General features: G+C 52.4%; 1 protein-coding gene across 3 annotated transcripts; it reads right to left on the reverse strand.

Moving 5' to 3' along the window:
- Positions 1–20120: 20120 nt before the first annotated feature.
- Positions 20121–105222, reverse strand: BMP7 (bone morphogenetic protein 7). 3 transcript variants are annotated; one of them, XM_088026289.1, is made up of 9 exons: positions 104805–105222; positions 73111–73299; positions 49073–49087; positions 48316–48456; positions 33526–33723; positions 32684–32686; positions 25122–25198; positions 23544–23654; positions 20121–20270 (listed from the first exon to the last, which is right to left on the reverse strand). In XM_088026289.1, exons 1-9 carry the CDS (start codon positions 105220–105222, stop codon positions 20121–20123), a joined length of 1302 nt encoding a protein of 433 aa, XP_087882415.1. The 3 variants fall into 3 exon arrangements, with proteins under 3 accessions (XP_087882415.1, XP_027944978.1, XP_087882416.1); XM_028089177.1 differs by lacking the exons at positions 32684–32686; positions 49073–49087 and having other exon boundaries at positions 48316–48464; positions 73107–73299; XM_088026290.1 differs by lacking the exons at positions 32684–32686; positions 33526–33723; positions 49073–49087 and having other exon boundaries at positions 48316–48464; positions 73107–73299.
- Positions 105223–142886: the final 37664 nt, after the last annotated feature.

Genomic DNA, 142886 nt, shown 5'->3' on the forward strand with positions numbered 1-142886 from the left:
GATGTATAAATGGCCAAAAGCCCCTGAAAAGATGCTCCACATCCCTGGTCATCAGGGAAATGCGCATCAAACCCACAGGCAGATAGCACTTCACACCCATTGCAAAGGCTAGAATCAGAGACAGACGAAAGCAGGTGTTGACGAGGGTGTGGAGAAATCAGGACCCTTGTGTGAGGCCGGTGGGGATGTCTAATGGTGTGGCCGCTCTGGTAACCAGCCTGGCAGTTCCTCAAGAGTTAAAACCTAGAGTTATCATGACCCAGTGATTCCACTCAGGGGACAGCCAAGAGAAATGAAAACATGTCCACCTAAAAACTTGCACGTGGATATTTATGACAGCATTAGTGGAAACAGCCCAGTTACCCATTGACTAATGAGTAGGGGAACTGTGGTCTCTCCCACAGTGGAACATTGTTCAGCCATAAAAGTGAGGGAAGTGGGGGTACTTTGCTGCAGGGTGGATGAGCCCTGGAAACGTGACGTGTGGGGAAAGAAGTCCTCCTATGGAGGACTCCATAGACACGGAGGCAGATTCATGGTTGCCAGGGGCCGGGGCTGGGGGGCGGGGCGGGGTAGGGAGACAGAACTGGGGAGTGGCTGCTGATGAGTCTGGGGTTTCTCTTGGGGGTGAGGAGAACACGCCCCGAGCCGCAGTGATGGATGCACGGATGCGAATGCACTAGGAACACTGACCTGCGTATCGCAAGTGGCTGAGTTGTCTGAATGGTATATTTTGGTATATTTTCGCCAATTCCAGAGTGCTGGACAATGGCTGTTGTGATGATTACAGCACAGTGCCCCTGCCTGCACGCACGTGTGCACCCACGCATGCACGTGCCCACGCTCGTGGTCCTAGCTGCGTGTGTGCCAGGCCTGCACCACTCCCCTGCTGTGTTCTCTGTGTTTATTCTTCCTCTTTAGGAAAATACATTCACTGCCAAGTCCTCCGGGGAGAGGCCTCGAATAAATATACCAACCAGGAGGAATCCCTCCTTCCTGCTGCTTACTCCATTCGGCATTCCAGAGCAGAAACTGAGGTCACAAAGAGTCGCTGGTGGGACATGTGATGTCCAGACCCTCCTTAGCACTTTCTGACTTTGCCAAGGAGGTGAAGGGCCCCCTCGCTTTGTTTCCGGCTGCAGATGACAGAAGGTTCAGGACAGTGGTACCAGATGGGGGGGTCCCCAGAGCAGTTAGCGTTCAAATGAAGTTGTGGTGACTCATGTGGGGTTTCAGCCCCTCTTCCTCTCCCTCTCTCATTTTCTCTTTCCCTTCTTTGCCTTCTCTCTCCCTACAATGCTTGTGTGTGTGTCCCTCTCTGACCCTCTGATTCGCTCCCTGTCTCTCCCCGTTTCTCCCTTCATCTTCATGTTTATCGCCTCATAGTTGCAAGATGGCAGCTGAGCCTCCAGGCATCACACCCATGTTCCGGGCAGGAAGAAAAGGCAGAAGGAACATTCATCAATGCCTCAAAATGTTTTACCAGGTATTTGTGACAGACATTCAAATCGGTGAGTGTTTGAATGCTCCTTCTTTTACCTAAGCGCCCCAGGATCACCACCACTAAAAGGAATTTTATATTTTGCTTGCTCAATGTTCTCCTCTGTTCCATGCTCTGAACACAGCCCGGGTTGTTCCTGGGCTTTTGTGAAATGGAGGGACTGACAGGGCCAGGGGGACTAGGGGGCAGGAGGCACAGGAGGGACGGGGAGGGCCTTGCTTAGTGTGGGAATTCTTAGCAGTTGTGTGGGTTCTGGTCCCTCAGGCTTGTGGGCTCCCACCACACCTGTGCTTACCCCAACCATACCAAATCTTTTAGTTCGTCGTTCATTCTTTCTCCACTCCCTCATTGACCCCCTCCCTCATTTCCACGAGAACAGTGGGCCTGACAGCCTGTGTCAGTCTCCACCTGAGGCTGTGAGCTTGAGTTCCTCTAGGACCGGGGCCGGGGGCTGGGTGCTCCGCATGCTGCATGTTTTTCAGACAAATTAAGGGATGTGGGGACGGTGCCATGGTGCCTCCAGAGAAGGACCCAAGCTGGAAAGAGCTCAAGTGATCAGAAATCTCCGAGCCAGAGGAGATGGAGAGAACGAACAAGTCTGATCACCTTTCTCCATGACCCCTTGATGTTAGACTCTTGCTGTGATGCCCCGGTCGGTTTGGCTCGCCTCCGCGGTGACCCACACAGCTTGAGCGGACCTCCCTTGAGTGCCTGTGCTCTTACAGAGCCTGGAGCATCACTTCCAGTGACGGAGGCAGGTGGAGATGCTTCCAGGCGATTGGCCGGGCTCCACCCTCTGCCAGGACCTGCCGGGCAGGTCCTTGCTTGTTCTGCCCTGGTTGTGGGGTATAGACACGTCAGTGCCAGGAGAAGCAGGATCTGGGTAAATGGGCAGCCTGCTTCGTTGAATTCCAATTAATCATGGTCTCACTTAGCTGTGGCTGGCTTAAGATCTGCTCTTTCCCGTGCCCTCTGTCTCGGGTGGTGGCAACCTACAGTGGGGTGGGGATAATTTCCACTGGTAGAGTCAGGTGGGTCCCTCGAAGAATGGCAAAATAAGCCTGGTAACTATAATAACACCGATAGTAACACCAGTCATTGTGCACTTATGATGTTCCATAGTATCATAATATGCCAAGCACATGGTGTTGTTTTTCTTTTTAATCTTCACAACAGCCCTATGAAGTAGATGCTGTAATTATACCCATTTTGCCGATAAGAAAACCGAGGCTCAAGGAGGCCAAAGAACACAGCCAGCAAGGGGGTGGAGCTGGGGCTGAACTGCAGGGGCCCACCATCAGGGCGCACACCTTGGTCTTCCTTCCCCCAGCCCCTCCTCTGCTGCCACCTTCCCACTGACCCTCTAGCAACTGCCTTGTGCTGAGCTTCCTTCCCTCTTTGTGTAAATTAATTTCCTCTAAGGTGTGAGTGGCTGCTGAGCTCAACTCAGCATAGCAATATTTGCCTCTTTAAGTGCTAGTTCTTCCAAATGCACGTTTAGTCAGAATTTAGAGAAGGCTCAACCAAGTAAAAGGGCCCCTCCCATATGCCGGTTCCCGTGGGGCAGGCTGGGGGTGCTGAGGGACCCCTTGCTGCCCCTTCCCTCTACAAACCCTATTGCAGCAGAGGCAGTGAGAACATCACCTCCAGCCCTGCCCTTGGCCGTGAGTAAGTCTTTCCAGGCTCTTCCACGGTGGCTGTTAACCTCCAGCCCTTATGACCAGACTGTTCTCTGTACTTCCAGGTCTTGTTTGGACTGGAACAATTTAAAATGCTTTCTTCTAATTACAGAGGTAGAGCAGGCGGGGGCTGCACCGCCGGGAGGCCAGTGGACTTGCACGTCTCGGCTGTAGCTGGCAATTTCAGTAATGATAGTCATGCATGCCGGTTATCTTTGGGGTTTCCAGAAATACAGGGACTTTTCCAGACACTCGTGAGTGTCTGTGATGTGAGTGATGCGGTCTGCATCATTCTCTGAGGCTGTGAGGCCTCACTCCTTGGATGAGCAGGGACACTGTTCGTGGCTGTTCAGGGAACGCTGAACTCAGATGGGTGCAGACAATCCATGGGATGGAAGACACTCAGAAGCTACAGCTGGAGAAGGACAGTGTCTCAGGATCGAGGGATCTCCTGGGATGTAGGATTTTGAGTTTCAAAACCAAGAACGTCCTGGGCAAATCAGGGCGAAGTTAGTCACCTCATTCCCAGTGAACTCAGGGAATCGAACACGTGTGTTTTCCTTTGTTCCATCCAGAGCCCCGGCTGCAAAGGTAACACATTTTTAAATAAAGGTATAAACCTAAAGAACAATAGGGATAGAAGGGAGGACAAGAGCAGATAAAAGACACCCACAAAGGCCTCAGAAATGGAAACCAAATGAATGAAGACAACCTGCTCAGCCCAGCAGGAAAGCTGCCCTCTGAGACACAAGGGGTGGGTGGAAGGCAAGCAATGACAAGAGGCCCAGACAATCAGGCTCCTGGATCTAGCCCCTCTCTGGAAGGAGATGGGAGGTGTAACCCACAGAGACATGAAATGTGGGACTCTCCATAACCAGGGATGTCAGAAGGGAGAAGATGGGGTGACCCTCTGGTGAAAACAGGGCACTTAAGTGCAAGTCAGTGTGGGGAATGGGGAGGCCTCCCCCTTCAACTGCCACAGGGACTGCCTCTACGTCAAACCCAGAAACCAAAACGCGCACGTAGAAAACAACCGAACATGCAGGAAACAAAGACAATGCAGAGAGAAGAAATGCTCTTGAGAAGAAGAAAACCAAAAAGCTCGGTTGATATTCTCACAGGGATAAAAGATTGAATTTGTACAAGAAATGTGATTAAAAAAAAAAATAAAACAACTTTTGGAGAAGCAAGAATGTCCTCTTGTAAACCTGTAACGAGAGAGTCAATACAATAATTGAGGGATAAAAGTACAAAAAAAAAAAAAAATCCCAAAACTTGGCGTAAAAACCTGGAGATGGAAAAGTAGAAATCAGAGGCTCCATGGTGGGACCTGGCTCACAACTAGCAAGAATTCTAGAAAGAGGAGATAGGATGGAGGGAGAAATTATCATAGCATTAACAATTCTTGGAAAACTAGAGATAAAAAGGACACTCCAAGTTTTCCCAGACAAAGAGGGGAAGTTCATATACAAATAAACAGAAATCAGAATAGCCCCAAACTTCTTAACAGCAATCCTGGAAATGTTGCAACTCTGAAGAGCATGAGCCAAGCCCTACTAGGCCTTCAAAAGTCTGGAGGAAAATTATTCTTAAATGAGACGTTTTATATTGAGCTAAATTATCAAAGTGTGAGATAGAACGATATTTTCAGATATTAGAAGTTTCAAAAAATTGCCTCTCATGTATTTCACCCCAGCAGCTTCTGGAGGACTGGTTCCAAACATACAATAGCATAAACCGTGAAAGACGAAGGCATGGGATCCAGGAACTCTGGGCTCAGCACAGAGGGGAGATGAAAGCGCATCCCCGGGTGGTGTGAAGGGAAGTTCCAGCCTTGTAGCAGGCCTGGAAGCCACTGAGAGAAAGCCAGGAATAACTGAAAAACCAAAACAAAAAGAGAGTCACCCAGTAGATTATCTGACGTGTTTGTGTTGAAAAAAATTTAGAATTCTGAAGAGTTGGAGAAAGACATAGTTAAAGGCACAAAGAAAACTGAGCAGATTATTTTCTAGAGGCAATCATAAACTTCAGGAAAAACAAACGGTTGTGCAGGAAAAGAAATGATGCCTAATATACTACATGGCATCGAGGTAAACAGTGTTTCCATGGCCATAGTTATGTAAATACTAAATGTTCATTGTGCCAATTTTTGGCAAATGATCAATAGATCAACAGGATGTGGGAGAGAAGTCTACATATGGAGATAGTGTAAGGTGTTCAGTCCTCATGTTCTGTATGAGAGGTCAGTGAATAACGTTTTTAAAATAAGAAATCAAGAAAGAACAGTATGAACCTATTTTGTAGTAATACAAAGGTATATGAGAAGAAAGAGTCAAAAGAGTAAAAAAAAAAAAGTGCTTTCTTCTAGAAGGCACTGATGTCCACATTGCAAGTGCTCATCAGGTGCCCAGTGCAATAAAGTTCAGAATGGCAGACACCCTTCTGTATCCCCACTGAGAACAGGAGCCAGTGCCGGAGCGGGGGCTAGACTACAGATGCTCTTTATTATAAATTTGCATTCAGTTTAATTTTTTATTTACCTCTGCATAAATAGAGATTAAATGTAAAAAGTAACAAAAGCCCAGTTTTCTATGGGAAGAACAAGAAATACGAGGAATTCATTGGCGTACACATCTGCAAAGCAGGGGGGGTGGTGGCCTGCTTTCAAGTACAGCTGGATTTGGCAGCTCACGTGATGGCACCAAGGGCTGGGGTGGCGGACTCAAGTCAGTTCGCCTGGGACTTTCTCAGTTACAGTACCAAAATTCCCACCCTCTGAGGAAACCGGTCAGTCCCGGGCAAAACCAGGACGGCTGGTCACTCTAGTGAGGGCCCAGTGTTTCTGTTTTTCTGGTCTGCCTTCCAGGCAGTCAGCGTCATGCTCACCTCCCACGGGGTGGCCCCTCGAATATTTGTGTGGTCGTCCCATCCCAGGTGCCAGGGCCATTATCTTCACCAACCGCTACTCCAATTTTATTTTTAATCTTCCTATTTTTCATATGTTTAAGCTTTTTGTTAAGCCTCCCACAAAACCTTTTTTTTTTGGGAAGCAGTCCATCTATAAATCCTAAATAAATAAACACATCACTCTCCTTTCCACAGCTGTCCTGGCAAGAGCGGCGTTCCCAGTGGACCTGCCAGGCTTCCCGTGGGTGGGGGCTGCCGCAACAAAGTGAATTCTTTCGCCTGAATTATCAGGTTTGCTCATCTAGAGTGGTCAGTGAGCAGGAGCCCTGCCAAAACCCCTCTTCATGCTGTGCTTGGTAGATGACCAGTGAGGTCACTTGTTTTTGTTTTAATTCATCCACATACAGGTTTTGGCAAGAAGCCGTTTCCCTGGATTCTGGTTCAAGTTCTCTGATGGGGGGCTCCTGTGTTGGTGATGTTCAAAGCCGGAAAAGGGCGGGAGGTCAGAGCAGGATTTAAAGTGTGACAGACCTGAGTTCGAACCCCGTTCCTGGCTGTGTGACTGTAGCAAGTGACTTGCTCTCTTTGGGTCCAAATCCTTTTCCCTGGGGCCATTTCTAACCCTGCCAAGCGCCTCTGTGTGAGTGGGGACGAGGGGGGCCTCCTTGGTAGATGTGGCCCTCCACACATTCTTGGGGGCCAGTGACAGCATCTCTCTTGCGGGGTGGACTGGGACAGTGAGTGGAAATGCCCCGACCCGCACCCGGCCACGGCGCACGGGGCAGCAACGAGGAGACCTCCCCCTCTCGGAGCAGCAGCTCCTCCCTCAGCAGAAGCTGTAAAAGCCGCCACGCGCCCACCAGCAGGAGAACGGGTAAAGGAATTTGCTACATTCACATAATGGAATAGGACAGAGCAGTGAAAATGAACAGATGACAACTGAACACAACGTTACCAACATAATGTTCAGGAAAAGAGGCCGGACACACGAGAACAGGTATCATTCTATTTTGTTTGCGTAACCTTCTCTGACAGGCAGAACCAATTTTGGCGGGGAGGGGGGTTGAGATTCAGGGCAGTGGTTACCCTGGGAGGCGGGGCTCTCTCGGAAGAGGCCTCTTGGGGCCATGATGCTGTTTCTTGATTTATTCCCGGTGCAGAGACCATTGCTCGGGGTTCACTCGGTGAATATCCACGCTTGCAAGTTTGTGCCCTTTTCTGCATGGATGTCGTCTTTCGGTAGAAAACCCAGAATAAATGCAATGATATGACCTTGACTGTTTCCCTTGTCCAGGGGGTGGCGGGGGCCTGGGCTGATGGGAACTCCCCTTGGCGTCCTGTCTCGCCTGAAATGTCACCTTCTCGGAGGAGTCGTCTCTGAAAACCTGTCCTGACTCGGCCAGAGTAACCGCCATGCCCCCCGTGATTGTCCCTTTGTCTCCAGCGGCTGTTTCGCCCGTGAGCCACTTTCCATGGCTGGTGGGCTGCCCCTTGCTGGTGCGGGGCATCAGAGGATGGTGTCTTCTGTGGGTCACCGCCCAGCCTGCTGGCGTGTCCTCCCGACTGCGTGCTCGTTTTCCCGGCCGTTGCCGGGCGGGGGAGGCAGGAGTGAAGTCCTTGCGGGTGTCGGGTGTGTTGAATGGACGAGTTGGGACATTTATCAACAGATCAGAGGCACGGAAATATGCGTAGCGTTTTACGTCCAGTGAGAGGAGAAGGTTGGATCTCTATGCGATGTTTTACCTCTTCCGGTGAGCTGCTGTTTATTTCCAAGTCTAAGATGAGGAATCATCCGTGTTCAGCGCAGGAGCATTCTGACAGCGCGCCGTAGGCGGCCAGACAGAGGTTTCAGGCTGATGCTGAAGGTCACAGCTGGGCAAAGGCGGGAAGAGACGCCGTCCGGGGCGAGCCCACCGAGCACCCCTGGCGCCCAGCGGCCCCACTCTGGCTCAGGACACGTGGTGAGGAGCAGTGGCAGTTCTCTGCACACGTGTGACTCTGAGGGTGTCACGGACCCCGTGGGCCAGACTGCCACCAATGTCACGCCCGCAACCAGCAGGCCTCCAGCCCCCTGGGCTATTTATATCCCTGGAATGTCACCAGGCTGGCTGGGAGGCGAAGACCCTTGCGGTGCATTAAGCCCACAACCGCCACCCCATCTCAGCCCAGGACTTCTGAGAAGACCCGCTCGGCGTTATCAGCAGGCCCACTCCGAAGATAAGGAGCCTCTGCTTGGCCCCACTAATGGTATTATTTTAGGGACCACTCAGAAGGGCAGGATGGGATGGGGCACAGGCATCTGTCATCCTGCCCCTCATCAACACGCTACCCAAGAGTAGAACAAAGACCGGCGCTTGTTTGGAGAAACCATCCTCCCCGAAGGCAGCTGGGGGAGAAATGTGCTCAGAGTGATTATTTCCATCCCCTTCCTAGCACCTCTGGACAACCCACCCGCCCCCCAGGCCAAGGCGGGGCACGGGGTGGGGGTTGGTTGGGGGTGGGTGGGCAAAGCCTCTGCTCTTCAGCTCCGGACTAGATGGAATGTGTCAGAGGACTTCTGCTAAAACCTCCTAAGATAGAGAGATCCCGGGTCTGGATTCGGTTAGAGGGTCAGAGCTCAAATATGTAATTTTTCTGTTGGCTTTAACAATGGAAACCGCTTTTATTCAGCATTTCTGTAACTTAAGTTGGATACACACCACTGAGGGTCAAGTACAAAGGTGCAGGCCTCTGAGCAAACTGTGGTCCACGTGTCCTCCCCCCAGTCCCCCGCCCACTTCCACCTGGGCCCCCACCGTCCCCCCAACCCCACCCGACACACACACAAACTGTTCTTGGGAAGAGAGCAAGGTCAGATGCATTGTTCCCAATTCCCCAGCCACCCTCCGTCACAGAGCAGGAAAAGCAGAGAACACAACCACGGGGCTGGGGTGGAAGTCAGCGAGAGGGTTCACTGCTCCGTTGGTGCGCCTGGGCGCACCTGAGAAACTTCTCACTGATGATCCCAAAATGCGGCCCAAGGGGCCCATCAGGTGAGGCTGACTGAGAGACCCCTGGCCCTAGCCTTGATCTGAAAGGCAGGGACGCAGAGGGCCAGGGTTAAGGCCTCCCCAGGTTCGTGCAGCTACAAGGGGCAGACCCCGTTTGATTCCAAGCCTGTGAATGACAGTAGTGACGTGTATTTCCTCAAACAAGTCAAGGAAGCCCCGCTATGTGCCAAGCCCTGGGCCGGGCCCTGGGGACAACACAGCGACCGAAACAGACTAAAGTCCTTGCCGTGAATAGGGCTCCTGCACCACGTGACCTGGGGCAAAGACCTGACGAAGAGTAGGGAACAGCCTGCCGCTGTCTGGAGGAACGGCATTCCTGGCACGGGGCTGGAACCAGGGCAAAGGCCCTGCGGAAGGGCACGCCCAGGGTGTTGGGAAGGGCAAGGAAGGTGTGCAGCTGCAGCAGGGCAGGTACAGGGGGAGGACATGGGGTGAGGTGCGGGAGCCTGATTAATGTCCCCTCAACTCTGTCCACATCCTAATCTCTGGACTCTGTGAATACAGTACCTCGCAGAGGTGACATACGCTACTTTGTGTCAACTGTTTTCACCTACAACACTTCTGACACCAAATGTGGCGGTGAAGTGAGGGAGTCCCCCAAACCAAACAAGTCTTCGAATCTTCGGTGTCCTCTGATGCACTTCAATTCTGGTACTCATTACCCGGAGCTCGGGCAGACGCGCCGGCTAAGGGCTCACCCGCAGACGGCCCCCACGTCAGACACGGGGTGTCAGACCCAGGGAGTCACCTGTACTTCTGACCACTGCTATAAATTGGGGGTTCCCACAGCCCCTCCTCAGTTTTTTGTGGTTTCTTTTTTAAGATTTTATTTATTTATCTGAGAGAGACAGAGACAGAGATAGGGAGAGAGAGCATGAGCGGAGGGCAGAGGGAGAAGCAGGCTCCCGGCTCAGCAGGGAGCCCGATGTGGGGCTCAGTCCCAGGACCCTGGGATCATGACCTGAGCAGAAGGCAGAGGCTTAACGGACTGAGCCACCCGGGCGCCCCCTCAGTTTTGATCGTTAGCTAAAACAGCTGGCAGAACTCACGAGTTACTTACGACTACCAGTTTGTTCTGAAGGACACGAGTCAGGAACAGCCAAAGGGTCGAGAGGCCCAGGGCCAAGTATGGGGGGGAGAGGCGGATCACAGAGCTTCCAGGCCCTCTCCAGCACACCACCCTCCCAGCACCCCACTATGATCACCAGTTGGGAAGCTCCCCAAACCCCATTTTTCGGGGGATTTTATGGATGTTCCATTAAGTAGGCAGCATTGGGTCAACCATTGGCCAATGGTCATTAACTCAATCTCCAGCCCCTCTTGCCTCCCGGAGGCCAGGGCATTGGGCTGGAAGTTCCAACCCTCCAATCCCAGGGTCCATCCCTCTGGTTCAGGCAAGAGTCACCTCATTGGCATGAACTCCGGTGCGGCTGGAGGGAGCTAGTTATGGGAATCAGATGTCTCGAAAACCCCTTCTTCCCATCCCTCAGGACATCCCAAGGGTTTTGGGATGCTCCAGGAACTGGAGAGAGAGACCAGATATTTATTTATTTTTTAATCACATCCCACCTCACACTGGGGATTTTGCAGGTGTGGTTAAGGATGTGGAGACGGGGAGACCAGGCTGGATTATGTGGGTGAGCCCAACGTGAACCCAGGGGTCCCTGTGAGGGAAGGAAGCGGACCGGAGAAAGACGTGCGGGGATTGGAAGATGCCTTTCTGCTGCCCTGAGGCTGGGGGAAGGGGCTGCAGCTGAGGCATGATGGCAGGGGGCTCTAGTAGCTGGAAAAGGCTGGAAAAGGTGGGCGCCCTCCAGGCTCTGGAAGGAACCAGCCCTCTCCTGAGGCCTGAGACGCCTCCTGACCTTCTGGAAGAGGTAAATTTGTGCCGGAAGGGGTAAGTTTGTGCTGCTGTAAGGCACTGAGTTTCTGGTCACTTGTTACAGCCGTCCCAGGAAACCGAGGGACGGGCAGATGCTGTGGGCCTTTTGGGTTATTTCACTGGGAGGGGCGCGGGGCTCGGGGACGGTTCTGAGCAGAGGTCTCTTGTTTAACAGGATCGCTCTGGCGGCGTCACTGAGCCAGGCCCTGAGGTACGTGCTCGGCTTACATCTCCTTTAATGCCCCCAACGTCCCTAAGAGGTTATTACTACTGTGCCCATTTTACAGAAGAGGAAGCTGGAGCTTCAGGGAGCTATGTGGTCCCTACGTGGTGCTTCGAGGTATGCCAGCTTGCAAGAGGCTCACGTTCTTTCCTTAACAGGGCAGAGTCCTATGTCCAGTGGCCCCACCTGCTATAGGAGTTTTCCTTCATCCGTCCCCTGGAATAAGTGCCCAGCTCTCTACTGCCCGCCCCCCACTGCCTCCCGCAGGTGCTCACGGCCCTCCCAACGAGGCAGGCAATGCCAGAGAGCAGACTCTGTCACCAACCCAGCGGGCTGGACATCACGGGGGTTCTCCGGAAGGCAGGAGGGGGCTCCCGCCCCTTAAACACTCCCCCGAGCTGCCAGGCTCCTGCCATGTTGGGCTTGACTTCAGTTTCTCTCCATCGGTGCCTCTCAACTGGGAGCATTGTGTTCCCAGGGGACATCTGGCAATGTCTGGGGACATAAGTGGCTGTCACGACTTGGGGGATGCTACTGGCACCTAGAGGACGGGGGCCAGGGATGCTGCTAAGCATCCTACAGTGTACAGGACGCCCCGCAACAGAGAATGACCCGCCCCAAATGGCAGTGGTGCGGAGGCTGAGAATCACTCCCTGCCCATCACACGTCTGCCGGCCTCGTGTCTCTCCCTCGGGGTCAGCGTGCAGCCCTGTAGGCATGCTGTAGGCATTACACGTGGGGTTTCTGTACACTCTGCCCGCACACCCTTGTTACACCCCCTTTCTGACGCCCTCCTCAAGTGGTCCTGATTTGAGTGCCTTCTGTTCCCCTCTGGGTCCCCCACTGATCCCTACCCAACACCCACCGTTGTCAGCTCCTTTCCTTGGTTGCTTATTTGCTCTCCTTCTCTCTCTGCCCGTGGATGTGCTAAGAGCATGGGGCCCCCGTACACCCCATCATGGTGTATCCTCGGTGCCCAGAACACTGGTCACAGCGCGTCGGGGCTCAAAATGCACTCGTTGAACGGCAGAGATGGGGGGGACCAAACTGGACCCCGGGCCTGACATCAAAGTCTTTTCTACTCACCAGGCACGGGATGGCCCGGCAGAGGATAGGGCAGGGGGGCTTGCTTAAAAGGCGGGAAGAGTTGTGTGGACGGTGACTACAGCACATCCAACCCAGCAAAGGGCCATTCGGAGCCCAGAGCCCCGTGTGGCTGCCTTGGGCGCACAGCACGGGGGGAGTTGGTACCATCTTGCAATGACCGTCACTGGTCACCAGTGTTGTGACAAGATTAGTGGCCACACCTCAAGGCGCATAGCCCTTCAAGGAGGGCCAGTTCTGGGACTTGTGCTCCGTGGAGTTGGGGTGGGGGGAGTCTGGAGCCCCTGCCCCCTGGGCCGCCTCCTGGGCCTGCTAGCCGCGAGTCTGAGACTGAGAGAGGGCCACCCGCCGGAGCAGACACCGCCCCCCCAGGCCAGGTGCACTTCGCCTCCGTCCAAACAGCTGTCTCAACTCCAAAGGCTTTGGAGAGCTTTGTGTTTTTCCTCTTCTATTTTTATTTTCTCAAATCTAAGACCAAGAGAGGCCAGGGCCAGAGTTCTGAAGCCATCTGAGCCAGGGTGAATTGATCCACAGGCGAAGGGAAACGTGTCTGGGAGAGGTCACTGCAAGTATCCTTGGAAGGGATGGACAGACTTCAGCCTGAGGGTGGGGCCGAGTCACGGTAAGGACTGGGTCCCCTGCGAGAGGGTCCATCCTGCCAGCAGAGGCCCCCTGACTCAGGGCTGGGGCGGGCCCTGGAAGCACTGCTTTCACTGACACCCCCCCGATAAACAGCGCCCCCTGGAGGTGTGCAGGGCCCAGGTCACCAACATCCAGCATGGTCTCCACCTCCCGAAAGTGGGAAGGGCAGTTAGCGTATGGCTCTCAGGCTTGCCCCGAGCATTCAGTGAGCTCAAGCATAAAGCACTACATGTGCCCTGGGCCGGGGTGGGGGGGGGAGGGAAGGGGGAGGGGGGTTGGCCAAGAGGGGGCGCTCCAGAGCTCGTACTGTGTTTTGCAAAGATCCAGACAGGTCAGTCCATCGTCCTCCTCAGGCACACATGACAGTAGCTGAGGTGATGAGTGACTTTACAAAGAATTTGGGGACTGCAAGGTAATGATTCTGGGCACAACTCAAATTGTGCCACTCATTTGCTGGGGTGGGGAGCTTCTCAGTGGGAGGACCCTACATTCAGCTCTAGTCATCGCTATCTCGTGTGCCTGCTACTTGCAAGGGAGCGTCTGTGTCCGTGGTGCCTCTCACATCCTCTGTAACCCGAGGTGTGTAGTGGAGCTTAGGTGAGACGCAAGGAAAAACACTGACAAAGCCCCCCAGATTTCTGCCCAACATATAATGATCGCTCCCAAAGATGAAGGGATTTTGCAGGTACAATTAGGGCCCCTAACCAACTGACTCTGAGTTAATCAAAGGGTGATTACCCTGGTGGGTCTGACCTAATCAGGTGAACCTTTAAAAGAAAAGAGATCCTCCCACTGGCTGTGAAGAATGAATTGACCACATTGTGAGACGTCCACTTATAAAGGAGCTGAGAGTGACCCATGGCTGACAGCCAGCAAGAAAATGGGGTCCTTGGTCCTACAACTGCAAGGAATTGAATTTGGCCAATAACCCCAATGAACTAGGAAGAAGACTCAGGCTCCAGGTAAAAATGTAGCCTCCGTCACATTGACTGTATCCTTGTGAGCTCCTGAGCAGAGAACCCAGCTACATCTTGCCCACACTTCTGATCCACAGAAGGGGTAAGATAATAAATGGGTGATGATTTAAGCCAACAAGTTTTGGTAATTGGTAGGTAGCAGTAGAAAACTAATACAAATAGCTAATTGCTATTTAGGATGCTCCAGCCTCCCTAAAATTCTGACAGAGATAGGACCCTGACTGCTGATTTTTGACTATGTACATTGCCACCTAGAATAAAAGACTATAGTTTGCAGTCTCCCCTACAGCTAGGTGTGGTCATGTGACTGTATTTTTGTCAATTGGAGGTGAATGGGTATTTTGTGTCTACTCTTTAGGATGGCTGCTTGAAGGGAGCATTCAGCCTAGAATACGGATATGATGGCTGGTGCTGCAGCAGCTATATTGGACCATGAGGTGAATTGCGAGGATGGAAGCCATGAATTAGGATGACAGAGCAGAAAGGTAGAAAGAGACTAGATGGTACAGTGGAGCTGCCATCCTGACCTTGCACAGCTGATTTTCAGGCTTCTCTTAAATGAGAAACATTTATCTTGTTTAAGCCACTGTTACGGGGGTTTCTATGTTATATACTGCTGATGCTAATCCTAAATAATCTAGGTGAGCACCATACCATCTCACAGATGAGGGAACCGAGGTCACAGAGATGGTGGAGAGTTGCCCACAGTGAAGGTCCCACGGCTAAGTAAGTAACTGATCGCAGGCCCCTCTGCCCAACACACAGTGCTGCTGACTCGGTGGCATGAGAATTCTCCTCCATTCCAAACAGATATTTGTAAGAAAGCAGGGGAGGTCTTCCTCCAGAGCAGGGAAGTGAGTGTCCTCTCAGCAGCCTCTAGCAATGACTTTGAGCAGGTGTCACTTCTCATCCCGAAAACCAGGTGAGGGCATCTGTGCTCACCCCATCTCCAGCCTCGGCAGACGAGGAGGCGGGAGAGGTTCAACTGGGGCCTCGGAGCCTTTGTACATGCTAATCCCTCAGGCAGAAATGCTCTTCCCTACAGTAGCTCCATTGCCTTTCACAGGCCTGCTCTGTCCTTCCTTCGGAGTCTCAGCAGCAAGGGCCCCCCCTTGGAGCTCTTCCTTGGCCGCTCCGTCTGAGGAGCTTGGCTGCCAACACTTCCTTCCCCCACGCACTGTTTTCTTCCTGATCCACATCATTACCTGCCACTAAATCGCTCACCATGAGTGCCAGTTTGTCCATCAGGCACCACGGAGACAGTGCCCAGGGCTCGTGGTACTGTCAGGGGCCCGCAAAATGGCTTAATGTCTTTTAAAATCAGAAGGTAAGAAATGAATGTGAGTCCGCCTAACATATTTGTTTTTGTTCCGACACAGTCATAAAAGTGAATTTGCATTATTTTGCATGAAGGGAGGGGTCCGCACAGCCATGCTGTCATGCCAGGTACCGTTTCCTGTGCTCCCCAGGTGCAAGCTTCGCGGGGCAGACGCCTTGTCCTGTCACCCACCTCCAGGGCCCGTGGCAGCGCTGGGATACAGCAGACACCAGGAATTAGTGCATGAGCAGGTGAGTGGAGGAAGGCTTCTGGCCAAAGGGGAAGGTTGGGCTTCCTCCAAGCGGTCCCCGTTCCTATAAAGGGCACCAAGGTTTGGCCGCCCTCGACGGTGGTCATCCCTGCGTATGGTCTGCTGGCTCCTCCAGCGGTGACCCGGCCCAGACCCCTGTGCCACATCAGCCCCACTGGAGGTCAGTGCCTCCAACAGGGCGTGGGCACAGGATGGGAATGGCGGGGAGCTGGGGTTGGGCTCCCAAGCCCCTACTCCAGCCATGGGAGAGCGCAGGAAGCTGCAACCGTCACGGCACCAGCACGCACGGCCTGAGGCACGTTGTGAGGACCTACTGAGGCTGGCTAGGAAGTTCCGTTAGGCCCCAAAACTTTGTGGTGGGAGAGGGGAACAAGGCCTTGAGAGGAGGCCAGGAGCTGCATTGTAATGGATTGAATGTGGCCTTAAAACAGATCTGTCCACGTCCTAATCGCACCTGTGACCTGATCTGGTAAAAAGGTCTTTGCAGGTGAAATTAAGGATGTTGAAATGAGATCATCCCGGATTATCCAGTGAATCCTAAAGCTGATGACAAGTGTCCTTCTAAGAGACAGGCACAGGAAAGACACATAGGAAAGGCAGAGGCAATGTGAAGACAGAGCCGAGACTGGAGTGAGAACAGCCACAGGCCGAGGAAGCCAGCAGCCCCAGCGGCCCGGAGACCCGTGGCAGGGTTCTCCCTGCAGCCTCTGCACGCGGCACAGGCCTGCAGACACCCTGACTGGTGACTTCTGGCCTTGGAACTGTGAGAATACATTTCTGCTGTTTTAGGCCCCCATTCTGTAGGAACCAGTGACGGCAGCCCCAGGAAACGAATACACTCACCTTCTCCAAAAGATCTAAACAGAGGGAAGGACTCAGAATGTACGTGTGAGAATTCTCGGAGCAGATGGCCTCCGGGACCACCGCTAGCCAACCCCCAGCCTCCCAGGGAGGCCCACACAGCCTCTGTCACTGGCAGGCAGGGGAGGACTCACAGGGAAGGCCGCCGGCCCCAGCCCGGGAGGGAGCTTCGAGTTCAGCAGTGCGCTCGCAAGGGAGGGCCTCGGGCAGTGTGGAAGCAGGAGGGAGACCCAAGGCCTGCACTGGTGGTCCGGGAAGCCGGCACTGGTTCAGGGACTGACACCTGGGATTGGGGGACCTCTCTGCACCCGCTCAGTGTGGCCCGCAGGGACGTCAGGCCAAGCCGTGGGAGCCATGGGACCCGACACAGGAGCTCAGAGAGCAGGCGATGAAAAACGGCTCCACGGTGAAAACGAGCAAGAGAGGTGGAAAGCAGGAAGGGAAATGTGAAGGCTAAAGATGAGGCCACGTGTGGTGCTTCAGCCACAACACACCTGCCTACAGGGCCCCCAAAAGTTGCCAGACCAGGGGGGTGGGCGTGCCAGGGATGAAGAATGTCTGCCCTCTCTGCTTCTTCCTGAAGGCGTGGCCCTCTCTGCCCAGCTTTTACCTTCCTGCTCTTAATAGACACATGCGTACGAATACCCAGCTCTCTGCAACTATTCAAACAGCAACTGATGTTCACCCCTTCGTGAGAGAGGCAATTGGGAGTAGTGGGGACTATGGCAACAACCACTCTTTGGCTCCAGCCGAGAGTTTCCATGCAGGAAGGTGGCCCAGGGTAGCCACCTCTGCCCATTTCTCAAGGGAAGCCAGAACTGGGGATTTTTTTTTTCACCCCCAACCTTCTGGTTCTCAAAAGCATGTTGGCCATGAATTCATTTTTTGAAGATGTAGAAACACCATGCGGAGGGGTGGGGGTGGGGGAGAAGACACGTCTGCAGGCCGCATCTGGCCCTCCAGTTTGTGGCTCTGGTCTTTGGCCTGGAAATAGAACAAAAGCTAACTTGCGCATCGGGACAGTGACAGGAGGGTTTGGAAATCACAGGGGCTGGAACTTGTTAGGAGCGGCTGCTTCATTGGAGGCAACGGGGGAAGAGCGAACAGTCTGGCCAAGTAACAGCTGGGGTTCTAACATCCATCAGGTGACCTCAGTGTGCACTTCAAAGCAAGAAGGAACCTGAGCTGTTGTTCCACACTGCATGGCTGAGTGCTGCTCTGTGCGCAGTTAGGCAGCGGGCCCTGGGCTGCCTCCACCAGGCCCCCAGGGGTCCCTCCACGGCTTGAGCTGGGAGCCAACAGCAGCCCCCAAACCACTGAGATAATTTGCACTGGACAATGTTGGCTCTGGGGCCTGTGCTGCCTTAGTTTGGGGTGTACACTTCCCCCACTGCGCCTTTTTTTTTTCCTTTCTTTCTTTCCTGTGCCTCTATTTTATTGGGATGACTAAATCTTTAAGCTATGTTAGCAGTAAACACAGCTAATTTACCCCCTGCCTCTTTGAAACAGCTGTTGACAGCTGCACTGTAATTCAATCAAGGATCTTTGTAGTGGAGCCTACCAAATTCCCATTTGTTGTTGGGTTCCATCTCTCCTGCCTGGAGCCCCACACAGCTGCACCAAACATTGACGAGCGCCCCTTTCTCCCCAGGGCCTGGATGATAAACAGCATGTTAATGGTGGGGGCCAAGGCAGAGAGTTCTTAGCAAACCAAGAGAACTCCAATGTCCAGGAGTTGAGAGAAAAAACAACACACACAGACATACACAGCCCCAAGAATCAGAACCAAATGTCTCCTTTTATTGAAAAGTCAAAACCCTTTTTATTTTGTCTATTTATACAGAAAATTCACGGAAGACTGCTCTATGCAACAGCTGAAGGTACATTGGTCTGATCATTAATAAATAGTCTTAAATAAGAAAACAAACAGGCTGGGGGAAGTGAGCTCATCATCCTGAACAAGGGATCGAAGGAGGGTGTAAAATGAGCTTCCAATGGACATAAATAATTTCTTTGTTTTGTAACAACTATTTACATGTTTCAATGTACAAAGGATGCTAGCCAGAAACCAGGTGGGGCTTGAGTGGTGAGAAAACTTGCACCAAGAGGGAACCACACAGAAATCCCCAGGTCTGCCAATAGATAAAACAAAGTACGGCAAAAACAGTGACTCTTCCCCATTGACCAGGCAGAGTGGAGGCTGTGGCCTAAGCTACTGAAGAAGAAAAATAAAAGAAAATAAAAATGGGGCCCCAGTGTTTCTAGGAACCAACTAAATCAAGGTGGAGAAATGATTCCCTGCTGGACCAGGTTCCAGGGGCATAGGACTCGCCTGGATAACCCTGTTCTTTGTTAACAGACAGCCCAGAGCTCCGCAAGGCCTGTGTCTCAGCCAGAGGCTGGGTGCACAGCATTTAGGGGACCCGCTGGCCAAGGCAAGGGAGGCTCACGCCAAGAGCCACATCAGAGATGGCACCTTTGAATTGGAATGCTCAATTAGGACATCACTCTCAAAGCAGTTTCTAGATCCTTCCATTTGAGATTCACGTCCAGCATACCCTGCACCTAGCAGTTCTCCACCGTGCCATCTGCTCCTTACCTCAAGGAGCTTATTGTTTTCAGAGCCCTTGGTAGGGGTCTGCCAATGAGAACAGGTGGCTACAGAGGCCCCGGTTGGAACCCAGACTCCAGGGTCCTGCTGCCAATCATGACGAACAGGGGAGCCCAGCTGGGGGAGGGACAGTATGCCTGCCCATCCCACCCCTATCCAGAGTGAGGTTTCGTTGGCACTTCTTTAAATAGGGCCTTGTTAGCTAGAGTTCAGGGTCAAGTTGTGGGTTCTCTCCTGATTGCTGTCCCTTCCGCCCTGTCATTCCACATTGATTTTCTACCACTCGGAGAGCTGGAAAACCAATTCCAAATGTCTGTTGGCGCTTCACATGCCTAATTTAATTTCTGCCGCCACACACCCAGCCGAAGGATGGAACATATTTTTCCTTCAAGGTCAATACACCCCCTCCTCCAAGCAGAAATTTGCCCTCTCCCTTCCCGGTCAAATCTTGGATTTGGACAAGTCTATGTAAACAGCAGGCCTCTGCAAGCCTCAGAATGAAACCAGAATGGAACAGAGAGGGGGCCTCCCCTGCCTCCACTGGCCATAGCTTCTGTTTATGAAATCAGAGTAAACCAAGAAATGGGGATAAATTGTTTAGGAAAATATATCTGTAACATCCTAACCATTTTCATTCATTCGTTTTATTGTGACATTTATTACAGGAACTTCCGTGTCAATTTTCCTTGCACACAGACACAAACGTGCCCACCCCTGGCCGTGCCCCCTTCCTCCCACTGCTGGGTGGCCTGGCTGAAGGGTGCTCCTAATTACCCCTGGGAACGAGTCAGTGCACGGCTGAGACTTCATAGCCAATGATCGTGGCTGGGCAATTTTTCTTTATATTTTTTTTTCCTTTAGGTTTTGCCTGCTGCAGCGTGTAGGATCTTGTCCATAGGAGGCGGATGAAAACCTGATCAAAAGGCATTTGCCTCTCAAATTCCTTAATCCTCCTACGCCCTTAAGGTTGGGGACAGGGGCAGGGCAGGTCTCACGAAAGGCAGTTGCTGTGCTGGGCGGTGGGAGGCACTGGGCGGTGGGAGACCGAGGACCCCGAACAGTGTGGCGCCAGAGGGTCTGACCTCCAGGAGGCGCTAGTGGCAGCCACAGGCTCGGACGACCATGTTTCTGTATTTCTTCAGGATGACGTTGGAGCTGTCGTCGAAGTAGAGGACAGAGATGGCGTTGAGCTGAGTAGGGGCACAGCAGGGCTTGGGCACCGTTTCGGGGTTGATGAAATGGACCTGGAACACACAGTGAACGGCGGCAGTGGTGAGAAGCGCTGGGTCCCTGCTCCCCAGCCTCCTCATTTCTAAGGACCGCCAACTGCTTGGGCAAAGTGACCGCACGCGACATTTCCCCCGGGGAGTGACTGCATGTGACACTTCCAGTTCTGGCCCATGATGCATAACCTCTGTTGCGCAGACCAGGGACCCAGAGCATAGAGGTGTCCGCAGCACACAGCTGGGAAGTCAGCGGCCAGGTCACTCTCCACTGCCCCGCGGTCCTGTGCATGGCCGAGTGTTTACCAGCGTCCCCCACGAGAAGCCAGGGGCACTCAACCGCCAACCACAACCACCAAAAATGTCTCCTGGGAGGCAGATCTGCCCCAAGTGGAGAACACCTGGGTCAAACAGAGTGGGCCAGCAGGCCAGATCCTGTGCCGCTGCCTGGTTTTGTGAATAAAGTTTTATTAGCACCCGACCACGCCCATTGGTTCCCTAGTACCAAGGGCTTCTTCTGCACGACCATGGCCAAGCTTAGGAGCTGCAACAGAGGCCTTATGACTCACAAAGCTAAAAACATTTACCATCTGGCCTTTTTCAGAAAAAAGTGGCTGACCGCTTCGCCAGACCTGTCCTGTCCAAGAAAAATACAATGCAAGTCACACTTGTAATTGAAAATGTTCTAGCGGCCACATTTGAAAAGAGGAAAAGAGATAGGTAAAAGTAAACAATAGATTTCACTTAACCCAGTATTTCAAATATATTATCATTTCAACACACACCTACCATAAAGAACTTTTTTTTTTGGCACCAAGTCTTCAAAACCTAGCATATTTTAGACTGACAAAGCATTTTGATTCAGACTGGTCGTATTTCAAGGGCTCAAGAGCCATGTGTAAAAGTGGTTACTGTATTGGATGGTGCAGGTCTAAATTATACTAGACGATCTGCCTCTTGAGCAGTGAAACTAGGAGGACAAACCTGGGCAAACACTTGGGTGGAAGTCCACGAGAAAGAAGAGGGTCTAGAAAGGAGGAATAAAGGAAGAAGCCAGCTAGCTGAGCAGGTTTGCTGCTCCTTCTTGCTCGTGGGACTCTGTGCACCTTACAGGGGACGAGGGCCAGGGCCAAACAAACTCGAAGGCCCAAAGGGCCCACGCAGGCACCACTGACAAGCAAAGGAGGCGAAGAGTAAGACAAGAGGGAATAGTGAGGGTTGGGGCAAACCCGAGGGCGGATGCTGCCAGCTGACCGCGGCCAACCAAAGTCAGTGCAGTTGGGTGTGCCGAGTGTCCAGGACAGGCCAGAGACTTGGTTCTGCTTTGTTTGGATGTGAAACTTCCAGGTTTCCAACACACCACGTGTGCCAAGTGAAAGCATTCTGGAAGCCTCCAGCCTGTGACCTCTGGCATAAGACAGCACACTGAGTAGCTTCTTATTATGGATGATTTCAAACCTTACAAATCTAAACCTTCCCCCCACCTCCTCCACCCTTGAATAATTTGAAAGCAAATCCCAGACATCAGCTCATTTCCTCTGTTTTTCACTAGGACTCCCCTAAGGCAAGGACTCCCCCCACCATTTTTTTTTATTTGCTTCAGAGGTAGAATTTAGAGATTCATCAGTTGCACATAATACCCAGTGCCCATTCTGCCAAGTGTCCTCCTTCATGCCCATACCCAGGTTACCCCGTCCCCTGCCCACCTCCCCTCCAACAACCCTGTTTGTGTCCTAGAGCTCAGCATCTCTTATGGTCTGCCTTCCTCTCAATTTTCATTTTATTTTATTTTTCCTTCCCTTCCCTCTTTTTAAACATGACCACAGAACCTCTTGTTAGGATAATCAGACAGCTCCTTCTGATCCCAGAGCTCCCTAGTGACACGCAGACTGAGTGGGTGATGAGGGGACAGCCAGGCTCCCGCTGTACGGGCCATGAAGCAGGGCTCGGAGGGCAGAGGTGTGCCCCTGGCAGCCTGGGAGACCCCCCTGGCACCTCCTAGGGGCATGGGGCAGGACCTTAGGGGGCACGTGGGCACAGGAGAACAGGCCCAGGCCAAGGAACAGGTTGGGGGCACTACTGGTTTCCAGCCCAAGGACTTTCAATCCCGAGCAGGACGTCAGAGTTTACCTTTGGGGAAGGAAGGGTCTTGGAAAAGCATGGCTAAAAGAGAAGCCTTCACTCAAAGGGCAGAGCATGGTCCAAATGAAAGGACTAAGGGAGCTTTCTCTCCAAGACATAACACATAGGGCAGGAACAAGTCTGCCACTAAACAAAAGAAGCCAAAAGCTTCAGAACAAATAGAACTGTAGGACAGAGGGGATGGTCCTGGGTAGTGAGCTCTCTGTCACCAGGAGCATTCAAGCCAGGGAAAGGCCCCAATAATGTTTATGGCAGGGAGCTAGATAACCAAGATCCCTGAACCTCAGATCCTAAGCCGAAGAACCAAGTTCCTAATTTTTATCACTGCTGCTATTTTCAGGAGAGTAAAAATGACTTCTCTCAAGGGTCACCAGGGTTGGGTACCCTGTTAAGAGCTTATCTTCTTATCACAGTGAATCCTGCAAGGACGCCGTGGAAGTGCAGCCTGAAACAGCCCCCGCCCCGCCCCATCTCTCTGTCCTGTCTGCCGGCTTCCTACCACATCCTCCACTCACGCATCCTCCGTCGTTCACCCGACTGCTTCTCTCCCTGGAAACTGAGGCCCCAAGGGCAGGGACCAGGTCTATGCTGTTCCCGGTGGCATCCTCAGCTCCCAGTGCGGGATCTACCTGCAGGAGATGCCCTTGGATGGCCGAACCCCAAAGTTCAAGGCTAGGGGGCAAAGACATGCGCTCGGGGAGGCGACGGGCTCTCAAGCCTGCCTGAACCCAGGAAAGCCCAGACTTTGGGGGCCAGGGGTGGGGACACCTATGGATGCGGAGCAGACACGCGGACAACCAAGAACAGTCGCCCAGAGAGTGGCAGGGCCAAGGCTGACTTCACCGTGAGGCACAGTGACCATGAGCCAAGATACCTTTAGGAGCCCCTGAAACTGTTCTTATTTCTTTTCGAATTAGGAGAAATCCGTGAACTTTAGGGTTGGAGACTACACACATCTTTATGCCAATGCTGTTATAAAATATGGTTTTTCATCTTTTTTCGTTTTTATGGAGGAAGGGGCCCACGACAGGAGGAGCACCCAAGGCCCGTGCAAAGTCAGGGCCCAGCCCGGAGGAGCGCAAGGCAGGGCCGGGCGCCCCCTCCTCCCCCACCCCGCTGAGCACGCCCGGAGGGCACGCAGGCCACACTCACCAGTGTCTGCACGATGGCATGGTTGGTGGCGTTCATGTAGGAGTTCAGAGGAAAGGCACACTCGCCCTCACAGTAGTAAGCAGCATAGCCTTCAGGAGCGATGATCCAGTCCTGCGGGAGGGAGAGCGTGAGCCCCACATGACCTTTCTCGCCCCAGCCCACTCCTGCGGGCCAGACTCTGTGCTCCCAGGGGACCAAGCCGCGGCCCACACCGTCCCGAGCAGCTGAGGGTCCCACAGAAACGGGACAAATGGAGGCTAGGCTATCAAGGCCCCCCACAGAAGGCAAAATGAGGGAAAGACCACCCAGGGGCTGGGCTGAGCCCAGAACGGACGCTTGCATGGCCTTACTGGGAGATGGCCCAGACAAGTGTGACCGGGGTGGCTTCAACTCTAGCGCTACAAGGTGCTTACATGTTGGCAGTTTGCTTTAAACAAAATCTCCATGCCTCAGGTCACCGACATGGGAGAGAGACGACTAACCCACAACACTGAGAATTAAGTGACTGCAGACGAGCCAGCCAGCGCCTGGTGCATGTGTGCGGCTCAGTGAAGGATGCACACGGCCAGGCCTGCCTTCAGGGCTGGGTTAGCACAGGAATACCGTTCTAGCAATATGTACACCCCTCACGGACTCAAGTCCGTGGACCCCTCCCGCAGAGGAGCTGGAGTCTGGGGCTCGGTTCCAGCCCCAGGGCGCAGGCACGGCCGGGCGCCCTGCAGAGCACAGAGCCACGGGAGGGCTCCACACACTGGCCATACGCTAATGCCCTGATAAGTGTGCTTGGGCACGATCCCTAGGGAAGGACCCAGACTCCCCCACCGGACCACAAGCTCGCTGAGGAGTGAACAACAAAACCAGCGGCCTTGGTGATCTCAACGCCCCGTTCGGGATATTTGAGCTCCATGAGGGCAGGCACACGGTAACGCTCCCTGCTGCATCTCCAGGGCCTGGAAGAGTGCCCAGAATCTCACAGATGCTCATAAACAGGCATTAGATTATATGACCCTCGTGCCTGTCCTAGGATTCATCTCCTGCCCTTCGCCCCATTCCATCCAAATGGTTCTGGAAGGAGCCGTCATGGTCCTATGACATGATCTCATCCCCCAAATAGCTGGCTGGTGCAGGACCAAGCAGCTGACCCGAGCTGGGCCAATCCGCCCCTGCCCCGGGAAGGGGAATCACAGAAGAGGGAAGGGCAGAGGGTGAAAGGTGGCCCTGCAGGCAGCTGGGTTCCAGCACACGGGCTCCACCACCTCTGAGAGAGGCAGGCAGCCGCAGGGTGGAGATAAAGTTCCCATGGAGAATGAGGCTCGGAGTCCAAAGTGTTGGGGCTCCCGGCTCTAACTGCAGTCTCCACCACATTTCTGCCCTTGCGTGTCATGAGGCATCCTGTATCCCTAACCTGACTTCTCTACCCTAGTTAGGACACTTGATTCTGGAGTCTTCGCTGAAGCCGATGAGAAACATGGCTCACTGCCCACACGGGACCCAGCCCCGCTGCCTTGGGGGGTGTGTGGGGACACCCACGCCAGAGCCCCCCCCCCCATCGGGGCCGATCCGGCCACCCGTCCTTACCTGCCAGCCCAGATCGCGGAAGCTGACGTACAGCTCGTGCTTCTTGCAGGCCTGCCTCTGGTCGCCGCTGCTGTTTTCTACGTTGGCGGGAGACGGGGTGCGGGCAGGGGAGAGGAAACACGCACACATATTAGGGTTTCCTCAGCCTAAGGCAGTGGTGTGAGAGCACAGTCGAATTCAGCTGGAAGGCAACCTTTCCGACACAAAAGCCGCTGAGTACCTGGAGCCTTAAAACTCATTTCCATCCCTAGCTAACGGCCTCCGTAAGAGGCGCCACCATCCCCACCCCTCTTGTGCCATCTTAGCTCCTAACGCTCTCTGGATCCTTCGGTGGACACTGGCCTTTTTGTACACGTGTTGTCTGGAGGCTGACCTCTGCCTGGATTCCATATAGGAATCCACGCACCACCGTGCCGGCTGTGGGAGCCTGCTCAGAGGGCACTGCCTCTGGCCAAGCTCACTTGCTGAGGCCAGCCCACCTCACGATGCTCACCCCTCTTCAAGGGCAAGAGGGGGCACAGACACGGCCTGGGACAAAGTCTCCACCACCAGGAAGAAATGAGAGGGCAGGAAGTCAAATCCCACTGACCTCGCAGAGAAACACACTACTGAGGTTTCTTTGAGAAGTAAAAACTATGCACTGGGGTTTGCCAGAAGTAGGTAAGGTTTGTAGGCATTTGGGTTAGGGCTTGAGCACTTGTAAACACGTAGAAAGCTCTGCCCCCCTCTCTCTCACACTCACACACACAGACACACACACACTCTGGTGTTCCTGCACAATTTTCCATCCTGCAGCTATGGAGATTATTTTTCTTTTCTTTCCTTTTCTTTTCTTACCCATGACTTGTCTTTCCTCCAGCTAAAACTTCCTAAGGGCTTTCTATCATGCTTAGAGCAATGCCTCAACTCCTGCCCTTGGCCTGTATGGACCTATGTGGCCCTGATTCCTAAGCCACAGCCTTCTTTCTGTGCTGTGGATGTACTGCCAAACCTGTTCCTACCCCAGGGCCTTTGCACTTGCTGTTTCAGCTACCTGAAATGCTCCTTTTCATAATCTTTGTATGTCTGGCTCTACTTGATATTCAAGCCTCACCTCGAATGTTGCCTCTTCTAAAAGGTCTTGTGAGGTCACCATTGGATCCCAGAGCCCAGTGTCCACCCATATTTGTGTAGTTAACGCACAAATAAAGAAAACGTCAATGCCTCAGCTTCTGTCTACTGCTGTGATCCCTCCAGCCCTCAGAAGGTAATGAACACCAGTGGGTGAGGGACACGAGGAGAACTTCTCGCAGGATGGAGAGGAAAGCCCAGGAGATGACCCAGGTTGCGGGCTCGCCTGACCTACACTTGGGAAGCATCCAGATGCACCCGTTTCCCCCTGCCCGGTCAGCTCTCTCAGATGGCTGGGTGAGTGGCCCTCCTGGTGGCCTCAGGGGCTCATGGCAACCACAGCCCTTGTCAGTGATTGGTTCAGACCCAGGACTGAGCTCACCAGCTCCTATCTCAAACTTGGAGTGAGGATTGGCTCAGATAAGAGCAAATGACCCCATCCGAGCCAAAGGGACACAGGTGGAAGCATGGTGGGGGCTTCTGGGAAAAGTTTTCTAATTCCCAAGAAAGACCCATGGGAAAAGATGCTCATCTCTTGCCCATATTGCCTGGGAACTGAAAAGGAGTAGAGCTGATGGTTACATGCAGCCACAGCCTCGAGGAGAAGCCAACACTGAACATGGTGGGCAAGAACAGGAAGCCAGGGCTTTCACTGTCCTTGACTTTCTGGATCAACCAACCCTCATGCCCACCCAACCTTGGCCCTGGGAGCCAATAGCTTTCCTAGTGCTTGAAGCCACCTGATCTGTGTTTCTGAGACTTGCAGCCAAACCACCCAGGGGGTCCTACCTGGAAAAGTGCATCCTGGCGTGGGGGTGGTAGTCAGCTGGAGCCCAGGGATAGACCCCAGAGTACACCAGCTCCCAAGTGGAGTCTGGCCAGTGGGTCAGGACCAGGTAAGGGGGTGCCGCTCCAGCTCTGGAGTCAGCCCCTGGTTCTCCTAGACCTTGGGCTCCTCGTCTGCAGAGCGAGGAGAAAGTGCCTACTGGGGCAGCCGTGCGCGTTCAAATCAGTTTAGCACGACACTCAGCTCATGGCAACAAGATGCTGATGATCATCCTTCCAGCCCACCTGCGAGAAGGTTAAAACTATATGCAAACTTCATTCCCACACACACTCTTTAACCATTTGGGGTTAATGACTGCTTCCTCCAAACCCGACGACACGCCATGTTTGGAAGAAGCGAAATATCAGTTTCCTGCTGTCCCCTGATTCACAAGAATTCTATCTGCATGGCTTCTAGGTTAACGAGAAACAGTAAGATAAAAAGGATATCACTGAATTCCCTTCCCCGTACCTCAACTTCCCCATCTGTGAAATGGGTGTGAGAGTTGTGTAGGAAGCCACATGTGGCGACCATACACTGCAAGTCAGGAAGATCTCCTTGGGCACCTGCTGGGTGTTACGCTGTCCTAGAAGCCTTGAATGTGAATGTACAGCCACTCAGACTACTCCAAGGCTAGGAACAAATCTGAAATGAAATGGTGCGGGAGGGGAGTGAGAAGGAGAAGGAAGAACAGGGTCGAGGAGAAGAAAACAGGGAGGGCAGCAGAGAGTGCAGCAATCGGAAAATGGTCTCCAACAGGCTTTCCAGAAATGCGTAGGTCTGAGATGAGCACGTATTCATGGCTGGGTGGGTTCAGTCCTATGCAACTTCCACCTCCATCAGCCTCTGTGAATATTCCTGATTTTGTACATATCTTTATACCTATAGTTTAGGAAAGCAATTTTTAAAAAGCTGCAAACCAACGAGAAAAATCACATTGTATTCATTATGACAGAATTGCATGTGTCTTTATAGGAGGGATCCTGGCCCTTGGGGACACTCAGAGCTCCTGAGATGACCTCAGTGGGGGGGGGGGTGGGCACAGTCTCACCACCTGGGTGCCTGGTGCACCATCCATCCATCCATCCATGCATGCATCCACCCATCTATCCGTCCATCTATCCACCCACACATCCATCCATGCATCTATGCATCCATCCATCTACCCGTCCATCTATCCATCCATGCATCCATCCACACATCCATCCATCTATCTGTCCATCCATGCATCCACGCATCCATCCATCCATGCATCCATCCATCTACCCGTCCATCTATCCATCCATGCATCCATCCATGCATCCATCCATCCACCCTTCCATGCATCCATCCATCTACCCGTCCATCTATCCATCCATGCATCCATCCACACATCTATCCATCTATCCGTCCATCCATGCATCCACGCATCCATCCATCCATCTGTCCATCCATACAAACTGTTAATGAGTGTCTACTGGTTTGCAGATGCTGTTTTGGGCATTAGAGCTACAGGTAGGTATGAACAAAACAAAGCCTTGCTGCGGGGGCACTTATCTTCCAGTGACAGAGGCAGGCAGTAAGTCAGCAAGTAAACATAGACTACATCCTGTCGAGATGGAGAACAGTAAGGTAGGAGAGGAGGGTGTGCTTCCAGGGGGACTGTGGGATGGAGGGTGCTAACAGAAGGATCTTCTGAGTAAGTGATGTTTGCGTAAGAACCAAAAGGAAATGAGAGCCAGCCAGAGAGGCGTCCAAAGGAGGAAAATTCCAGGATGAGGATGTAGGGGAACGGAGAGGAAGGTGCCTTCCATGACTGGAAGGTCAGCAAGAACCCTAAGAGCAGTGGCTGCTGACTGAGGGACAGAGAGTCAGGCACTAGAGCCTTCCAGGAATGAGGAGGCATGAGCAGGGCTCAGCAGCGGGCAGCGTGGAGGGGGCAGAAGGTCTACTTTGCTGGACTGAGCTCCAAGGCTGGGGGCCGGGGGAGGTTGGGAGGACAAAGCAGCAATGGGGGTCCAGGGTCCCCCTTCGCTACCTCTGGGCCTGGCAGCCCGAGGGCTGAGACAGGGAACCAGCTACAGGGGTAGCAGGGCCTCCAGAGGGCCAGGTGGTAATTAACATGTGAAGGTCGAGGTCAAGGGAACCATCAGAGAAGAGCTCCAAGAAATCTATCGGACCATTCGCAATACTGTCCAGGATGCACTGAGTGGAAGTCCAAAGATGGCCTCCATCGCTGCAGCAACGCCCACGGTCGCAGGAGGCAACGTCAATGCGTAGCCTCCTTCTCCGCCTCGCTGCAGGGAGGTGGCAGGTACAGGGGAGGGAGGAAGAGTACCCCTCAGCCAGTGATGCGTGAAGCAGCCTGAACAGGACAGAGGACTGAGCACGTTAGCTTGGGACAGGGACGTGGCAAAGAAGCTTCGGGTCAAGCACCAACATTTCTGGCTGCTTGATGTCCTAAGTAAACAAGGATCCGAAGCTTTGTGAGGCTCAGTGAGGAGAAGGTGCCACAACTGATTAGTAATGTCTGCCACGGGCGGAGGTGGGGCAAGCATCGGCCTGAGTGCCACTTTTCCCAACCCTGTCTTAAAGCAAAGCAATGACATTTGGCTTCATGTTAAAACCCAGGCCCAATAGACGAAGGCTGCGAGCAGCTTGTGAGACCAGCTGTGGGTGCCAGTAGGGGCTGGGCACTGGCCCTGTCACCAGAGACCCAGACACCTGCACCGCCCCTCCCGGCCTCCTTGGATTGTGAGGCTGCTCTGGGAGAGAGGTCGGAAGTCCTGTTTCCCGACGATCGCGTGTTAGCCGAAAGACTCAGAGAGGAAAGAAGAGATGCCTGTGAAGGAGACTCCCAGCTCCCCCGTCCCTCTGGTCTGGACCCCCAAACCCATGCGGCCACTTCATTTGCCTCAACCGGCCTCTGCCTGAGCGGCTCACGAGTTACAACCCCCAGATCATTTGGGGAAGATGCCTAATTCCCAGGGGGTTGGGTGCAAACGTGGGTGGGGAGAAGAAAGTGGTCTCTCAACCCCAAACCGCAGTCTCTCAACCCCAAACCACATGCCCTAAGAGCAGGTGAAGGCTCTGGGGCGGGGTGATCAGCCTACAGGGAAGAAAGCTTTGCAGCGGACAGCAGGTGGGAGTGTGTGTACCCCTCCTACACAGCAAGGGCCGCCACGTGAGAGGATTCAGCAGGATTCCCAGCCATCACATGAGGTAAAGCCCTTCAAAAGGGTGTGTATGTGTGCATACACACACATTCAGACATTCGGGTTTACCAAGCCTGGGGTGCGGCCCAGGCCTTGGTTTTTTTTTTTTTTTTTTTTAATTAAATTTCCAGGAAGGGTTGAGATAAACTGCAAAAGGGGCCGGGAAGTAGAAAGTCCCAGGACGGAGACAGATTCCAGGCAAGCTAGAACAGCTGTCATGTGAGAGAGTGAGAGCCCCGTCCTGGGGGTTATGTAAATGGAGTGTTTGGTGGGGATGCAGGGGGGGAAACTGGGTGTCGAATTCTAAGACTTTGAGGCCTGGTCCCTCTTCCTTCATTACATCCGACAGGCCTCCAAGACGCTGGGTCTGTGAGCATGGAATGTACCAGCACGTCCTGCCTGGCTGATATGGAAAGACATCTAAGAAGTCTCCCTCCTCTGACCCTCCCTGAGCACCCCACCCTGCTCCCCACCATTCTCAGCGCAGCCAGAAGGATCATCTGATCACCCCTGCCCCCACACCATAGCTTCAAACTCTGCAGAGGCTTCCAAATTTGTTTTGGATGAAGTTCAAACTCAAGATGCGACTCTGAAGAGGACTCTTGATCTGGCTCACCTTGCCAGCCCCAACCTCCCCTTGTTCCACGGCCTCCCTCTCCCCTCAAAGGAGCGCCGCCGCCTCCCACCCTAAGCCCCTGTGCCTGTGGGTCCCACTCCCCAGATCACGCTGGTCGAGCCGACCCAGCCAGGCCTCAGGGGCACCTGCTAGTCCTTGAGATCTTGGCAGGGCAGTCTTCCCTGCAGCTCCCTCCCCCGGGACGTGTCAGTGCCCTAGCCACCATCCCCTGCCTTCAGGCCTGTTAGTAAGTGACAGCCACCTCCAGCCTGGCCCAGACCCCGAGGGCAGACCATGGCTGGCTTTCCCCAGCGGACCCCAGCCGCTAGGGCCAGCACAGACGAGGTTCCCACTGCAAATTAAGGGATTCCGTTGGATTTTCATTAGGGGGCCTTACAGAGCCTTCCAAGAAACCTGAAAAAAGAATGGATCCACCTGCCAGGGAAGAAGCCCTCCAGAATCCCTGCTCTAAAAACTTCACCAAGCACAGCGACCGTTCCTTTCTTCGCCTTCAAAAAGGAAAATGAACAGCAATAGGAAAACTGGCTACATGAAGCCAAAGAAGCTGATGACAGTAAAAGGTTAGTCTGGGGGTGGGGGCCGCTTGGAGGCCATGTGCCCCCCGCCCCCACCGTGTGCCCCTCCGGGCACAGCTCAGCTCAGAGCTTCCCACGCGGCCGGCAGGCTAATTCCGCTGCAGACCCTGCCTGGCCTCGCAGCCCACCCAGAGCTGAGATGGCGCAGGGGCACGCGGAGTAAACCACTCTGCAAACGTGGTGGGTCCACTTCCTATGGCTGCTTTAATGAATTATCACAAACACAGCGGCTGAAATCAACACCAGTTTATCATCTTCCAGCTCTGTGGTTCAGAAGTCCAACACGGGTTAAATTCAAGGGGTCAGTGGGGCCGGGTTCCTTCTGGAAGCTCAGGGAGAAATCAATTTCCTTGTCTCTTCCAGCTTCTAAAAGCCACTCGCCTTCTCGGCTTGTGTGCCACACCCCGCCTCTATCTTCAAAGCAGGCGACATCACACCTCTCTGCCCTCCTCTGGCCTCACACCTCTCGGACCACAGCGAGGAGGGATTCTCCGCCTGGAAGGACCTCCGTGATTATAGTGGGATGCTGGGCCCACCTGGACCACCCCAGCTTATCTCCCTATTTTAAGGTCAGCTGATGAGCAACCCGCATTCGGCTGGCAGCCTTGGCCCCCTTTGCCACGTAAGGTAATGGATTCATCAGTTCTGGGGATTAAGACATGGACATCTGGGGAGCTGAGGGAGCCCCACTCAGGGAGCAGTACAGCTGGTCAAGGTGAGGGGACAGGGCAGGTGGTTTCTTTCAGCCACAAGCTGGGCACCTTGGATCTGCGTGGTCATTTCCGCAGTCCCTGGGGAAAATGGTTTGTCGGTGAAGTTAATTTACTTGCAACTTTCCTTTTGGTCTGGGGGAACATCGAGGTGCATCTTTTCAGAAGCGGCACTCGACATGCAGGACACCATGGGGCGGGGCGCGGCAGGGTGTGGGCATGCAGGCCACAGGCGTCCACAGTGTTGAAGAGGCCGGTCCAGGCCCGCCCAGCCCCCAGACTCATCCCAGCAACCCCAGGCCACCCGATGCCAACAACATTCTGGTGCCTGGTCAGCAGGGAGGGAAAAGGACCCTGTTGCAGCCAAGCCCCAAGGCTGGCAAAGGCAGGCCCACGCGGGGCCCAGCAAACGGCTGGTGAATTGTGTGAAGACAGTTAACAGGATTGTTGGGGGCCCCAGAGCTCACCTGGCAAAATCAAACAGGCTCAAATCCCAGGGCTGCCACTTACTTGCTTTGTGCACTTGGACAAGTTACTTAACCTCTCTATGCCCCACGTCTGTCCCCACTCTCAAATGGCAGGCCATCCTCCTCAGAGCCTCAAGAACCACAGAACACCATGAACCCTACAACAAGTACCTAAATGTCTCAAGCCCTGGAGGTTTCCTGGAAGGAATGCACTAACCAGTATTTTCTATCAAATCTTTGAATTGCTAGCTATGAAAATGCTAGCTTTATTTTTAATGTTTTTACTTATAATAATGCATCATGGCAATGAACCTAAAGTACCCCCCAAAATACACTGAAAAATCTAGTGCTCATTTTTTTTTACTTGTAATAACAAAACATTTCAAACAAACCTAAAACTATCCCAAATGATACACAAAAAACTCACTATGACCCATATTTAACTAGTAAAATGAGCCATGAGCTTCAAATATCTTTCACTTTAAGAACTAAAATTGAAAACACAACAAACTCCCCCATTTTTTTCTCCTTTTCACTCCCAAGCAGCGGCCTCCCTGGGGAAGGTGGTGTGGTGTCTTCCCACTATATGTTTCTAGAGCTTTCTTTCACTTATTTGTAGCCATCATTTTGTCTACTTGGAAATTTACACGACTGGCATCTTGTTATACTAATGTTTTGCTATGTGCATTTCTAAGGAACTTACTACTTTTACACAGTTAAGGCAGTGAGCTCTGCGCAGGATGGGATTTTGTGGGGTTTGCTTCGTGCCATGTTGGCTCGAGGATCATTTGTGGGGCATAGGAATGGATTTGAGTCACGCCCCTACTGGGGTCCTGCTGGGGGTTCCTGGGGTCCGTGCATTGACCCTCCCGCCCTAGGGCATACCTGCCACGTTGGCCACCCGCAGGGCTTCCTGGTTCTTGGGAGTCTTGGAGCGGTTCTGGCTGCGCTGCTTGCCCCCCGTGGAGCGGGTGCTGCGAAGGTGGACCTCCGTGGCCTTGAAGAAGGCCACCATGAAGGGCTGCTTGTTCTGGGGTCCGTGCCGCCCGATCAGGCCTGCCAACTTGGGGTTGATGCTCTGCCCTAGACCAGAAGCAGTCAAATGCACAGAAGATCGATTACAGGAGAAGCAGTTCGCGGGGAGGGGCTACGTGGTGTGATTTCCATCCTCGCCTCTGTGGTTCACTCATGCACCTGCTATCTGTCCATCCAGCAAGTACTTACTCAGCATTTACGCCAGGTTGTTCAGGAGCTTGGAACACACACAGCAGGGAAGCGCACAGAGGTGTCCTCTGGGCATGCATGGGGGGGGGGGGGCGGTGCGGGCCGGCAGCACAGACCACGGTAGCCCGCCGTGATATGTGTGCGGGGAGAAAAACGGAGCAGGGTGGGTTAGGAGCCAACTAAGGTTTGCGGGGCTTGGGCTAGAGGAAGTTCCACTTACATTTCCTTGGCCAAATTGGGTCATGTGATCCACCTAATTTCAAGAGGGGGGAGAACCCTGTTTGCCCAAGGAGGGTGGGAACAGTGGCAACCAGCCCCAGTGGTGACAACCTTATGCATGGAGGGGCCATTTGAGCAGAGGACTGGGTAACAGCGAGGGAGGGAGCCATGTGGGTACTGGGGACAGGCATTCCGGGCAGAGGGCACTGCAAAGGTAACTGCTTGGAGGTGGGAGCGAGGTGGGTGTGTTCAAGCAACAGGTAAGAGACCAGCTGCCGGCTTACAGCACCGACTGGGGTGAGCAGGGACGAAGGAGGGGTCAGTGGGATAAATCGGGGGGACTATCGGGGGCACAGATCATGTAGGGTCCTGTGGGCAACAGCAAGCACTTTTCCTTTATTCTGTTTACTGAATTGAACAGGGTCCCTCCACATTCATGTCCGCCCAGAATCTCAGGATGTGACCTTATTTGAAAATAGCATCTTTGCAGACGTAACTAGTTAAGATGAGGTCATACCGGACCTGAGGGTGGTGGTGGCAGCTAACCCAATGACTGGTGTCCTTAGAAGAAGGCCACGTGAAAACACAGAGACACCGACACACACACACACACACACACACACACACACACACACACACACACACACACACACACACACACACACACACACACACACACACACACACACACCCTGAGGGAAGGAGGCCAACAAACACCAAACACCAGCGAAGCCAGGAGAGGCAAGTAAGGACTCGTTCCTCAAGCCTTCGGAAGGGGTACAGCCCTGGGACTTCTGGCCTCCAGACTACGGGAGGACAAAGCCCTGCTGCTTTAAGCCCCCCAGTCTGTGGACCAGGGACTGAGACGGTGGTGTGAAGTGGCAGCCACGGGGTGTTTGAGCTGCGCAGCGGGCACCCCGAGTTGTCTCTAACAGAGCACCTCAGGTGCCCCCGGGGGGCCAGGGGGAGGCTACTGGACAGTCCAGGGAGAGGGACAGGGCTGGCTCCAGGCAGCGGTGAGCAGTGCTGGCCAGAGACAGATCCTCAGGGATTCATTTTTCAAATCCGTCTTTGGAATTTACGTTTAAAGTTTTGTTTTGAAATGATTACAGATTCACAGGAAGTTGCAGAAGAAAACGTACAGGGACGTGCCCTGTACCCTTCCCCAGTTTCACCCCACGGTCACATAGCGAGAGCATATCCCAAGCTGGGAAACAACAGAGCCTGGATCCACTTTGAAAGAAACATCTGGCGGAATTTGCTGAGGGACTGGACAGAGAGGCTGTGAGAAGGTGCAGAGTCACACCTGACTTTCGTGCTCTGGGCCTGAGCACCTGGAAGAAGGGAGGGGCCGTTAATGGAGGTGGGGAAACTGAGCCAAGGGTTGGGGAGGGTGGAAGGCTGAACGCAGTGTGGTTCAATGGCTGCCATTTTCGGTGTCCACCTGTCGCCCGAGGGAACCTGGCAGGTGGGCAGCGGACCATCCCAGCCTGGGTGCAGCTCCCGATCTGGGGGGAGAGACGGACCTTGGAACTACACATACTCTGGCCGGGCGCCAGACTTCCCAGGTTCAAGTCCTGCCTCTGTCACTCAACACACAGACCCTTTCCAGAACAGAGCTTTGCACGTGGGATGTGCTCGATAAATGTTGGCTCGGGGCATCGGTCGGGGTGACAGGGAGGAATTCCTCTGGACATGGGGTGTAGCTGGACAGCGGCCTCAGGGCCGAGCCCAGGCACCCTGACTCTACCACTGAGAGGTCAGGGCTTGCATCAGAGTGCCCAGTTAGGGAGGATCTGGAAGGATCTGGAAGAAGCTTGGGGAGGAGGAAGGAGGGCACCCAGAGGGTACGGGGCCGGAGAGACAGACAGGAGAAAGCAGACGGAACAAGCGCCATGTCCTGTGCTCCGCTGCTGGGCGGAGCAGGCTGGGAGCTGAGAGCCGGCTGTCAGCTCAGGCCACTGGCCAGGGTGTATTTGTTGTCATGCCACATGGTGATAAATATTCCAAAGAAAGATAAAGCCGATCTCACTCATGACAGAACATCCCAGAGAGGCCGAATAACCTGCCCAAGGACACCCAGCTTGGAAGTGACAGAGCAGAATTTGAACCCAGGCTGCGTAACCGGGACAGAAATGCATAACCCTCAGTTAGGTCGGAGGGGTCAGAGGCCAATGAACGTGGTGCTTCTGGAGGCCCTGGGCCCGTCCACATCTGGAATTAACTTCACCTGGAGCCCCCCAGACGGGCCCAAGTCAGGAAACCCAGCCTCCCAGGGACCAGATCGGCACCGGGGGGTTCGCTTTGGTTTTTTAACAGCTCATGTTTAAAAGAGCAAACGTCCCCCATCCACCACTGTTTTACCTTCACCCCCTTGAATGTTCGGCTTTCCTGCATTCTTTAGCAAGGGTTTCCTCGAGTTCATGCATTTATAATTCGAATGATTCTATAAAAGAAGCCATTAAACCTGAGCCCCTAGGAATTGTATCTTGCCCCCACCCCCACCTGGAAGGCTTTTAGGGCAAAATAAAAATGCCTCACTTGAAAACCTGATGCTGTTCCAGATACAGTAAATCTAAGGGCCGCGAGCGGGCCGTGCAGCACCAAGGGAGGGGGTCTGGCTGGCTCTTGCAGCTGTCAGGACAGCCAGGTCCGGGGACCCACAGCCTCAGCAGAGCGATGGGTGGACGGGGGGAAAGAGGAACTTCAAGGGGTTTAAACCCACATCTGCCACCGACCACCCTGTGTGGGCCAAGAGACGTAAAGTTGGATGCTGGGGCCTCGACTGCCTCATCTGTAAATTGGGGATGATGCTATTTGTCTCACCCGTGCCCCCTTTCCTTGGTACCCAACCCAATTTTCATTTCGGCCTCGGTGCCTTAGCAGACCCCACAGGGGTGGGCCTGTGGTCTAACGGACAACAACTAATCCTCTAGCTGCAGTGACTGGCTTAAGGACGGACACAGAACCCAGTGCAATCAATGAATGGAAGAGAGGTACCCTGGAAGTTTCTGGAAAAGAAACTTTCCCCTTTAGCATTTGAAAACAACCTTCTCTCTCCCTGGACAAGATTGAGGGGGGAGGAATGGACGGAGCCCCAGAAATGGCCACCAACCAGAGACCACGAGATGTTTACATTTTCAAATGGGGCTGATCTGGTGGAAGGAAGAACAGAGAGACAGATGCAGAATCTCTGGTGATGTCGCTGAGCCACTGGATCGAACCAGTCCTGAAGCTCGTTTCTTGCCCCAACCACCAAAATGAACAAACCCTGTGATGGTTGAGTCTAAGCTGCACGCATGTGTGTCTATAAAAACACGTGTGTGCAATTCCTCCTAATTGGGACGGTTACTGCTGTTTCATATAAACTTGGCTTTTATGCAAGATACTGTGGACATCTTTCCACATCAACGAAGCACACTGACCTCATCCCCCGTGGCCACAAGGAGCCTCGCATCTGGAAATGCCTTTACTTTATCCTCTCCTACGGACGGACACTGAGGTTATGTGTCCCAGGCTTGAACAACCACGCTGTCATTGACCCCCTGGTTCATTCGGCAATACTGACGAACACCCACTGTGTGCCCGGCTCTGTGCGAGGTACAACAGTGAGCCAGAACAGCCCCCCAACACGCCGCCCCCCACCCGGGGAGGGAAATAAGCTCAGGGATGCAGAGTATTGTGACTGATGGTGGTGATGGCCACGAAGTAACCAGGACCGGGTCAGGGGCAGGGACAAGGGGGACTGGCAGGGAAAGCTTCTTAGGCACGGGGGTCCTGGGGGCGGAATGTTCCCCGCGGAAGGAATGGCAAATGCCAAGTCCAGGAGACAGGAACACACATGGTGTGTTTGAAGAACAGGGAGGAGGGGAGTGGGGCTGGAAAGAGGGAGGGAAGGGGGGCCGGTGATGAGGCTGGGTCACAGAGGGCCTTCTTGGGGGCTCTAGATCACATTCTAGGTATGACAGCAGCCACAGAGGGTCTGGAGAGGGGAACACAGCCAGACTTCTGTGGTGAGAGACCCACTCAGGCTGGTGTAGGGGGCAGACGGTGGTCCAGAAACAAGCCCCCTCCCACCAGGCTCTCCTCTAGACCCTCGCACTTTGGGTGGCCTCTCTGGGTCCTGCCTATGTTTCGCTGCCCTCCCACGAGCCCCACAATTCAGGGCAGGGTGGTCCCCTCCACCCACTGCCCCAGCACAGGACAGGGCTCTAAGACTGGCCACAGCACGTTGACCCAACAGACGGTGGCAACACAGTGGCTGGTCCTCGGCCCCCGGCACTCAGACCCCTGGGGGGCACTGGAGGATGTGCACAGGTGTCCCGGGAGCATCGCTCCCCCAGAGTCCTGACGACCACAGCTGTCTCCACACATCGCTAAGTGTCCCCTGGGAGGCGACACGTCCCAGGTGTCGAGCCACGGCTTGGCACACCCCTCCCTAAAACAAGCGCCGCTCCTGGACAAACACACAAAGGTAAGTCCTCGCAGTCAAGTTTTTAACTGTGAAACGCTAGAGACAATGTGGCATTTTATCCAGACAGTTAGCGGACCAGACACCTAAATAATTCATTCATCTTTTTACAAATATTCATGGTGCACAGGCCGGGGCCGGGCACTGCTCTATACCCTGGGGGTTACACCCAGAGCCCGGGGAAGGAAGCGCAGAACCAGATACAGTGTGATCACATCTTGGAGAGAAGAAATTTAAAGCATACGTCAACATACGAGAGTATGTATACACATAAGGTTTTTTCTTTTTTGTTTTAATACCCCCCAAGAGGGGCCAAGAAGCATTTTACTGGAGGAGAGGACATGTGGGTTGTCTGGCAGAAGAATTCTATTTCACTTTATGATATCACAGGGTATTGGCTTTACTTAGCACGTGCAAGGGCAAGTATCTGTTTTGATGGTGTGTATCTAAATGTCCAGGGTGAATATCACTGAATAGGGAGCCAGGCCACATGCATTAGGCAGAGGGCTGGAGGTAGGCGTAGTAACTGATCAAGGCAGGGAGGAACAAGAAACATAATGCTTTAACCATAAGGTCTGTGTCTTCAGGGAAGTTGGAAAAGATGTATAGTCTAGCTAAGAATTAATAGGTTAAAAAAAAAAAAAAACCCACCTGAAGATTTGCCCAAGAACAGGGTTGCCAGACATTGCAAGCGAAAATAGAGGATGCCTGGTTGAATTTGAATTTCGGAGAAATGAATAATGTTGGCAGTATGTGGGACATACTTACGCTAAGTAATTATTTGTTGTTTAGCTGAAATTCAAATTTAACGGGGTGTCCTGTATTTTAATCCGCCCAGAGGTGCTCCTCAAGTGAGGAGAGAAAGGTCTTCCTGATGTAGCATTAGATCTGATCCCCCTGTTGGCTGTAGCAATACGTGATGGACGAGGCATCTGGTCTACCCGGTAGGCAGGTGCGTGGGCTCAGGGCGATGGCTTCGCTGCTTTCTTCCTCTTTAGAACACATGGTTTGCCTCTTTGTGGGATGTTTTAATTCTGTTTTGGTTTTGAGTTGGTTTTTTTTTTTTTAATTTTAGTGTTTAAACGGACATCTTGAATACAGATGTGTGAGTCGTCACAAATGTATACACTGATGTGATCACCACTTCGATCAAGATGCAGAACAGCTCCAGTGCCCCCCAGAACTCCCCTGTGCTGCCTTTTATCTCAGTGCATTGAAACTGGAGGTGTCTCTGCTTCCCAGGGACATGTATCAAGGTCTGGAAACATTCTGGGGTTTTACGACTTGAGGGAGGTGCTTCTCCATCTAGTGGGTAGAGGTCAGGGATGGTGCTAAACATTGTACAGTGCTCAGGATGACCTCCCGACAGAGAAGGAGCCAGCCCCAGATGTCAACAGTGCCGAGGGAGAGAAACTCTACTTTCTAGACCTGTTCTTGCTCCACTCCCGGCCTCTGGCAACTAGTGACCTGTTCTCATCCCCATAGCTTTGCATTTTCTTGACATTTCGTGTACGTGGACTCTCACTGTCTTCCGCTTCAGCTTACTTCCATCTGGATGTCTTTGAGATTCGCCTCTGGGGTTGCATGTTCCAGTTGCTCATCTCCCTGTTGCTGAGTACTATTCCATAGTATGGTTTGGACCTGGTCGCTGAGTACTATTCCATAGTATGGATTTGATCCCGTCGCTGAGTAGTATTCCACGGTATGGCTCTGACCCAGCGTGTTGATCCATTCACCTCGTGGAGGACACCTAGGGTGCTTCCAGCTTGGATGGTCATGAATATGAGAAACATTCACCAACAGGGTTTGCATGAACCTACATTGTCCTTGCTGTGATGGAAAGCAGAAGCGAAATCCTTTGTGCTGCTTATTTCCCACACCCTTCGCACATTCCACGTGTCCACCTGTTCCCAAATCATCACACCTGCCATCTGAAAGGCCAACAAAGCTGTCTGAGCAGGCTCTGTTCCCACTCCAGAGCTGAGTGGAGAAGGCCCAATCCTAGAAGCATTCAGTGAGGCAGAAGCGGCTGGCTATGGCTGCACATGCCATGCCCAGCCCCTTTGTCCCTGGCCCTCCTCCACACGAGAAGGCTGCAAACAGACCCTTCCTAGTCTCACATACAGCTCATTCTAGGATGGGTGCTGCAGGCTTCTCAGAGATGCTCTCCTCCCTAAAAAGGCAGGCGGTAGGAAAGAAGACCCTTTATCTAGTCCACCTGTTTCCTTCCTCCATGCTTGGGGATGTGGAGGCCACCATCTTGCCAAATGTGATGTGATGAGTCTCAGGACACAACGTGGGGCCAGGAGGGACAAGATCTTGACTGTCGTTGATTCTGCCAACCCAGGGGTTGGCAAACTACAGCCTGCAGGCCAAATGCCGCCTAACGCCTGTTTTTGCAAATAAAGTTTTATTGGAACCACCTTGCACATTCGTGTACGTATTTACCACCTGCTTTCATGCTCTAAAGCCACAGTTGAGGAGCTGTGACAGAGACTATCTGACCCACAAGGCCTAGAACACTTACCATCTGGTACTTTATAGGAAAAGTGTGCTGACATCTGCTCTAACCAACCCTGGATCCACATACTTCCAGACTTGTAAAGGAAACCATAACTGCCCCGAGATAAGGCACTTTAATTGTCTGTTATTTGCCCATGAAAGTATTCCTGACAGAGTTGGTTCTACCCATTGTTGGCTCACAATAAATATGAGAAACAACCATTACTGAGCATTTGCTCTGCGCCAGGCACCGTGCTGAGCCCATTCCTCCTCAGGTAGGCCTCCTGACCCCAGATTTACAGATGGGGAAGCTGGCTCGAAGCTGTGAACGTAACCGCCAAACCATCACTGAGTCCAGGTGGATGGGAACACAGGAAGGAAAAGATTGCTTGGGCGTGAATGTGGGCAACCTCAGAGCCTCCAAACTGTAGGAAGGATTCCCTAAGGCATGAGGAGGAAGGTCTTCCAAGAGGTGAGCCAGTGGGCGGTGGTGTGGACGCAGGACTCTGGTGTGGAGGACAGGGACGAGCCAGTGCATCAGGCCACCGCTGGCAGGCCCTGGAGAGGCAGGAGCAGAATCAGCATGCGCAGCCCAGGGGAAGCTCCCCCGGAAGAGGCATGGAGCCCAAATGGGGCCTCTTGGGAGAGGAGAGAGCACAACCCAATCACAGAGAAGGCGACACCTTGGTTTTCTTGTGGCTTCTTTGTTTTCCAGGCCCAGAGCCACTGGATCCCCCGTGGAGGCCCACAGCAGCAGAATGCTCTTCGCCGATTGTACAAAACACATTAATTCCAGCCACTTGTCTCCGTGGACCAAGGCCCAAGTGACAGGTGAGAACGTAGTTAACACTTGTGACATCTGCCTGTCCCCGATGACCCAGTGTTGTCCCAGCCACTGCTGCCCACCCAGCCCGGGAAGGACCCATCCCAGCCTCTGGGTCATCAAGGCCTCCTCCTGTCTCTCACTCGGCTTCTGAACAAACAGGATGTGAAGCAATCACAAGGGTGACGGCACCTTGGAGCCAGCTGCGCGCTGTGGGCGGGATCACTTGCCAACCTCGGCTTTACAGGGCCTGTTCTGCACAGCTGCCCTGGGCGAATGGCTCACCTCCCGGTCCCATCCCAGCCGCTGCCGCCGCCACCGAGCATCACACTGGGACAGCAGACGCCCTCTATCCTTTAAATGCTTTGCAATCCCATTCAATCCCGTCGGGGCTGATGAAGAAGAGGGGCACGTGCTCCCGCGCCCGAGGAGAGAAGCGAGAGGCTCCCTTTTCGCACAGACATTCAGAACATTCAGTGTCTGACTTCAGGAAGCAGACGGGGTGGGGCGGGAGTGGGGAGACCAGGCCTCCTCATCTACGAGCAGCGGCTGGAGGCAAGGAGGCCTGAGGGGGGCAAATGAGGCCGCCAGATTGTCTTCTTGGATTAGAGAGGTCGGGCTTTTCGACACCGCCCTCCTGAGCCTCTGAGTGATTTCTTCTCTGGGCAAGAGGCTGGAGTCCTTGTCTTGGGAACAAATGACCAGGTGTTTGCACGTCCGCAAGGACAAAAGCGTCTCAAGCCCGAAGCAGTGTCTTTGTCTGCCCGCGGCTTTGGGATGGAAGGTGGCAGCGGAAAAACCATGGGTATGGACCCAGAGAGCAGCTGGAAGCCCTCCTGAGAACCCCAGAACTTGTCTTCACAGCCTCCTCCCCGACCTTTAGAATACGGTCTCGTCACTGTCCACCTTCCGACGAGAACGTGGGCGATGTGACAGCAAAATCCTTCAGGCCCTACCCCAGTGCCTACAACAATCCCGGGCTCATCAAATGTTTGTTGAGTGAAGAAATGTGTTCCCAGTGCAGGTGGAGAGGCTTTCGACTATAGGAAGCTGGTTCTAACACCCAGGTGCTGGGGCAGGGAGAGGCCAGCATTGCTCCCCAGCCTGGGACGCAGGACCCGGGGCCATCCTGTCTGCAGGTACGGTGCCCAGGCCCATAGTACTTTTAGGGGCCCATGAAGATGTTTTCATTTTTAATCCAGGAAGGATTATATTCATCTTTATACCAACATGGTCATAAAACATCATTTTTACTATTTTTTTTTTTTTTTATGGAGGGAGGAGCCCACAAAAGTCAAATGCAGCCCTGGCCACTTCTGTTGGTCCTGCGGGAAGCGCACTGGCCTCTGGGTTCTCTCTCAAACACTTTCCTTCCCAGGCAGGAAGCAGGACGCTGTAGGGTCCCGAGCTGTCTGTCGGCAGGGCCTAGCCGTGTACCTGGCAGGCACTCGTGGAGTATACACTCCTCAAGCCTGGTCCCTGCGGACCACATTCCTCGGAAGGCATTTCAGCAAAGAGTGCAAGTTGGGGGGCTGGAGTCAGAACTGGCGGCGAAGCCCAGGTCTACCCAGGGAACTGGGCGACTTCAGGCAGGTGGCTCCCCCTTCTCGGCCCCGGTTTCCTCGTCTGCTAACGTGTCGATGCTAAGAGCCGCGCTCCCTGGGCAGATCCCCAAAAGCACGAAGCTCGTCGAAGGCAACCATGATGATCCCATCGAGTGTGCAGGGAGCATGGATGGGGTGCCAGGCCCAGGGCTCAGCATTTCACAGGAATTCACTCTTCTGCCCGACCATTACTGCACCCGTGGAACAGAAGAAGGGACAAGGCATCGCGCTGCCCAACACGACATGCGGCTGCCCGAGGAGCAGGGCCTGGGCTGCTGGCCCCGGGCGGGACCCGTGTGGGCCTGTCCCTGTTCTGCACGGGAGCCCCGAGCCAGCAGCCTGGCCTGCAGCGAGGGTTCGGCCCCCACCGGCACCACGGGGACAGCCCCCTTGTCAGCTGACGAGCCCTCCACTCGGGGAGCCAGAACGCGTCAGCACCCCTCCATTCGTGCCTCTTCTCCTCTCCCACCCGCCCCTGGAGCGCAGAGCACCGCCTGTGTGGCTTGGGAGCAGCTGCCTTTCCTCTTGCCTTCTGTACAAAGGGAAAGACAAGTAGACGCCAGCCCTCCTTCCCACAGCGTCCTGTGGATGAGACAATGCTCCCCAGTTGGCTCCCGATGAGCCACAGCCACCTGTGGCTCAGAGAAGCCCGGAGCGTTTATGGGCTTCTCCCCCACACAGGCACGCTCTGTGCTGCTCCCCAGGGGCACTAAAAGGAAGGCGCAGCTGGAGGGAGAGGGAGGTCTTCCTCCTGGGTGGTCTCAGGAGGGATTTGGAGACCCACTGAGCAGGAGGCTCCCCTCTCACCAGACATCAAGCTTCTCAAAGAAGATCTGTGACGTCTGTGCCTCACTAGGATGGAAGCAAGCTCACCAGTATAACTACCATCAACACGCCCATTGTATGGGTGTGAAAACTGGGGTCTCTTGAGAGGGGACAGGCTCCGTATTCCAGCAGCCACCTAGTGGCTGCAAGATGCTGCTAGGGTCTGGACAAGGATTAGATGCTGTACCTGACTCGGTGCCCCTTCTCCTTTCCTCCCAGAGCGGGCACTGGGGGCTGGGCAGGGGTGCCACCGCCCTGGAACTCGGCTTGCCCAGGTGCTGTAGGAGGCAGCGGGGCTCACTGAGTTTAGGTGAATGCCAGCAGGAGCCCCTGGGGCAGGGGCCCGACTGCTTCTACAAAAAACACAGCCGTGGTGTGCCAGCAAACACAGCCCCAAATGCATGGACTCCCCAACAGGCTCTGCTGGTCTTTCACGGGTGCAGGCATTTAACATGATGGTGTGCTCAGCCTGAGCATCATCTTATTAGCAGGTACCCCAAAACACGGGGCATGACTCTGCCAGCATGTCAGCACTTGGCCAGGCCCCAAGTTACTCAGGGAGCTCGTGAGAAAAGGCAGCTTCCTGGGCCCAATCCTCAGGGACTCAGCATCAGTGAGTGGGTCTGGGGTGGGACCTGGGAATCAGTTAAGTTCAACATGCCTCCCAGGGGATTCTGAGGGACACCGGGGTCAGAGGGAAAGCAACTGCATAGCCAGGAGCCCACGGTTTCAGAAACGCTGGGCTCACTTGCTTCTTATCTCATTCCCACAAAGATCCCGAAATTCATACCCCCCCAGTTAGCCATTGTACCCTTTATCCTTCTCCGATGGTCCGAGTGGGTGGTCCTTCCCTGACCCAGGCCACCAGGCCAAGCTTGCTTCCTGGGCATGCACAGTGCCTGGACAGAGCAGCCAAATCCCTGGATGGTGGCATCCATGCCCAGCTCTGGGCGCCCCGTCTGGGAGGGGGCGGGAGGGGAGGAGACAGGTCCTGAGTCACGCGTACAGCTTCTGATCCTTGCCCGGACCCTGGGCAGCATCTTACGAGCACTAGGCTATCCTCCCCATAGATGAAGAGGGGTCCCCAGGTGGCTGCCAGAACATGCAGCCGCACACCTGTCAGGGGCCTCCTGTCCCGTGAGGATCTTACTGGTAGCATCTGCCTTGTGGCTCCATGGTGGGAATTACAAGAGATCATGGCATAAAGCACTGACTCTGGGCTCAGTGGTTGCTCCGAGTTGAACAATTAAACTCTTCACTTGCATGAGCTCATCTGATCCTTCACCACCACCCTGGAAGGTGGAAACTATTATTAACCCCACTTTCCAGATGAGGGACATTAAGTGACTCACTCGGGATCATGTGGGTAGAAACAGCAGAGGTGAGGTTTGAACCTGATGAGTCTGGCCTCCTGGGCCCAAGCTTTAACCATCAGGCTGTGCCATCTCAATGAGCGCCAAGCCTCACCTGCATTCTGGGGGGAGCAGAAGCTGGAGGAAATAAGGGCACAAAGCCCCAGACTTTGGGGGAGAAAGGTGATGGCAAGCCTGACACTAGAGGAACTGGGTTGAGTGTCACTTAAGAGAAAAACCAAACTTGGGCCACGCTAAGCCAGCAGGGCAGACAGGGCAGAGAAGCACAGGACCCATCAAGGTCAAGCTGGAAGATCTAGACAATATCTGCAAGTCCAGGGAAATGGTCACTCTGAAGAGAGGAGTCCAATCTACCGCAACCCCACTTTTACTTCATCTCCAGTATGTTCCTTAGGCGCTTGTAAGTAAAAAAGAAGAGTTGAATGACTCTATTGTCAAATAAGTTTAGAATTCCTCTATGCTCTATTCCCCATCAGGAAATTCACAACGGACACTTGCAAAATAAAGGTTCCGAGAAGTCCTGCAGAGAAACCTGCTTAGTTTATCCAACCTGGCCTTTCTCACACTTAACTGATCATGAATGCTTCCCTTCCTCCGGGACACCCATCGACACTTCATGGGACACCGTTTGAGAAGTTCTGGCATACAAGAGGGACTGCACACTTTGTCGATAAATAATCGTCTGAAAATAATAAATCTTTTCAACTTTGTGGACCACAGAGTCTCTGTCACGACTACTTAACCCTGCTGTGATAACATAAAAGCAGGCCTAGACAATATGTAAATGAGTGAGTGTGGCTGTGTACTAATAAAACTTTATGGACACCACAACGTGAACTTCATCTTATTTTACGTGTCATGAGATGGCCTTTTTCTTTTGATGTTCCTCCCCCATCTAAAAATGTGAAAAATATTTTCAGCTCAGGCCACAGAAAAACAGGATGCAGGCTGAATTTGTCCCTTTCAGGAATTTATCCCAGAGCTACACTCAAGTGGACAACGACGTGTGCACTGAGGTTTTCCATTGCAGCCGTGTTTGTAAGAGCAAAGGACCAGAAAACACTGACACGTCCTTCCTGGGGGGGTGCGTGGATAAGTCAGGAGGAGGAATAACACCACCACCACCATTAATAATAGAAGCAACAGCCCTGGCTCAGGGCGTGTGTCCTAGGCATCGGGTCTAGACTCAGCCTCTGTTTCCCAACACACGGCCCAGGACCAGCTGCCTCTATGGCAGCCTCCCCCACTCCAGACCTGTTGAATCAGAATCTGCATTTTAATGAGATGCCCGGCCAATTCCTACGCACACTAGGGCACTATTTTAAAACTCCTTCTGTATTAATGCCCCCTATGGCCCTGTGTGTTGGAGATGAGGAGGCTCTGGAAGGTTAGGGAATTTGTCCAAAGTCACACGGCGAATGAGCGGCAAAGCTACACTCACTCCCCACGTATGCAAAAACACAACGGCCCCTGAACAAATAGGGCAGCTTGTCCACGGCTACAAAGGGCCAACCTTCAAGGTTAAGTTGTCAGGTGAAAAAAAAAAAAGAGCAAGGCAGACAGCACCATATATACTATGTCACTACTTGCGGGAGGAATAAAATAAAAGCAAAGCAGAATCTATGTGCAGTTGTTTAAACACCCAGAGGGCATTTCTGAAAAGACGGCCAGGAACATGGAAACAGCAGGTGCCTCTGGGATGGAAGGGAGCAGCTGAGGCAGTGGCCCCGGGGAGGGCTGCACCCTTGCACGCATCTGTAACTTGCCTTTTAAGCCACTGGTAAGTATTTACCTATTCTAAAATCAATGTGTTTCTAGTTTGGGGTTTTTTTCCCGAAAGCTGGTGTAAGGAAGAAGCTACCCACTCCAAAGCCATCCCCCACTTAATAAGAAACACGCTTTGGGGGAAGGCGTGTGCGCAAGCAGCCCCACCCCGGTCCCCACTCGCCCTCTGGCCACCCTTGTCAGAGCAGGTGGACGCCCGGCAGAGAGTGAGTGGGAGGCACAGGGGGGCGCAGGCCAACAGTGGACTTTCCAAGTATTTGGGACTCAGAGCCACATTTGGGGTCACTTGGAAGGGGCTTCAGGCCTTCCTTGCACCAGTGCTGTGGTCCTTAACCAGGGGCAGTTTTGCTCCGCAGGGAACATTTGGTAACATCTGGAGACATTTTTGGGAGATGCTACTGGCACCTAGTAGGTAGAAGCCAGGGATGCTGGTTAGACACCCTGCCATGCACGGGACACGCAGGATGTCCTGTGTCTCCAGGTTGGGGTGCCTGGGTCAGCACGTCTCAGATGGTTATGTGTTCAGCCATCACCTGGGGCCCCAGTTAAAGTGCTGGTTCTAACGTAGCAGGCCTGCATTTCCAAGAAGATGCCAACCCTGCTGGTGAGGGCCTCACTCTGTGCAATGAGGCCTCACCCAACTGGGCTATGGCCAACTGTGTAATCTTCTCTTGCAAAGGGGGTAGGTGTTATTTTTGCTTGGGATCAAAAGGCTGGACAGTGAGTACTGGCTGGTGGGGGCTGGGGGGCCCTGTTTTGATGGAAACAAGCATGAGCTTGCTGAGCTCCTATGTGAGTCCAGGAACACAGGCTGTGTCGGAACCAGTGGGGTGGTGGCCGGAGACCTACCGTCCAAGGTCTCCACGCAGAGCTGCAGGCCCAGATTGTGCCGTGGGTTGACCACCCAGTGGTTGCTGGTGGCAGTGATGTCGAACACCAGCCAGCCCTCCTCCGAGGCCCAGAGGGTGCGGCTGTCCAGCAGGAACAGGTCTGACTCCCTGCAAGAGAGGAGAGACACAGGCCCCAGGTCAGCAGGCATTCTGCGCATGCCGTAACACACTGACGTTTGCCAGTCACCTTCGTGTGTACAAGACTTGTGAGAAGGCATGCAGAAAATAAATCAGTAATTTTAGCCAGTGTCTCAAATTTCCTTGAACACAGAACCCACTGGAGATGTATGGGGAGAGTCATGGGTCCTCAGACAGGCATACACGGGGCTGGAGAACCAGCCTCAGATGGAGCAGGAGCCAAGGCAGGTGTGAGGATGCAGGGCTGTCTCATCAAGCACAGCTGTCAAAGGCGGGAACTTGGGTTCCGCTTCTCTCTAGGCATCGCTCCATCCCAAAGTCTGAGAGCAGAGAACCTAGCTGGCTTAGTCAAGGGGATGCCCAGCCCTTGGCCATGGGAGGGCGCGGATGGGGCAGCATCACTGGGCCCACAGGACAGAAAGCGGGGTTATCTGCATCCACGTCCCTGACGATCTCACTTTAGGTGGTATTCAACAATGGCCAAAACCTGATTGAGAAAGTGCCGAATTATATCATGCAATGTGTCTGAATGAACCATGACTGGGGATCTCCTAGCCAACAAAACGTAGCTACAGCACAAGACAGTGCGTTGTCTCCTCACCAGCCCCTCTGAGCTCACTCCCCTCTCCAACACGGAGAGATGCCAGAAGATGATAGAAGCAACAATGGCTTTTTAGAGCCACAGAGGATACTGAAGACCCTAACTTGGACCGTCCTGTCCCAACGGAATAATAACGAGACAGTCTTTCACAACCACCGCTCTTCCACTTCTTCCCTGGGTCCCTGGACAGGCAGTTCCAGAACTGGTTTGGGGGATGTCTGCACAGATTTTCAACTGACAAACAAGAGTTTCCTGCTGTCCCCGTCTCCAGTTTGCCTTGATGACTGCCCTGGCTATGGAGCGCCGCCAACACCGTCAAGGAACCAGTTAGCAGTCCGCAACAAACAGCAGACAGAGAAGAAACGCCACTCCAAATCCAAACAGCTCCCCCGCTCAGACAGGCTCCCCGGGCCCTGGTAGGAAGCGTCCACACCACAGCACAGAAGTCGCCAACCTGGGTGGTGACTTTGCTGGAAAGTGTTATTTGCAGGAAAATGTGACCAGGTATCTGGATAAGCCCTTATGGGCAGTAAAGCAACGAATAGTAACTTGGGGCCCTCGAACAGTGAACATCTTGCCAAACGATACCAAATATTACAGGCCATGACACTGAGCACCAGATATTACCGGCTGGCCTTGACTCATCCCGTGAATCAGCGGGAATGCACCAACTCCCCTCCCCCCGGCCTCGGTCTGCGGTCTGTTCTGGGCCTGCTTGGAAGGGGCAGAGCTGTATTCAAAGGCACCGGGGCAGGAGAGCCTTGGCGAGGCGGGAAGAGCAGGATGCTAACACGGGCTTTGCTTCTGCCCCAAAGGTCCGGGCGTGAGGTTGGCCCACACGAAGAGGGCAATGGAGAAATGACTCTGCCACCAAGTCCACAGGGACAGGTGGGAGAGTGGGCTCTTTTAGCTGCCACCTTGAGCATCTCATTAGAGCACAGTGGTTCTTACGCAGGGGAGGACATCTGTGACATGCTATTTACCTTGAACACGCTGGCCTCCCTGACCCAGCCCGGCGCGAGCAGAGGCGGGAAAGGCTCAGGGTGACGGTCCGCCAAGGAGCCCGACGGCACTCCCCCACCCTCAGCCCTGCTGGAAATCCAGGTGCTTCCCTCGTGTCAATTCTCCAGGGTCCCCAACGGTAAGACTGTGGTTCCCATTTTACAGATGAGGACGGGGGGCTCCAGGGAAGTGAAGCCAACTGTCTGCACTCAGTGACCTTGTAAGGGACAGAACTTCCACAGCATCGGGAGTCTGACCCCCGAACTTGAGCACGTGAGCCCTGTCACTTCCTTAACTCACCTCTCACCAAAGGACAAGAGACACAGGAGATGGTTGGATCCTGCGTGATGCCTATTACTGTCACAATGCTGTGTGGAGCAGAGAAAATACAAGATAGGTATGAGATCTGGGGGGTGGGGAAGAGAGGAGAGTAGGTCGAGCCAGCTGATTCTTGGGCCTCAGTTTCCTCCTCTGTAAAATGGGGATAACGCCACCTTCTTCAGCAAGTGCGGAGACCCAAGGGAAGACCAGCTAGGCAGCAAACTCTCAAGGCTCCCCGGGGCATCTCTAGAGTTACACAAGGCATACAGGTACTGGTGCACATTCCCTGCTAGATCTGTTTGGGCCCCCACGTTATGTGACTTCCCCAAAACCCACAAGTCAATAGACCACTTACCCATTCAAAGAATGTTCACTTTGACTCCAAAGTTCATCCAGCAAGTATACTAGGATGTTCAGAGTCGTAGACTTTCTGCAAATAGGGCCACCCACAATTCCTCCCACCCCGGTACCCACAGGCAGTACCTTTCTGCCATAAATCAGTGGAGTCTGTTCGCCACCTCTGAAGTCCGGGCTGACCTTGCACCTTGCTGTGACCAGTAGGACCCAGTGGAAGTGAGGCCCCGCTCTGTCCGAGGCTTAGCAGTTCCGTTTTGGCTCTCTGGGAAGCTAGCCATGGATCAAGAAATTGGACTCCTGTGCTAAAGAGAGAGACTGCATGGCAGGGGGCAGAGACCACGGGGCAAGAGGGTCTAGCAAAGAGAGAGAAAGAAACCAAGCCAGCCCCCAGGTGAGCCACCAGCTTCATCAGTGACCACGGTAAACGCTGTAGAAAGTAGAAGAACCTCCCAGCTGAGCCCTGCCCAAATTCCTGAGCAACAAAATGACTGTCGATTTACACTATGTTGTGGGTAGTTTGTCCATCACAGAGACAGAACCCAAACCATAGTTGTACTGTTTACTGCAGAAAAACTGAAAACCATCTACCAAGAGACACTGGTAAAACATGGGGGTGTGCACAAACTTCCATACAAATCAACACTTCTTGATGAGGGGGAGATAGGGTATTAAGTGAAAAGGTGTCATAAAACAGAATGCGTAGCATGTACCCTTCTGGAGAAATACGAAATGCTAAAAAATGGTGAAAAAAAGAAATAGAAAATTTGAGCCACACAACATGCATTAAGAATTGAAACAAATGAAAAGCCTTTCTCACCCCCCCAATTCCCAAATGGCTTTGTACTGTGTTTTTACCAAAATCACCAAATTATCAACAGACAATTCCTGTCTATACAAATTAGTCAAGAAAATGGAGCGGACAAGGTGGGAAAAGCTAGTCCACCATGGCCTCCAACAACGGACAAGGCCAATGTGCATGGACATCTCTATAAAGATATATGAATGGCCAGTGAGCCAATGAAAAGGAAGACCAGCATCGTCAGTCGCCAGGGAAACACAACTCAGAACCACAGTAGGATAGCACTGTGTACCCACCAGGATGGCTAAAACCAAAACAGACAGTAACAAGTGTGGATGAGGATTCACAGTAACTGGGCCGCTCATACACTTCTCATGGGAATGGGAAATGGTGCAGCTGCTTTGGACAACAGTCTGGCAGTTTCCCAAAAGGAGAAACACAGAGCTACCATTTGAGGTGATTTTACTACCCAACGGAAAAATGAAAAATAGATCCACGCAAAATCTTATACACAGATGTTCATAGCGTTATTCATAATAGCCCCGAAAAGTGGAAACAACTCAAATATCCATCCATGGATTAAATGGATAAACAAAGTATGGTAAACCCACACAACGGGAAATTATTTGGCAGTAAGAAGGAACGAAGCACTGACACCTGCTACTCCATGGATGAACCCTGAAATCATTAGGCCGAGTAAAAGAAAGCAGACCACATATAGTGTGATTCCATTTATATGAAATGTCCAGAGAAGCAAATTTACAGAGACAGAAAGCTTAGTGGTTGCCAGTGGCTGGGAGGGGGCACACGGGGGGAGGGTGGGTGCTAATGGGCACGGAGTTTCCTTCTGGGCTAATGAAAATGTGGAGTGGTGGTGATGGCCACATAGCTCGGAATAGACTAAAACCACTGAACTGTACCCTTTACAAGGGTGAATTGTACAGTATGTGAATTATGTCTTAATAAAGCTCTATTTTCTTAAATGGATAAAGCCCACTGAAGCCTAAAATACAGAACATAGAGCCATTATGCTAATAAGAGGTGCTCCCCCCTCTGCATGTGTTCATCAATAGCGTCCCAATGCAGCGGCACCTTCTATTTCTGAAAAAGGCAAGATCGACGTGGGACAGCCCATTCCCGTGCTCTACCCGATCTGCATTACGACCCCGGGGGAGGGGGCTGGTCTGGCTCTCAGCCCCCTTCCGTGGGTGCGGAGACGTGCCCGCTCATCCAGGCTCACGGAGGGGCCTCCGAGCTGGGACGCAAACGTGGCCTCGCCTCACCTTCTCCTGCTTCACCCAATGGAAGCAGCAGTAGCAAGACCCCGAAGGTCAACTGCTCCCTCCTGAAACCCAGGTTGCCCTGAAGCCCTGCTCTCTGTGAGGTGTGAACCGCCGGTGACCCCAGCGTCGTGGCACGGAGGGGTGTTAATATTTAACCACCAGCCTGGGAACAGGGTGGTGCTGGGGCCGGCGGCCTCCTGCTCCTGGGGACAACCCTGGAAACCAGCTGAAATCTAACCCACAGAGAAAAGCCAGAGGACCGCACGCCACCACGAGAGCTGCTTTCCAGAGCCTCACAGGCCCCCTTCCGTGGAAACAAGAGCCCAGCTGCACCCCCCCCCCCAGTGCCCACTGCCTCATCACTGCAGAGAGCCCCCACCCCACAGCCATGCGGGGACGATGCCTCCTCCCACCTTCTGCCAGCAGGTCCCAGCGATCTGGGGTCTTAAGAGCTGAACGGGGCCTTGGAAATCTACTCCCACGGCTTTAATTTTCAGCTCGGGAGGCCAGACCTTGTGCACGGGCCACTGGTGGCCACATGGGGAGAGCCAAGTCTGGGCCTCTGTCTCAGGTGCTATGATGGAGAACACTCTTGCCATCCTATAGCCTGAGACCCGGCTCAACGGTCGTCCCCACGCCCCCCGCCCCGGGCTCCCTCAGACACAGCCCATCGCCTTCAGGGAGCTGGGGTTTGGAAGGGCCACACCTGGAGGCACCCAGGGTCTCTGCAGGAGGCCCAGCCGGCAGCTAGGGGTCCCAGCACCAAAACACTAAGGCCTGGGCCACCGAGCTCGAGGGAGTGACATTCTCTCACCTCATCCTCCCTCCTCCAACGGGGTACGTGTGGTCATGAGCCCCGCTCTATCGACAAGACAGTGGAGGTGCAGATGAGTTAAGAAAGTGTCCTCAGCCAGTGAACGGCAGGCCCCAGACAGGAAGCGACACAGAGCCACCCTTCCCATTGGGACCCCCAGCCAGGAATCCTCCCAGGGCTTAGAGGGCATAGAGAGAATCCAGGAGAATGTGGCTGGCTCCGTGCCCAGTGACCCCATCAAAGAAAGAGAAATGAATTTCAGATTATGTGGTGGGCAGAATGACACGTGTGTGTGCACGCAGGCACGCGCACGCGCACGCGCGGGCACGCACGCAGGCACGCGCGCACACACGCACGCACGCACATGCACGCACACGCACGCACACACACACCAGAAGTCCACATCCTAATCCCCAGAACCTGTGACTTGTCGAGGCAAGAGCACCCTGCAGATGTGATTTAGGTGGTGCCCTGTCATTACCAGGGTCCCTATAAGGCACAGAGGGTGACAGAGACAGAGGCGTGAGGATAGAAGCAGAGTCACAGGGATGTGACTGCTAGCCGGAGGGTATGAGCCAAGGAATGGGGGTGGCATCTGGAAGCTGGAGAAGACAAGGCAATGACGGATTCTCCCCTGGAGCATGCAGAAGGGGCTCAGCCCTGACGCACCTTCAGATTAACTCAGTGAGATCCATCTAGAATTTCCGACCTCCACAGACATAACATAGCAAATGGGTGCTGTGTCAAGCCACAGAATTTGTGATTTGTCACAACAGCCATAGGAACGAATGGAATTTCATTGCTGAAACCAACCCTGAACACCCCTAGGTCCCAGGTGCTCTGTGAGCAGCCAGAGATGGAGCTCTGACTCCAGATAAGTTGAATGCATCACACAGTGAAGGCTATTAGACCCCGATCCGGGGGCATGAGGTGAGGAAGGAGTTCTCCGGGGCAGCAGAGGAAGGAAAAGCACTCAAGTGTCTCCTGAGGCAGGTCAGAGGGATGGGCAGAGTTAATGAAGCCAGGAGGGCAGGAAGGGCATTCCAGCAGAGGAGAACAGACTGTGCAAACCAAGATGAGAGAGGCGAGTCTGCAGCCATGGGAAGTTTCTGGGCCGAAGAGAACGGGGAAGCTGGGAAGAGTCTCCAGCAGGGGTAACCTGCAGACTCCCCTCTCTCTCCCCTGCTCTGACCCTCACCCCCACCCTCTGGCTCTCGGCAACACTACAGGGTTGGGCACTTTAAAACTCTGCACACTGTGAATTGCTGCAGGACCTGGAGAACGTGCCCCCAGAAGACAGAGAGCAAGAGTGAGCACGGCGGGGAACCCCCAGCTTTCCCGGCTAACGTGATGTCACAGACAGGGAGCAGGCATGCTGCTGCTCAGCTCAGGATGAGTCAGGCTGGGAAGCCAGCAGCCCCCGTGCACCTGGAGTCCGACCAGCACGCAAACACCAGGCCCACAGGGGAGCCGGGAAGAGATCAAAGGGCCCACGGAGGAAGTCGGGCGTGGTGCCGCGGGGAGTGCCCCTCCAGAGCCCCAGGCTGGGGAGGACCCACCCCAGGTCCCCAGCACCCCACCTGGGGTTCCAGGAATGCCCTGCCCTTCTACCAAGTCACCCGAACAGGCCCTGGCATCCCTGGAACAGGAAGATGAAGTCGGGGAGGTCCAAGGCTTTTTTTAAACACACTTTCTTTAAGACTATGCATATCCAGGAAGGCTAAAATTAAGTCATTTGGGAGGAAGGTGGAAAAACACACAAAGAAGCATGATACCTTCCACCCACGGCCAGAGCATGAGTTGCTAGCCCACGGTTTCCCCACCCCAGGACCATCTGTCTGTCTGCCTGCCTCTCTCTCTCTCTCCCTCCTCCCTTCCCGCCCCTGCCCTTCACCTGGGCATTCACAGGATGGTCAACAACACTCCTGTCCATAGTCCAGGAGGCCCCTGTTGTCAAAAGTCAGGAAGCAAATCAGCAGCCATTAAGGTCAGGGCCTCAGTTTCCCCATCTGCAAGAGGAAGGGTTTGGAGTTTTTACCAAGTTCTCGAGAACTGCCTCCATTAATTGAATACCGAAGAGAGGAAAATGAGAGGGTCAAAAATCAAAAGGCTCTGTATTCAAATAAGGGTGGAATGCACCACATCACTGCTCCTTGAGAAATTTCATAATGTGCATTAGCTCTTTAAAGGCTCTGAGAAGTCCTGCGGCAAAGAAATGTCTACTCTGGCTTTGGCATGTGATAAAGAGGCTCTCAAACATGTGTGTACACATGGGTCCTGGGGGCAGGAGGTGGACAAGGAGGAGCAGAGCTAAAAATAGAAGGTTCTCCCCTATCGGGGATACAGCAACCAGCAGAAGAAAACAATCAGGAGGTCTGAGTGGAGCTCTCGTCTGTGCGAGGCCGCAGCCGACCACAGGCTGCCACCCGCACCACTGGTCCCGGTGTTTTCATCTCCACCACACCTGTTCCTCCTTGAGCTCCCCAGGGAAGCTTCCACCAACACCCTGAGGGGCACGTTGTCATTAGACACGCTCAGAGCCTCTCCTTTCCAGCGCTCAGGCTGGTGTTTTAAATTTGTTTGCAGAGTTCTTTGGGTTCTCCTCTTTCCCGAGCAGATTTTGAGCTCCTAGGGCCACAAGAGCCAGGCCTGTTTCGCCGGCCACTAATATAGCCCCAGCCCCTAGCACACAGCGTGGCACACAGTAGGTCTCAAATACCTGCTGGCCGAACGTGCTGGTGCCTTCAGAGCATTCCTACCAGCCCACGGGCGTTTCTGGATCACGTTCTGTAGTCTGTGTTAGTTAAAGAGGAAAAGCGAATGTTTTTGTTTTTCAAATGACTCTAGTGTTTCCAGCAGTGGATTCATCCCCAGTTCCCAGGGCCTCGGCCCACTGGTCCCTCCTACCCTGGCGCCCCCTGGGGGTGCCCGGCCCCACCCACCGGTCAGTCCCAGGCCCTGCACAGCCCACCCTCCCGGCCTGCCTGTGTCCTCGGGGGGACTGCTGGATGACCCGAGCAGACCCCTGCGGGAAGCTGCCGGGGGCGTGGGCTTCACCTCCTCCACGCCTGTGCCCTCATCAGCAGCAGCACCAGCTCCTTTATCGGTATGTGTCCGGGGGACCAGGAGGGCACGAGGACACAGACAGACAGGGAGCCGCAGCTGGGAAGAAAGCCAACGGCAAATTTACTTTTGGACCAAACTCTTGTTCCCCTTTGCTTCCAGTTCCAGGGTTTGGGCTCCCGAGTTTCCGGAAACTGGAGGCCCTGTCACTCTGTTCAACCGAGGCACAAAGCACACCGACACCAAATGACAAGAGGTAAGCCACGCTGGTGACATCAGTCACCGAAAGGCCTCGGCGGGGGGCGGGGGGGGGCGGCGCAGAAAAACCGGGCCTGCTGGGGAGCACCGTGGGGCTTCAGAGGTGGCTCTGGAAACCCACTGCTGGGCGGCTGCGTGCATCTGGCCTCGTGGAGGTGGGCGGGCGAGACGCCACGGATGGCAGACTCATCTTCTGAGCCTTTCCCTGGTTGCCCCATTTCCTCCAGCGCCAGACCAAAATAGAATGAGGTCAATGCTGCCTCTTCCACGCACACTCAAGGAATAAACAAACCAACACAAACACAGCTTTCATGCTGGGTCATCTTCCCTACCTTTCTTTCCTTCTTCCTTTTTTTTTATTTTTTTTTTTTATTTAAAGAACCACAGGCTGTTTTAAGATTCCAAACCCAGAGGCGGAAAAGCCAAGTGAAGCAGGCAGTGGACGGAGAAGGGAAGTGAGCCTTTCAGCTGGGTTTGTAGAAGAAACAAGGATCATGATCGCCAAGTTCAGGGTTTTCAGAAACAAAGGTCAGATCAGAGAGCCTCGATGCAGAGTGGGGCGGTGTGTCTCAGACTTCACTCTGACCGCGGATCCTTCAACGGAAGAGCGGTGGCCAGAGGGAAGGCTGAGGAGACACCTCGCTGGGCCTCACGCCTCCGAGCCCCCAGACAGCCCTCCCAGCTGGACACCCCGTCGTATCTTCCGTCATATTTTGGGGACCCCCCCCAGAGGCAGATCCTGAGTCAAGGACTTAAATGCAAGTAGCCTGAGAGGCGCCCCCCCCCCCCCCCCGCACCAGGAACCACCTGGACTTGAGGGAGAACGCGAGGCAGGGATGGGAAAAAGCCCAAACAGGACACTGTGCGCATCTGGGGCTCACACCCTCTGGGCCCCCAGGACGCGTGAACACCGCTCCGCGCAGTGCTTCCCAAGGTGACAGGAGGTTCAGGATTTATCTACCAGTCCCTGACTGCCAGCAACAGAGGGCTGCTCCCGGGAGCCTTGGCTCCTCCATGGGCTGCAGACATTCCCAGGGTCAGAGAAGACCCTCGGGCAGGAGAGGTCAGTGCTGGGCGGAAGCATCCAGGTCTGCGGCCACCTCACTGAGGAGGGACAGAGGCTCTGTCTGAGGCCATAGCTGGTGAGGCCAACACGGCAGGAATCATCCCTCTCCGAGGTGGCCAACAGGGGCTGGAGGAGAAAGACTCAGGGCAGGGACACCCACGGCCATGGGCCAGCAAGAGAAGACAGTGATGAAGAGGAAGGAAGCAGCTCCCTTTACTGCCCAGGAAGCAAGACGGTGGGGGTCACAGGTTCTCCTGGGAATTCAGGGTCTGGAGATGCACCCCGGGCCCCCTGATGGGAAAGGGATCCAAAGCAGGACGCTGTTAGCAAAAGCTTTCCAAGGAGAATCCCCATTTCCTTTCCTTTGACAATAAGTTTCTCTGGAGGCTCCTGGTTCTGACTCTTAGTCCCACCTGCCTCACAAAGCACCCTGCCCTCCCTCCTCCACGCCCCCCACCCGTGGGCCCAGTCCCTGAGTCGAAGGTTGAGTGCAAATCCCCAACCCCATGACGTTGAGGGGAAAAAAGAAGTCTGCTTTTGGACCTAGGTATCATCTTTCAAGAGTCCTTAATTAGGCCCTAAAGAAGAGTCAGAAAAAGAAATCCTATTCCTTAAAAGGCTCTTACAATCTAGTCTTCACTCGAGAAGCAAAACCATTTGCTCTATGCCAGGCACTGGAGGGATGGTGGTCGAAAGCCCCAAAAGTTACAAGGTGCTCCAGGCTGAGGACCTAGTGATCTTGACTCCCAGCTGTCCAGGTTCAAAAGACAGTGAGACCGTGCCATGGTGGTGGGTTTGAGTTAGATTTTAAAGTAGGCAAGGTTGTGGCGGCACCTGGCTGGCTCATTCAGAGGGAGCACAAGGCTCTCGATCTCGGGGTTGTGAGTTTGAGCCCCACACTGGGTATAGCCATGACTGAAATAAATAAACTTAAAAAATAAAAGACAAAGAAAATAGAAAACTACAAAAAGAGTCAGATTTAAAGAATAATACTAATAAAGTAGGTAGGGTTGAGACAAACTAGCAGTAGTGGGAAAGGGTTATGTACAAACACTCTGTGAAAAGCTGGTTGAAAGGCAAGGTCATCAGAAACAAGCAAAGTCTAAGAAACTCATAGGAAGAGGTGCCTTAGGGGACACGACAAGGAAAAGTCATGTGGTGTCCCAGATGGGATCCCGCAACAGAAGAAAGACATGAGGGCAAAAACAAAAAGAATCTGGATAGATTACTGACCTGAGTTAATGATAATAATGCATCAACATGTGGGTTCATTTTTTATAGCAAATGCACCATACTAATGTCAGATGTTAATGGGGGAAGCCAGGTACAGTGAGTATGGGAATTCTCTGTACTATCTTCTCAATTTTTCTATGTCTAAAACTTCTTAAAAAAAAAGTCTAATAATAAAAAGTAAGTGATATTTTTTTAAAAAGCTGGTTTGGGGGTATAGGTGTGGGAATTAAACTAGAGTAGACTGGACAAACAGGGAGATGGGATGAGAAAAGCAGGGGCTAGAAAACAAGATGTTTCCAGAGCAAAGGGGTATGCAAATGCCAACCTGGCCACACCAGAGGGTACGTGTGTATGTGTGTGCGTGCATCAATGTGTGTCTGTGTATATGTCTGTGTGTTTTGTGTGTCTGTGTGCATGTCATATGTCATGTTATGTCATGAATATAGATATCAACAGATATGCATACCCATATGTATGCATCTGCGGATGGGCGTGCCTGTGTGTGTATGTGTGTGTGCGCATGCCTGTGTGCATGTGTACATGTGTGTGCATGCCTCTGTGTGTGCGTGTATGTGCATGTGTATGTGCATGCCTGTGTATGTGCATGCCTCTGTGTGTGCGTGTCTGTGTGCGTGTGTGCATGTGTGCGTGTGTGTGCGTGTGTGCACGTGTATGTGCATGCCTGTGGGCGTGTGTGCATGTGTATGTGCATGCCTGTGTGTGTGTGCGTGCATGCCTGTGTGCATGCCTGTGTGCATGTGTGTGTGTGCATGCCTGTGTGCGTGTGCACATGTGTATGTGCATGCCTGTGTGTGTGTGTGCGTGTGTGCATGCCTGTGTGTGCGTGCCTGTGTGTGTGTGCGTGTGTGCATGCCTGTGTGTGCGTGCCTGTGTGTGTGCATGCCTATGTGTGTGTGTGCGTGCCTGTGTGTATGTGCACGCCTGTGTGTGTGTGCCTGTGTGCGTGTGTGTGCAAGTGTATGTGCATGCCTGTGTGCATGTGTGTGCATGCCTGTGTGTGTGTGTGTGTGCATGCCTCTGTGTGTGTGTGTGTCTATGTATCTGTGTACAGGAGACAGCTGGAAATGAGACTGGAGCTGGGCTGTGGAAGGCATGCCCCTGGACTTAAAGTACTGGGATTTCAAGGTATAGATGCAAGGTATCCATCTGAATATAGATATCAACAGATATGCATACCCAGAGTGTTGGCAGGGCCAGCTCCACGGGCACGTGACCTGTGCCGTCACGCTGGGTCCCACACACAGAAGGACTCTGTGGATGGTTTAATGCTCTGCCATCAGTGTCTTGAAATCTATGGTACATTTTTAGCGAGTAGACCCACATTTTCATTTTGTACCAGGTCTCACAAACGATGTGGCCAGTCCTAGGTGCTTGTTTTTAACAATTAATAATAACAGCCACATCCTGTACAATTTCAACTATAGGACACTCTGGAAAAGGCAAAATTATAAAGACAATTAAAAAAACAGGAGTCGTCAGGGTTTGGGGGAGGGGAGGGATGAACAGGCAGAGCCCCGAGGATTGTTAGGGCAGTGAAAATGTTCAGGATGACATCATAATGGTGGGCCCAAGTCATTATACATTTATCCAAGCCCATAGAATGGACACCACCAAGAGTGAACCCTGGTACCAACTGCAGACTTGGGGAGATATGACATGTCCATGTGGGTTCATCCACAGTAACAGTGGTCCCACCCTGGCTGGGGATGTTGATAATTGGGAGATGTTCCACATGTGTGGGGCCAGGGGGTATAAGAGAAAGCCTCTGTACCTTCCCCTCAGTTTTGCAGTGAACCTAAAATTTCTCTAAAATAAGATTTTAAAAAAATAAAAAGAATACACACAAAGACTTCTAGTCTCAACACCTGAACTGTTGGGGTTACAAATGAGAATTTCTGGGGTTTTTTTTCTCTCTCTTTTTTAAAGATTTATTTCAGAGAGAGGGCGAGAGTGAGTGGGGGGAGGGGCAGAGGGAGAGGGAGAGAGAATGCTGAAGCAGACTCCCTGCTGAGCACAGAGCCCAACACAGGGCTCGATCCCAGGACCCTGAGATCATAACCTGAGCCGCCCTCAGGAGTCGGCCGCTTAACTGACTGAGCCCCACAGGCACCCCTCTGTTTCTCTTTAAACCCGCTCCCAGGTGGTTCTGAGGACACCTCAGTTTGGGCCTCACCATCCCAGACCACGGGACCGATAGAACCCGTGAGCAGGCGCGTGGCAGGCACTGAGCAGTGTTTCGGGGGTGCCCAGAGGTAAGCAAGGTGAACAGGAAAGTCGGAAGAAGACAGGGATGGTGACGACCTTCCTATTCCGAGTGTACGTCAGAGCCAGCAGCACCCCCTGGGGCCTATCCAGAACCCCAGCCTCTCAGACCCTCCTAGGTGGCTCCACAGCCCCCAGGGAGCCTCCCTCCCAGATGCCAGCACCCACTTCACCCATCAGCATCCAGAGTGGGAGTGTCTGGGGGCTGCCATCCCTCCCTCCACTCCAGTGCTTCTCAGCCAGGGGCCATTCTGCCCTCGGGGGGCATGTGATGACATCTGGAGATATTTGGGGCTGTTGACGCGTGGCAGTGACATCTCACAGATAGAGGCCAGGGATGCTGCCCAGGATGGCCCAGCTCACACAGGGATCCGCGGTGACGCCGCGGCATATCAGTCTGGCCAAGCCTGAGAGACCCAGCCTTCAAGCCTACTGATGGAGGTGGTGGCATAAACACGTCAGCCGCTTGGGCCCTGACTGGGGGTCAGGGGTGCGACTCTGTCTCCCAAAGGCCCTGCAGGATGAGGGAGCCAAAGTCAACCTACTGAGACTCTCAGTGGCCTGGCCGTCTGCCTTTGCCCACCCACTTCCTGGTGCCCCTTCCTGTGCCGGAAACATTTCCTAATTACTCACTTGCACGCATAATCCTTGTCTTGGGGTAAGCTTCCAGGAAACCTGACCTGCAACCAGTGGCCCACAGGCTTCACTCTACAGCAACTCACTCAGCCGGCAGGGGCTGCCTCATGGCCTGGAGCCCGGTGGGGATCAGGCAGGAGGGAGTGCTGCGATCCATTAGCAATGCCTGCCTCGGATCCTGCACGGGGAATGCAGGCCGGCTGTTGGCTTTCCTTCCTCCATTCCTGGAGCGGCAAAATGGAAGGCCACGGGCATTATGCAGTGCTGGGGGGTTGGGAGAAGAAAATGGTGCTGACAGGCTGGCAAGAAGACAAAGGAAGGAAGAACCAGTGTTTGCAAGAACTTTGAGCATTTGCCCAGATGCCTACTTTCGCCATGAACTTGAAACAACCAAGGACTTCCACGAGCATGGTTGATTCCTTTAAGACATCATATTCCTGGTGAGCCTGCCCTCCCCATCCTCACTGAGTTCATATTTGAGCAGGCCCTTTTCTTCCCAGCTACAGATGACCGCTCACGACCAAATTGAAAAATATTAATTCTCTTTGTCTCCTGCCAAAAAGGCTAAAGCAATTACAGGCCCTGATATGAAACACAGATGTTAATACATTTGGAAAAACAGGCTCCTATAGGCGAGCAGAGGTCCAAGTATGAAGTGCTTTTGGAATTAAAGCGCCAGATCAAGTTATACAGACAGCCCCCAATGTGAAAGCCATTCTCCCGAAATTCATTCCAATGTAGGAAACCCAGGGCCACAGCACACATGCTGACATTTCCCCTATTTGCAGACGAGAACCAATCCACCCTTGGGTACCCACTGGCACACAGCTCCAAATAATATAATTATAATCATCACAGGGAAACTTCCCTAAGATCGAAAAGTATTATAATTATGGGCAATTTTCACTTTTTTGGAAATTGGGCTCAAATGCCAGAGAAAGATTGCAAACAAGGCCTTCTCAAGTTTCAGTTCTGGAAGAGAGAACACACTGGAAGGTTTGCTGGAACGGACCAGTCCAAGGCTGGAGGAGCTGGGAGAGGGCGAGGCCGGACCGGGCCTCCTTGGCGGCCACTCACTCAGACAACAGGGCTGTCCCTTGAATCTTCGTGCCAGGCCCTGCCTCGGAGCTGGGGATACCTGCAGGCAAAAGGCAGCCATGGTCCCACGACTCAGGAAGCCCACGCCCTAGGAGAAGGCCGGACACGTTTTCCTCCACTCACACACCCAGGTTTTACAGAGCACCTGCTGTGTGCCAGGCTCCAGGTACAAAGAATAGGACAATGGGCAAAATACAGCCAACTCCCACCCTCTCGAGGCACCTGTCCCTGCTCAGCCGCGGGGCAACCATCAGGGTGTCTGCAGCTCCCAGTCAGATCTTCGGGGAGGCTCCACCAGGGTCCCTGACCCATCCAGCTTCCAAGTGGTGGGATGGGAGTGGATCCAGGTGTCTCCAAAGCCCCCGGTCTTTCCCTCTTCATTACACAGGATTGTGGAATATGCTGGCAGGGTCTTTTGTCTTCTCTGCCTCAGTTTCCTTTCCCCCACTATTACCTGATTCCTAGGATTGCCGTGAAGGGAAAGGAAGAGGCGTAGATGTCAGCCAAGGAAGAAAAACAGATGAGACTGGAGAGGCAAGCTTCCTTTCCTTAATCCCCAACCTGGCACTGTGCCTAAGTTTCCCTGTCTGTGAAATGAGGTGGTGGTACCTCCCTGGGGCGGGGGGGGGGTTGTGATGGGAAGGATTACAGAGTGCTGCACGTCAAGTACTCAAGGCAATTAGCTCTGTCATCATCACCGTTCCAGAAGGCCTGTCTCTTCTCTCTGTTCAGAGAGGTGTCCTCAAGAAGGGGAGGGCAAGGTCACGCACCGGGAAACGGAAGGCATCAGCCAAATGGATGCAGATGGACAAGCAGCAGCCCTGACCCACAGGCAGGTCTGCAAGGGGACCACTTCATGGGGACATGTGCTCACCTTGACCTTAGCAATCAGGCAGGAAACCCACCTGGAGGGATCAGAACGGGACAGGGGCGGAGGAGTGCCCCTTGGTGGCATCATTTGGGTCTTCTTGCAGAAAGACGGTCGGACCCATCCACTCACCTCGGGAACCCTACTTGCCACTCAGCTGCACGGTGCACAGTCCTCAAGCCCCTGGGAGGGGAGCAGGACAGAAGTCTGCACCCCCACAGAACGGATGAAGTGACTCATCCAAGGTCCCGCAGATCCTCAAAGGAACAGGAAGGGCAAGTCCACTCTGGGCAGCTTCAGAAAATACCAGTGTCAAGGTGACACTGGGATCAATTACATCAGAATTCTACAGGAGGGACCCCAGCACCCCAACAGTTACTTATTAACTGGTTTTGAATTCCGCCTCGAGCGTGTGACCTCAGGAGGGTCATCTGACCGCTCTGTGCTCCAGTGGTCTCATCCGCAAAATGGGAGAATATGGACTTCTCGAGGGCATCGTGAGGAGTAAGGGAGGGTGCGGGCACTTGCAAAGCACTGACCTGGTCAGTCGCAGGCACGGAACCTGTGATCATTGATTCCCTACCAACCCTACTCTCCCCGCAAAGCCAGGCTTGGGATGAATTATGGAAGGAAACAAAAGCACAAAGATCGGAAAAACCACCAAGGCCCACCAGTCAGCCTCAGCCTGCAGGACCGGAAGCCAACGGCACTAACTGGACGGACACAGTCTCTGCCCAGCAGGTGGTCCCTGCGTGCAGGCTTCTTCCAGAGCGATCCCTCTGGACACAGAGGGATCCCAAGGGGAACCAAGGGGGCATCGGGGGCCTCTGTTCCTGCCCAAGCAGCTCCGAGCCGGGATTTGACAAAGGCGCTAAGGAAACCTGCCAACGTGTCCTTGACCAGGCTGCCCTGGGCCTGCTCTCTGCTGACCTTCCAGAACTCCGGTGGTGCCCAGGCAGCCAGCTGCTCCTTCCCTGCCCTTTGAAAAGGCTACTAGGGAGCTGAATCGGCCACTCCTGAGAAAGCAGCTCAAAACCAGAGCTCCCGCCCTGGGGCTGAGGTGTAGTGGCAAGATGTGCAAGCCAGGAGACGGGGAACCAGGCACGTAGGCCTTCAGGAGCAGCAGAAAGGCTCCCGGAAGCTTCCGGAAGCCTCTGGAGCCAGAGCCCGAGGGATCCACACCCTCAGCCAGCCCCTTCCCCATGCCCCTGAGACTGTCAGTCAGGGTCTGGACTGCACTTTGGGCTCGGTCCTGTGGAGAAAAACAGCCATCTTTGAGAAACCACGCTAAAGGGAACATGGGGACCTGTACTAGAGGGAGTCTGTCCCGTTCCGTCTCGCAGGCATATAAGATGGCTCACAGATGAGAGAGAAGAGAGCTCTTGATCACCAGTCCACAGCCTGTAAGCTATACAAAAAGGCCCAGCCCCGCCCCCCAAGACTCTGACATATAAGGAGTTAAAAATCCGCCCCCCACCCCACCCCAGGGTGATTCTAACCCACAGCCAAAGGTGAGAACCAGAGCTTGGGAATCACAATCACTGTTCGAGCCCCAAGTGAGAAGCACCATGGTGCCGCCATGGCCAAGGACGCGAGCCCTGGAATCCCAGAGACCCGAATTCAAGTCCCAACTCTGCCCCTTTCTGGCTGCATGACCTTGGGTAAGTTACTTCCTCTCCCTGAGCCAGTCTCTGCACCTGGAAAACGGGGATACCAAGTTTTCCAAGGATCATTTCCAAGGTACATAGGAAGCAGAAGTGCCCGGCACATAGTCACATCCAGAAAGCACCAAATGATGGCAAGCCTAGAGCAGAGGGTGGGGATGTGCTCTGGTGTGTGACCGCGTCCCTCTGCCCAGACATGCTCACGGTGATTAAAGTCAGAAAAAAGTCAGAGTCTTGCTACCAAGTCCTTAACCTTTACTTAGCATGAGGGAAACTGGGGAAGGGACCATGAGCTGCACCCTGGAGCCGTCAATACTCTCCCATGAGGACGGTCCCTGCACCCAGCACCCACGCACCTTCTCGTCCATTTCCCTGGATGAAAATCATGAGGGCATCCCCAGGGAGCTTGTCAGAAATGCAGAAGCTCAGTGCCCCCCCACCCCGGCGCTGCAGAAGGCAGACTTGACTGCATTTTCACCCAGATCCCCAGGAGCCTTGTCACCAAACTGTTTAAGGACAAGGAAGCTGCTGGGCTTCCTTCTCGAGAGGGAGAGGTCAGAGCTGTGGCAGGTGTGAGTGTTCCAGGGGGGTTGTGGACACTGCCAAGGAGCCCCAGGACACCCCCGCTAGGAGAGGAGCTGGGAGCGCTGGGGGGTCCCAGGGAGGGCCTGGGGGGTGACAGAGCCCCCCTGGCAACAAAGGGGTACATGCCTGCCTCCTCCCTCTCCTCGTCTGCCAGCTGCTGTGGCAAACAACCCCTCGGCCCCCACTCCAGCCCGTCACGGGGATAGCTCCTTCTTCCTCAGTGACTCAGGCTGCAGCTGATCCAACCTTGGCCCCGGAGACCACTCTGAGGTCACCCTCCTGGCAACCAAAGTCCCTGAGACCGACCAAGGGACATTTTTCATCCAGCTGCCAACATCATATCGACCTTGGCAGTGACTGACACCCTTTGAGCAGGTTCTGCTTCCCTGGCAGGCCTGTGCGCCGCCCCCCCCCCCACCACCAGGGGTATCTCACAGAGCACCTGCATCCCCCACAGATGGGGCAGTACTGGGGGAGCAAGCTTGGAACCTACTGCGGGGAGGGGGTAGGGTAAGGATGGAAAATGCCCAGTCCAGTTTCCATGAATGAAACTGGTTAACTAATGTGACCCCCTGTAAAGCCAGGCCCGAGCCGGTCTGGCCTGAGGCCTGGGGTTCAGAAGAGGAGGGAAGGCTCTGATCCCTTGCCCCCCCACCATGGCCACTGAAGCCAAAGTCCCCATCCCTAGACCTGCCTTGCAGCCCCACTTGTCCCACAGCCCCCCAAGGGTGGCTCCGGTGGCCTCTCCAGCTGTCTGGGGCCACGTTGCGAGCAGGGCCCAAGGGCCATGGAAGGCCTCCAGCTCGGCGCATTATTGGAATTTAATCTAGATTCCGAGAGATCGAGAGGACTTGGTGGGAAGTGTCTGCCATAGGGGGAGAGATGCTGAGGCTAACCCAAAGCCAGCTAATCCCTGGCACCCCAGAGCTTTCCAATAAAGCTCAGGCAGAGGCTCGCCAGAGAGCCAGATGTCCCAGCTCCACACAGCTGGGCAGCAGGCAGCAGCAAGACTCCAGACCCCTCGGCAGAGGGAGCAGGCTGGCCACACAGCAGGGTGGCAGGGACGGGATCTGGGTCCTCTGGGGATCAGATCAGCCGCAGGCCTTCAGCTTGAAGAAGATGTGTGTCCCCTCCCCCACCCCCAGAGTTGGGGAAATGCAAACAAGGGCCCCACCTCCACACAAGCTTAGGCCTTCATCCCACCGGAGACTGAAAAATGAGACATTTAGCAGAGATGGGGGGAAAGCACTGTTGCAGACAAAACTTGGCCCTCCCCCACGCCCATTTTCCTTTGAAGGTCTTTGCATTCCCTGTGATGATGGTGATCATGGTGAAGAAGATGGTGGTGGGGATGACGGTGACAGTGGTGGTGATGGTGATGGTGATGATGTAGGTGATGGTGATGATGTAGGTGATGGTGGTGATGATGTAGGTGATGGCAGTGATGGTGTTAATGGTGTTGATGGTGGTCATGGTGGTGGTGGTGATGGTGGTGGTGATGGTGATGTAGGTGATGGCAGTGGTGATGTAGGTGATGGCAGTGGTGATGTAGGTGATGGCAGTGATGTTAATGGTATTGATGGTGGTTATGGTGGTGATGATGTAGGTGATGGCAGTGATGGTGTTAATGGTATTGACAGTGGTGATGGTGGTGGTGGTGATGGTGATGGTGATGATGTAGGTGATGGCAGTGATGGTGTTAATGGTGTTGACGGTGGTCATGGTGGTGGTGGTGTTGATCGTGGTGGTGGTGGTGGTGGTGGTGGTGATGGTGATGATGTAGGTGATGGTGGTGGTGATGTAAGTGATGGCAGTGATGGTGTTAATGGTGTTGATGGTGGTCATGATGGTGGTATTGATCGTGGTGGTGGTGATGGTGATGATGATGATGTAGGTGATGGTGGTGGTGATGTAGGTGATGGCAGTGATGGTGTTAATGGTATTGATGGTGGTCATGGTGGTGGTGGTGATGGTGATGGTGGTGGTGATGTAGGTGATGGCAGTGATGGTGCTAATGGTGTTGGTGGTGGTGGTGGTGATGGCAGTGATGGTGATGTAGGTGACGGCGGTGGTGATGGTGATGATGTAAGTGATGGTGGTGGTGATGTAAGTGATGGCAGTGATGGTGTTAATGGTATTGATGGTCGTCATGGTGGTGGTGGTGATGGTGGTGGTGATGGTGATATAGGTGATGGCGGTAGTGATGGTGATGATGTAGCTGATGGTGGTGGTGATGTAGGTGATGGCAGTGATGTTGTTAATGGTATTGATGGTGGTCATGGTGGTGGTGATGTAGGTGATGGCAGTGATGTTGTTAATGGTATTGATGGTGGTCATGGTGGTGATGATGTAGGTGATGGCAGTGATGGCATTAATAGTGTTGACGGTGGTCATGGTGGTGGCAGTGATGGTGATGGTGATGGTGATGATGGTGGTGATGATGGTGGTGATGATGTAGGTGATGGCAGTGATGATGTTAATGGTATTGATGGTCGTCATGGTGGTGGTGGTGATGGTGGTGGTGGTGGTGATGATGATGATGTAGGTGATGGCAGTGATGGTGTTAATGGTGTTGATGGTGGTGGTGGTGGTGGTGGTGATGATGATGATGTAGGTGATGGCAGTGATGGTGTTAATGGTGTTGATGGTGGTGGTGGTGGTGGTGGTGATGATGGTGATGATGATGATGGTGGTGGTGGTGATACTAATAACAGTGAACATTTACTGAGCACTTACTATGTCCTAAGGAAGTCTGTTAACCCACTTTATCCTCAGCATAGCTCTGGGAGGTAGATGCAATTATTATCCCCATTGTACAGAGGAGGAACCTGAGACTCCAAAGGTCACTGCTTCCCAAGGCCACACTGGTATGTAGTGTCTGGATTTGAATCCACACTCTAATTAGCTAGGTTATCCCACCTGAGGAATTACACAATAGAATCATTTTGCTTCTGGATTAAAAAAACAAAACAACCCACCCAGAAAAAATATATAAATAATTTAAAATTTTTTTTAACCTTTTAACTTCTGGAGAATGAAGGTCTCGCCTCCTTCTTTCAGGGACAGAAAGGAAATTTAGACATCTACAGACAGCAGCCCCTTCCTCTCCCTCCATTCCCTGCCTCTTTTATACTTTGCACCTGCCATGTCATCTGGAGGGCAGAGGCGTGGGTCTGGCTACTTCCGCCGGTGCCTGGCACACAGCAGGTACTCAAACATTTGCTAACAAGGGACCTGGTCTCCTGGCAAGCCAAATGCCCCCAGAGTCAGGAACGCAAAGCAAGGCTCGCGGGCCCAGAGATGGCCTGTGGCCAAGCTGCTCACCGGGGGCAACCTATGATGCCCACCCTCGCCACCTGCCAGAGAGCCGCAGACAGCCGTCCCGCCCATCCCGCTTCCAACCACAGTGACTCAGGCCTTCTTCCCTCCCGGAGGGCCTCCAGATGCACCTCACGGAACAGAGACAGGGTTGAGGAGGGAGCAGCCTCAAACCGTGACGGGACACGTGCCCACAATGCCAGCAGGCTGACACAGGCAGAAAGACAAGCAGCTGCTAACCGCCTGCTGGGGAGGCCAAGGCTCATGTTCCATTAAGCAAGGACCAAGTGGCTCACCCCGTCTGGGTATCATCACGTCCCTCTGTCCTCCCTACGACCCGTGCTTGTCCCCGCCTTAGGACCATGGCCTTTGCCGTTCCCCTGCCACTCACTCTGTTCCAGCCCACGCCCCATTGCCAGAGCCTTCTTATCATTCAAACACCCCCAGCTCAACAAGGCCATGGTCATCCAAGACCACTCGATCGCTTCATGAGGCCAGCTCATCTGTTTCCTTGCTTCCTGGTTTCCTGCCCTTCTTCTTCAGCCCCTGATATGGGTTGGGGTATATCCCCTAAAAAGATACGCTCGAGTCCCACCCCTGGTACCTGTGAATGTGACTGTATTTGGAAAGAGGGTCTCTGTAGATTAACTTCATTAGTTAAATAAGATGAGGTCATATTGGAGCAGGGAGGGCCCCTAGGTGTCCTTCTAAGAGGAGAGAGGTGCACAGAAGGTCCCGTGAAGATGCAGGGCCACGTGGCAACAGAGCAGAGAGTGGACAGACAGATGTAGCTAGAAGCCAGAGCACCGACAATGGGCAGACACACCCCCAGAAGCTGGAAGAGGCAGGAGGGACCCCCACCCCTACCCTTCAAAAGTTTCCGAGGCAGCACTGCCCTGCCAACACCTTAACTTCCGACTTCCAGCCTACAGAACCATGCGAGAGCACATTTCTATTGTTTTAAGCCACGCACCTCATGGGACTTTGTTAGTGCAGCCCAGAAAACCACTCCTCTCCTCAGCCACCATTTCAGATGAGGCCCCTGGCCCCATAGTCCAGTCCCCAAGCCAGCGCCTGGCCTGTGGGTACTCAGGGGGATGGGATAAACGCATGGCTGGGCTTACACGTCTCTCTCTAAGTGCAGTGGCCTCTGACCCCCACAAAGGAGGTCCTGTGCCTGTCACACCAGGCTTGTCTGTCTCAGGGACCGGTGGGTGGCGACACCCCTCACGAGAAACGGCAGCATCCCAGCCAACCCCCGGGGACACAGCAGTGGCCAGGAGGGCAAAGGCATTCCCGCCTGGGAACTCTGGAAACTCAGAGAAAGAACCACACAGGTGACACCAGCCTACCCTTGCATTCTCTTCAGCCAAACCCACTTGGGGCAGCCACATTCCTGAGGTGAAGCCTCTTGCCGGAGACTCAAGGCAGGTGTGGGGAGCCTGCCAGGAGGGGTGGGGAGGGAGCAGGGCTCGGCGTTTGCACAAGTGGGCCGATGGAGTGCTATTGACGAACTGCCTCTGGGTACCTGCCTCGCCTCCTACTAATCAGCCTTCAGGAGAAAAGTCAAACATATGTTTTTGTTCAGGAATCCTGGGGGATCTGTCAGAACCCAGAGCAAATGTGTGTCACACCCCCGAAATTAACTCGATGCTTCTTCCCATAATTGGGTCTGGGGGATGGGGCACAGATGCCAGGGTTCAGTGGGTCATCGTAGGATTTGGAGGTGATTGCCAAGACCGCGTGCCACCTCCCCCACGGCACACCCTCCTTCCCGGTACCCTCCCCTCCAGGACAGTGTGCTGGCCTCTCCATAGAATAGGGTGAGTAGGGCTGTGCATGCAAGTGGGGGCTCTAAAATGCAAATTTAGTCAGCACTAAGATACCATTTGCCGCCCATCACACTGACAAAGACCAAAACCGTCTGATCAGAGATGATGTCGTGAGCACATGAGCAATCGGCCTGCTCTTAGGTTGTTGGTACCAACTGACATAACCTCCAGGGACAGCTGTCCAGCAAAATCAGTCAGTTACTGACACGTGCACCCTCTGACCCCAGGATTCTACTTCCGGGGCTGTATCTGATAGACATGCACCGGTGTGAAATGATGCTGTCGACAAAAATAATGTGCCTCTTGCCTGTAACCCAGAACCCACCAGGGTGGAGAACTTCAAGGAGCGGGAGGCAGAAGCTGCCTGGGGGACGGGCACCAGGGCTCAGAGCCGGGAGGGAGCCTTCCTGTTCACTGTAGCTGCTTTTCTCTTGTGAATGTGACAATGTGAGCGTGTCTTACCTCTGCAAAAATCTCTTTTCAAAAGAAATACTTTTGGTACGCCCGGGTTCAAGTCCCAATTTGGCCACTTTCTCCCTGGGTGGTGGCACGCAGATGACACGCCCTTTGGCTTTCAGCTTGTAACTCTCCCCGTGTCCCAGAGGAGTGGCCACCTCACACGGCTGCCGTGAATACGAAACCAGGTAACAAATGCAAAACAGTGGAAACCCTCAGAAAGAGAGGCTTGGTTTTCTTAGTCTTTGAGAAGACAACCCCTGACATGGTGGTGCTCCCGAAGGAGGTGGTGACGTCTCCTCTTTCCCCAGGGCGGTAATGGGTCCCCATTCCTGCTGCAAATGCTGGGACCGTCCATCAGGAGGCACCCACAGCACCTTCCTGCCATTCGTTACTGAGGAATGGCATCCAGCCATGACAAGAGTCAGCCTGAGCCAGCCCTCGAGCCAGCCCCTGGGCAGCACCACCGGGGTTGGTCACAGTCACCTCTGGAAGGCACCATGTGCTCGCTCGAAGCTCCAGCCCATCTCTGAGTCTCCTGACCTCTCAGGAGACCTCGAAACTAAAGGGTCTCAAGACAGTCAAGTCTTTCGACACAAGATCTGGGTTCCCTACCTCATGATTCTTTGAAGGCTGTGTTCTCTCTCTGCCTGTTTATTTCTGGGTTGGGGTTTTTATCCTGTTTTATGACAAATGGCCACCTTCACCAGTTGCCTGATATCATGTGCTGGGTTTCACGGTGAGCAATGGGAGATAGGTAGACCCTCAAAAGATGTTCCTTCCTCTTCCCTACCCCCATGCCTTCCGTGCCCCTGACCCAGACCACCCATAAGTACCCACAAGGGCTCACCTGGCCAACCCCTCTTCCTAACTCGATATGCTGACGGGGAGAGTTTAAAGAAACAGCAGCCCGCACCACAGACTTTCTTGACAGAAGAGGTGCAGTGTAGGGCCTGGCAGGTGGTTGGCGGCCCCAGACCGAAGCGGCCCGGCCCGGGCCCGAGCCACCGCCCCCTTCGTCCTCTGCAGCGGAAGGCAGCTCAGCCCCCGGCCCGGCGCCGGCCCCAGCACCCACCTGCCCAAGTGCTCCTGCAGCACCTGGTAAACGCTGATCCGGAACGTCTCGTTGTCGAAGCGCTCCCGAATGTAGTCCTTGTAGATCCGGAATTCGGCTGCGGTCACAGCTTCTCCTTCCGGGATCTTGGAAAGATCAAACCGGAACTCGCGATGGTGGTAGCGCGGGTAGAAGAACTCTTTGTCGTGCTCCACTGGAGAGGGAAGAAAGCACACACCCGCACCAACCGCTCATTAGTTACTGGCTTTCGCTCTCCTGGCGCAGAGCCCAAGCATGCCCTCGGCCGGAGACCCCTGGGGCTGACTGCCCCTTCCTCGCTGCCCCACGGCAGCCTGCAGACGCACAGCCTTGGACCCTGTGGTCACCTTGAACGAGAGCAGTGACCCTGCACCAACCTGCTGGGAAGAGTGGGGCACTGAACGAGCCATCCCAGAGGCCCTGGACAGACGCCGGGTCACGGACTCTCAGGCCTGGGTTCAAATCCAGGGCCAGCCATTAACTAGCGGGCCTGCACAAGGTACCAACCAGGTAATCTATCCGGACCCCCATTTCCTCATCTAAAAATGAGGATAATCATCCTGCACGGGTTGTTGGGAGAGCTAAGTAACAACATCAACAGCTTGGCTTCTGGGAGGACTCGACAACGGTGAGCTATTATGAATGCAGATGGACCGCACTCTGCCTGTCACGGGGTCCCTGAGGCCCAGTGGTGCTCAGCCCTGGAATCATCATGGGGGCTTTGAAGAAAACCCTGATGCCCTGGCCCAGTAGTGAGCTGGTAAATACTGAGGGACTGGCGCTCTGGGACCTTATCTGTTGTGTTTACCAACTTCCATTTTGGCAGATTTCGAGCTACCGAGGTGAAATCACTGAAGATGGAGGTGGGAAACTGGCACATGGCGGGGGGGGGGGCTCTGGCACCCCACTGTGCTCGTCCCTCCCTGAGCCAACTGACTCAGTATCTTTGGAGAGGGGGCCCAGAAACCCATACTTCTTAAAGCATCCCAGATATTTCTAACAGCCATCAGGGTTTCCAAACACAGCCTTAGACTAAAAGCAGAAAAAGCAGTGAATGGCAAGGTTGGGGGATGAGGATTTTTAAAATGACTTCTGGATAAAATAAGGCAAAGGCCTCAAATTTTCTCCTTTATACCGGCAATGAGACTAGACTAGGAGATTATGCCCATTTCATTGAAAATAAATTTTGAAACGGACATAAGCCCAAAAAGAGTGTTTCTGGGTGTGGGCCTGTGATTCCCGAGGATCATGTATCCTCTGATCCAAAATGGAACAGGGATGAAGCTGGGAGTCATCAAGTGCTGGAAAGATGCAGAATGGCCAAGTTCAGGCAAGTGTGCGGCGTCTGCAGATACCTTTCTTCTCCTAGGAGACACAGCCCCATCTCCGCTTCCTGCCTGGGGGAGGGGGGTGACCAGAGACACAGGGAAAATAGAGGAGAAACTTGCCCAGCTTCAACTCCAGCTTCAGCTTCCTAAGCCCTAGAGGCTCTCAGGCTGGATCAGGGCTGCCCAGCTGCAGGCAGGGCACGAACGCCTTTGAGGAAAATGTTCCCAACACTGGCAGCCCAAAGGCCCTTCCTATAGGCCTTCGTTTAAAAACAAAAACAAAAACAAAACTGTTCTAAACCTTAATAATATTTCCACAAAATACTAAGATGAGGGCAGGGGTGTTGATGAATTATCCACTCATCAGGCTGTTCCCTGCTGGGCAGAGGGGGCAGGTGAAGTCCTCAAGACCAGGGAACTCTGGCTCGGCGCAGGAGTGACCCTGCCTCTGGAGAGATCTCGGGAAGGTGTCCTCTGCACTTCAGCTGCTGGAATCTTGGGCCACACGTGGAGAGCTGGCCACAGGAATGACCTCTCCAGAAACCGTCCTGTGGTCCCTGTAGACTGCACCTGTCCTCCTCACTTGCTCGGTCCTTGACCCCCACCCAGAGCACTTGCCCTCTGACCCAGTCTCTGGGAAAGGCTGATCTGCGGGACAAAGAATGCTCATGGGGGCATCACCCGGCCCCCACTTCGATTTATGCAGAAGGCAGGTAGGGGAGGGGTCTTTGTGGCAGCCTCTAGGAAGTGAACCTCAGGAGGGGACCTCAGAGTGAAGGAGCAGAGCAAAGAGCCTTGCCCCGGTCACTGTGGAAACGCCCGGGGCCAGGCCTCTATCATCCTTCTAGCTCACTCAACCTTCAGGTCACCCTAGGAGGTGAGCCCAATGCCACGTTGGTAGGGGATGCACCTAAGAGCCAAGAGGTGCTGAGTGCCCTGCCCAGGGCCAACGAGCTGGGCCTCAGACCCAGGCCCCACCAAATCTTAGCCACGCATCTCAGTGCCTGAGCCAACAGCTCTGCAAGAGCAGTTCTTATGCTTGTCATCAGAACTTTCTCGTTGTGCGACAGCATGCATATGCTGTGCACACAAACTGCTTGTGTGAGGTTCTGCGCCTCATCACAGTGAACCTCCCCATGGGGCCTCCTCCCAGATCAAGAAATAGAATGTCGCCAACATCCCTTTCCTCTCCCCCAACTTCTCAAGCCTCAGGTTGGTTTGGCTCGTTTCAGAATATGATAAACAGGAAATAATACGGTACATGTTCTTTTGCATGTGGCTTCTTTAACTCAACCGTGTTTGTGTGGTTCATCGACGTGCTTGTGGATGTTCATCCATCATTGGTGCTGTATAATATTCCATGCTTGGATTTCACCATGATTCACATATCCATTCGGCAGTTCATGGGCATTCGGGTCATTTCCAAGTTGGGGCTCTCGGAGCAGTGCATTCTGGTACCCGTGTTCCTGTATCTTTGTGAATGTGGGGAGGCATGCACAGAAGTGGAATTGTGTGTGTTCACCTTTAGTCCTATTGCCGAGCTGTTCTCCCCAAGTATTGCCCTGGGAGCTTTTTCAGAGTGTGCCAGGAGGGACAGTGGAGAAACACAAGCCTGTCCTATTAAGGAGATGGGCACAGTCTGGGGCCCCTCAAGGGCTTTTTTGCAGGGGACTGGCTGAGGGTGGTAAGGCAGCCCACCCCTGGAGAGTGGCCGGCCGCCCACCCCAGCGAGCAGTCTGTGCATGCACCCGTGCAGCCCCCACCTGGGCCCCCTCACTGAGGGAGCTCCCAGGGAACACGCCCGAGCTGTCCCCCAGCCCTGCCACCCCACTCGACCCGAAGTCACTGAAGACCATCTCATAACTAAATGGAAAGTTTGTTTAGTGGCCATGATCTTGCCCGACTTCCAGGTAATAGCACGCAGCAGTTGGTTGCTCCTGCCTTCGAACACCTTGTCTTCCTGTGGCTCCTCTCACTGTGACCTGCTAGCTTTTTCCCCAACTCTCTGGCCACTCCTTGAAACATCCCCTTAGACAGTCCCCTGTGGAAGACCAGTGGAGCATTCCACAGGCCACCCCCCTTCCCCGCATGCTGATAGATAGACACAAATAAAGTCTCCGTTTCCAACCATCTGGCTCTGTCCTCTCCCAGAGAATGGGGGTGCAGAACTCCCTGCTTACAACGAAGGCTAAAGAACCCAGAAGTACAAAAAGGCATGTTCATGGAGCACTGGCTCTGGGTTGGGTCCTGCTCTGAGCACGCTCAGTCATCATCTGATGGAACCCGTGAGGCGAGATTAATCCCCATCTCACAGATGAGGAACCTGAGGCTCGGGGAAGCAGGTGACTTGCCCAAGGTCACAAGTTCAGTGAGTGGCTGGGCTCCAAAGCTCTCACTCTTGACCTTTACACTTTCTGGAGCCAGGTGCGTTCAGCCTGAATCTGTGTCCCTATCAGCTGTGCGGTCTTGACCGAGTTACTTAACCTCTGCATGCCTCCCCTCGTCCCAGGATAATGATAATGGCCCTTTCTGTGTACAGAGTCGGCACTTACAGCAATGTAAGTTCACGTCTGCCATTGTCACGGGGCCTCTCAAACAACGAGGCGGGAGAATGCCAATCAGTACAGAAGAAGCCTTATGCACAGGTAGGCCACAAGTTTGGCCATGACAACTGTATTTGGAAAATATCACAGTCAGACCAAACACTAAAGAAATGTTTGAAGGAGCACGACATTAACACAGGTGCAACCACTAAAGTCACACCCAGTGAAGAAAGAAAACCCTGATACATAATCACGAAAATAAATCTGTTGCAGCAGGTGTATGTATAACGTCTTAAATGAATAAGATAAAATGTATCTTAACTGTTAGTTAAGATACCAGGGTTATAAAGTTTCTTTTGTTAAAAAGATATATGCAGAGTGTCCAGCTAAATTTCTAGCAAACATTTGCAGGCTCTCTGGGACAGCTTTCTGTATGCATCACCTTCATTAATTATTTTAAGACAATGAGCAGTATGAACCATGTCGACCTTCTTCTCTTCCTGAAACCACATCACCGTGGGTTCTAAAAATAATTCTGTAATTTATCGAAGTCAGATAATCATTTTTTAAAAAGAGCAGTTCATAATTCAAAGTCCACACCAAATTCCAAATCTCATCTCTCCGAGGCTTCCATTTTATACAGAAGCCGCTCCACGGCACGGAATCCACACCGTTTCAAGCTCAGGGGTCCAGGCGGTTCAACTGTCACCACTAAAGCAGATAGAAGCATGAACTTTTAGGGAGAAAATACAGCCTTATACTTCTTTCTTACATTACCATATCTGATTACCCAAGACTTGGGTTTTTAAATAACTGTCTAGAGTTGGTATCTCCCTTTGTCCATAAAGAGAAGCTTTCTAAAGGCAACCTAGACCCTAGGAATCCAGCTTTTTCTGCACCGCCCTTAACATTCCAGCACCCCACCGGCTAAGAGAGCTCACAGGCATTAACGAAGACTTTCATCTTCAAAAGATTAAAAGGGCCCAAATCCCCGAGACCAAAAGATAAGTCCAAAGAAAATGGATTCCGGAAAACACCATCCTGACAGCAACCAGCCCCGTGACTGTCCCCAAAGCCAATTCTAGTGTCCTTTTACAAAAGCCTGGAATAATGACCCCAACGCTGGCCCTGGGAGGGGTCATTCTGGGTTCGAGGGTGTCCATTAAGGGTAGAGGCAGGTGGGAACTGGAAGCCACCCATCTGGGCGTCCCCGCTCATGACCCTCGGCCATGCCAGGGGAGACCTCTGCCCCACGTACCAGCCTGCTCGCCTGCATCCCCCAGAGGTTCCTGCCTCCTCTCCGCATCCGGGCTCCTCCTCCCACTGACACTGCACAAAAGGTACGGACATACCTCTCACTAAGTTAGTGTCCTCTGAACAAAGGGGTTATGATAACCGAATGGAACTTGCCGTATAGACTTGCCAAGGGCAGCACATGCTTAAACAGTACCTAAGCGTAGGTATTGAGAACCATGCTTTGTAGAACTGTATTTAACCCTGTAAAATGAGGGGTATGGACCCCCCAATATATTTATACTTACATCCATACATAATAATACACCCCAGAATACAATAAATTCTTACAAATGTGAGAAAACAGAGAAGGTATCATATATCTTTTGCTCCCGCTGGGTGGGGAAAGTGGCTGCAGGACTGACCACTCACTGTGATGTCACAAGAAGGTGCCGTGACTGTACCATCTCTTTCTCTTGGAAAGCCTCACTGGGGCTCTCTCAGTCAAGCCATGTGAGCCCCAGGGAGCTGCCATCTTGTCCCATGACCCCTTACGGCAGAGTTGAGGGATGGGAGGGAACAAGCCCCAAGCTGGGCCAAACAGGGATGTCTTTTTTTTTTTTTTCCTGGAACCTGGTGGGAAAGAGCCCCTGTTTGTCTTCTCTGCCTTGAATTCTATGGGTGTAAGTCGGCACTGTGGGCAGCCACGAGCCACTGCTGTGCAGAGGAAGCTGGTCTGTGATAAGGGAGATGCCAGGCACGGGGCGCAGCCATCAGCCTTGAGGAGGGAAGCCTTTCAGGTTTGATCCTTTGGTCTGGTGATCCCCATCCTTCCTGAAGTCTGGGGTTTCAATTCTTCCAACTGTGAGTTAGGTGGAGAATCCCCAAACAAGTCCCCCTTAAACTAACTGGAGTCAGCTTTTGCAACTTGATAGTTTGCAACCTGCTATTTGCAACCAAAGCAGTTCTGAACAAAATAATCATGAGCCCAGTAATATTCCACACCTGGGAATGGATGGGCGGGGAAACACGCCCAGATAATCGTGGTTATCTCCAAGTGACCATTTGCCATGAAAGCTTCATTCTTCAGACTTGGATAATTTCCAAATACAAGATGACCCCTTGATCTAGCTCTGTAGGAGCAGGGGCCCTGACTGACCCCATCGGGAACCCCCAGTACCCAGCACAGCCTGACACATAGTAGGGCTCCATAAGTCTATTGGATTGAATATGTTACTCTTCATGTAATTTCCTTCTGGTCTTTAAATAACATGCATACAGTAAAGCATACAGATCGTAAGTGTTCACAAAGCTCGATTAACTTTCTCAACACAAATACACCCAGAGCAGGAAATAGTACATTCATTCCTCAGACCAAAGATGTCGCCACAGGGCCCCTCCTGAATACCAGCTCCTCCTCCCCAAAGGTGACCACCATCCCAACACCTGGCACCACACACTCAGTCCACCTGCTGGAGGCTTACCCTTCTGTGTCTGCGTCCCTGTGGTTGTGTGTAGTGGTGGATCGTTCATTTCCACTACTGTATGGAACCCTGTTGCAGGAATTGGCCACAATCTATTATTTGATGGGCCTTCGGATAGTTTCCAGTTCCAGATAGTTACAAACTATGCTATGAGGAACATCCTTGTACATGCCTTTTGGTGAACCCGTTTCTATTGGGTAAACACTTTGAAGCAGGACTGCTGGTCAGAGGGCAGGAGCGTGCTTATCTTTAGTGTATGCATCTGACTGTTCCCACGTCAAGAATTTGGGGGTAACAGGGAATGGGGCCAAAGGAGACACAGTCCCTAAAGGAACAGTTCATTTTAATTTATTTTAGTAGACCCCAATACATTTGTTTAGGTATGAGGAAGTTCTTCACGGGAAAGATGTTGAATGCAGTCTTGAGGAAGGATGGAGGTCCACCAGCCCCAGAGAAGAGGGAGAGGAAACAGACTGGTCCAAAGACCTCCAGTTATGAACCTCTTTCATGAGGATGAGGCTCTGGGAACCAAGAGAACCAACCAAAGTCCACAATATAACCAGAAGCTAGAACTGAGCTTTCAAGGACCCTTGACTGCTTAAGATCCCGTGTCCCAGAACCTACCCCCATCTGGATTTAACTCCAAAACTTCCAATGCAGCCTTCCTTTCTTTCCTAGGGGGATGCAATTCATCCAGAAGGTTCTGGCATATGCCAGAATTCACCGGAGCTGACTGTGACCAAGGCAGCTGTCGGAAGGCAATTTATGGTGGCCCCGCAGCTTCAGGGATGTGAACCTCAATGATGGCTCTTCATTCGTTCAAAGATTTACATGGCGAGATGAAGGAGCTTGAAAAAGCCACCAGAGGCATGCCATAAATTGAGAGCTCTGGAAAATGGACCGGATGTACCCAACTACTCTAACAGGAAAATGTTTTCTTGGGAACATGAGCGTTGACACACTCTGCTGCACAGCTGTTACAGAAGAGAGGACACTGTCCTAAACCCATAGGAAAGGAATATCACATAAAAGTCTAAAATGATTCATGCTCCCAAGAAAATATCTCTGTGTGTCCTCACACCCCAGTGTGCTCATTCAACAAGCACCTCTTAACCACCCCAGCAAGGTGTGAGAGCCCTCTGTCAACATGCAGTGGGACAAAACAGATAAAAGGCCAGTCAGATTGCAGCTCTGGGGACACCTGGGTGGCTCAGTCGGCTAAGTGTCTGCCTTCAGCTCAGGTCATGATCCTGGGATTGAGTCCCGCATTGGGCTCCTTGCTCAGTAGGGGGCCGGGTTCTCCCTCTGCCTGCCGTTCCCCCTGCTTGTGCGCCCTCTCTCTGGCAAATAAATAAACAAAATCTTAAAAAATTAAAAAAAAAAAAAGATTGCAGCTCTGTCACCTGCCTGACCCCTGAGCTGGCTAATGGCTACTGTTTTTTCAACTTGATTCTTAATTGTAGTACAATATACATTAAGATTTACCATCTTAACCATTTTTGTAGTTCAGTCATGTTAAATACATTCACAGTGTGGTGCAACCAATATCCAGAACTCTTTTAATCTTGCAAGACTGAAAGACGCATTAAACAAGCCCCCCATTCTCCACCCCCAGCCCCTGGCACCCACAATTCTATTTTCTGTCTCTATGAATTCAACTCCTCTAGGGACCTCCTACCGGAGGAGGAGCAGTACCTTACAGTACTGGTCTTTCTGCATCTGGCTTATTTCACTGAGCATCGCGTCCTCCAGGTTCATCCATACAGGAGTTTGTGTCAGGATTCCCTTCCTTTTCAAGGCTGAATAGCATTCCATTGTGTGTACGAACCATGTTTTGTTTATCTGTTAATCTGTCGATGGACCTCAGGTTGTTTCTACCTTTTGGTTACTATAAATAATGCTCCTATGAACATGGGGAGGCCAATATCTCCTTGAAGCCCTGCTTTCAATTTTTCTGGGTCTGTATCTAGAAGTGGAATTGCTGAACCATATGGTAATTCTATTTTTAATTTGTTGAGGAAATGTCATTCTGTTTTCCACAGAGGCTGCACCATTTTACGGCCCTCCCAACAGTACACAAGGGCTCCAATTTCTCCATATCCTCACCAGCACGAGTTGACTTGTTATTTTCTGATGTTTGGTTTTGTTTTGAGAGTAGCCACCCAAATGCAGGTGAGGGGGACAGTCACGGTTATAAAGGCCCTCCCACTGTCCTGGACGTCTCATCACGTGTCACACACAACATCTCACTGAATCCTTATAAAAATCCTACTCAGAGGTAGGCACGTGAATCGTGTCCATTTTACAGATGGAGACACTGAGGCTCAGAGACGCAAAGTCACTTCCCCATGGCCACCCGGCTGGCCTGAACACCCACACGATCTTCACCACTCGGCCACGCTGACTCTTTCCCTGACACCGGACACCACCGCCGACTTCATAGCCGTGGAGATAATCAAATAAGGACAACTCTAGAGTATCGCAAGCTCTTAGCACACATGTGAACGCAACAGTGATCTCCTTCAAAGCTGCACTGAGAGAGCAAAGACTGTATTCGACTCAGGTCCCCCTTTGCTTTGCAAGTTTTGCTCTTGCCCAAGGCCAGAGTCGCCCTGGAAAGAGGGTGACAGCTTGAAGACGGCATAGCATTAACCTGTCTCCCCATCCTCCCTCTCTAGCCCCCCACGTCGGGGTGGGGGGCAGGGCCCTGTCTGGTAGAGGGCACACAAGCAGCATTGTCTCCCTGCCCCTGGACTGCTGCTTCAACTCTCGAACTTTCCACCAAATACTTGGGCTGCCAACAAGACCACCTGGAGTCCCAGCGCCGGGCGCTCCGAGAGGGTCTTCGGAGACACTGCCTCCTTGTTAGATGCCCAGAGACGCAGGCGCGGAGGCCAGGCCGCTGGGCAGGCCAGGCATTTGTCATCAGTGCCGAGGCACAGATGTGGGGTGGGGGTGGGGCAGGGGAATTGCTGTACCGCAAGATTAAACACTTCAGTGTCAACATGTGCGCGGTATTGCTCGAACAATGTTATCATTGTGAATTGAATGGACCAAAGGGTTTAGGGGATGGGGTGGAGAGAGGGGAAAAAAGATGGGTTTAATTATCTCTAGGGCTGAAGCCAGTTGTTTGCCTAAAGAGACCCAGACGCTGGTAGAGCTGAAAAGAAAAATGGGCTGTAAGCATATGTCGATCTCTCTGCCATCAGCCGAGGGCAGCCATCCCTCATTCATGGGCGCCCCATCTCCGTGCAGGGAGGAACCCAGCCCCCAGGGATCCCTGGCTCCCAGTGCCATCCCCGGCCAGCTGCAAATGAGGGAAAAGAATGGAAACTAGCTACTATTTTCAGCTCAACTAGTAATTCTCAACCAAGGGTGATTTTGCCCTTCCCCCAACAACCCCACCAAGGGATATTGGGCAATGCCTGGATTCATTTTTGTTTGCCGCAACTTAGGGGGTGTGTGCTACTGGCGTCTAGTGGGTGGAGGCCGGGGACATTGCTAAACATCCTGCAAAGCACAGGACAGCCCCCCTCCCGCAGGGAATGGTCCAGATCCAGCTGTCAATCATGCCAAGCTGAGAATCCCTGAGCGAACAGATGGACAAACCTCAAGAGAGTCTGTGAGGAGCGCCTGGGTGGCTCAGTCGTTGGGCATCTGCCTTCATGGTCCCAGGGTCCTGCGATCGAGCCCCACATCGGGTTCCCTGCCCGGCGGGAAGCCTGCTTCTCCCTCTCCCACTCCCCCTGCTCGGGTTCCTTCTCTCGCTGTGCCTCTCTCTCAAATAAATAAATAAAATCTTTAAAAAAAGAGAGAGAGAGTCTGGGAACCTGGGTTTTGGCCCCATCTGGGCTCTCAGTGAGGGAGGTGGGGCCCCAGGTTCACTAGGCCTCAGTTCTTCCCTCTGTAACAAAGGGATGGGTTTAACCGGTCTTGCCCACTCCCTGTGCTTCTATTAGGTTGTAGCATAGAAAGTCGCCAACATTCTACCCATTTTGACCTATCGATGGTTCAGCCTAATACCTCCAAACCTGGATTCTATATCTGTGCTTCTGGTATGACAGCCACGAACCACATATGTCTACTGAGCACTTGGGACGTGGCTGGTGTGCCTGGGAAGTGAACGTTTACATTTATTCTGGTGTGATTAATCTGAATCTAAATGGCCACGTGAAGCTAGTGTTCCTGCATTGGAAAGCACAGATACAGAACCTGTCCATCAGGGCAGAAAGTTCTTTCAGAACTTAGAGCAATGCTCTGTAGTATCAGTGTGCTGGCTTCTTAGAGCAACACAATGATAGGGAGAACTTAACTGCAAACCAGGGTCTGAATACACGTTCTCAAAGGTACAAGGGGAGGGTCCCCCCGGCAAAGACATCCCCATTGTGAGAAATGCCACGGAAGCAGGGAGAATTTAATCCTGGAGCTGTGTGTGAGGCCTGGGATGGAAGCTGATGGCTCCGCGGCTCTCGGTTCTGTCTGTAAACAGGCATGATGACCCCCTGCTCTGGTCACAGGACCACCAGGAACCTGTCACTTGGTGAGTGACATCACGCACTGGATAATCATCAGACATACCAAGTTCAGGAACACAGGGCCGGGGCTCTGCTCCAGGTCCAGCTGGGCACCGTAGCCCCTTCCCTCTTGCTGAGCTGGGCTCAACCTGACGGTCACAGCCCAACAGAGCCACCATCCCTTAATGTCCCCTCCCCACTAGCCCGTTCCGTTTCCCTCCTAGAACTTAACTGTTCTGATTACTGTATTGATTGGTCTGCTGACCTGTCTATGACCTGTCTTCTCTTCTAGATTTTAACCCCAAGAGTACACAAACTGAGCAAGGGCACAGGACAAAGCAGGTTTCAAGCGTGGAGCGAGGCCGGGGTGTGAGCCCCCGCTCCGCGGCCCACTGGGGGCTTAGCGAGTTACTCCTCATCTGTAAGACAGGAGGATGAGAATACTTACTCCACTGGGCTGTTGTTGGATTAAAACGGGCCAGGGATTCGCACACTCCGGCGTGCTCCAGAATCATCTGGGAGCTCGTTAACACGAGACCACTGGGCTGACTCCCAGCATTTTTAATTCGGGGGTTCTGGGGTGGAGCCTAAGGACCGGCATTTCTAACACATTCTCAGGAGATGCTGAGAGTCCGGGGACCCCACCTTGAGAACCCCTGGCACAGAGGCTGTCTGTGGCATGCCGGCACACAGGGAGGTGTCCTGAATGATGTTAGCTGTCACTACTTTGTTGTTCTCCACGGTTCCATCTGCTGTACCCACTTGCCTGGCACTTGGCAGAGTCTCAAGTATCTTAGTGAAGAGTCTCCAGAAACTTCCCCCACAGGAGCCCTTGCCTCACTCAGCTCAAGAAGCCGTAGAAAGGTGGGGCTCGGGTGGGCCATGGGGCCTGATGGCCTGGGCTGGAACACAGGCTCTGCCGATCGCCAGCAGGGACTCAGGACAAGTTAACCCATCTCTGGAAGGCTTAGCGTCCCCCCTCTATAAAATGGAAATGTGAAGGCGCCTCCAGTGATGGGGCTTTCTGAGAATTCGAGGACACAGAGGCTAGCAATCACGGGGCATGGCAGGGGGCGGGGGGGGAGGGGAGACACACGTGTACCCTGCCCAGAGCAGACCCCAGGAGCAGCTGGTGGTGGGGAGAGGAGCTGCTGTGGGACAGGAGGGTGCCTCTCCAGACCTTCCCCCAGAGCAGCCAGACTCCTGGGTCAGCTGGGCAGGCACAGCTGGTTTAAGGTATTTTAGAAGCAAATCAAATCAAATGAGAATTTATAATCCTTCCTGAGGTCTGGGTTCCATCAACCCAAACTCATTAGGCCCTGGCCATGCAGGTGCAGCTAAGGAAGAGATTGTTCTGCGTTTCCTTCATGCTGGGCTCCCATCTCCCTTTCAAAATAAGAGTTTCTCCAAATCCTGTACTCGGACCAAAACACCACAGAGCCATCTGCACTCCTTCTGCACACAGGATGGTGTGGAGGTGTGCGAAGCCTGTCCCCAGGGGCTGGCAGGGGAGGTTGGCTGGAAAACAGCAATCCTCAAGAGCCTGATCCATTCGATATTCACATTTTCAAGTTCTTTTTTTTTTTTTTTACGTTTATTTATTTTTAAGTAATCCCTACACCCAACGAGGGGCTCAAACTCGTGACTCCAAGACCAAGAGTCCCAGGCTCCACCAGCTAAGCCAGCCAGGCGCCCCGATACTCATATTTTCAACAAGCTGAACTTGGATTCCCAAGTTAACTACCAAAACATCCTCAAAACCGCACTGTTGTCCTTTGAACACATTTCTGGTAAGGGAAGGAGAACCCACCATCAAACCAAAGAATGGCTTGGAAATCTGTGGCACGTAATCAGTAGGGATGCCAATGAGTTGTAAACTGAGTCCCCAGCTCACACTTAACAGTTCAAAATGGGGTCATCTTACAAATCATTGGAAATGATTAGTAGTGACTTAACAGAATTCCTGTACAATTAAATTTATATAAAATTTAAAAACAGGTGAGACTAATCAATGCCATTAAGTCAGTGGTCACCCTTTGGGAAGAGTGCCAAGGGATTCTGGGAGCCGATCACGTTCTGTTTCTTGATTCGTGTGCCGTTCTGTACCCATTTACAAAACCGCCAATAAACAGTGTTCGTAGTAAATGTGGGCTGGATTTACCCACCTTCAGTTCAACATAAGAAGTATTTGTCACCATATCTCCTCTATTGTAAGAGGTGTGATCAGTGTCATGGCAGCTCTTGGGGGAAAGGCACCTTTATCAATTTTAAGATATTTTGGTTTCAGAAACACTGATCATCAAAGAAATGGGGGATGATGCCTAAAGCAGAGTTATGTGGCCGCCTCCTGCCCTCAAATATGATCTGCCCATTAGCAAGGCTGTTTACTAACCTGCTCCACACCCATTTTTGAGCCTGAGGAGCACTTCGGGATCAAGTTTAAGAGGCAGGGCTCAGGAAGTGGACCTCCAAATTCAAATTTGCTTCCTGGCTGTGTATCCTGGGCCAGCTACTTGCTTCTCTGTGCTCAGTTTTCTGGTCTATAAAATAGGGGGGATAAGAATGGCCCCCACCTGAAATGTCTGTCATGAAAATCCATTAAGTTAATTTAGGTAAAGAGAATGAAGGCTGCTTGGCACATAGTGAGCCCCTGACAAATGCTACCTCCTTAGATTATTATCATGATGGTTAACACAGCTCTAACTGAATAGTTGCTACATCCCCAACCCACCCCACCCCCAGCCACCTAGCCACAAGGGACCAGAACCTGACTCCCAGCAACCTTGTTTATGTAGCATGATCCACCTTCTAGATCCAACTGATGCATACATGAACGTGTGATTCAAGGTGCCAAAGAGTCTCTCCCCAGAAATTTTAGTTGGGTCCAATAAGTCAACTGTGTCATCAAAAACCCAAGTTTCTTCTGTCTCTTTGCTCTGCATTGATATTTAATCTTTAGGCCTGTTGCCTCATGATCACAAGATGGCTGCCTTGACTCCAAACATCACGTCTTCACAGAACCACATTAAAGGCAGGAAAAAAAAAAGAAGAAGAAGAAGAGTACAGAGAGTTCTGTTTGCTCAGCTGTCACTCAGCTGGAAGCAAAATATTTTTCAGAACCACCTCCTATGCCATTCCTCCCCTAGCAAATCTCCTCTTGTGTCTCACTGGTCAGGACAGCATCCTGTGGCCATTCCAACCTGCTAGGGAAGTTGGGAAAGCAAGTATGTGGCTAGCCAAATAGTTGTAATTACAAGTTGCTGTGGGTGGCCTTCTTTCTCCCAATCGGCAGGGGAGCAGATGAACCCAGTGAGGCAGAGAGGCAGGAGGGGCTGTTCAGTGACAGATGAGGGACATGGAGAGAATAATACTTGGATTCTCTACGGACCTGCAAGTTGCCGGCGTGTCCTTTCCTCAGGCTTGGAGATGCACTGATTTCCTTTTTTTTTTTTTTTCCCACTTACGCTAGTTTGAGTAGATTTATTTTGCCCGCAACCAAAGCATTCTGTCACATGTACTTTTGTTGACACCAAGCACACGTTGCCCAAAAATAATCCCTGAAAATACCTTCTACCTCCTTTTCCTCTGATCATCAATTCTAACCGGCGAACCTAAGGATACACTCAGACCTTCGCGCCTTACTCTCTTGCAAACCAGCAGCAACAACCCAGGTGCCCAGAGCCCACCTCCTGGAAGAAGTTGTTTCAGGCTCTCGGTGCACAGGCAAGGTTCCACCAGGACAGGCAGGCCTTCCCTCCCAGCAGCTCTCCACCCTTGGCTAGCAGACAATGTGACACTGATTCTTACGATGCCTTAAGTATCTTGATCTATTCATCCCCTACCCGGAGGGAAACGTGAGCTTCCTGTCCCACGAACAGAACTCAGATCAAGCCCCAGCCCGGCCTCCGCTTCCTCCCAGGTTACAATGACTCCTGACCTTCTCGGGTCTTTTCAAATACTTTGGCCCCTTGTCTGAAGAGATCAGGAGGGTTTAGCTGATAAAATAAAGTTTGTTTTCCGCAAACAGTTGGCTGTTGGCTAGAGTCCTATGAGGACTCAAGTTGTACTGACTTACAGGTTTGAGTTTAAAGAGAAGCTCAATTTTCTCCGTGGGCTGCAGAGGGTCTGAACTCATGTCAGCACGCCACCAATCTTCCACTTAACGTTCAAGTGCCAAACTGTTATCGGGAGACCAGAAACTAGCTTAGGGCCTCTATCTATCATACAGAGGAGCAAAATCACATGTGCAAATAACTTATGTAAATCCAACTATATAGCACATAGGCAACAACAACAAAGAGAAACAATTTAAATAAATTGAATGTGGCTACCCAACGACCTCTTCCGATCCACTTTTCCCTCACCCACCTCCCACTGTGTTGGCCAGAAACCAGTTTCATACCTTCCCATCCTCCCTTGCAGCAAGTGCTGGCCTTATGAACCAGCTGGGCTCATGGGACATAAGGAGAAGTTTTCTAGAGACTTCTAGGAAATGAAGAGCTAGGCAAGCAAGGAGAGCTCTTTGAACCCACCCCCCTTCTCCTGCCTTGAACATGAGATTGTGTGAGGATGTGATGTCTGGGACTGTAGCAGCCATCTTGTAACCATGAGGTAACAGGCATGAGGAATCTGAGGATGGTGATGGTAAGGCATAAATTTCACATATACCTGAATGACATCACTGAGCTGCTACCCCAAACTTGCAATCACCTCCCTGAATTCTTGCTGTTATGGGAGATAATGACATGTTTTTAATGCCGAAGCCATTGGTAGCAAAGGCAGATGTTCTGTGACTCAGAACAAGTCCTAAATGAGACATCGTTTCTCTCTCCACTGAAGCAGGGAGCAGGCTTTGGGAGGCATATACCTCGCAGCATCTGCTGTCCCTGAGGGTGGTGCTAATGGTTAAAGATAAGCGCTTGGGTCCACTATGGGCCCTGAACCTCAACCAAGCATCGCACCTCATGTGCCACGGAAGCAGCAGCAATGTGCCCCACCACTGAAGGAAAACCGGCTCCGGGTCTTCGCACACAGAGACAGAATGTGTCTACTTCCCATGTGGCTTCTTAAGGGATTTCAAGGGTGATTTTCACTCTGCTCAACTTCTGTCCAACCTGCTGCCTTCAGTCTAGCCCCCACGGAAGGGGGGACTACAGCATCACACTTTTTTTCAAATGCCCAGGCCTCTTGTCGAAATCTGTAATGGGGGGGGGAGCACCTGGGTGGCTCAGTGGTTGAGCGTCGGGCTCTTAGTTTCGGCTCAGGTCACGATCTTGGGGTCATGGGGTTGAGCCCTGCGTCAGGCTTTGCACTCATTGGGGAGTCGGCTTGAGGATTCTCTCTCTCCCTCTCCTTCTGCCCCTCCCCCCACTCATGTCCACGCGTGTGCGCGCTCTCTCTCTCTCCCTCTCTCTCAAATAAAAAAAATAGATCTTTGGGGGCACCTGGGTGGCTCAGTCGGTTAAGTGTCTGCCTTTGGCTCAGGTCATGATCTCCAGGTCCTGGGACGGAGCCCTGTGTCAGGCTCCCTGCTCGGCGGGGAGTCTGCTTCTCCCTCTCCCTCTGCCCCTCCCCACTCGTGTTTTCTCTCTCTCTCTCTCTCTCTCTCTCTCTCTCTCACTCTCCCTCTCAAATAAATAAATAAAATCTTACAAAATAAATACATCTTTAAAAAACTGTAATGAGAATTGAGTAAAAAAACATGAATACAATTTTTACAATGTGAAGTCACCTACAGAAATGCAGTCTTGGATATGAGGGCCCGGGCGGGATTGGGGAGGGCTTCACGGGCACCCCCAGCGAGCTGCAGCTGGCCGACCAATCACCATGGGCTAGCCCATCGCCACGTTCACGGAAGGGCCTAGAAGAGACTCTATAGCAGATGGGGCCCCAAAGGCAGCCCCAGGAGGGGCCCCCATCTGCTGAGAGCTCACTGCTACTATCTGGGTTGGTCCCACAGGCCCCGAGCTCTGAGCCACCCCACCTTACAGGGACACTAGGGATTGAGTTGTGCCCCCCAAATTCACCTGTTGGAGCCCAAAGCCAAAATGATGGGATTAAAAGATAGAAGATACGAGGTTTAGACAAGGTCCTGAGGGCAGGGGTGGGCTCCTACAGGAGGTAGTGTCCGCACAAGAAGAGAAAGAGATGGGAGCTCTGGATGCTCACAGCGGGTCGTCTACAAGCCAGGGAGAGAGACAGAAGCCAACCACGCCAGCAGGCTCATGTCAGACCTCCAGCCTCCAGCACTGTGGGGAATAAATGTCTGTGCTTTAAGCCCCCCACTGTAGGGTACTCTGTTCCGGCCCAAGCTGTCTAAGGCAGAAACTGAGGCCCTGAGCGCTGGGCTGCTTCCAGTGACCCGCCTGAGGTCACACACCAAGGGGCTGGGACTCGAAGCCGGATGGACCTGCTGTCCCCAAAGCTGGACAAGTGGCTGGTCATCCCTGACTTCCCCTCTCCTCACACATAGTAACAAATGTGGGAATCATGCTAACGGCTGGTGTGGGTGGGACCTCACTTGAGATGGAGAAATGTCAGGTATGCATATCAAGAAATGAGGGGACACAGGAAATGCCACGCCACAAAGTCTGACATCAAGGGAGTTCAGAAAAAAAAATCAAAAAACAAAAAACAGGTGCAATTTGACTGTGACTTTTTCATTAATTAATTAAGAGTAGGCCAGCCCACAGTCAAGTGTACACATCTGAGGGGTTGTTTGTGCCCTAAGCTGGTGGACACACATAGAGCTGGGTCTAATGACGGTTCGATGTTTCCTTAAAACACTGCATTGATAAATACAGACTGGAATCAGCAAGAGGCAACTTTCTCGTATAACAGGATTTGTCATAAGACAACCAGCTTCCTCGTTTGTCTCACGTCCAGTTAACACAGTCGAGCTTTCTGCCGCACCGCAGGCTATCACAGCCAAGGGTGGACCGCCCTCAACCCCAGCCCCACAGAGCTCAGCACGTGGGACACACGCACCCCCCCATCGCTTCCAGAACCAGCCAGAGGCCTGTCCCCCTGCCTGGGACGCCCAGAGGAGCTGCACCCACAGTTGGCACAGGCAGGCCCCTCGGAGTGACCACATCACTGCCAGCAGCTACCGGTCCTGGGCACCTCATGCCCCGCGGGCACCGTGCTTGGCTCTCCTCCTGCCTCCGCACAGGGACTCCCACCACCCAGGAGCCAGGCACCGCTACTGACCCAGAGGAGGAAACGGGACACCCTGAGTATAATCACCTACCCAAGGTCACGAAGCTAACAAGGGCAAAGGTGGGATTTAGACTCATATGGTCCCACCCCAGAGCCGGTCTTAACTACCACCTGAGATGTTTTAGGAGGATTTTTTCTATTTGTTTATTTTTATTTTTTTTTAAGATTTTATTTATTTATTTGACAGAGAGAGTGAGAGAGCACAAGCAGGGGGAACAGTAGAGGGAGAGGGAGAAGCAGGCTCCCCGCCAAGCAGGGAGCCCAATGTGGGGCTCGATCCCAGGCCCCTGGGATCATGACCTGAGCCCAAGGCAGACGCTTAATGACTGAGCCATCCAGGCGCCCCAGGAGAATTAAAAAAAAAAAAAAAATGGAACACGGGGAGGAGGCTACTGAGACCAAGCAAATTTAGGAGGAGCCTAAATGCAATGTGCCACAGCACCTTTGCAGGGATTCACGATGCACGCCGCACAGTACGAATGCCGAGAAGCCATCACAGGAGTAATCTGTTTAAATCAGAGTTTCCTCAAGCTAGGAGGAGCCCCTTGGCACGTCCAGGAGGACACAGAGTGCATTGTGTCACTGGCCGTCTGCCAGTGGACAAAGGGGGCGGGTAAAACTCAGGCTTTTTAAATTTTTATCCCTTCCCAGGTAGAGGGTATGGACAGTCAAAAGCAGGGGTCAGCAAACTTTTTTTTTTTAAGACTTTATTTATTCATTTTTGCGAGGGGGGAGGGGCAGACGGAGAGGGAGAAGCAGACTCCCCACTGAGCAGGGAGCCCGACACAGGGCCGGATCCCGCCCAAGACCCCAGGATCCTGACCTGCGCCGAAGGCAAACGCTTCACCGACTGAGTCCCCCAGGCGCCCTGGCAGACTTCTACAACCCACCAGATAGGAAGGCTTCCAGGGCTCTCTGTGGCAGTGACCCCACTCCGGCGGCGGGGGTGGGGGTGGGGGGAAGCAGATGCAGACGACACATCAGTGAGCATGTCCCAACGAAGCCTTACAGACACTGGGATTTGAATTTCATCTAACTTTCAAATGTCATGAAATATTATTCTTCTTTTGATCATTTATCACCCTTTTAAAAATTACATAAAAACCATTCTTGCTCCCAGGCTGTGCAAAAACAGACGGAGGTTCGGATTTGGCCCGTGGGCCATGGTCTAAAGCCAGCAGCTTTCCCTGAGCCAGCTACGGTGGCCGTGGCCACACGAGGCTTCTCTGCTGCTTGCCTGCCCCCCCACCCCCGCCAAAGTTACCTGCCAACAGAGGAAACCAGGTAAGAGAGGTTTTTTACCCTAATTCCTCCTGAGGGACAAAAAAAAAGAGGACCCACTTTTAAGGGTGTGTTTAACAACCTTTTAGTATCATGGGGCAAAAGGCACTGTAAGACTCTTTTGGTTCCTGGGAGATGATGCTACTCTGTAGAGATGTAACCTCCATCTCCGTCCCTAGGGTGTTGCTAACCCAGGCAGTGCTGTGTTCCCAGGAGAGGGCTCACGTTTTGATTGCAATCTGTATTCCTTTTAACCGGAAAATAATCCCTCAGTCTAAAAATGCTGGCTTCCCCCAGTCACTGCCATGGGCCAATGGGTTTGAAGCAAAGGCTCTCAAATCAATTTCCAACTTTGAGGAAAGTTACCCTAAACCAGTGCTTTGCAGTTGGAGGCCATCGTGCTCTCCGTGCCCCCTTCACCCCGGGGTGGGGGGGGGTAGGACATTGGCAACGTCAGGAAACATTCTTGGCTATCACAGCATTGGCTTGGGGTGCCCCTGACAGCTGGTGGGTAGGAGCCTGGCTACTGCCCAACATCCTATAATACAAAGGACACAGCTCTCACAACAGAGAACTGGTTCGGCTAAAAATGTAATAGTGCCAAGACTGGGAAACCCTGCCTAATTCTACCTAAAAAAGGCATTTCCCAGTTCTTAGTGTGTTTGAGCCACAGGAGACCCAGAGATTTCGGGACCCCCCCCTTTCCCATTCCCCCTTCCCCCCTCCCAAGAATTTAAGACAATGAGGAGCTCAGGGTTCAAGTTGGTATAAGGCAAGTCGCTTCATTTATTGTTTCCTCCTCAAGGAAATGACCAACTGGTGCCTCTACCCTATAAACGTTTACTAGCCCTGGAAGGTTCTGAGGCCCCACTGCCATTTTTAAGGGCTTCTCTCTCAACAAATGTTAGCTCAAGTCAGTCAGACAGTGGAACCTGAGAAAGGGGAAGATGGTGGGGGGCATTTTACAAAGTTCAGGACCGGGAGGAAAACCGAAAGACCTAACACGACCTCCCCACCCTGTCTCTCGTGCTCATAAACGAATGTCTGCTTCACACTGGGCATCTTATGAACGGGGGCAGGAAGAGTTTTAAAGGTCTCGGGGTATGGCTGCTCGGGGTTTTCATTCGCCAGCTGAGTCCCCATCATGCTAGTGGGTCTGGAGATTGATGAGTTATTGGCCCTTGGGGCATGAGACCCTGAACCCACTCCAAGACTGGCTCTCCGGGAGGCTTTCCCAGTTCCTTGGGGCTTGGGAAAAACGTAATCACAAAGAAGAACACAGAGGAAAGTGTAACAAATATCCAGGTACCTGCAACTGAGAATTAACAAGAATTAATATCCTGGTTGTTTCCTTTGCGATGAACTTTTTCTCTTAGAATAACTTCAGATTTACAGAAACGTTGCAAAGATGATGCAGAGTTCCAGAGCACCCTCTCACCAGCTTCCCCCAGTGCCAACATCCCCCAGAACCATGGGACACTTGTCAAAGCGAAGAAATGAACATCAGCGTTCATTTCTACTTCCTAGTAACTACACTCCAGATTGTTTTTCAAATTGCACCAGTTTTTCCGCGGCTGTCCATGTTCTGTTCCAAGATCTGATCCAGGATACCACATTGTACTTCCTAATGGCTTCTTATTAAGAGAAAGAAAACCTGAGGGGAACAGTCAGTTAACTTAAAATTTCTCCCCAATCACATTCCTCCCCCGCCTCCCTAGAGGCAGCTGGTGTTGAGTCCTGCGGCCCGTGTTATGTCCCTCTGGCCTGACTACATATGTATGGGCCCACGGACGACATATAATATTATCTGATGCCCTCCTGAGTGTGTGTTTTGACACAGTGACAAATGGTTACACCCTAAACATCCTTCTGCAACTTGCTTTCTCCCTCTTGACATGGTTTTGAATCGGTATTGATACATAAGAAAGAAGTCTTTCCATTCCCTTCTGGTTTATTATAAATTTATAAATAAATTTATTACCAATCTAGTCCTCCAATCCCCTGCTCACGGACATTTAGACTATGGGCGATTTCATACTATTACGAACTATGTAATATTTATTCTGGTATACCCATGATCTTTTCTATAGTGTCTTGAGGTATTGCTATTAAAATACCAATCTCTGGCTGCCTCTAGAATTTCCCCATCAGAGGGGCATAAGGTGCATGCAGGAGCCCTAGTACATGGTACTCGGGACCCTGGGCCCTGACAGTTGTTTGAAGTCATAGAGATGGAGGAGGAGGAGTTAATCGTAAGCAGGATGGATAATAGCAAAAGAGAAAGGTATACGCTGCTCATCTCTATATTCATTGTCAGTGCACCAAGCCCCAAGGTCAAGGGCTCGGTGTGTGTTTCGGTGGCCTCAACACCACTCTCCTTATGTGTCCCCCCACCCTCAATCACATACCTCCATGGGGCCAGGAGGAAAGAGTTTATGGCTTTACATTCAGCAAGAGCTGGATTCAAATGTCAACCCCACCACTTCCTAGCCATGCAAGTCTGGGGCCCTTCAGTCTCCTCCTCCCTAAAATGGGAATGAAACCACTTGCTTTGCAGAATGCTGAGAGAATTAAATCAGAGACCCAAAAAAGAAGGGTATCATAAATCCATTACTGCTACAAAAAGATCTCAACCCTCCCACTTTATCACTATGATTTATTTCAGTGATGCATTTAGGTAATGAAGGACTCTCTGAATTCAGTTTCTAGATTCAGCCATGCAAGATTCTGCCTGCACTGCAAATTGCCTCTGAGGCCCGGGAAGAAAAGGCAGCAATCCCATTCAGGGCAAGACTTCATGACAGGGCAATCACCTGCACGACCCACACCAACGCCGGCCAGAACAAGCACCTCTCCAGCCAGGACCAGAGGCAGCCTCATTAATTCTCTGGGTAGTGAACCAGACTAAGACTGAAGCGTGCTTTTGCTGAAAGACAAGTCCCAAAGAAGCGAGTCGTTTTACAAGTGGGAACAGAGAGAAGTCGTTATTCTTGTTGAACCATGTGAATACCTCAGTGGTACAAAACTTCTAGAAACCCTGGTCTCCAAAATGGGGTGCAAGCGCTTGGGGGAGGCGAGAGGGATCCACTGGGATATGGGGAAAATATCACAATCATAATTAAGTAGATTTCAAGGACATCGGGGGAAGGTGGAAAATAGTAGCTGAGCTTTGACAAAAGTCTCTGCATAATTGGTGGATGAGGTTGAAAAGAGAGGATCCTGTTGCAGCCAACAAGCTCTTCATTCCATTTCCATATTCTTCCCGGGAGAGGGCCTTCCTACCGTAGCATGGCAGGCACTGGTACCATTTCCCGGCTCCTTCTGGTGCTCCCCTCTGCAAGCTCAGGTTTAGTTTCCCGCCCACCTTCCGTCTGGTGTGACCACCTGACTAGCTCTGACCAATAAAATGTGAGCAGAAGTGGGGCGTTCACCTCCAGGTGGAAATTCTTAAATCCCAGGCACAATTCACAGAGCCTTTCCCTCTGACACGGTAACTGGTGACCTTCGAGAGGGGTGTCAGCCCCATCAGCCAGGGGACCTGAGCACCATCCCACCCGATCAAAGTGCAGAGCCTCCTACCAACCCACCATGGAGCCATAACTTAATACAAGAGAACAAACCTCTGTGGGTGGTTCCCCCCCCCAAGACTGTGGGGTCTCTGTTATCACGTGATAACTTCATTTATGCCAAACAGAAAATAATCAAAATATAGGACCAGACCTTTAGCTCGCTGATCCCCAACCGTTGAACCACGATTTTGAAAGACATCAAATTCTATCACATAACATTAACTAATTTGTGAGAGCAAAATGAAACGTGTCTTGTTCATTAAAAGCATCATTTTGTATTAATTAATAATGATCAATTAGTTAAAATGTGTATTAATGAACATCAGAATTTTATATTGTTTTTATCTTTAGTGCCTCCTCCTTAAATGTGTATTTTAGTCTATGTTTTCATAAGGTTAAAAAAAAAACTATACTACAACAGTAGGATTTATTTCTGTTTAGGGTGTGGACCCAGAAATTTACTGGCGGGGATGCGAAGTCAAAAAGCATTTAGAAGATGCTGCATTAGAACACCTTCCACTCATTCATGCTCACGAGTAGCCAATACCCGAGCCCTGTGCCGTGAGAATTTGGCGAGGCAGCGCAAGAACAGGGTAGTAAGAATGTCTGAAGCAACAGTCAGGAAAGGAGTCCTTTCTCAAAGGCCAAACACAAGTCATTGAAACCACAAGATCACTCGCTTGCTCCGTTGGCAACGTTCAATTGCCGGGCAGGTGAGCACCGGGTCCGTGATAGAACCAGTCTAAGGCGACTGTCATGCTACGGGTTTAGATTTTTTTTTTTTTCCAAACTGCATAAAAGCAAGAGAGAGGCTGGCGTTACAAGACAGTACAGGCCTAACCCTGATGCTTAAAAACATGCAAGTCCTCAATTTCGGAAACAGTGCAAGTTTTTATTCACAGCCAAATTTAATTAAGCCAGACAACAAAAGATTGGAACTTGAAAGCTACTCTGGGGAGATAAAGATGTGAAAGAATAACACGTGACCTCAAAGATGCAGGGAAACCTAATACCCACCAAGTCAGATTTTTTCAAACAGTACAGAAAGAGCTGAAGGGAATTTACGGGAAGCCTTGAGTGATTAAGCCCACCCCTCGTCTCGGGGCCCTGGAGACATTCTCTTTCGTCCCCGGGTCTCCAGAGGCTTCTCAAAGCACTGCATCCACACAGGGCTTCGTTGTGGCCTCGGCCCAGCCGGGGGAGTGGGGGGCAGCCTTGCACCTGCTCCAATAAAGAGTGGGGAGGCTGTGCTGTTCTGTTAATGAATGCTTTGGGCTTGACACTCCCTTGAAGGAAAAGACAATTTGTACTTTGACCATCTTCCAGAAGGGCTGGGAAGAAATACTTCAGTCATGTGCTTTTTTAAAATTAAGACTTTTTATTTTGGAATAATTTTTGACTTAGAGAAAAGTTGCAAGGATAGTACACAGCATTCCCAGATACCCCTCACTCAAGTTTCAGTTTGCCTAGTCATAAAACTTTTAAATAGCCGTAGATGCTAAAAGTAAGAGAAAGAGTCAGCATTATACTCTATTTATCCTCAAGTAAGTTTGGTGTTCTCGTTCAAATTTCAATGATCTCTGAAAGAAGGAAACGTGTGTGTGCAAGCACACACACACAAACACACACACACACACATTTTGGGGGCCATTTTCTCCACATCTTTAAAATAACATAGGTGGCATAATCTCAGTATTTGAAGATAAGGATTTAAAAACTGGCATTTGCGGGCACCTGGGTGACTCAGTCGGTTTAGGGTCCAACTCTTGGTTTCAGATCAGACCGTGATCTCAGGGTCCTGAGATGAGCCCCGCATACACCTGCACTCAGCGGGGAGTCTGCTTGAGATTCTCTCTCCCTCCCCCTCTGTCCCTCCTGCTCGTGTGCTCTGTCTCTCTCACTCTCTCAAATAAATGAAATAAATCCTTAAAAACTGATATCTGGACTGACAGAGCAGAGTGAGTAGTGATGCGGTCACCACAAGAACAAGAGCTACCGTTTATTGTGCACCTGGCCTTCTGTGTCCCAGCCTCTATGCACCCATGATATGCTTTTGTCTTCATGAGGATCCGGGAAGGAGGGGAGTATTATCCACCTTTATAAAATGAGGAGACCAACTCAGAGATGTTAAGAAACTTGTTCAAGGTCACACAGCTAATATGCATCCATAGTGGAAACAGACGCATGGGTTTAAGCTCTGTGGAAAGAGAATCACTGTGGATGCCGGTCCATTCGCCCTTGCCAAGTCACACCCTCGGCTGTCACCAGAACTTCCGTTACACGGCAGTGAAGCCCCCCAACCCCCCACTCCATATATCACCCAGAATTAGCTGCAAAGTGTCAGGAAACTTGGCCAGGCAGCCCCAAGCATCAGCGAGGGCTGGAAGCCTTCACTGTGAAGCCCTTTATAGAAAGCCGCAGTTGGCAGCCCCCTCTCCTGCATGGGAACAAATTAACATTGGCATTCCAAACACAGGAAAGGAAGGAAATTGGAAACACAGTTTATACTTGGCCAGCCCTTTGAAATACTGTACCATGCTACCGACATCAATTAATGGAAAGCAGGGTTGTGCTGAGAGGCTCTGGTTTGGAAATGCATTAACACACGTTAAACATGTTTGTACAGGAACCGGATTATAAGCACCCTGGCTCCAAAACAATAAAGCAATTACCCTAAAACTGGGGCTCTCAGAGTTGTCATTAATTCAATCCACTCCACGCGGATCAGCAAAGGCTTTGCGCGGCTCCCACCAATGCCTTCCGCCACAAACGTTGAAAGGACACATCGCACACGCCTTTCAGAGTTGCACGTAAGTGTCAAACTCCATGCGCTCCCCATATCCCCCCAAATCATAAACACTCCACTTTGGAGAGGGGAAAAGTCCACAGCGACAGCGCCGGTGTTGGTCCACGCCGGGTTCGCGCAATCTCTCGTCGGGGAAGGTTAACTACAAAATACCTGTTCCATATTAAGAAATACCAAGTCACATTTTTGTCAAATATTATTTGTCAAATACCAGTTGCTGCAAAACGCAGAATTCAATTGCAGCCGAACACACAGCTAATACCAAACGGTTCACATAATAGCCGTGGTCTTACACGGGATCGTTTGCAGCGAAGGAACGCCACCCACCCCCCCCCCCTTCCTCTATAAACTGTTTCAGGAATTGGAAAGAAAAGCATCTGAAGCTCTGGAATAAATAAAGTACTGTGCCTTGAGCTGCCCCGTACAAAAGACCCAGCATGCTGGGAGCAAGGACTCAAAACGACCAAAAAGGCAAGTGCCCGCTTAAGGATTCTGTAAGCATGCCTAAGAGGGAAGGTTGTGGATGATGTGGGTGAACCTCAACGTTTCTGGCGCGCAATGAAAGAATTGGCGCTTTCTTCAAAACCCAGCCTCGGCAGGCGCCTCGGCAGGCGCCTCGCCCACGGACGTGCCCACCTGCGCACGGAATCGGGGGCCCGGGGACCCGCCTTCCCGGGGACCCGCCGCCCCTGCTCCCGCGCCCCGGTGACGTCCCGCCACGCCACGCTGCTCTGGGATCCATCAAGTCCGAGCAATCTGGGTGTGTAAAGCTAAATGTGTTATCATTTTCACCACAAATTAACAGTTTCTATGTAAATATTGGTATTTCCTCACCCCATGAAGGCGAGAGGAGGCAAAATGGCACCGGCGCATTTGATTTAAACTAATTAAAAGCAGAGGGTCATGCAATTCAATATATTGATTTTACCAGTGGGACTTAAGTCTTTTATAATAAGTGTATACAGCTGCCGCGCTCTCCCACCACCACGTTTTAAAGGCTAATCCTCGCATTCCTTCTGACAATAACATGACAGGTCCCACACATCCCTGCCTGTGCCCTAACCCCGGAGACACTGCCAGAGTGCATTAAGGCGAAGCGTTGCAGCAGCCTGCCAAAAACAGTGTGTCGACAGCCCCCAGCTAGGTCTGAAGAGTGATTGCGAAAAAATTAACATGGCCAGCCATTCGGGCTCTCCATTCTCAATATTCATCTGGCAAAATGGATGGACAGGCTGGGGAGGGTGGGGCCTGCGGGAGCGTTAGGACACTCTGATTCTTGCAAGGGGCCAAATATGACCTTACCCAATAGGGAAAAAAGATATTAAAGCGATAGGGGTGATCAATCAACTTAGATGGGACTCTCCCCGGAATGAAGTCATCACTTGCCTCTGAGTTCAGCAGACATGTGATATTCGCTCACATCGCAGGCATTCCGGCGGTCAGGGGATCGGACACCAGCTGTGTTTATCTTGCAGAGGTTATAGCCCTACTACGCGACCAAAGGCCCCCCGAACGGCCGCTCGCAAGCCCTTTCTTCTCTCTGGGCATTCAGAGATTCATCCCTTCACTGCCCGCAAATCGATTTTTATCTGGGCCACCTCCCTTACACCTTGGATGGACCACTCCACAACCAAATGAGAGCCCTTGGAATAAAAACCAAAAAGTAGCCCCGTAGGCTGGCATCCAGGGCTGGGCCTTAACCTGCCTTGATCCCAGAAGGGAAATACGAAGAAGATCAAACAAGTTCAAATCTGGGTCACATATATCCTTGGGAAAAGGGGAATGGGGTGGGGGGGGGGGAGAAGATCTTTGATTTAAGAACCAGCAAAATGAGGTTTAAAAGAAGTGATTTGGAAAGGGTTGCTAAAAACACAGCTGTTGGTGCACTCCTATGGCGAAGGCGCTCTGCAGCGAGAGCGAGCGAGCGAGCAGGGGAAAGCCTGTGTGACATCTATATTAACCTCTGGCTGCTTACAAGTGAGGGCCGTTGCTCCAAGTGCTGGAATGTGGAAGAGCCCCTTCCAAATTTTAACACAAGCCAGGTTACAGCTGCAAATGCCTGCAACCCATGCTCCTTTCCCGAAGCACTCCCTGAAGGAAATTTTTTAAAACTGTAACAGAATCTTTTTCTAATACTCTACAGTGGTAGGGCCTGTTCTTAAGGGGCAAGAGGAGAGATCTTAATGCCAAACACTTGTCAACAAAAAGGACAGCCAGATGGTATAAAGCAAAAACTACACAGCCTTCTCCTGACTCTTCAGCTATATTAACAAAAGCCACTTTTATACACTGAGTCCAGGAATGACCAGTTTCCAAGTTTTTATTTTTCTTTTTTAATTTAGCTTCGAAGATTAAAACAAATTTGCTTCTTTCCTAACCTGGGCCAGAGAGGAACATGCATCCCATGCCCCCTAATGCCAGGCAGCTTCTTTTTGGAGATCCCAAAGGAACTGCTGGATTTCTCTACAGGGGCCGGGGGGCGGGGAGGGGGGGGATGGTAGGGGGCTCTGGGGGATTCGGTCTGCAGAACTCACATCGCCTGGGTTCCATTTCAGAGAGGGTAACCTGTTTTGAAATCCAAAATTAAGTCTACACAGAGGAGTCGGGGGCTTGTTAATCCAAACCAGTTTACAAATCCCGCCATTGAACCAAAGGGGCCCCGGCCGACGAGATGTGGGTCCCCCGCTGTAGCTCAGCTAGCATCACACGGGGCTTCATGGGACAGGCTGGTCTTTGTCATAAGATGGGGTCTGAAGTCCTCATTCTCCGCATCTGGTTTTGTCCTACATTCTCCTCTAGCTCCCGCTCTAGTTTAGATCCCACTCAGCCTGGCAGAAAGCTTGAATTCCACGGAGAAGGACTTAGAGGAACAAAAACCATTTTGGCTGCAGACAGAGGGAAGAATAAACGCACCAGGTCTGCGAAAGCCTTCAGAATCTGGTCAGAGGTCCCCCAAGCAGGGCAGGACAGCAGTGGTATGCAGTGGAGGGAGGAGGAGGTGCGTGGAGAAAGTCAGCAGCCCCCCAAAGCTGCGCCCGCACCCCCCGCGCAGGTTACCAAATAATGATCTGATATGGACGAATGACATTTTCTTATTATTGGATAAAGTGTAAGACTAAATGCACCTTTAGAAAACTTTGTATGTTACAGATCAATTATGATTTGCAGTCCAAGGAAAATCAGTGTGCTTCCTCAGCAAATTTAGCTTCCAGATTAATCTCTTACACATTCCCCTCCACCCCCACTGCCACCCCCAGGCCCCTCCTATGGAGAAATTCTGGAGCCCTGGACAGAATGGAAGGGACAGGCGGTTTACTCCTCCTGTGCTGTTGCTGAGCAGAAATGAAAGGCCACCCTTAAAGCATCCACAGGAGGAGTCTTGCCAAACTGCAGGCCAGGTCTTCACCCAACTAATGACCTCGAGTTTTAGGGACAGCGAGGGAAAGAAAACAAGGTCAGCGTACTCTGTTAAAAGCCACTGCGCCATCTAATTTGGAGTGATGTTCCAGAAAGCAAGACCTGAGAAAGTCAGGACTGTCCCACAAAGCCCAAAGCCAGCCCGACTGATTAAGAGGCTCAGACAAGCCGGTCTTTGTCCTTTCAAGATGAAAGAAATGGGGCTAACGGGTTGGAAGGTGTGTGTACAGGCAGAGGAGAACCACCCAGCTGTGGCCTTCTCAAACAAGTCCCGGCTTGCTCCCACCCCCCAGGGGGAGCGAACAGCCCTGCCCCAAGGTTCCCAGAGGCGCCCAGTCAGCAACCTCCTCCTGTTCTGGGGTGGGGGGAAGCCCTAACCACGTTGCTGGTCCATAGAAGCAGGGTGCTTTTCTGCACTTGGTTAGCAGAAGCCAGGGCTTACAAACGCCTTTTTAATGACCCTAGCCTGGCTCTGAAGGCCACCAGTACCTGCTGCATTCACTGGGGGTCATGGGTACCCAACAGAACAGAAGATACCATAAATCCCTCACCAGAGAAAGGACCTGGCCCAGGCTAACCACCGGCTTCAGTATGGCGACAGAGCTCTGCTTTAATTTACATATACATATATATATATATATATATATATTTGGAATTTTTCTTTAGTTTCTGGTGTAGGTCATAAATACACATTGTAAAAAAAAAAAAATCACACAGACAAAAGTGCAGACAGTGAAAAATCAGAAATCAGACCCCAGGTCCCACTCCTAAGCTCCAGCCCCAGTCCTGCCCCACCCCCCAGTAAAATCTATTTCCAGTTCACGGTGTCTTCTTCCAGTGGGAACAGATGATATACAAGCACATACGTAACCTCACGGATCTGCACCTTGGTTTTTTCCACCTCATACATCTTGGAGATCGTTCTAAACCGGGACATATGGAGCTGCCTCCTTCTAACTGGCTGCTTAGTATAATTTAAACTTTCTTGAAGTTGTTTTGGCATCTAAACCTCCCACCCCTTGCTCGCTGAAACTCATTGCACTATTTGATTTTTTTTTTTTTTTTTTTTGGCTATTATTAAGGGCAGACAATGGCGACCCGGGAACTCGCGGGCCTTATCTGGGGCTGGAAGCTTTGGGGTTGATTCCCGCTTCCCGGCTCCTCCACCCACGCCCCACGCGCCCAGAGGGGGCCTTCAGTATCCCGGCGCTGTTGACAGGGCTCCCGTGGGCGTGAGTTTGCTGTCTTGACTCGGTTCGGATTTTCGCAGCAAGTTACACACGTAGAATGAAATCGGCTCAGGAACAGCGCTATCGGGGTGTGTTATCTCGGAAACCAAATATTTGATCATCAGTCCTACAGCGCGCTGCCGGGGGTTAGTTTGAGCACGTCTGGTGAATGTGCGTGCACGGAGGGAGGCGGAGCCACCGCGCCCCCGCTGTAGCGCCAGCCTCCGGTCCCCGGGGCCCCTGCGGCTCGGGGAGTGAGCTAGGTCCCCCGTCCGCCCCCGGCAGCGTCTGCTCCGAGATCCCGCGCCACTCAATCGCCCAAAGCCGTGGTTTGCGCGCCACACGTGATAAACGCTGAAAATGGATTCTGCCCGCCTGGGACCTATCATTAAATATTAAAAATAGAAAGCTCGCAATGGCACCGTTTCTTCCCCAGCTCCCGCCGGGAGAGCTGAGAGCCGGGGCGGGGGGGGTGGTGCGCCGGGTCGCAAGGAGAGGGGCCCGGAGACACTGGCGGCGCGCGGCACGCTAAGGCGGGCGCACCGCGAGGGGACAGGTAGGGCTGGCCAGGGCGGGGAAGGGGGCGCGACGCCTGCGATGCCAGGTCCAGACAGGGCTGAGAGGGGCCCCGAAAGGGCGGGAAGGCGGCTTCGCCCAGCAGGGCCCTTTAAATCCAGGTAGCAGGGGCCGCGCGGGCCCGGCGCAGCTCACATGACCCAGCCCCGCGCTTTGAACTGAGCCGCGGCCGGCCCGGCGCCTCCAGCCCCAGAGGTGCGGCTGCCGATTTAACCCGGAGGGGGCTTCGGACCAGCCCTTTCCTCCGCCTAACTCCCACAGGCCAAAATGAGCCCGGTTCGCCCTACCTGGGGCGCGCACAGCTTGGGGGTCCCCTGGGGCCGGGAGTAGGAGACCCGCGGCCAGACACTGCGGTTTTGCAAACGGCCCGGAGTGTAAAGATGGGCGAACTGGATGTAAGAAGTGGCCCCCTCCCAGTCCCAAAGCGCCTCCTGACCTAGACGTTCACCCCCCCCTCCCGCCTCCCTCCTGCTCTCACTCACCGAGGTTGACGAAGCTCATGACCATGTCGGCGTCGGTGAGGAAGTGGCTATCTTGCAGGCTGGCCAGAGGGGGGCCCTGGGTACTGAAGACGGCCTTGTAGGGGTAGGAGAAGCCCTGGCCGTCGGGCCCGCCGCCCTCCTCCACCGCCATGGCATTGTACAGGTCCAGCATGAACATGGGCGCCGAGTTGTGCTTGCCCTGGAGGTGGGGGCGCGGGCGATGGGGCAAGCCCAAGATAGAGAGGATCTCGCGCTGCATCTCCCGCCGCTCCTGGCTGCGGAGGCGCCGGTGGATGAAGCTCGAGTGCACCTCGTTGTCCAGGCTGAAGTCGGCCAGGGCTGAGCGCAGCAGGAGCAGGGGCGCCCAGAGCGCCACGAAGCTGTGCGGCGCCGCGGCGCGCAGCGAGCGCACGTGCATCGCGCCGGCTCTACGCGCGACCCGGGCTCCGGGCACCCGGCACCGGGGGCCCCGCGCCGCCCCAGGTGGCGGAGGGGGACAGGCGGCCGTCCACGCCGCTCGGTCACTTGCTGCAGACGGGCCCCGCTGCGCCCGCGCCAGACATGGCCCCTCCCCGGCCGGCTGCGCTCTGCCCGGACCCCCGCCCCCTGCTCGGCGCTAGCCCCGGGGGCCCCTCGCCCGGCACTCGCCCGGGCGCACCGCGGGGCTTGGAAACCGGCTGGAGCGAGCGAGCGAGCGAGCAAGGAGGCGGGCGCGGGTGGGAGGAGCAGCCAGCAAACCCAGGAGCCGGGAGAGCGAGCGCCGGGGAGGCAGCGAGGCGGCGGGCGAGCGAGCGCTCCTTCCTCCTGCTCCGCTCGGGCGGCGGCGACCCACTCTCTTCCGAACTCCGGCGCGGAGAGCAGGGGCCCCGAGTCGCTCTCCCAGCCGTGCGCGCCCTTGATCGCACGAGAGGCCGCCTCGGGAGACCCAGACTGGTACGCGCTGGGGCCTGCGAGGAGGAGGAGGAGGACGGGCTTCCAGGGGCCCCTCCCGCGCCCGCGGCCTCCCACCTGCCCTCGGCCCCGCCCTCCCCCCAGCTGCGCCCAATGGGTTCATTCATTCCTTCTAGTGCGCTCTGCAAATATTTACCGAGTGCCCACGCGGTGCCCAGCGCCCGGCCGAGCGCCGCGGGGTTGCGGAGGGAGGAATCCGAGCCGGCCCTGCCCTCTCGGGACTCGAAGTCGGACAGGGAGGAGGCCTGAGCGGGACCCGTGCGATTCGTTTTGGGCTGAAGTGGAAGAAGCTGGGGGAGTGAGGAGGCAGCGCAGCAATCGGAGAAGGCTTCCCGGAGGAGGTGACCCCAAGTCCCTCTCGTCCCTCTGCTCCACCACCGTCCCTTTTACTCCAGCCAGGCGGACCCCTCCGCGCCTCCCAGAACTTACGGCTAGCTTGTCTTTGCACTTGCCATTCCTTCTGCCTGGAATTCTCTCCCTTCCGTTTAATCCCTCCCACCCCCGTCTGTGCCTAGCTCCGATGGCCAACCCTCCACCTCCCGGTGCTGCTCGGGTGCCACTTCCTCCCAGACCAGGAGAGAGAAGGTCGTCTCCCCTCCTCACCCCTGCGCACATTTGTTTTATTTGCTTCAACTCCCCTCACCGTCTGGAATTACTGTTTGAGTTATTCGTACCTTCCTTACTGTCTTGTGTCCCCCACCGGAAACGGGGCGGGGAGGCCGGGTTTTTCTCAGTCTCCTGTGCACCCGCAGCGCCTTGAACCCAGGTCCTGGTAGCGGCTGGGGCTGCACAATTAGTATTCGTAGAAATGACTGAAATTGTGCGGACTGCAGGATTTCTCCCCATCTCCTCCCCTTGTGGGCCCGGCTCATTTCCAAGCACTCCTCAGCCTGAGCCTACATACCCTGTCCCCTACCCCACTCCTGCGTCTGCCCTTCTCCATCAGCCCCTGGCTGGCGGTGTCTGAGAGCCGGCAGGCCCCCTTGCATCCAGTCCACCTCTGAGGGGCTGGGCCTGAGACCTCCCCAGACAGCTTCTCTGCCTTCCCTCCCAGCATTCATTCATCCCGGGAGCATGCTGAGCCGCCTGGAGCCCAGCATAGACTGGGACCGACAACTTGGAGCATGCTTTGAGACTGTAAGTGAATTACTGCTCTTCAGGAACCCCATTTCTTCATCTGTAAAAATGGGAGCAAAATAGCTCTTCACCCAGAAGGCAAGTGAGGCCGTGGGTGCAAGTTCAACCTTGCCTCCTTCCCCTCCTGGGGCTGCTCAGAAGAGGCAAATCCACAAGCTAGGGGTTCCCAGATGATGGGCTAGATGGAGGGGCACCACAGGACCTTTGGGATGAAAGGTGAAGGGCTGAGTCTGGGAGACAAGGGTTGGCGGGGGGCAGTCTGGCTCAGCCTCACATGCGGACAGGAGAAAGCTCCAGGATTGGAAAAGATAAACCTGGTATCCTAGAGTTTTCTGGAGCAGAGAGGGTTCTGCCGTGCCGCCCTCTGGGGGCTTTTGGACAAGATGGCAGCCTGAGGGGCCACGTGGGCGGATACGTGAGGCCAGAGGCCAGGCAAGGAGGAGAGAGATGCAAGGCTTGCAGATCATAGACATTCCTATCACATTCTCCCGCCCTGTTACTGAGGCCCCCGGCTTCCGGATGGAACAGGTCCTGAGCCCCCAGGCCCAGGGCTGGGCCTCTGCCCACCTGTCAGTCGAGGCACTTTGAAAGCCCCCTCCACCTGCCCTTTATCCGTGAACTCTTTCCTTCAACAAAAGTTTGCCAAGTCCTTCCTGGGTGGCAGGCAGGGTGGGCTTCGTGGGCATGCCACCCGCCTAGATGCCCAGGCCTGCTCGCTCAGAAGGGCCTCACGCTTGGCTTTCTGTTCTGCTGCTTCAGTATTGCCATTCTTCCTAATCTGTGAACAGAGGGCCCCTGCTTTCCTCTTGCCCCGGGCCCTGCAAATTATGTGGCCCATCCCGGTGCCAAGCACCGTGCTGGGCGGGAGGGTACCGCGGTGAGGCCGCCTCCATGACAAAGCTGGCGTTCAGCCCAGAGGAGACAAAGCAGCAAGCTTCAACAGGATTTGGGGGCAGGAGGGGTGGCAGTGCTGTCCCTGGATGCTCTCGGGGAAGGAGGTGGTGCTCTCAGCAGCTGGAGCCGGGCAGCACAGGGAACACAGGAGGGTCAGGGAGGAAAGACGCGGATGGGCATCATGGTGGGGGGAAAGCTAACACAGGGACCTGTAGGGGCAGCCAGAGCAGTGCTGGCCCCCCCGTGTCCGCCGCTGAGGGTGCGACCTACATCATCTTGGCCTGTGATAAAGACAGGGCTAAGTCAACAGGGTGAGGTGGTGGGAGGGGGGAGGGGGGAGGGGGAGATGGGAAGGGGATCTCCTGGAGGAGACGCTCTGAGCTGAGTCCTGGAAGGATGAGGAGGGGACAGCTTTCCCAGGGAAAGGCATCCTAGGCAGAGCGACCAGCAGGTGCACAGGCCCTGCAGAGCGAGGGACAGACGCCAGGCTTTGTTGCCCCTGAGCTGCCCCGTGTCCCGGGGCTGGCCCTTCAGGGGCAAAATCATTGCAACTGCTATGCCCACTTCCAACACCAGCTGAGATGAAGGACGTTACTTTCTTCCCGAAAGCAACGGCCTTCTCCGCTTTTTAATCCACTCTCAAGTCTTTTGGGGGGATTCTGATAGGCATTGGAGGCTGGGGGCGGGGGCGGCAGGTAGTGGTGCTACCGATTTACATATGAAAACAACTGGTTGGTCTGCATCTACCCTGTCCCCCCTCAACCAGGAAGGCCCTGAAGCAAGGATTATAGTGTCCCACACCCCCCCGCCCCGCCCCGTGCATCCCACCTGAGCCCATGGGAGCCTGGCACACAGCAGGTGCTCAATAAGTACCCATTGAGTGAATAGCAGTAAGGACAGCCAACACCTAAAGAGCACCGTTGGCTGAGGACCTACTATGCAGGCGCCAGGCTGCGGTGTCTCCCAGACTCCTCACCCCGAGACCCTTCCTCTGGGATGCCATCTTTTCTCATGCAAGATGAAGAGAAAACATGCTCTCTGTATCCAAGACCTGGGCAAGATAAGGTTCTCTCTGAATTCCCACAACCTCATTTAGGCTTATCTTTCCTGTAATCCATGCTGGGGAGGGGGTGTCTCTATTTTCCCTGCTTCCTCCCCCACAGGAGTGCCCAGCACTGCCCCAGGCCCTCAGGGAAGGCTTGCTTGATTACAGAACGAACGAATGAATGAATGCAAACACACGGGCAAGAAATATCTGGCTGGGAATACATCAGATGCTGCTTTGAGAACCGAGGACGCCAGCAAACTCTTCGAGAGTGTTTAGAGAAAGTCGGATGGGAGCTTGCAGCCTGGTCCTGGGAGCCTGTCTGTCTCGTTTCACACCCCAGGCCTGCCACTTGTACTCATGTCTCGGGGATTTAAACTCTCTGAGTCTCAGTTCCCCCCTCTGTATAATGGGAGCCTATTAGCGCCCATCTCCTAGGGTCACTTGTCTCCCAGGGTTGCCAGGAGGATTTGGAAGTGAAATCAATTCATGTCAAGTGCTTTGCAAGGTGCCTGGGGCACAGAGAAAACATTTGACCAATGTGTGTTACCATCTGGATGAAAAGGAAAATACATTAACAGGAAAGCCTTCTAAGTTAAAAGTAACAACACAATTCTTCATGATGGTCTGCTTTGGGGCCAAGCAGAGAAAGGCCCATTTATCCTGACTATGAGAGATCCAGAGCAGGGGTGAGAGCAGGAGAGCAGAGCGGGAGCCCAGTACTCGCGACGAAGGGGCAGTGCTTGCATTCTGATCCCCTCATTGTCCCCCAGCAGCCCTCCTGTGCCATCCAGGGCCCAGAAACCTCCTTGGGGCCTCTCTCAGTTCCCAGCAGCCAGTGCCCCAGCCCCCACCCCAGTCGTGGTTCCCCGAGCTGGGCACCCAGCGCTGGACTCCCCAGCTGCCGTAACCAGATCTGCCCTAGTCTGCTCCACACTTGGGGCCAGCTCCGCCTGGTGGAAAGACAGCCTGGAAACGTGAGGGGTATCATTGTGTCTGGCCAGCCCAGCCGAGTGTCCACAGCCCGCCGGCCTCACAGCACCGGGCAAGGAGTTTTCATTTCATACATCATCAGTCACATCTTGCCGAAGCGATTTTGACCAAGTCAGCATGTGTCTCAAAGGCAATAAAAAAGAACGGAATCCTGCTGACGCTCACATTCAGCAGGAGGTAGGGAGCTCATCTTCACCATGGTACCATCTGCCCTGGAGGAAGTTCAGCAGGCCGAGGGGCTCCCCGGGGGCACCCTCCCCGGCCAAGGCAGTCTGGGAGCTGTTCCCCCTGTCCACCCACCTGGCCAAGGCCTGATGACCTGGGCCTCAGACACTAGCAGGGAATAGGAGGCCAAGATGTAATGAAATGTTGCTTTCCATGCCAATCTTTCACTGCACTGGAGATACAGACTCAAACTTGCTTACTCTGGGGCTTTCTTTGCACAATTTTTTAAACGGGTAAAATGCTGAACGGCTTCTACTGGTCTTAAGTGCATTCGGCAGTAGCCACAGTTGCAAATGGAAAACACAGACACACACACACACACTCTCTCTCTCTCTCCCTCTCTCTCTCTCTCTCTCCAGAGAAAGCTGATCTCTGGATCTCCCAAACAGCTAGGAGGAAGCTTCAGTTTTGTTTATTACTCGCATGGCTGTTATTTCTTCCTCAGTTGGAGGAGCTGCTTTTGAGCATTTACTATGCCCAGTTCAGCTTCAGAAGGAGCCCTTTCCTCCTTCCCAGACATGAATAAGAGCAGCTGACGGGTTTGAAGCCACGCACCTGCTATGCCCTACACCGCCTAAGCCCACGTCACCCTCCAACGTGCAGGGGGCTGTTCGACTTCTCAGGCCGCAGAGTAGACCGAGATTCTGACAGTGACTTGCCCAATGCGATGGGGCCATTTTCCGAAGCTACACTTGTCCACGCAGCCCAGGCTCTTAAACTTTACCTGGTGGTTTAGCGATCTGGGAGCAGATCATTTTTCCCCCTTTGATCCAAAAGCAACACTTCCCCATCCTGGTTGTGTACATGAATTCCTGGGGAGCTGTCAAGTAAAGGAGACCCCGCACAAGACAGACACAACATCGGGAAGCAGAGGACATGGGGCCCAGATATAACAGGGAGGGCTGGGGAGAGGGTGGCCTGAAAACCACAGTTCCGTGGGGGCTGGGGGATGCCATCCAGGACTTGGATTCTAGGGGCGCCTGAGTGGCTCAGTCGGTTAAGTGTCCGATCTTTATAGACTCTTGATTTCGGCTCAGGCCATGATCTCAGGGTCGTGAGATGGAGCCCCTCGTCGGGCTCTGTGCTGGGCATCGAGCCTGCTTGGGATTCTCTCTCCCTCTCCCTCTGCTCCCCCCACCCCCCGTCTAAAGAAAACAAACAAATAAACAAACACATTCTAAAAAAAAAGTAATTTTAGTCTAAGGTTACCACCTAGTTCTAATTTTTAAGAGAAGCCGAAAATCTGTTTATATCTGACAACTCTCCATGTGTATTGGCAACTAGCTGAATTTGTTTAATGGTTAGACCAAAGAAAACCCATCCACCAGTTAGATTCTGGACTCCAGTGTGCCTCTGGCCTTATAGAGGGCCCTGCTGGGTTTGGAGGGTGTATCGGCCTCCCCAACCCCCAAACCGAAGGACCCCCAAGGTCTGTGCATTTCAAAGCAGCTCCATTTAATACACTACTTGTGGAACATTCAGTGAGCGAGAGAGGTAGGAAAGACCTACCACCCTCCCCACCAGACCCTAACCCTCTCCAGAGTCTCTGTCCCACTGACTCCTACTATGTGGCCCTCGTAACTGATCTTTCCATAAACTCGCCCTCCCCCCAGCTCAGAAAATTCACCCACAAACGTCAACATCCAGAATGCTTTCTTGAAGAGGTAGGGTCTTCATTGCCGTTGCTTCCAAGTGTCTCCTACCTCCGCGCTGCACCTGGGACTTTGTGTCCAGGGACTGTCCCATCGTGGGAAGCAGAGCCTGCCCCCCCAGCCAGGAGCTGCACAGCCCAGAGATGCACTGTCCCAGCCTGCTTTGCAACCAGAGCATGTGACCAAGTCCCAGCCTGTCAGACGCAGTTAGTCTGTGCCTGAACCACTCTGCAGAGCCATTTGGGGCCATGTTCCCAACTGCAGAGCCCCCCAACCTGGTTCTCTGGCCTTCCTGAAAGTTCTGTGAGCCCCCCCAAGATCCTCTGGTGAACGCCTTTCCTGTAGCAGTCAGCCCCAGATGGTTTCTGTTGCCTGCAGCTACGAACCCTGCAGGATGCAGCATCAGGGAGCTTGGAAGGGGCCATGGAAATCATGTCTACCCAAAGTTTACAGACCTTCCCTTTTTCTCAGCAGCTGAAACTTTCGATCAAGGAAGCTTTTCACAGATGCTCAACGCAGAAAACAGAGCTTCTGTGGTTAAACCAAGCAAGAAAGGGAGCTAGAGTTGCTACATTTAACAAATAAAAATGTAGGCTGCCCAGTTAGATCTGAATTTCAGATAAACAATGAGTAATTTTTAGTCTAAGTATGTCCCATACTTTATTTGAGACACACTTATACTACAAATTTATCTCTTTGTTCTCTGAAAAAGATGTTTGATAGGTTAAGCCACAGTGTGCTGGGTTTCAGTCAGTTATAGCCCAAATCCTACAAATGTGTGGTTCATGTCCTTCAGCTTGAAGATAGAGAAATTGAGACCCAGAGAAACACTGCGGGGCCCCAAATCTCCCAGTGAGTCAGGGCAGAGCTGTCATTCAAATTCGGGCTCCTGGCTCCCAGGGTCCTAGAAGCTCTTCACTCCCCCGCGCCATGCGTCTCTCCGTCCCTGCTCCTTCTTCCTTCTCTAACTGTTCCTTACTCTCTTACTTCTCTATTCTTACCTCCTCGCTGTGTTCCTGCCCATTTAAAAGAAAAAATTCTTCCTTCTACCTTGCATTTTATCTTTATTGCCTCCCCCCTTGGTAAACCCTCCCTCCAAAATAGGTTAGTCCTGAATCACATAAAAAGATAATTTGGGAAAATGAACAGATTTGACCTCACCTTACATATGATGCAAAAAATAATGAGGGTCAGCACTGATGAATGACACAGCTATCTGGTGCTGGGCACATTGTAGATTATCTCGAATCTTCTAACAGCCCTGAAATTAGATGCTCTGTCTCCCATTTCACAGATGAAGATATCAAGGCACAGAAGTCAAAGAGCTTGCCCAGGACAAAAGGCAATGCCAGCATTCACACCCTGGGCAACCTGCTTCTGACTCCCTTGTTTCTTCCAGCCACACCTCTCCATAAAGCCAGCCACAACTTTTATTTCCATGGCTCACATGGTGACTGACCACTGAGTAAGGTTGCCAGATTTAACAAATCAAAATATAGGACACCCAGCTAAATTTGAATTTCCGATAAACAATGACTAACTTTAAAGTAGAAGTGTGTCCCAAATTGTATGGGACATGCTTATGCATACTCGCCACCCCCTGAAATATATAGTTAAGTGTCTCTTGGTTTCTTGTCTCTCCCCCACAGGAAAGTGGGCAAGGATTTTGGTCTGACTCGTTCACTGCCCTAAACAGAGCCCAGAAAGGGTCTTGCACGTGGTAGATGCTCAACAAATATTTGCCGAGTGAGTGAATGACCTCCCTCAGAGCACATCTTGGTTTCTGTCTGGAACATCGCCTGAGTCAGAATCAGGAGCTGGGATTGTCACTGATAACCCGTCACTGAGGCACTGAGTGACAGTGGGCAGGCGGCTGAGGGGCTCATCATAGAGCCCAGTGTCACCAGGGAGATCAGGTGACAAAATGGCCTTGACAGATGGATCTAGATGGGAACGGCCATGTGTTCAGGTGTTCAGGCGTGGCCAGGGAGAGGCTGAGAACAACAGCTGGGAAGGCTTCTCTGAAAGGTGATGTCTGGGAGCCAGGCATGTGATGCACAGGGAAAGGGTGCTCCCGGTAGGGGCAACTGTAAATGCAAAGACCCCGAGGTGAATCCCAAGAGCATCTGGGCGACCTGACTTCAGGAACACCTTCTAACTCCAGCTTTTCCTGAGGCCCGATGGTTCCCTGTGCCCGGATCCCCGGACACCACCACATTCTAGGGGTGGCTTGCGTGCGTGCTTAATTCTTACAGCCAAAAGAAGTCAGCCCAAACCCCTGGCCTGGGCCCCTGGCCTGCAGCAGCGTCCAGGCACGGGCATTGCTGCGTGCTCCTCCACTGGGGGGGCTGAAGCTCAGCGTCCTCATGGGCCAGACCCGTCCCTGTCTGGCCACCTCTGAAGAGCGTGCTCCCAGGAAGCTATCTGCAGTTGCAAAACCAGGAAGCATGATGTTCCCAGACATCAAAGAGGTTGCAAAGATTGTGGTCACCCCAAACCCAGACCTCTTCCTGCAGCTGCTGTTTAGTTAATACCAAGTCCGAGGATTTTTCTTCAGGGCTCCCATGAACGGTAGAAGCTGCCACCCCCACCCCCACCTCGTGGCTGTAATCTGTCCCATGTCCCTCCATGTCTCCGGCACGATGGCCCTGATTTTGTTTTTATGGGGTAATATTCTCTGATTCCCAAATGCCTTGTGGGAACTTGCTGGAGGTTGGGGGTAGGAAGCGGAGAAACAAAAGAACGGTTTACAGGGCTCCAGAAGCTTCATTATAACCAGAAAATTTAATTACACACATTTGGTTGTTTCGTTTCCATTTGTGAAGGAGGAAAAAAAAAATCAATTGAGTGTGGCCACACTGAGTCCCTCTTCGAGGTTAGTTCAAGGCATCTGTGACTTCTGCAATCCTTGTTGGCATTCAGCGATAAACAGGCTGAGAAGATAAAGCCGTCCTGTGTTTAAAAAGGGGGTCTGTCTCTGAGGCAGAAATTTCATAGATAAAACAACGGAATGTGACTCACAGAGGTCATCTAGTGAAAATGGCCCTGTGTGGACACAGATCTCCTCACACAGGAGCTGAACCCTAAAACAGACAGGAAGCTGGCGGGGGGCAGGGGAAGCTAGATCATTCTCTGCATCTGGCTTTCGAGGAGCCACCTCCAAGCCCCGTTTTCCGGATGAGTTTGATGTTGCGAATGTCCCCTCCCCGCCTCTGCTGTCTCCCCGCCTGGACCACCTTTCCTCTTTCTGTCCGTTCATCAAACGTGCGGACGCGGTGCATGGAAAAAGGACTTCCTGGTCGGGTCAGTTTAAGAAATGATGAGCTGGAGAAAGACAAACAGGTTTCTTCACTTCCAAGCTTCTCAGTCTGTAATTAGAGTACAGTGTTTCCCTGAGCTGTTACATTAAGTCAGGAGTGTATCCAGTCCCAATGACAGGAGCGCAAACCAAGGGGGTGCCTCTCAGAGGGAGAGGTCCTGTTCAGGCAGCGCTGGGTCCCGGGGGGCGCACAGGGCAACCTCTTCTTGTGGCTCTGTTCTCTCCGTCTCTCTAGCTCTTTTGATTCGGCATCTGTCTGAATGTTGGCTTCATTATTTCCCACCACAGACTGGCGTCCTCTGCACGGCAGGGGGACTCAGACCCTGATTGTTCCAGATGGACAGTGCTGGCTGGTGAGCGTGGTGGAGAGGGAGAGCTTCTTGCTTCTGAAAAAAAAAAAAAGGACGTCCAGGTCTTGGGCCAGGAAACGGAGCACCCGAATTTCCCGGTCTAGGTCACCTGCCCACCCCAGAGTCAGGATGGAGGTCCCTGCACTGGGTCAGCCCCACCAGAGACCTATGCCATGGGGCAGAACCAGGAACGCCAGTGTATAATTCAGTCTAGGCCTGAGCATCAGGGGGGCAATGGTGTAAGCCCTGGTCCAAGTCTGAAGGCCCAAGAGTCAGCAGGGTAGGTGTCCAAGGGCAGGAGGAGACGGATGTCCCAGCTCAGCCAGGGACAGCGAATGGGCCCTTCCTCCACATTTTCAACGTGTTCAGACCCTCAGTGGATTGGATGACGCCCACCCACACGGATGAGGGTGGGCTTCTTTACTCCATCTACCAATTCAAATGCTAATCCCTTCCAGAAACACCCTTACAGACACACCCACAAATGATGTTCTACCAGCCATCTGGGCATCCCATAGCCCAGGCAAAGTGACACCTAAAATGAACCATCACAGGGGGTCAGAAGGCTCCACCCCAGAATTCTACAAGCACGTGGCGGGTGAGTTTTGGAACCACTACCCAGGGGCGGGAGGATGAGTCCGAGGTCATCTGTGTCCTGGGGGCAGGAGAGCCACAGTTGCGACAGTTTGAACACTACCGTGAAGAAGAGCGCAGAGGCACTGCTCTTCCTACTCCTCGACAGCTTCCCAAACGTTCGCTGGACTGGAGGGGTCAAGAGTGGCTCACATCGCTTTCATGCCAGAACATGTCGCCTGACCCCCGACCCACCCACTCAGGATGCCCGGGGGGGTCAGAGACGGCACGTCTGACTTTACCAACCCTGAATAATGAGCCCTTCGTAAGACTTGATCACGTGCCCAGCACTGGACTCGGTGTTTGAGTTGGTAGGATTGCGCTGCGCTGTGTGCAACAGAAACCTGCCCGTAATGGCTTAGCCAAGAAGGACAGGTGGGTTTCGAACATAGGAAGGGTATAGTAGGAGGTTCAAGGCTGATGCCGTTTCCCCGTAAGGACCTTCCTCCTCCTGAGCGCCCTGCTCTCCTTAGCTTGTCGTTTCCACCCTCGGGGTCACACATTGCCCCGCTCCAGGAATCCCAAGTGTCTTCCAGAATGATGAATGGAAGGAAGAGGGAGGACAAGGGAATGACGCGTCTCATCAGCTGGCACGGGGTCACACAGGCATGCTTAGCTGCAACAGGGGCTAACCCGTGAGTATTTTTGGCCGGCACCATGTTGTTTTGGTAGAAAGGAAGGGGGAGAGAATGGGTCAGCAACCAGCAGCATCTGCCCCACATGCCACCAGCCTGACTTGGTTCACCCTCCTGACATCTTCTTGAGGTAGCGACTGTTTGCATCTAGGCGAGGAACTACCTCAGGGGTCTGCAGACTATGGCCCGTGTGCCGCATCCGGTCACCTATGAAAGTTTTATTAACACAGCTACGGCCAAATGTTTACATCCTATCTAAGCCTGCTTTCATGTTTAACGGCAGAATTAAGTAGCTGTGACGGAGACTGTACGTTCTGCGGAGCGGGAAATACTGACCATCCGGTTCTTTACGGAAAACGTTGATGGACCCCTGCAAGAAACCCTGGTTACTCAAAGTGTGGGTGGGCGACCAGCAGCATCAGGAATACCAGAAACAGAATCTCGGGCCGGCAGAGACAAGAACCTGTGCTTACTCACCGCGTGAGCCTGCGTGTTCCCGAGTCCCCATTTTCCCACCTGTAAAATGGACACAATCATCCCTCTCATCTCCCTCATGTTGCCTGGAGGAATCAGAGAGGCAGTCCATGGAAGTGCCTGGTGGATGACAATTCTTGAGAAATGGTAACAAGCTGCTGGTGTTGGTCTTCATGTCTCTCTCTCTCTCTCTTTTTTAAATGTCACTCCCATGATCCATAATCTCAGGAATTCCTTGGGGGATAAAGAAAGACAGGCTCCTGCAGGCTCCTGGTTGCTGGGCACTGGGAGGGAAACAGCCATGACACCAATCTGGTACCGAATTCTCTCTGGGGCTTTTATTCGACACCGCACAGGAATGTTTTGGTCCAACTGTTGCCCTGTAGCTTTCTGGCTGGTTCTTGGGTGTTTGCACAGGAGGGTCCTCCTCAGGCCTCAGTGGTCACATTTTTCCCCAAGTTGAGTCCCAAACAGTCAGGTTGGTTCCTTTGACTCCTTTTGTTTCAATGTGCTCATGAGCCTGCATGAAAATGGTTGTGAGCTGCATCCGGCCCTGCACAGCAAGAACAGCCTACAGCCTGATGGGCTCACCCTTCTGGAAATGTGGAGGAAGAGTCAACAGGTCAAACGAGATGAGATTCTGAACCTAGTCATCCTTAGAAATTTCATCTTTGCCAATACATAAAATAATAGAATTAAAAACTAATTTAAAAAAACCCAAAATTAAAAAAAATGTTTTTAAAGTCTCTTTTAGGTAGTCCATTCCCAAAGAATAGGTGGCATTGAGCTTCTTTGATATCCCTAAAAGCTGGCCTCTAAAGTTCCCATCCCCCCACGACACACAAAAAGCTCCACTTTGGGGCAATTCTCCCTGTTTCCAGAAGGTTCTGGAGGTTTACCACAAAGGTCCCTGCCTGTTTGGAGCTTCTCAGCAGCAGAAAATTACTAACCACAAAAGCTTTCGGGACAGGCATTTAAAATCAACCCAAAGACACTCGTCTTTCACGGGCTTTTGCCTCCAGACAGTTTTTCACAGTCCAATCCCACACCATTCCTCGCAGACAGGATCAGCATCCAAACCAAGGATTCTTATAAGAATTCTGTATGCATTAATGTGATCACCTTGAACTTGTGCAGGACGAAGAGCTCCAGTTAGCAGGGGGCTTTCGAAGGCTTTTAATAGGAAACACTTGTGCCAAATATAAAGGCTTCTCCTTGTGCTTTGCTTTAGCTGTAAATTATCTCCTCCGAGGATCCATCCAGAAATCTCTGCGGAGGGTGAACTCTGCAGCATGGCTGGATCCAGATTTGTTGCTTGGTGCAGATAGATTTTCAGCTGCTGCATCCAAACCGCAACCAGGGGGACAATAAGAACAGAACTCCTTTTGTTCTGATTAAACTGTTTTTAATGGTCCCTTCTAGTCTGGGACTTAGTGGGCGTCTCAACAAGGCCCCTCATTGAGACGCCCTTGAAAGAGGCAAGTGGAGCAGAGCACAAGGGAGCCCTCGGGAGGGGCTGGACGCCCTTTGCTCAGCCTTGGTGGTCCTGCCACAAAGGAAAACGGGGCTATTTTATGTGTTGTCTAAGATGGAAAAGGGGAGGGGTGGCAAGAGAATGACACGCCCACAGATTTCCATAATTAGTGCTTGCAAAGTGTTAGGGTTCACACACACACACACACACACACACACACACACACACACACACACGGTGACATCAAAGTCATCCTGGAGGGACAGGGGTTCCCAAAAGCTGAAACCCCAGAAGCTGGTGGAGCAAATCCACTAAATGGAATAGCACGTGCTCCCCTGGCCTGAGAACTCGGGCTCTATTAAGGGAGCCACGTTTCTGACCACTCTGCTTTTCATCGGGAGGCCTGCGGAGTCCCTTTGGTTCATGCGGGATCCAGAATACAGAAGAGAAGAAATACACCAACCACTCCCGAGGCACAAGGTGTGTCCCACGCAGCACCTCTGTTAAAACCCAAGGGGCACAGTGTCCATCCTCTGAGGGTCTCCCAGGTGGCACCTGCAGGACAGTCTAGGTAAGAACAGGGACCGAAGAAAGGAGGCAAAGAAAGCTGTGATTTATCCCTTGGAGAAAGTTTCCCCACTTCAAACCGTACACACGGAAGCGAGATTTTAAATGTGTTTACGTGCTCTTTTCTTTCCTAAAGACCCCACTTTGGTTCCCCACGTTAGTGATCAGTGATTCTCAGCCAGGTAGAGTTCTGCCCACGCCACCCCCAGGGGACATGTGTTAATGTCTGGGGACATTTTTAGTTCTCACAACTTGGGGAGAGTATTACCGGCATCTGGTGGGTGGAGGCCAGGGATGCTACTCAATATCCTACCTTGTCCAGGACAGTTTCCCATGACAGAGACAGACCCAAACTGAATGTCCATAATGCCGAAGCTGAGAAACCCAGGGCTAGGAGAAAGTGACCCAGACCCCAGTCAAGCCCCCACCCCTGTCACCAAGGTTGGAAGGATCCAGATCCTCATTTAGTTGAAGGTTAGGAAAGACTGAGTTGCTTTCTGCCCGGTGGAGGCACAGTTTCTCCCAAATGCGTTAGAACAACAACAGGGACTATAGCTCTTTGAAGCAAGGGCTTGGAGGTTAGTCTTTATTTGGCACTAAATCATCTTAAATTGCATGGGGAGATGGACTACAATTCAAGTTATATTACTAATCAATCTTTCAGTGGAATAAATCATGTAGAATGATATTCTATTAAATCTGTAAGTAATTAAAGGTCATGCGGACTTCACGGGGAAAATTCTGGACTTTCATCAAGTTTCCCTCATGCTCACCACCCCCCTCAAAAAACAAAACAAAACAAAACAAAACAAAACAAAACACCTGCTTCTATCACAGGGGACTGTCTGGAGGTAGAACATGCTTATTATTTGACATAGTGATTTATTAATCACGCCTATTTTTCTCCAGGAAGTAATGGGAAGGGGCTAATACCAGAGAATTTTGAACGGAGAACTGGATGCAACTTAGGGTCCCCATCGCAGGGTTTGCATCTTGGCTCTGCCAGCTGTGAACTTGGGCAATCTACCTCCTCCCACCAAACCTTGGGTTGGCTCATCTGTAAAAGGGGGAAAAATATTTCCTTCCTTGTAGGGTTTCACCAAGATGGAACGAGATCATGGATTATAAATGCTCAGCACCCTCCCTGGACCCTGAGAGGCCTGGACCCTGGACCCAGGAGGTGTTGGCTATCTCTGTCCCTCTGCAAGAAGCCTGGAGTAGTGAGGTCCCCCTGCCACATGTTCTTGGGGCACCCTGCTTCTCTGTACCCACGTAATTATATGGGCTCTCAGGACATTTGCAATTGGAGTCTGCTCTTCCCTTGAGAATGGGGGCTCCCTGAGCACACAGCAGGTCACAGCGCCTGGCACAGGCACACAGTAAGAGCTCAATAAATGCTTGTGAGATGAATGAATGATGAAGAGAGTATTTGACCAATGTCAAGAGCCTGGATTTCTAGTCCTTTGCCCACAGCGCAGTAGCAGTGGACTTGGAGTAAGAAAAACAACAGCCTCCTCTTTTCTCCTGCATGCCTGGGCCATCAGCAGGTCCTTCTGCTTCCACTGTCAGGCTAGATTCAGATTCTACCCACAGGTCCCACCTGCAGCCGGATCCAGGCCACCACTACCTCTGCTTGGACCGTGGCTATGGCCTCCCCCGGCCTCCCCCAGAGCCTCGCAGTCCACGGCTACCCCACTTTCCGGCTGCCTTTACTGCACTCGCGCTATTCCAGATGTTCCAACCACCCAGCCTCCTCCTCAAATGTCACCACCCAGACCACCCTATCAGAATAGTGTCTTCTGCTCTGCAGCACTACACATTAAGAATTCTGTCCCCAAGTTAGGCACTCTCAAAATCCATTTTAGTGAAGTTCTTCAGGAAGCCAGTGATACTGATCTACAAACTGAGACTCCTTCACACTACATCCCCTGGTTTCAATACTTTCTTTGTTTTTCCCTGCTCTCACATGGACTGCCTTCTTGGTGACCAGAGGTTTAGGGGTGCTATTTTTCCCTTTATGGGTACTTTTGAAGCTAATGGCCAACCTCCGACTGCCTGAAATCTGAGCTTTGTCTAGAGTCAAGGTACACCCCAGCATTCTCTTTTAACTTCATTTTACCTATTACAGATAACAATAACCAAGGAATGACATATTTTGCTTTTTTTTCTTATTAGTTTGCCTTTCCTTATGTATCCTGTGATCCAACTCTCCAAAAGTTGGATCCAACTCTGAACTCTGTTGCTAACTTGTATCTTTAGTAACTGATTACAGTACAGCTGCTGCTTTGTATGGTGGGTGACCACGCGGCCATCATCCCCTGCCTTCCACATTCTCTTTTCAAATCACATGTTCCCATGAAACAGGGTGAAGCTAACAAATCCCACTTCTGACACCAACTGTGATCTGTTTCTCCTCTAAATGTGTGTTTCTTCCTACCCCAACCACTACTCCAATTCTCTGGACACCAACTGGATGTCCTGCAATTCAGTTCAACTCTGACATTACCTAGAGTTAGCATAGACCCCACAGGTTAAGGGTTCGGTCCCAAAGGACTATGCCAACATCAGGTGCCAAGTCCTGGGACTCCCATACTTCTGACTGACCAGTTATAAACTGGGGTGGGGGGGAGCATAACACCCCTCTGCGGGTTTAGTAATTTGCTATAATCACTTACAGAACTCAAGGAAATACTACTTCTATTTACTAGTATATTATAAAGGATATTGTAAAGAATACAAATGATCAGCCAGATGAAGAGGTAGATAGCGCTGGAAGCATCCCAAACCCAGGAGCTTCTGTTCTTGTGGAATTGGGGTGCATAATGCTTGCACACGTGGATGTGTTCACCAACCCAAGAAGCTCCCTTCTTCATTTAAGGTTTTGTACTGGGGTTTCATCACATAGGTATGACCAATTTTAATTATTAACTCAGTCTCTTACCCCTCTCCCCACCACTCGGATTGGGGGATGGGACTGAAAGTTCCAAGTTTCTAAACAAGATTTGGTCTTTCGGTGACCAGCCCCCATCATGAAGCTATTTAGGGATCTGCCAGGAGTTGCCTCATGAAAACAAAACACGTTCCTCTCACTCATTAAAATCCAAAGGATTTAGGAGCTCTGTATCAGGAACCAGAGCCAAAGACCAAATATTTTTCCAAAAGATGCTCCTGTCACCCCTATTACTCAGGAAATCCCAGAGGATTTAAGATCTCTGTGCCAGGAACTGGGGACGAAGACCAAATATGTATTTTCCATTATAGCACAGCCTCCCCTCACTCACCCCTTATCTCACTCACACTCACCTCTTATCTTCACATTACTACCATTATCTATAATATTTTTTATTCATCTGCTATGTGTTGTCTTTCTCTCTTCATGGGACTGGCAAGCTTATCTTCCTTATCACTGTATTCCTAATGCCTAGAATAGTGCCTGGCCCACTTAAAAAAAAATCTCAATTAATATTTCTTGAATGAATGAACAGATTGATTTAAAATGATTGATGAATGGTGAAGAGCTTGGGTTCTAAATTCAGACTGCCTGGGTTCGAATCCTGGCCACTATCCATTCTAGGTGAATGTCCTGGGGTATGTGATTTTGGCCATATGAGCCTCGGTTTCCTTATCCATGAAATGAAGAACAGCTGTATCCATCCTTGGGGTTGTTGCAAGGATTAAGTGATGTCCATGTGATGTGCCAACTTAGCCCAGCGCTTGACCTCACAGACGTTCAGTGACTACTTGTAGGATGAGCTTACCCCTTGCATTAGTACAATGTGTACCCACTCAAAACACCCTCACACTCTTCCCTTTTAACTGGTTCAGGTACAGCCGTATGGAATTACTGATGTTTGGCCATTTTCGACCTACAAAAACAGCAGTTTCATAGGGTTTGGTCTAAAAGGTAGGCAGAAGCACTCTATTACTGATCCTGTTTTGCACATAAGTAAAATCACAGTCAGGCAAAAGCCAGGGACCTTTCCCCAGACCACACAACTGGGAAACACTGGAACCAGTCTGAGTCCAGAACTTCTGCTCAGTGTTCTAGCTGGGACCCCTCCAGTCTTCAGAAGCTGGTACATGATGCCAAGAGAACTCCAGGATCCCTTTGTTCTCCCCTGGTTGCAGGAAGGAGGTGCCATTTAGGGGTGGGGGCAACAGGGGGAGGGTCGTGGCAGGAACCACTTTCCAGCTGAGCAGGAAATGAGCTCATTCTGTGATAAGAAGAGTTGTTCCTACACAGCCCCTGGAAGAGCCCCATCCCTTGAGAGTTTCACCAGCTCCCCTTCCTCCCCTCCCCCTTCCTCCTCCCTCCTTCCTTTCTCCCTCCCTCCCTCTCTCCCTTCCTTCCTTCCTTCCTTCCTTCCTTCCTTCCTTCCTTCCTTCCTTCCTTCCTTCCCTCCTTCCCTCCTTCCCTCCCTCCCTCCTTCCTTCTTCCTTCCTTCCTTCTCTCTTCTTTCTTCATTTTTTAATTAAACAATGACAGGATTCCTTTCTAGTGGTTTCACAGGCGTGAAATCTCTTAGCAACCTTAATTATTTTCAACTTAATAACTTCCTGGGGTTGGGGGGGAGCGGCCGAGCCCCCAGTGGGTGAAATGCCTTGCTGGTTAAGCTGCTCAGAAGCAGGCTCTGGAGCAAATGAAGCGTTTGACCAAATACTTCTCATATTTTCCCTCTCCCTGGTAAGCACTTTTGTTTGGAGTGAACCTTTTTTTCTCCCCCTGATAAACATGAGTGACTAGAGTTGACTGCAATTTTTTCAGCTGGCTGTAGCTTCAAAGGTTTGCGGGTTTTGAATTCCAGGCTTTTAAATTACGTTTGTTTTTTTTTTTTTCCTTTCTCAGACACACCTATAGTAGATAGTAGAAATATGAACTTAATCTTCAAATAAAAGAGAGAAAGGGAGGTGTGCTGTTGGCAGTAGTTTTCAGTGTGGTCAGGTCAGCGTGGACAGTTTCCAGTGGTGGAAACCCCGTAGATCATTGCAACCCCGAGCAATGACAAGGGGACCCGCATTGCCAGACCCCAGTCCCCTGGGGCCAAATAAGCCCAGGAAGCAAGTACCGAGCCCTGACCGTGAACGCTTGGTGGAGATATAAAGTCACTGAGCCTCAAACCGCCCTAGGAGGCGGGTGCCAGGATTACTGAGGGAGAAGCTGAGGCACAGAGAGGTTAAGCAACTGATCCCGGGTCACAGAGCTCCATAATGAAGCTGAACCCAAACATGATTTGCCTCCAATGCCGCCTGCCTCCCCAAAGTTACTCCTTGTACCAAAGGACAAACACTTGATGAGCAAGCACCTATAAATCAAGACTAATAAAATACCTACTTTGAAGTGCTACCATGGTGATTGAATGAGATAAAGGGCATGAGAGATTCTGGTACGTGATTCCTTAAGAAACATTCACCCATTTCCTGCCTCTCCCAGCTGGCAAGACACATTTGTAAATACCAAAGACAAAGATTCAGACAGATTAGGGTTCAATTTGAGCACTCATCACTTAGTGGCCACGTGATCTTGGGTGAGTCACTTAACCCTTGCTGGGCCTCAATCTTCCTCACCTGGAAAATGGAGCTAAAGGTAGTGCCTACTGCATGGGTAGGTGAGGGCACAGGGAGAAAGACGCGGAAGGACTGCATAAACGTCATCTGTGGTTTTAGAAGACAGTAATGAGCTGGCAACCTATAGAGCATGGCTTATCCTGGAGAGCACTGGTGTCTCTGGGGAGGTGGGAATTCTGTGATGCAGACTGAAAGGAGCCCCAAAGTGACTTTTCCAGCATTTGCTTTGTGCCAGGGGCTGTGCTAAGCTCCGCCCAGGAACCAATCCTGGAATTTTGCTCTGATTCTCATTTAACCCTCGCGAAGACCCCAGGGAACTAGGTCCAGGGATGAGCAGACAAGGAAACTGAGGCTCGGAGAGAAGCCACTTCCTCAAGGTCATACACGCAGGGGCGTGGCAGGGTGAGACTCTCAACCCGGCCCCTTCCCAGGCCCAGCTCCCCATCACTCTGCTGTGGTCCTGATCTGCCACATTTCCACTCATCAAACGTTCAGTGTCCACTATTCTACGTTGGCTGCCGAGCAACTTAAGACCCTCTTCAGGCAGCACCATCGCGACATCCTTAGCTGGTTAGAAACGACTCAAGAAGAAGAAGAAGACTTCAGGGAAACCGCTGGGATGCTCTCTTGGCTAGTCCCTAACCATACAGCTGGCAGCCTCACTACCAGACGCGAGCGTGGGTCAGGCTTCCTAAAAAACCCAAACCTCACAAAGCAGCCAGGCTGCAACCTGTACAAATACGTCTCCACCCGCCACCCCCAGCAGGAAGAAGCAAGTCCCCGAGTTCTTGCAGCCCCTCAAGAGCGCTGGTCTGGTGGGATCTTCCCACGTCCTCGGTGGTGTCCGGAGACCAGGCAATTCTTCGCCATGTGAATGAATCGTTTTAATAGGGTGTTTTAACAGAAACATTCATCACCTACTGTGCAACAAGACTTTTCTTTTTTGTTTGATTTAAATGGTTAAGTAGGTAATAAATGCCTATCAGCTTCCCCACTGTAGGCTGGTAATCCCTCCAAACCATCAATCATCCCAAAGATTATTATGGTCCTGATAAATTAACACTTGGAGGCAATTGGTAAGCCAGCGGTTTGGGGCTGTCTGTCCCACAGGAGCAAGGAAGAAAAAGCTGGGTTTTCTATGCGACATTAATCTGCGGACCAGTGAGGGTCTGGCTAGAGGAGGCCCCCACTCTTGCCCATCGAGGCTGCAATGCCAACCCAGATGGTCGTTTCTCTCTCCCTGAAAGCCCCCACCCCCTTCTGTCTGGTACAAAATGCCCTACTATGTGCCGGACACTTTGCTAGGCCTGGGGCAACTGAAGGGAAGGAATCAGATGACACGTCCTCACAGAGCAAATGGGCAGCTGGGAGCCGGGCAGGGATGCCCAGTGACCCGATGCACTGCTTAGCCCCGCTGTGGTTTTACCAGGATGGAACTGGGCAGAGACTGGCTCAGCTGTGCTCCTTGGGGGAGTTGAGGTGCATCTGAAAGCCTGGGCTTGCTCTGAGCCATGGCACCCCCTTCTCTGTGGGGTGTGGGAGGGGGTTGCATTCATTTCCTCGGGCTACTCTAGCAAAGTGCCAAAAACTTAGATGGCTTAACATGACAGGAATTTATTTTCTCACGGTCCTGGGGCTGGAAGTCTAAAATTGAGGTGTGGGCACGGCTGTGCTCTTCCCGAAAGCCTTTAGAGGAGGAGCCTTCATGCCCCCCTTCCCGCTTCCGGTGGCCCCAGGTGTTCCCTGGCTTGTAGCTAGCTGCCTCCCTCCAATCTCTGCCTCCACTTTCATGCCATCCGGCCACACATCTGTGTCTGAATTTCCCCTCTCCTTTTAAGGTCACGGAGCTAGAGTCGGACACCCTACTCTGATATGACTTCAGCTTATGACCTCAACTAACTACATCCGCATCGATCCTTTTTCCAACTGAGGTCACTCGCACGCAGACATCCAGCGGGTAGGACTTCAACATCTCTTCTGTGGCCGGGGGGGGGACAAAATTCAAGCCCTAACAGGGGGCTGCAGGAGAGATCCTTGTGTGAGACTCAGAGGGCGTGGTGGGGCTCAGCCCTTCTGTGGCTCACACACCGTCCCTCCCCTCCTGCCTCCCCGCCGTGGCACCAGGCCTGCCATTGACCCTCCTTCACCCCCGGTTCCTCCTTCAGCTTCTTCGACTCCTGGGCCAGGCTGTGTGTTAAGCTTTGTGATGTTCTGTCTGCCGCAGGACACCCTTGTCCCCCCGCCCCCCCCCCCTGCCGCCGCCACCGGTTGGAGGGAACAAGAACCGGGGAACCAGGGGACTGGAGGGAACTGGTTCCAGTCCATCCTCGGGGGCTCCCGCTCATGCTTGCAGTTCCAGTATGTTCCAGATGTCCCCCACTTCCCATCCACCTTCGCTTCCTGTCTGTCCTCCAGCATCCGCCCAGGCTACCTGGGGTGCCCCTCTGGCGCCCTGCTCTTCGCTCCAACAGCCCGAGGCCCCCGCACCTGCTCTCCTCCTGCTGTCGCTTCTCTGCCTGCAGGTACAGGGAGCAGGACGCCCCCAGTTGTTGTCATGCCCCTGGACCGGAGCCAGTAAGCCCAGCCCCTGCTTCCAGGCAGACCAGGCTTTGAGTGTCCTTCACACTCCAGAACCTCCCGTGGGATTCGGCCCAGCCAGGCACTGTGCCTGAAACCACCCCCAAGTTGGGCTCCTTCCCTCCGCTGTCTGGCTGCCCCCTGGGCACACGTCCTCAGTAAGTCACTGCCCCTGGATCAGGGCCTCAGGGGTTATTTCGGGGGGACTCAGCTAATGCAGAGACTTTGAGCCACGCGGCTTCAAGCAGTGGGTTCGGCGTCAATCCGACTGTGTGCAAGTTCTGAGAAGCCAAAAGCAGGGGTACTGGAGAGTCCATATGTGTGCATTTTGAGCGGCTTTCCCGTCGGTCCCTGCTTTGGATGAGTGGGGGCACACGGGGCTGGAGGAGAGACAAAGGACCGACCTTGAGCCACAGGATGAGGAGGTCCCGCCGTGCAATCAAGTCCACGAGGACCGTCGGGGTGAAAGGGCCCCGCTTCTTGTGAACTTTTTGTTTTGGAAGTAATTTTAGCCTTGCCGCAAAATTGCGGAAACAGCACAGAGGGCTCCGGTGCCCCCCTCGGCCCGCTTGCCTGCGGTTGGCAGCTCACGTAATGCTGGTACAGGGGCGTCTTTTACTAACTGAGGCTAGATACCCAGGGCTAGCAGCTGCTCTCCCCCCGCCCCCCCCCCCGTGGTGAGTGCGGGAGGCGGGGACATGATGCTGCAGGAAGGGGGGACCTGACCTTATTCTCAGGGCAAAGGTATTCCGGGAAGGAGGAACAGCTTGTGCCGAGGTTCCGAGTAGAAAGCCCCAGGCCCGTGGGTGCTGCAGGTGGGACGTGTGGGAACGCAGTGGGGGCACGCGCCAGAGAGAGCTGCCGGCCCCGGGGCTACCGTGCTGAGCACTTTGGAGCTTGATGTGCAAACAGGGGGGTCCCTGGCCACTTCTTAGGGATTCCCCCCCCCAGCCCCAGAGTTTGCTGCCTCCTCTCCAAGAGAGTGCAGAGGGAGTGGGTAGGGAGTGGACGACAGAGCCAAAGGCGAGACACGGAGAAGCTGGATGTACAGGACCCATCTCCTGGGATGGGGTCACATTCTGGCTGCGGCAGCCTTAGGCCTTGTCACCTGAGGGCTTTTGCAGGCCACTCAGGATCTCACGTAATCCCCCCCCCCCTCCAAGCAATGCCCAGGTCTGGCACCTTCCTCCAGTCCACCCACCCCAACTCCTTCGAAGTGGCCAGGAAGCTGCCCCTCTCCCCCTCATTCCTGGCGCATTCTCCTCCTCCCCGGGTTCCTGAAGGGAGCTTGGCCTCCACATTCACGCTGGGCCACCCCCACCACCGGCCTCGGGCTATCTTCCCTCAGAAATAAGTCTGTCTCCTCTCTGATAAGGCCTTAGGAGAAGTTTGGGCATCCAGGAGGCAAGGTGCTGATCTAATTAGCTGAGTAAAGCAATCAACACTGAGGTGTGAGTGACAGATAGGCCTCACCTGGCGGTGGACGTTTGCAGGGCCACAAAGGAGAATGGGTGAGTCCTGAGGGCGAATGGAGAGGGGCACACAGGTGGCTGCCCCAGGAGTGCTAGGAACTCCCAGAGGGGCTCACCTGCTTGTTACCTGGAAGTGCAAGTGCCCTCCTGTCTTGCTTCCTCACCTTTGCAGGGATTCTGCACCCCTACCCTCCTCCCCGCTAAGGGCTATTACAGCCTTGCCCAGGAAGAGTCTTGTCCTTCCGTGGGTGGAACCTGCCCAGCTCTGTGCCCAAATCATCCCCCGCTGTCCCCAAAGACCTCCAAGGGCACTGTCACTGCCATCCATCAATGACACCAAAGCCACCACTGACAAAGGCAAGGAATGACTGGGGAGAGGGATCACCCGAGGGGCGAGGAACCCCTTGGGTGGCCATGGGCTTCTTAAGACCATTTTCGTGTAAATGTTCTTTTATTTAAAAATTAAACAGATGTCATAATCCCAAATCCCCTTGTACGAGCTGGGTGATATTAAGCAACAACAGTTTGGCCTCTGTGCCTTGGTTTCCCCATCGGTGAAGGGAGGTGGTTGTGAAGACTACAATGGGATGATGCATAAAGCATTTTGGAAGCGCTCCATAAATGTGGGCTATGGTCCTCCATGACCTGCTTTTGTCGGAGAGTAGGGGAAAAGGGTCAGGTGGCAGGAGAACACTTGGATATGATCTTTCTGGGGGTCAATGATGGAATATGGGTCAAGATTTAAAACACACTTCTTACCAGCTGTGATTGCAATTACTTCACTTACCTGTGCCTCAGTTTTCAGACCTGTAAACAGGGCTAAAAGTGACTGTTGCACAGATCTCTGTAAGGATTAAGTTAAATTAATACACAGAAAGCATTGAATCATGCCTAGGTCCTAGTAAGAGCTTGATTCATATTATGATATTCATTGACCCATTGATTCTGCTTTTCCAGTCTGAATTCCAACTTTCAGTTTTGGGATTCCTCCAGTGCCTTCCAACATGGACATAGGGCGGTTCACTGCAGCAGTGTTTGTAATAGCAAAGAATTAGAAGCCACTCAATATCTACCCATAGCGGAGGGAATGATATACTACAGATTGTCCCTACAACGGATTCTTCACAGCTGTTAAAAAAGAAGGACTTGATTTGGAACGATGTCTAAGATGTGCCTAAAAGAGTGCCTGGGTGGCTCAGTCGGTTAAGCGTCTGCCTTCTGCTCAGTTCATGATCCCGGGGTCCTGGGAACAAGCCACGCGTTGGGCTCCCTGTTCTGCGGGGTGTTTGCTTCTCCCTCTCCCTCTGCCCCTCCCCCCTGCCCTCTCTTCCTCTCTCAAATAAATAAATAAATAAAAATATTTAAAAAAAGGTGATTAAAATGATATGTACAGTGTTACCCATGTTTGTTCAAAAAATACTGTCAGGATACACAAAAAATCCTAAGGAATTTTTCACAAACGGCTCGTTTCCGGGGAAAGGGATTTACTGTGGCATTCAGATTTCAATATTTTAAAAATGAGAATATATGGCTTGTGTAATCTAAAAATAACAATATAACAATAAAGATACATTGAAATGAAAACAGCTATAATTGCACGCCCCAGGGGAGGACAGAGATCCAGCTCCTGAGAGGCGGGTGGGAACCAACCATGGGATAGTCTGACTCTGGAAAGGGGCAGAGCCTGGCTCCGGGGGTCAAATTCCACTGCAGTGACCTGGAAAGGGCTGTCCCGTACTTTGCAGAAGGAACCTCAGCGCACCGAGTGTGACTTTGACGTAGGTGATCCGGGAGCGTGGCTGGGAGATGTTTTGCTGTTCAGAGGTAGGGGCAGGCGAGCAAGGAATGGGACCTGCGGTGCCCTGCATCTGTCCACTCTGGCCACCCAGAGAGACTCACTGGCTGCCCAGACCAGGGAGACTGTGCTGGGAGCTGGCAGATGGACCCCCACCCCTGACCTTGGAATGCAGCCACCTGAGGGCGGGAGAGGAAAGAGCAGATGGGGGTACAGAGGACCAAGGTGGTCAAATCCTCTCCTTCCCATCTCCCTGGGACACACCTGCTCTCTCACCCATTCCGCATCCCTGAGATGACACACAGCTGTCTCGGGCATGAGCACAACCGGAGCCAGTGTAATCGAGGGGTTTCTGCGAGCCCGCACTGGGCACTCAGCATTACGCTCACTTTATTTCATCGCTGAACAGCCCGGGGTTAGGCTATTATCCCCCTTTATATACAGTCAAGATCCTGAAGCTCAGAGCTTTTTAAAATAATTTATGCCAAATCACACCAAATTCCACCGCTTGTGATTTACAAGCGGTGGAATTTACACCTTTGTAACGTGCACATCTTTTTATACAAGCTACTGTTATTGCAAAACGTAGAAGCTGAAATTTCAGCTCATGATGTGTTGAAACCATCACAACACAAAACAATAAATAAACCACCAATATCCAAGAACGTCATTGCTGGCAAGCTCTTGGGAGATTCATTTCGTTGTCCAACAGATGTTTGTTGAGCATTTTCCATATATAGCACATTGTTCAACTGTTCTAGTACTGAAATGCCTGCCTTGATTTCAACAGTGCCGGACACCTGAAGGGACCTCAACTGGTATTTTGAATGAATGAATGAGCGAGTGAATGAGTGAATACACTTTTAACTTGCAAAGGCACTCAAATTCTTGGATCAAAAATCTGGCAGATGAGCAATTTAGGTCAGTGGGGAAAGAGATAGGCTTTGCCCTAGAAGACGGTGACAACAAATGTTTCCAAAAATGTAAATGAGTGAATAATAGGACTGTCCACCCTCAACCTATAAAACCTCAATCCATTGAATTTCAGCATTTATAGAAAACTTTATAGAATGCCTTTTAAAATTGGACTTCCTTATACTAATATCTGCAACTCACTTTGAAAGAATCACCAAAAAGTAGACGGAATGGTGGATAGAAAGAGGGTTGGAGAGATGGACAGGTATGAGAAAAAGCAGGTTGAGTAAAATGTTAATTACAGAACCGAGGCCATGGGGATATGGATGTTCACTGTATAATTTTTTCCACTTTTCTAGATCTGAAAATTTTCAAAATCAGAAGGAAACAATTTGGGTTTCCTTATAAAGCTGTTAAGGAGTGTTCCTGTAATTATTCAGACCAATGTCTGTCAATGAGCTAAGCGACCATAAAATCTCATTTTTATCTTGTGACTCCAAAGAGCACAGACTGAAACTTCCATGTGAAGAAAATCAATGTTCTTCTGATGGAGACTTGGTGAATTCTTTGCATTTCACTGGGAATTGGAAGGAAGACCCTTCTATTAGTGGGGACTTTGGCGCAGGTCCCCTTGCTTGTCCCAGAGCTGAATCAGCCAGGGGATGTTCTCTCGGGGTTGCAGGACTGAGGGAGGCTTGAGGAGCCCTCTCAGTCTGCTGCCTTGGGGCCAGTCACTGGGTGCCACAGGACACATGAAAACCATTTCTGGGTTAAGACATCCTCCTCTACAGGACCTTGCACTTCTCCTTTCCCAAGGTTAGAAATATTTAGCCAAAGAGCTCATCCTTTTGTTTGCCCTAAATCTTCAGTGCTGGGGTGTAGACGGCAGGCTCCGAGATACCCGCATGAACCCCATCTTCTGGTATTCACGTCTTTGTGGAACCCCTTCCCCTTGAGTAGGGACTGGCCTATGATGTGGGATGTCACTTCCTGAGTAGGCTACAAAAGACTGGTTACCATACAGGACAATACACTGTGATATTCTATTGATATGTGATTCTATGATACTCCACTTATACAGTACAATACTCTATGGATACACCATGATACTTCATTGATACTATGTAATTCTGATCATTCCAATCCCTACCCCACTCCTGCTCTTAGAACAAGGACCAAAATTCTCACCAGGCCCCCAGGGTACTGCATGCCTTTGCCCATGGTCCTCTCTGGCCCCCCTCCCCACTCTCCATCTTCCCCTATCCCCCCTCTCCAGCTCTCCAGCCTTGCCCACCTTCTGACATCACCAAGCTTTCCCCAGGGCATTTGCACATGCTCCTTTTGCCTGGAGCTCTCTTCTCTGCCTCTTGGACCAGGTAACTCCTCTTCAGACCTCAACTCAGGTGTCACCTCCTCCATGAAATCTTCCCTGGTTCCCCAGAGGAAATCAAGTGCCCCCCCCATTAAACATGCCCTCAAGGTCCAGAACACTTTTCCCTTTCCCATTATTATTTTGTGTGATTGGTAATGTCCGTCCACCAACTTAAACTCTAAACTTCACAAGGGCAGGACCACGTCTGTTTGTTCTCTGCAGTGCCCCCTACCCCGCAGATAGATGCTCATTGAGTAACCACCGCCTAAGGTCCAGCCTGGCGGGGGAGGGTGGACATGTGGTCCAGATAACCCTAAGACAAGGCAGGCCAAAGCCACACATGAGGTTGTAGTAAGAGGGGAGAGGAAGGTAAAGCTGCCCCTGGCCAGGAAACACAGAGGACACCTGATGGAGGACGGCACAGGGACCCAGCCTCAGGGAAGGACAGGCATCAAGGCAGCAGGGCAGAGAGTCAGAAAGGCTGAATGGCCAGGGCATCTTCCAGCAGGGCTGAAGGCTGGAAGTAGGAATGAGGGACTGAGCCCTAAGTACCTATGATGAGGACAATTTTTGTTTCTCTGAGTTGCTGTCCTGGCATTTTACGGTATGACAAGCTTGCTCACACCCAGTCTGGACAGTTAGATAAGGACCCGAGCTGAGGATTCTGCCAGAAGTTCCTGCTTTGCTTTCCCCGGGGACCCTTTTAATAGAACTGCTTAGAGTTAAGCCCGTGAAAATTTAGTGACCTCCACCCCAAAACCCCTTCTAAGCAATAAGTGCTCGCCACCTGGCTTGCTCGGGACCAGGGATGGAGGATTGCCCTTCTCCCAGCTCATTGCGCTCCTCCATTCCTGGGATCTGTAAGTAATAAATCTGGTGACTTTGCTTCCTTGGTGTGGGTGTACTGCAACTGCACCTCCCATCAAGACGACCCTGTGGTTCTCACTTCCCCAAAGCGGCAGCTCAGATGCTGGGGGAGCTCCCTGCCCGCCCCATTCCGCAGGTCATAATCCGCATTGTCTTAACTGGGCGCACCAGCTCCAGCTTCCCCGCACAGCATCAACATCTACTCTTTCGTCTGCGTGAAGCAGAACCCCTCTTCTCAGCAGGGAAATGGGTATACTACTAAGCGGAAGGCGCTGCGCGCACCCTTAAATACTTTACATGACCTCAGCTATAGAGAAAGTCTCTATAGTACACAGGAAAGCCACTAGAATGGAATATGGAAGGCAGCCTCTGAGTGTGAGATTATGGGTAATTTTTTTTTTTCTTTTTCGTTGTATTTCCCAACACGGCCATGTGTTCCTTTATAAACAGAGGAGAAAATATTGTTGAAGGCGTGTGCAGGTAGTTGGGGCGGATGACACCGGAGCAGCTCCTTCGGAAGAGCCTCCTGCCTTCTGGTTTGTGCTAGATGGCAAGCACGTGAGCAGTCGGGGGCTACGGCAGAGTTACTGTACCTACAGTGGTGACAACAGAAATGGCAAAGAGTAGATAATATCAGAGATTTTTCTATAACAGGACGAAGCTTGCGGCGCCTGGCTGGTTCCAGCAGTAGGGCACGCGACTCTCCGTCTTGGGGTTTTGAATTCGAGCCCCATGGTGGGGGTACTTAAAAATTACCTAAAAATACATTAAAAAAAAAAAAAGCTTTGTAAGAGGACATTTGATGTTTTTGTCTTCTCTCCTTGGTAAGCCTAACACTTCTTTTCTGGAAATTTCTCTTGGAGACACACCCTCCTCTGAGTCCAGGGAGCTCTGGTCGGGCTGGCTCTGGCTCTCTATGGGTGAGCCAATCAGAGCACGGCATCCCTCTGTGGCCAAAGTGATTGGTTCAAGAACAGACACATGACTCGGCAAGGTTAGTGAAGAGTCAGCGCCGCGCAGTCAGTCCCCACGTTTCTGTTGGAACTCTTGTGAGACGGGCACTTCTTTCCACTGGAGTTGCTGAGACAATTGGACACAAGCCTGGAGCTGCTGACACCACCTTTTGGGAAAGCGCCTGCCTAAAAAAGGAGAGCACACAGAGCGAAGCATTGTTGGAGCACCTGGACTCAGCCGTACCTGAAGTCGTCTACTCTGCACTTTTAAGTGAGGGAGCCAATATTTATCTTTCGGTTTTTCTGTTAAGCTCGTTTGATTAGGTTTTCTGTCACTTGCAACCTAAAGTGTCCTGCTGACACCAGAGGCAGAACACACAGAGTTGCTTTTTGAAGTAGCTTCTGTGGCCACACCTCCTTGATTTCTTCTGGGAGTTCTGCAGCTGGCTGCAAGCTGACACTCCTGCCCAACAGGCTTGGGCTCCTCTGGGAGGCCTGTGCAAATCGCCAAGGCCGCCCAACCTCCCTCCCTAACACCTGCACTCCTTTCTTCCTCTGATTCTCCTGTTCCCTCCCAGTCTTCTCCCTCTTCTCCTGAGGCTCTCTTCTTTCCTGTTTGTTATAAGAGGAAAAAATCATGAGCCAATTAAGGGTAGGAGTATGGAATTTGGAATCAAACATTCCCAGACTTCAGATATCCAGCATCCCCACTGTGTGACTTAACCTCTCTGAGACTCACTTTGCTTTTCTATAAAGCAGGAATAATAATTCCTATTCATGATGAATCTTATAAATCAGTTGTGCACAATGCATCGTGCACAGGAAGTACTCATCAACGTGGACTGTTACTGCTAGCCTTTTTTTCCTCTTCCCACCACATGGCCCATGGATGCCCATAGCCTTCGGTGACCTTGAACCATCTCCCTGGCTGTCTCCATGGAGTCATTTGGCGACACTGTTGGCTGGCGACAACTCTTCAAACAAGGCCCACCCCTCAAGGAAATGCCTGTCTGCTCAGCCACATTTTAAGAATATAAATACCACCACCGGCAAGATTCAAAGGCCAGGACCAGGTAATGACTACCCCTCATAGGCCCTTAGTCTCAGGCAGGTTTCAGCTTGCTGTGCAAGGCCTGGAGCTTCTCGTTGGTGTGGCTGTAGCAAGCAGCCTTGTCTTGCAAGGAGAATTTCATCTCAGCTGAAGGAATCAGAAGCACGTGGGAACTATGCTTTGTGTCTTCTCGGCCCCCAGGTTCAGCATCCTTACAGCAGGAATGGAACACAGTCAATGAATAGACATTCGCTAGAGGACACTAGGAAACTGCATCACCAAACTTAGCCTGTAAATGAACTGGAACAGGGCACTTACCCTAAGCTGTCACCGGGGATGCTGCTGGGTGGTGAGGTCTATTACAAAGCCTCCTCCGTTCACAGAGCGCTCTTCAAACATCCTGCTATTTGTGTAAAATATTTAACACCACTTGATACAGAGGTCACACCCCGACCCATGTTCTTGCATAACTGGGGATTCTCTTGGAATGACACGGAAGTCAGTCCAAGGCATTCTGGAAGCCATGGAGTATAGTGTTGTGACCTGAGTGTAGGCTTTGTAACAAGTCCTTCTGTAAGGAATGCGATCTGAAGCACATTGCCTGCATTTGACTTTTCTTAAGTGCAATGCAGGGCAGAGCTCAGTTGTTTTTTGTTTTTCGTTTTTTTGTTTGTTTGTTTTTTTGCACAGTTGTCTCCTCCCTCCATACTTAACTGCAAACCCGCTGAGGGCAGGGTGCCTCTTGTTTGGCTCTGTCTGCTTACAAGCTTGCTTAGTTTCCCAATCTGCTAAGTGGGGAGCATAGTGGTTCCTGCTTAGTGAGGCCACTGTAACGGCTGCCTTTGCTGAGCCTAGACCTGGCATAGAACATCTAAGTGTGCTACATGCATTACCTTATTTCATCTGGACAGTGTCCCAGGGAGATGGGTACTAACATTATCCCCACATGAGGGAGATTTACAGATGAGGAAAATGATACCGGGGGGCCTGAGCAACTTGCCCAAGGACACAGATGTAGCAAGTACTAGGGGCAGACTTGAACCCAGACAGTTGGACAGTAGAGACCAGCTCACAGATTGCATGCCTTGAGGCTCTCCAGTTCAACACGGTAATGGATGTGCAACACACACACGGCAGGGCGTCTCATCCAGCCATCCGTAACTTGGAGCATTTGACCTCAGTACCTAGCACACACCACAGGACTTTCACTACTTCGTATTTACTGAATGGATCCATGCCATTGATCATCAAGGACCAGTTGCGTTCCTGCAATGCCAAGGGTCCTATTCTAGACACCGGGAATGGAGCACCCGAAAGCCTTGCAAGGCCTCTGTCCTGATGCTTCCATTGCAGTGGGAGGAAACCATAGCAAACCGAGAGTCAGATACAGAATCAGATGTAATCCAATGCCAAATGGTGGTGTGAAGAAAAACACCGCAGCCCAAAGGACGAGAGAAGAACAGGAGCCAAAGGGGAATGACTTAGGGTTTCTCTGAAAATGTGGAATTTTTAGAAGGAGTGGGGCAGTGAGAAAAGTTCCAAAGGGAACGTATTTGTGACTCTGTCACACTTTGGTAAAATTAAATGCCATCACACAGCAGGGAAAGTTATAGTAGGGGTTTTAAAATGCCAAGAGGGAGAGATGGTTGATGGGCTTGGCCTGGGGAGGCAGAAGCCTCATAGCACACCTGCTTGCTCAGGCTTTCAGAGCCTAAGGCACACTGTGAAGACAGGGAACCAGCCCCCAGCAGAGATTGTCCACCTGCACCTCACCAGCCTGCTTAGTCGACCTGGGAAGGGTGCCTCTCGAATGCTATCTTTTGTCTACCCTTGAGTGAGTGGCAGAAAGATCAGCACAACCCAAAATATGATGTCATCCATCTGTGACTAGCACAGAAGAAGCTAGACCCCCAAGATGGAATGTGCAACTGGGTCAAAATGCAGATGCGGTCCCCCCACCCCCGGCTGCAGCAGCCGGACGGGATGAGAAGCTAACCGAGACAGGAATTTACAAGCACATGACAAAATGGACGGCTTCCCTGGTTGCAAATCATGCAGAAGAGGGTGGGTATCTTAGAGTGGCCGATAACCAGATAAGAAAAAAAGGAAAACAGATCTGTGTGCAATTATCTCCCGACACTGAGTCATGAGGCACACAAGCGGCGCCCTGCAGGACGCTGTCATCCGCAGGCCGTGGCTTTGGCTGATGGCCTCCCAGCCCCTCTGCCTTTGCCGAAGCCCCCAGGGAGCTGGGTGGTGACTGCATTCGTTTCCGGTTCTAGCGCTCCCAAGAGAATCGGCCATGCGGTGTCCAGGATGAAGCTGATCAAGGAAATCCCCCCGAGAGCCAGAGATGGAAGTTCAAAGCCCACAGAAACAGTGTCTGATGAGGATCCCCCCCCCCCGCCCCCGTCTGTGGAATTCCCTTATGCAGGTGGTGTTCTGAGATCGAAGAAGAACACCAGGGGTCCCTCCAGAGAGCAGCACCCTGCTCTCCCTTCACGGGCTGATTTGGGGGAGGGACACCCTGTCCCGGGGACGGAGGTCTGCGAGCTGACACTGAGAGTCACCTCAGGAGAAGACGGGAAATGACAGAGACATGGGCGGGGAGCCCAAAGTTATCAACAATTACTAACACTCCCTCAGCGAAGTTGGATTTGGCGTGCAAAGCCCAGGCCCCTCTTTGCACACCCAGCCCCGAGGATCGAAGGACAAGTGTCAGCTGCCGTAGCCAGTCCCGGATGACACATCATGTTTGTCCTCTGCCTCGAGCAGCTGAGTACGTGGCTGGCTTGGCCATCCCCAAAAGGAATCCATCTTGACCAGAACATTCTAATTCTATTAGCAAGACAGCCGAGCCAGGGGTTTTTGGCTCTTCCTGCGTCTCTGGGGAGTGCCTTGGGACCAAGCAGAGACAGGGAGGAGCAGTGACGTGCACAGAGGCCCTGAGCTGGGACCTCCAGGAGCCCAGGGCAATGTCCCTCTTGCAGGGTTCATTGATCCTGAGAAAGCATTCCACCGGGGACGGGGAAACAGCAGGATTCCTGTCCCAGGAGAAGCTGTCTCCCACAGGGGAGACGCTCTGGAGTTTGGGAGATGGGCCCGGGTTCAAGTCCCAGCTCCACTACTTTCTTGCTGGGGACGTGGGGGTAAGTTCCTTAACCTCTCTGCACCTCCATTGCCTGATCTGTAAAAAGAAGGCTATACCAGCACCACCTCAAAGGCCCTTTATGAGGACTCAGTGCAATAGCGCACACCGAGTACGGACCGGAGCCTTCCATGCAGTATGTGCTCTGTGAGGGTGTCTTATCTACCTTGAGCTCTGTCACAGGTGCGACGTTGAAGGGCTTCTGTGTTCCAGCCACCTAGGGCTGATGTCGGTCAAACACTTGAGGACTAAGGACTGGGCAAGTTGCTTTACAAACACCGTTACCTCACTTAATTCTCGCAGCGGGTCTATGACGCAGGGCCTGCTGTTTCATCGGTGAGAATACGTCTGAAAGCAGGTCACAAGGCAGTCAATTAAAAGTGGATCAAACAATAAGAAAGCAGGGGCGCCTGGGTGGTTCAGTCGGTTGGGTGTCTGACTCTTGATTTCGGGTCAGGTCATGGTCTCAGGGTCGTGAGATGGAGCCCCGCATGGGGCTCTGCATAGGGCGTGGAGCCTGCTTAAGATTCTCTCTCTCCTCTCTCGGCCCCTCCCTGCTCTCTCTCTTGATCAACAACAACAACAGAACCAATAACAAAGTGGCTTTTCCTCCCGGAATGTGATGACCACTGACAGGCAGCCCCACTTGGGACCAGTGTCCCTGGGAACCGTTGATGGATCCAGAGTCTTCTTGGCTCTGCCCGATCTACTGCAGACCGGCTTGTCCCCACATGGTCATGAGAAGCTGCTGCAGCTCCAGCTGTCACACACAGATGGGACAACATCCTTCAGAGAGCGTGAGGGATCTTAAAGTACAAATCTTCATTCCTGCTGTTTTGGGAGAATTCTTGATTTGCTGCTGAATAAAAATAGAGTGAATGGGTCTCGGAGGTCTGACTGTGGTCTCGCCGTAAGGACATCGCTAATGTCCCCTTGCTTGTGGGCTGGCGCTCAGCCAGGTAGAGCTTTGCCTCAAATCCCAGAAGCGCCTGCGATTCTCGAATTTTCTGGTACATCTTTTCCTTCTGGTGAAAGGCTCCATGGATTGATTTAATGTTGAGCTACTCAGAGATTTTTCTCCCTTCCCATTTTGCCTTGCCATAATTAAGATGTATTGGCACCTGGGTGGCTCAGTCAGTTAAGCGTCTGCCTTCGGCTCAGGTCATGATCCTGGGGTCCTGGGATCCAGCCCCGCATCGGGCTCCCTGCTCAGCGGGGAGTCTGCTTCTCCCTCTCCACTCGTGTTCTCTCTCTCTCTCTGTCTCTCTCAAATAAGTAAATAAAATCTTAAAAAAAAAACTCAAACACCCTACTACATAATGCTTAAAACCAGTAATTAATGAGAGTGTTAAAGATCTAAATGCACAAAAGTCAAACACTGACAAGATTTTCAAGGCAGAAGTTAGTGAGCTAAAGATGAAACGTCTCCAGGGCACTAGGGTGTGAGGCATGCACAGCTCCATGATGCCAGGGGAACAAAGAAGGTGCCGCTGTCCTCCGTGGCCTGAGGGGGGTCGGCCCCTCGACCCCGCCGTGGAGACAGCAGGCACGAGACCGCCTCCTCCCTACCTCACAAACTGCGTCTTCTAACTCCCTTGAAAACGGTCTTTGCTCTTGCCTTTCTTTATTAGGGTGGGAAGCCTTTCCTGTAAACGGATGGTACACGGGCCCTTGGGCCTCATCTGCCACGACGGGCATAAGCCAGACCAGAGTTTGAGTGTGCGTTTACATTGACCCACATTTTCATCACAATCGGAAGATGATGATAATAATATTAATAATAAAAGTATTAGTAGTGGGGCGCCTGGGTGACTCGGTTGGTTGGGCGTCTGCCTTCGGCCCAGGGGTCCTGGGATCAAGCCCCCAATGGGCTCCCTGCTCAAGGGGGAGCCTGCTTCTCCCTCTCCCTCTGCCCCTCACCCTCTGCTCGTCCTCTCTCTCTCTCTCTCTCTCAAATAAATAACATCTTTTATAAAAAAAAAAACTAGTAGTGAGACTGATGGCTAATATTTACTGAGTACTTACTATGTGCCAGGACCTGTGCTAAACCCTTCACATGCATCACCTCAGTTAATCCTTCTAACAACCTATGAGTAGGTACTTTACCATCCCCATCTTTTTTTTTTTTTTTGAAGATTTTATTTATTTATTTGACAGAGAAAGACACAGAGAGAGAGGGAACACAAGCAGGGGGAGTGGGAGAGGGAGAAGCAGGCTTCCCGCAGAGCAGGGACCCCAATGCGGGGCTCGATCCCAGGACCCTGGGATCATGACCTGAGCCGAAGGCAGACGCTTAACGACTGAGCCACCCAGGCGCCCCTTACCATCCCCATCTTAAGGATAGAGAAACAGAGGCCCCGAGGGATTGATCACTTGCCCAAGGTCACATAGCTAATAGCTGGCAGAACTTGGGTGAGAACCCAGGGATTCTGGCCACAGAGCAAAGGCTCTGAGCCACACAACCCAGAGTGAAGTGTGTCTGCAGCCGGGTAGCTGGGCTCCTCCCGGGGAGGTTTTCTTGTTTCCGGTCCTGACTGCCAAGCCTCGAATGAATCTTTTGAAAGAGATGCCAAATCGACTCCTCATCACGAACACGGCAGAAATGAAGGCCCTTGGTCACTGGAAGTCTCGGGACTGTGGGACCATCACCTGAGAGGTTCTCCAACCGCAGATCTGGTGACGGCTCTCCTCTGCCTGCCTTCTTGCTATTTTCTTTCCAGAATCTACCTTGTCTGGACAGCATGCTAATGAGCTAACCGAGAAGGTCTGACTTACTGGCAGTGCTTCCTAATGAAACGCACTTGCTCAATAGAAAAGCTGGCCCTGGTGAGTAGACCTGAGTGGCAGGACCGTGCGCAGATGCCAAGTGGCATGGGGATAATTTAGTTCAAGGGGTTGTCCCGCTGCCAACACCACCTCCACACGCAGGACTAACTACAGTGCCAAAGCGTGTGGGTATGGTTTTCACGGGAGTTAGAAGAAGCAGCAGGCGAGGTAGGGAGTACTGGAGAATATTTGCGTGTTCGCTGTGTTCTTGCCTTTCCAAATAGCAAGGCAATGAATGTGCTGATTTTCACGGACGCCGAATGTTTTAGAACAGACCCTTGGGGCCCATAGACGTCTTAGAAACAAGGATGGCTCCTAAGGATTGAACACTTCACACCGTCAAGGCGTGTTATCCTCACGACCCTCTCAGGTCGGTGTGATGGGTGCCCCCACTTTACAGATGAGCTAAGTGAGGCTCGAAGTCACAGGGTTAGTCAGTGGAGGGGCTGGGACGAAACCCAGGCGTCTGAAGGGGAAAGCCATGCACGTGAGCAGAGCATCCACACTGGGGAGAGCGCAGAGTGCAGGGAGGGGTGGGGAGGGGGAGACGGAGCCCGAAGGGAGGTCAGAGACACGCTCCGGCAGCAGTAGAAGCATGTGTGGGAAGAAAACATTCAAAGCACCTGCTGGAAAAATCAAACTGTCCCTGCCAGGCAGTAAAGCGACGTGCTGCATGACATCTCCATCTCGGGCCCGAAAAGGCGGGTGAGGGCAGCTGGTCCGGCCGGCGTGCCGAGGGGCCTCTGCCGCAGTGAGGGTGCAAGTTGGAGCATCGTGCTCCTACCCCACTGGCGTGGATCTGTGGGCCGCAGGACAGCCCTGGGGGTAGGCCTCCGGCCTCCACGTCTGGGCAGCTGGGGCTGAAGTCCCAACTTCCCTCCCAGGCTATAGGGCCCTGCAAAGACCTGGCCCTCCCTCAGTTTCCTCCTCTGCTCAGTGGGGATTCACGAGCGTGAATGAAGCTGTGCCTCCCTAAGCACAGTGTCTGGCAAGGCAATGAATGATGAGGGCCATTGCCACCGTGACTGCCTTCTGCCCATGCTCCCAGACCCCATCCCCACGCACACTGGACCCTCAGCTGCCACACCTGGACGTCGGGCCCCTGCACCCTGGTCATACGGGGCCTCTCGGAGGTCAGGAGGCTGCCCACTAACTCACTGTGTGGCCTCTGCAAGTGTCCTGACCCTCTCTG

The sequence above is a fragment of the Eumetopias jubatus genome, unplaced genomic scaffold, assembly GCF_037043125.1.
Source record: "Eumetopias jubatus isolate StellerSeaLion01/CBP00866 unplaced genomic scaffold, mEumJub1_p1.0 scaffold_9, whole genome shotgun sequence".
Classification (NCBI taxonomy): domain Eukaryota; kingdom Metazoa; phylum Chordata; class Mammalia; order Carnivora; family Otariidae; genus Eumetopias; species Eumetopias jubatus.

Coding starts and splice junctions, on each gene's coding strand:
- BMP7 (XM_088026289.1), bottom strand. CDS start 105,222: ATGCACGTGCGCTCGCTGCGCGCCGCGGCGCCGCACAGCTTCGTGGCG. Junction 73,300..104,804: donor CATGAGCTTCGTCAACCTCG/GTGAGTGAGAGC, acceptor TTCCCTCTCCAG/TGGAGCACGACAAAGAGTTC. Junction 33,724..48,315: donor CTGCGTGGAGACCTTGGACG/GTAGGTCTCCGG, acceptor CTTCTGGTCTAG/GGCAGAGCATCAACCCCAAG.